The 144,179-nt window shown below is 34.0% G+C and overlaps 2 protein-coding genes across 3 annotated transcripts; both read left to right on the top strand.

The window, feature by feature from the left end:
• Nucleotides 1-44,255: 44,255 nt before the first annotated feature.
• Nucleotides 44,256-134,799, top strand: LOC132742779 (uncharacterized). 2 transcript variants are annotated; one of them, XM_060731264.1, is made up of 11 exons: nucleotides 44,256-44,400; nucleotides 113,813-114,797; nucleotides 115,818-116,012; nucleotides 117,044-117,175; nucleotides 118,266-118,436; nucleotides 118,920-119,098; nucleotides 127,046-127,190; nucleotides 131,820-131,971; nucleotides 132,938-133,099; nucleotides 134,006-134,099; nucleotides 134,479-134,799. In XM_060731264.1, coding segments are annotated over exons 1-11 (2,523 nt in total). In that variant the 5' UTR covers nucleotides 44,256-44,398; the 3' UTR covers nucleotides 134,785-134,799. The 2 variants fall into 2 exon arrangements, with proteins under 2 accessions (XP_060587247.1, XP_060587240.1); XM_060731257.1 differs by lacking the exon at nucleotides 44,256-44,400 and adding an exon at nucleotides 112,303-112,455.
• On the top strand, nucleotides 46,538-75,595 carry LOC132742768 (hepatocyte growth factor receptor-like). Its single transcript, XM_060731247.1, has 19 exons — nucleotides 46,538-46,780; nucleotides 48,163-48,357; nucleotides 49,129-49,260; nucleotides 57,128-57,298; nucleotides 57,761-57,939; nucleotides 59,434-59,578; nucleotides 60,895-61,046; nucleotides 61,588-61,749; nucleotides 62,606-62,699; nucleotides 64,635-64,877; nucleotides 65,534-65,683; nucleotides 67,222-67,525; nucleotides 68,054-68,218; nucleotides 69,651-69,734; nucleotides 70,722-70,906; nucleotides 71,268-71,377; nucleotides 72,066-72,228; nucleotides 72,778-72,914; nucleotides 74,043-75,595. The coding sequence occupies exons 1-19, from the start codon at nucleotides 46,652-46,654 to the stop codon at nucleotides 74,185-74,187; spliced, it is 3,045 nt and encodes a 1,014-aa protein (XP_060587230.1). The 5' UTR covers nucleotides 46,538-46,651; the 3' UTR covers nucleotides 74,188-75,595.
• Nucleotides 134,800-144,179: the final 9,380 nt, after the last annotated feature.

Here is a 144,179-nt window from a genome sequence, read left to right as displayed (position 1 = left end):
TAATAGGCTATATATTTCTCTTGTAGGTAGCCACGTATGGCCCCGTGTAAAAAACTTAAATATCGACAGTACTGGACTGTCTTTTCATCTGTGGACAGCCACATATGGCCCCGTGTAAAAACTGAAACGACTTTAGTAAAAGGCTATATATTTCTCTAGCAGGTAGCCACGTATGGCCCCGTGTAAAAAACTTAAATATCGGCAGTACTGGACTGCCTATTCGCCTGGGGACAGCGACATATGGCCCCGTGTAAAAACTGAAACGACTTTAGTAATAGGCTATATATTTCTCTGGCAGGTAGCCACGTATGGCCCCGTTAAAAAACCTTAAATATCGGCAGTACTGGACTGCCTATTCGCCTGGGGACAGCGACATATGGCCCCATGTAAAAACTGAAACGACTTTAGTAATAGGCTATATATTTCTCTTGTAGGTAGCCACGTATGGCCCCGTGTAAAAAACTTAAATCTCGGCAGTACTGGACTGTCTATTCGTCTGTGGACAGCCACATATGGCCCCGTGTAAAAACTGAAACGACTTTAGTAAAAGGCTATATATTTCTCTAGCAGGTAGCCACGTATAGCCCCGTGTAAAAAACTTAAATCTCGGCAGTACTGGACTGTCTATTCGTCTGTGGACAGCCACATATGGCCCCGTGTAAAAACTGAAACGACTTTAGTAAAAGGCTATATATTTCTCTAGCAGGTAGCCACGTATGGCCCCGTGTAAAAAACTTAAATATCGGCAGTACTGGACTGTCTATTCGCCTGTGGACAGCCACATATGGCCCAATGTAAAAACTGAAACGACTTTAGTAAAAGGCTATATATTTCTCTTGCAGGTAGCCACGTATGGCCCCGTTAAAAAACCTTAAATATCGGCAGTACTGGACTGCCTATTCGCCTGGGGACAGCGACATATGGCCCCATGTAAAAACTGAAACGACTTTAGTAATAGGCTATATATTTCTCTTGTAGGTAGCCACGTATGGCCCCGTGTAAAAAACTTTAATATCGGCAGTACTGGACTGCCTATTCGCCTGGGGACAGCGACATATGGCCCCATGTAAAAACTGAAACGACTTTAGTAATAGGCTATATATTTCTCTTATAGGTAGCCACGTATGGCCCCGTGTAAAAAACTTAAATCTCGGCAGTACTGGACTGTCTATTCGTCTGTGGACAGCCACATATGGCCCCTTGTAAAAACTGAAAAGACTTTAGTAATAGGCTATATATTTCTCTTGCAGGTAGCCACGTATGGCCCCGTGTAAAAAACTTAAATCTCGGCAGTACTGGACTGTCTATTCGTCTGTGGACAGCCACATATGGCCCCGTGTAAAAACTGAAACGACTTTAGTAAAAGGCTATATATTTCTCTAGCAGGTAGTCACGTATGGCCCCGTGTAAAAACTTAAATATCGGCAGTACTGGACTGCCTATTCGCCTGTGGACAGCCACATATTGCCCAATGTCAAAACTGAAACGACTTAAGTAATAGGCTATATATTTCTCTTGCAGGAAGCCACGTATGGCCCCGTTAAAAAACCTTATATATCGGCAGTACTGGACTGCCTATTCGCCTGTGGACAGCCACATATGGCCCATGTAAAAACTGAAACGACGTTAGTAAAAGGCTATATATTTCTCTTGTAGGTAGCCACGTATGGCGCCGTGTAAAAAAGTTTAATATCGGCAGTACTGGACTGCCTATTCGCCTGGGGACAGCGACATATGGCCCCATGTAAACACCGAAACGACTTTAGTAATAGGCTATATATTTCTCTTATAGGTAGCCACGTATGGCCCCGTGTAAAAATCTTAAATCTCGGCAGTACTGGACTGTCTATTCGTCTGTGGACAGCCACATATGGCCCCATGTAAATACTGAAACGACGTTAGTAATAGGCTATATATTTCTCTTGCAGATAGCCACGTATGGCCCCGTTAAAAAACCCAAATATCGGCAGAACTGGACTGCCTATTCGCCTGGGGACAGCGACATATGGCCCCATGTAAAAACTGAAACGACTTTAGTAATAGGCTATATATTTCTCTTGTAGGTAGCCACGTATGGCCCCGTGTAAAAAACTTTAATATCGGCAGTACTGGACTGCCTATTCGCCTGGGGACAGCGACATATGGCCCCATGTAAAAACTGAAACGACTTTAGTAATAGGCTATATATTTCTCTAGCAGGTAGCCACGTATGGCCCCGTGTAAAAAACTTAAATCTCGGCAGTACTGGACTGTCTATTTGTCTGTGGACAGCCACATATGGCCCCTTGTAAAAACTGAAAAGACTTTAGTAATAGGCTATATATTTCTCTAGCAGGTAGCCACGTATGGCCCCGTGTAAAAACTTAAATCTCGGCAGTACTGGACTGTCTATTCGTCTGTGGACAGCCACATATGGCCCCTTGTAAAAACTGAAACGACTTTAGTAAAAGGCTATATATTTCTCTAGCAGGTAGTCACGTATGGCCCCGTGTAAAAACTTAAATATCGGCAGTACTGGACTGCCTATTCGCCTGTGGACAGCCACATATTGCCCAATGTAAAAACTGAAACGACTTAAGTAATAGGCTATATATTTCTCTTGCAGGAAGCCACGTATGGCCCCGTTAAAAAACCTTATATATCGGCAGTACTGGACTGCCTATTCGCCTGTGGACAGCGACATATGGCCCCATGTAAAAACTGAAACGACTTTAGTAATAGGCTATATATTTCTCTTGTAGGTAGCCACATATGGCCCTTGTAAAAAACTTAAATATCGGCAGTACTGGACTGCCTATTCGCTTTGGAACAGCGACATATGGCCCCATGTAAAAACTGAAACGACTTTAGTAATAGGCTATATATTTCTCTTATAGGTAGCCACGTATGGCCCCGTGTAAAAACCTTAAATATCCGCAGTACTGGACTGTCTTTACGTCTGTGGACAGCCACATATGGCCCCGTGTAAAAACTGAAACGACTTTAGTAAAAGGCTATATATTTCTCTAGCAGGTAGCCACGTATGGCCCCGTGTAAAAACCTTAAATATCGGCACTACTTGACTGCCTATTCGCCTGTGGACAGCGACATATGGCCCCATGTAAAAACTGAAAAGACTTTAGTAATAGGCTATATATTTCTCTTGAAGGTAGCCACGTATGGCCCCGTGTAAAAAACTTATATCTCGCAGTACTGGACTGCCTATTCGCCTGGGGACAGCCACATATGGCCCCATGTAAAAACTGAAACGACTTTAGTAATAGGCTATATATTTCTCTTGAAGGTAGCCACGTATGGCCTCGTGTAAAAAGCTTATATCTCGCAGTACTGGACTGTCTATTCGCCTGGGGACAGCCACATATGGCCCCGTGTAAAAACTGAAACGACTTTAGTAATAGGCTATATATATCTCTTACAGGTAGCCACGCATGGCCCCGTGTAAAAAACTTAAATCCCGGCAGTAATAGACTGTCTATTCGCATGTGGACAGCCACATATGGCCCCGTGTAAAAACTAAAACGACTTTAGTAATAGGCAATATATTTCCCATGCAGGTAGCCACGTATGGCCACGTGTAAAAACCCTAAATTTCGGCAGTACTGGAATGCCTATTCGCCTGTGGACAGCCACATATGGCCCCGTGTAAAAACTGAAACGACTCTAGTAATAGGCTGTATATCTCTCTTGCAGGTAGCCACGTATGGCCCCGTGTAAAAACCTAAATCTCGGCAGTACTTGACTGTTTATTCGTCCGTGGACAGCCACGTATGGCCCCGTGTAAAAACTGAAATGACTTCAATAATATGTTGAATATTGTCTCTTCCAGGTAGCCACATATGGCCTTATGAAAAGACATTAATGGTTAAAAGCCGAACTTGTTTATTTGTCCCGTGCAGGGGTACATGTGACCCCTTTGGAAAGTGACATATATTTAACCAACTAGCAAGATAATTACGTCTCCTATGTAGCCACATATGGCCCCATGACAAATTCTAAACCGTTGCAGCAATGAACTGTGCATTGTTTCTTTTGATAAGCCCCTTGAAAAAAGTTAAATGTCGGCAGTAATAGAGTGTCTTTTTGCTTCTGAATAGCCAGGTATGGCCCCCTGTAAAAATTTAAATGACTTTCGTTTCAGGCTGTCAATTGCCTCTGGCAGCGGCCACATATGGCCCCATGAAATATTCTAACCGTTTGCAGCAATGAACAGTGCATTGTTTCAATTACTAAGCCACGTATGCCCCCTGTAAAAAACTTAAATGTTGGCAGCAAAAGACTGTGTTTTCGCTTGTGAATAGTCACGTATGGCTCCATGTAAAAAGTGAAATGACTTAAAATATATGCTGTAAATTGCCTCTGGCAGGCAGCCACATATGGCCAAATGAAATATTCTACACGGTTGCAGCAATGAACTGTGCATTGTTTCCATTACTTATCCATGTATGGCCCCGTGTAAAAAGTAAAATGTCGGCAGTAATAGTCTTTTTGCTTGTGAATAGCCACGTATGGCCACCTGTAAAAACTTTAAATGTCGGTAGAAATAATAGACTGTCTATTCGTTTGTTAATAGCCAAGTCTGGCCCCTTGTAAAAAGTGAAATGACTTAAGGTATAGACTGTAAATTGCCACTGGCAGGCGGCAACATATGGCCCCATCAAATATTCTAACCGGTTGCAGCAATGAACTGTGTATTGTCTCTATTACTTAGCCACGTATGGCCCCGTGTAAAAAAGTTAAATGCCAGCAGTTATAGTCTTTTCGCTTGTGAATAGCCACGTATGGCCTCAAGTTAAAAAGAAAATGACTTTCGTTATAGGCTGTAAAATGTCTCAGGCAGGCTACCACAAATGGCCCCATGAAATATTCTAAACGGTTGCAGCAATGAACTTTTCATTGTTTCTATTACTTAACCACATATGAACCGGTGTAAAAAAATGAATGCTTGAGGTAATAGACAGTCTTTTCGCTTGTGAATAGCCACGTATGGCCCCATGTAAAAAGTGAAATGACTTAAGTTATAGGCTGTATCTTGTCTCTGTCAGGCAGCCACAGATGACCCCATTTAATATTCTAAAAGATTGCAGCAATGAACTATGCATTGTATCTATTACTTATCCTCGTATGGCTCTCTGTATAACTTAAAATGCAGGCTGTAATTGACTGTCTATTCGCTTGACGATAGACACGTATTGGCCCATATAAAAACTGAAAAATGACTATATTGGCTGTATATTGTCCCTTGCAGGCAGCCATGTATGGCCACACATAATTCTAAATGGTTGCAGCAATGAACTGTGTATATATTGTTTTTACTACTTAGCCACGTATGGCCCGTGTAAAAACCTTTAATGTCGGCAGTACTTGAGTGTCTATTCGCCTGTGGACAACCACGTATGGACCCGTGTTAAAACTGAGATGACTTAAGTAGTTGGCTTTTTTTTATTGTGTCGAGCAGGTTACCATGTTCGCTGTTAATTCTTAAATGGTTAAAGACTTAGGTTGTATTTGTGTCCCATGCAGGGGTACATATGCCCCTTTTTGGATAATAGCAGGAATTTACTGTCTTAGCGTATTGCGTCGTGTTGTCCCATTAAAAATCCTAAATGACTGTAGTAATTGACTGTGTATTGTCTTTTTATATTTAGCCTTGTATAGTCCCGTGTGAAAACTTAAATGTCATCAGTTTGTTTTGGACTGTCTGTTCCCTTATGGAAAGCATGCAACATCAGAACTAAAACGACTATGGTGGCTGATCTGGAACACTTTGCGCGTTGCGTTGACCACAGAGACAACACAACCTATATCGTCAGCGCCTTTTCTTCATGTCTCTAGAGACCGCCTCCGTGGTCGAGGGGTTAGAGTCAATGACTTCTAATCCATTTACCTCTCTGGCGTGGGTTCGATCCCCGGGAGATGCTTTGGTAGTTTAGCGCGGAGGAAGGTAGTCTAGTACTGGTGTAACTCTCCAGGAACGATGGTTAGGAAACTACCCGCCTATATGACTGAAATACTGTTGGAAAAAGGCGTAAAATGAAACAAACAAACAAACAATCATGTCTCTAGAGAAATGTGCCAAAGGGCGCATTATTGCACTGTCGTACTGTTGTTAGCTATTACAGAACAGAACAGAACAGAAATTTTATTAAAGACTTAAGCATACAGCTCATCGTCATAACATACAATAATACACACAAATCATATCAATTTTAAATAATTTTTGCAACAAATATTTGTCTAAATTCAACAGTTGAGAGTGATCTGAGTAAGCATGTTATTAAAGTACATATATCTTTCATAGGAATATTATGACGTTGTTATCATAACAACAAAAAAGATTTATAAGCTATTTAATTGGCCAGTTCTCTGCCTAAAGCATTTAATACAATAAATTGCAAGATTATGCAGAGTCTTTTTAAATTTTGAATTTAGCAGTTCTATAAATTTAAATATACTTGGACGTGTATAGTAGAATCTAGGAATATATTTTCTCCTGTTTTCATGATAAAAAGGGCAAACTAAAACAAAGTGGAATTCGTCCTCGATATCTTTTGAATTGCAAATTACACAATAACGACGATTTCTTTCAATATTGTTATGTCGACCAGTTTCAATATGCAGGTTGTGTGAATTTAGTCTTAATCTAGCAATAGCATTTCTGTATCTAGGAAAATCAACAATAGTGAGGTATTCAGAACGATTAAACATAGACTTAATATGTCTATACAAAAATAACGAACTGCATGTCTGAACACTAGCATGCCAATTAGTCATATAAATATCCCTAAGGCGATTAATAAACAATGGTATAAATACATCTATATTAACTGACTCTGGAAATTCCCAGACATCACAAAATCCGGCATTTTGTAATAAAACACGTATTTTCGACGACCAATTAATAGTAGCAGTATTATGAAAAATGTTTATTCTTTGGTCTGTAACAAATATTTAACAATTCGAACATATCTATTAATGTACAATGGGAATCTGCCCAGTTCTGCATACAGAGATAATGTATTTGTTGTTCGTTTTACATAAAGCAACCATTTACAAAAAAAATTATGAACCCGCTCTAAATTCTCAGCCTTTAAAAAGCCACAGACTTCGCAGACATAATTCATTACTGACAATACGTAAGCATAAAACAAATTTAAAATTATTATTACAGGTACATTCATACCACGTGTTATATTAAAAAATGAATTCATTGCCTTTATTCCTTTCCCAGCCAAAGTTTTTGTTGCATTGTTAAACGAACCCCACTAGAAAAAACAACCCCTAAATAATTGAATGAACTAACAATTTATATTTCTTTTCCAGCAAATGTCCATTTAAAAGAATCACTTATTCTACCACCCTTTCTAAAAATAACAATTTTAGTTTTTTTCAATATTGACATTAAGATTCCATTTTTTACAATAAGTTTCTAAATTATTAAGTGAATCTTGTAAACCTTCTTTTGTTTCAGAAAACAATACAGCATCGTCTGCAAACAGTAATAAATATATAGATAATTGGTCCGAGGTAATACCTGCACTGCTACTATGCTGTAGATGCATTCTATATCATTTAAAAACATGGAAAATAGTATCGGGGAAGTTATCTCCCCTTGCAAAAGTCCTAAGTTACATTCGAAAAAATCTGATAGAGAATTCATATGACTTACACATAACTTGACACTGTCATACATTGATCGTAAAATAACAAACAATTTGCCATCAAAGCCTGAGTTAATAAGCTTATACCATAAACAGCTTCTATCAATCAGGTCGTATGCCTTTTTATAATCAACAAAACAACACATTAAAAAAGATTTATTTTTCATCTGCTTTTCAATAAGTGAATTCAATATAAAAATAGCATTAACTGTGCTAAAATGAGATCTAAAACCAAATTGCGCATCCGTTAGAATATCATAATCCGTGGCCCATTTCTCAAAATTGCAAAACAACTGATAAGGGTAATACCTCTGTAACTATTTGGGTCACTTGAGTCACATTTCTTATATAGTGGTATTATAACCCCCTTTGACCAACTAGGTGGAAATTTACCCTGCTCTAAGATATAATTAAATAACAACTGAATAGGACGTACTAATACATCAATACTAACTTTAAAATACTCATATAGTATATTGTCTATAGAACAGGCTTTATTAGAAGACAATGCTTTGGTAGCAGATGTAATTTCATTTATTGTAATTGGTGAATCAAGCTCTGGAAATGTACTGGAGTCACTTCTGTCTAAAAAAGTGCCAAAAAATCAATACATTGTTCGTTTGTATTAACATCTGAGACACTAGCTAAATGTTCAAAATGAGTATAAAAATCTTCAATAATAACACTTTCTCCGGAAGGACTATTACTTTTCTTCTTAAACAATTTCCAAAATGTACGTGGGCTTTGACGCCTCATATTATTCATTTTATGACTTAAATTTTTATTAAACTCGTTTTTTATTTCCTACAGCAATATTTATAATCTTTTTTTAACTTGTAAACTAATTGTCTCGTTTCATTACATTTGTTCATATTATAATTAAAAACAGCTCTTTTATATCATTCAAATTTACGCCTAAATTCCTCATTATACCACTTTTGCCTATAGCCATTAACAGATCTAAAACCTGAATCTTTTATTTCAACCGTTTTTTTTTTTTTTTTTTTCAAAATATTTACAATCTTTGCTATGTAAAAATCAGTAAATAATGAAACAACATCCTCTACATCACAACTATTATTAATTTTTTTATTTAATGCCTGCTCCAAAACTGTCAGTATCATTTTTTATATCATTCACAAATGAGTCTTTATGTTCCGGGTACCATTTATAAAATGTTCGTGTGATGTTGGTGGGTTTGTTGGTAACAGTAGATGTTTTTAAATAAAAAGACACTGGTGTATGATTCGAATACTCGTTAAATTTTCAATGGCGAAGTATGAAACTTTATTGAAGTTCGGCGATGTTGTTAATAGGTATTCAACAACACTTTCCCCATTATGGGTCATGCACGTAAAATTTCCCTGTAATGCGTCGTCGTGCAGACGACCATTTACTACGCGCATATTTGTAGCTTTACAAAGGTCTAATAAATAGTCCCCGTTAAATCGCGTGTTGCTCGCGGTAAAGGTATATCGATGTCCTGGTCTTCATTATGAATGCTATTGTCATTTTCAATATAGTCTAATTTTTCGGCCTATTCTTGAATTAAGATCTCCTTCTACAAATATAGCTCCCTTATTTTGGAAATAGTTGATATCAGTTTCTAATTGTTGAAATAAGTCTATTTCATATATATTATGAAATGGCGAATTTCCGGCGGAAAATATGTTATTGCTAAATATATATCTTCTTCGGTATGGAAAAACAACCCAAGTTTCAGCAATACAATGCAGTCTATATCTTTTTTCACAAGTTTAACACCTTTTCTTATATTATCTTTAATGTAAATTATTATTCCACCACTATGACGTTTAGCTTTTCTGTGCTAGAAGTATCTACAAGAGTGAATAGGAATACTATTTTATTACCGATGATTTACCTGTCCAAGTTTCTGATAAGCAAATTACATCATATCCGTTAATGAGTTTTAAGAAGTCGCAAGAAGAACGCTTTGCTAATGTTAACCCTTCGACATTCCAGGAACAACATTTCAAAACACCCTCAGCTGTATCCTATACAGGCCCTCTATACAGTTGTTTATCGATGTATAGTTTGTCCACACTGAGATAAGCTTCTTTCCCCTCAGACCGGGCTTTTTTCATAATTGGAAGGAGTTTTCTTCTTTTTTCCATAACTTCTGCCGGGAATTGTTCGCTTATTCCGTAGTGGGTATCTTTAAGATGCTTTGCAGACTTTCGTACCTTTTCACGATCTGAGAAATCTCTGAATTTTGCCACGATTGGTCGGGTCTTGGAAGGGGTGAACCCGCCGATTCTATGTGATCTTTGGAGTTTAATACTAGTTTTTGCATCAGTGATCTGTAACTTTGATTCCATTAAGTCTAATAATTTAGATTCGCAATTTTCATCTTTTTCTTCTGGGATTAAAAAATAGTAAGTTATCCCTCATGCTCCTGCATTTAAGGTCTATGATCTCCCTCTGAAGTTCGTGTTCCCGAGCAATTTGATCAGACTCCATAGTCTTTAACTTTGCCAAATGTACATCAATTTCCTTTTGTTTTGATTTGACTTGGTCTAGTATATCGCTGTCGAAAATTCGGCTTGTTTCAATGTCCTTGATTTTGGCCTCTAATCCAGTGACCTTTTGGTCAAGCAAGCTTATATTGACAGTTATACTGTTTACATTTGATTGTATAGAGTCTAATTGACTTAATCGTTTATCCATTGTGTCTAGCCGTTGTATTATCATTGAAAACATGTCTAACATAATAACTTACCAGAAATTGAAGATGAGTATCATTTTATTTTAGTTTGTCCATGTTATCAAGAAATTCGAAGAAGATTTATCAAGCGTTATTACTATATTAGACCTTCTATGTATAAATTAGTAGATTTACTACAATCAGATAATAAAGCTATACTTGTAAATTTAAGAAAATATATAGATGTAGCTAATAAAAAGCGACAAGAATTGTTACTATCCGTTGTTAATTCATAACACATTTTGAAATGTTAATTGGTTCAACTTATTATCCTTATTATCGTTAAAAAGATACATGTAATATTATACTTTTGACGCTGTTATTGTCACGTCTTTTCTGTTTTTGGTGTTTTTCTTCTTACTGGAACTTTTTATTTCTATGAATGATAATGAAATTGTGATGTTCTTGTTCCTTTATTTGCAGCTGTCTGTTCTCCGTTAGAATGTCATCAGTTATAACTTTTTATATTCTTCTGATTATTTTTTTCTTTGCTTTTGTCATGTGACCACAGAATTATTATATTTGTAATTATTGTATGTAACGAGATACTGTAAATGTATAAGTTACCGAAATAAACTATTTCTTCTTCTTCTTCATGTCCATTTGTTTAGAATTGTTCACTGGGGACTGTGTATATTGTGGCGGTGTCAAAAACTGCGTATGAGGGGGTAGGCCTTGATATCCCGTTGTATTTGATGCATAGCTTTCAGACGGGGATGTTGGACTCTGGGCTGACATGGTGTTGCGTTTACCGGGATTTTCATCTAAGTAATTAAGAGATGACTGAGATTTAGTACGTTTTTTCTTGCCCATTTAATATTAGTATATAGTTCACAGTTCATAAAATGGTCAACATTCCCGCCATTTTTTTATTTGGGTTATGACATCAAAATCACTGTTTATAACCAAACTTTACTCACAATATAAGACCGTAGTCCAAAATACTCCAAAACAATTATTAAAACTCTAAATGAGGTTCCATTTGTACCAATAAATCCTTTTTTAAAATCATTTTCACTAGCTACTAGAAAACACGTCCGCCATAGTACCACGTGATCACTCATATCCCATTACAGACCTAGGGATGATTACATTGATCAGTAATTGATTTAAAATTACAATTTTTTTCAGATTTTATTGTAATTGATTATTATTGATTACTCAGACTTGCCTCTGTAATCAATTAAATTACAATTACTTTAAGAGAGTAATTGATTGATAATTGATTACATTCACTGTAAAGTAGAATCCCTACTTTAGACCACCCCTAAATTAAGACCACCCCCTTATTAAGACTATTTTTTTTTACAAGGTTCTTTATGTAAATGGTTACATGATCCAGAACCGCTTTTCCATTTTAAAGACCACCTGATCCAGTTCAATTTTTTTGCTTTATTCTTAATTTGACCCAACTATTGAGAACACTTATATTAAAGTCAACACCTATCTAGATCTTAAATTTGTTGTTATTACTTGCTTGAATGCTTTGCATGCACTTAATTTCACAAGGTGTGAAAACCTGTTATTATTGGATCATTGTATGAAATAAGGTGAGAAGGTAAATTTTAGAGTGGTTTAATGTTGCTTTTAGCAATTTAAATTTGTGAAGAATCAATATTTAATTGAAAGGTGATTTATATATATTCTTTTGTAAGTCTCATCCATACATAAAAACATTAAACAATTCAATTACATAATTTTACAAAATAAAAGTTATTTATGTACGGCCATTCTAATCAGAATTACAATTTATTATTTATTTATTATGTACATCATATAATAATTGATATTGAAATCTGACCAAAGAGAATTTTATGTTAAATTTCTTCAGAAATATATTTTCCTCTCAGCATACTTTTATAGTGTCTTTTATATTGTATTTGTAGCTTAAAATACATACCGTGTTTTTCTCGTACAAAATGACTAAAACAGACCATGGTCATAAAGTATATAAACAATGATAAAATATTCACAATTAAGACCACTCCACAATTAAGACCACTTTGATCCAGCCCAGATGATGGTCTTAATTAAGGGCTTTTACTGTATAAATGTAAAACAAAAGTTAAACTGTATAATGTGAAATAAAGGCATCCTTTGAATTAAAATAGTTTACTGTTAAATTTGAAAGTAATCAATGTCAATCAAATTGTAATCATAATTACTGACTGAATTTTAGCTGTAATTAATCAATTCATTACAATTAAATTAATCAATTTTGGGCAAGGTAATCAATTACATGATGATTACAGTGTAATCATGTAATCAATTAAAAATCAATGATTGCAATTAATGATTACCCAAGGTCTGCTAGCAAAGCACACGAAACGGCTCGTTGTCGTGCGACACGTTGTCGCGATGTCGCCCTGTCGCTTGGCTTATATATACAAATAGCCAATCCTTTGATTTGAGCCGATCGACAATGTGACATGGCGACAGCACACCGCACGATAACGCGCCATTTTGTGTGCATCGTTAGCGACAGGACGTCAAGACAACAGTGTGACATGAGCCGTTTGGTGCTTTTTCGTGTTTTTCGTGCTTTCGCTAGCGACAAAATGACGCACAAAAGTGTTCCAAATCAGCTACCATACAGTTGTGACTGCATTATCGTATAATTTACTTTTGTTGCGTTTTGTAAGGAACACGTATGACCACGTGTGAATTCTGTAATGGCTACAATGGTGGACTGTATCGTGTCTGTTTTAGATAGCCACGTATAGCCCCATGTAAAAACGCACATGACTGCAGAAATGATATCATTTATATTATGATATCTTTTTATGTACCTAGCCACAGAAAGCGCTTGGCTGCAGTCGTGGTCTGATTTTGATCTTTTGAATGTAGCCATATATAGCCCCGTCTACAAATATAAATGTCCTGTAGTAATAGACTGTTAATTTTATGTGACCATGTGTAAAATGACTGCAGGAATGAACTGTATCCTAAAGATAGCCATGTTTTGTCCGGTGTAAATTATTAATTGGTTTCAGTAATGGAATATATAATGTCTTTTGTAAAAACGTATGCCCCAGATGTCTGCAGGAATGCGACTGTATATTATGTCTTAAAGGTACCATCCTATGACCCCGAGTCAAAGCTGAAATCGCTGCCGCGGTTACGTATAACCTATGTAAAATCTTAAATGGCTGCAGTATCATACTTTTTATTGTCTCTTATAGATAGTGATGTATATACACATATGTAAGTTCTTTACTGGCTACAGAAATTGCCATTTGCTGTCAGTGACTGTATAATGTCATTTGTAAAATAAGTGGCTATTAATAATAGCAGCTTGTAAAACTTGAATGATTGATGAAATAGTCTCTATATTGGTTCTTGTAGAAAGTCACGTATTGACCCACGTAAATAAAATTTCTAACAAGAGTCAACGTTGGGCGGGGGCAACGTTCTAATGTTTTTAATTTTTCTAACGCAAGCCAAAAAGCTGTTTTAGTAAACCTTTAAAAATAAAATTAAAGAAACAAATAAGTTTTTAAATTTCATACATAAATGACAAAGTTCTGTTTGGTTGTTTTGTTATGTTGTTTTTCCACATATTAGCTAAATACGTGCATAAATAACAAATTTATGACAACTTAACCAAAATTCAATATTTTGTCCTTGAAAGTCAAGGACATTTAAAGCTGAAGGTCAAGCTTAGTTCAACCTTTTAAAAGGTCTTGTCCAAAAGGTTGTCCAAGTATGATTGATTGAAGTAATCCATTGATTAATTACCAAACTACAGCCGAGGTAATCAGTGAAAATTAAATTAATTGACCTCCTAGGTCAAGGTAATGAATGAGTTAATGTCAATTTGAGTTTGGTATACATGAAGGTCCTGACCTAAAAGATGTTGTGTGTAGATATGAAGTTAATCTATTTATAAATAACAAATTAATAGCCAGTTATGAAATAAAACAAGAGCATTTCATTAATTTGACATTGTCAGTCAATTTAAGGTCAAGGTCTCATCTTAATTAATTATTAAATATGATTGTTTGGTAGTAAGTTTTGTTTTATCCAAGTATAAATCAAAACTTCATTTGTTTATAGAAAGTAGAATACGATGCTGTCCTGATTCCCAGTCCTGTGTAACTGGCTATAACTTTGTTATTAATGAATGGATTCCCTTTATATTCTAGCACATTATTTTCTAAGATAAAGCGTTTGTGTGCTTTAACTTTCTGCAGTTCAATTCTTTTGTGCTTTATCCAGTTTTCCGCTTCAAATCAATTATATACTCGTATCTGAGTTAACCGTAAACTTTAAAATATAATTTTGCATCATTTACTAAAATTTAATTTATAGCATGTTTATTTTCCAAGAAAATCATGATTTGCTCGAAATGATAAGATGCATTCGAAAATAAAATACGATACAACGAAGTTGTATATTTTCATTGTAGGCTGCATATTAAATTATGCGCCAAATATACAAGTTACGCCTAATAATAATTTTTGTTTCAAATTATGCATGCGCACAAATGACATTGTTTACAATTTAAGTTAAAATCAGAGCTCCACGAAAATGGAAAATGAAACAAAAAATCGCTTTTAAACACCCGTCATAAGCATCTCAATAATAAAGCTCGTGATTATTAGAAATTCCAAAAGGAAGTTATCAAACACGCAAAATATATTGCAACCCAATATTGCAGGCACTCTTCTTGTGTTACCTTAGTATGGAACGCCATGACTGTCTTATCCTATCACTGTTTTTGCTATCTTGTGAAATGATGATTTTATTTTGTCATTTAAGCATATTCACATGTGCAATTAACATGATATCTTGTCTAAAGACAATGCTGACTTGTTCAAACAGCATGTTAACTTGTCAAATAATCATCATGGCATGTGCAGACAACATGTTAACTTGTCAAAGTACCATGATGACTTGTGCAAACGACAGAATAGAGTTTGCACAAGTCATCACGATACCTTGACAAGTTAACATGCTGTTTGCACATGTCATCATGAAATTTTGACAAGTTAACATGTCGCTTTCACATGTCACCATGATACTTGGACAAGTTAACATGTTGTGTTCACATATTATCACGATGATTTGACAAGTTATCATACTGTTTGCACATGTCATCATGAAATTTTGACAAGTTAGCATGGCATTTGCACAAGTCATCATTATACTTGGACAAGTTAACATGTCGTTTGCACAAGTCATCATGATACTTGGACAAGTTAACATGCTGTATGCACATGTCATAACGATAATTCGACAAGTTAACATGCTGTTTACACATGTCATCGTGGAATTTTGACATGTAAGCATGGCATTTGCACAAGTTATTATAATACTTTGACAAGTTAACAGTACGTTTTGACATGTCAGTATGATACAAGATAACATGTCATTTGCACAAGTCATCACGATTCTTTGACAAGTTCACATGTTGTCTTCACAAGTCATCATGGTAATTTAACATGTTAACATGCTGTTTGCACAAGTCATAATGATATTTTGACAAGTTAACATGCTGTTTGCACATGTCATCACGATAATTCGACAAGTTAACATGCTGTTTGCACAAGTCATCATTATACTTTGACAAGTTAACATGGCGTTTGCACAAGTCATCATGACACTTTGACAAGTTAACATGCTGTTTGCACATGTCATCACAATAATTCGACAAGTTAACATGTCGTTTGCACAAGTCATCATTACATTTTGACAAGTTACCATGTCATTTGCACAAGTCATCATTATACTTTGACAAGTTAACATTTGTTATCATTTTAAGGTCTCTAAGATTTTTTAAAAAATATGTTAATTGGAATTGTATGTTAAAGCTTTTATTTCATTTGATGTTGATTCTTATTATATTATATGTACTGTACAACGCCGTTGAATATTGTTAAATAGAAACAGGCGTTTAATTAAATAAAAAGTTTCAAGTTTCAAGTTTCAAGACAAGTTAACATGTTGTTTGCACAAGTCATCACGATACTTTGACAAGTTAGCATGTTGTCTGCAAATGTCATCATAATAATTTGACAAGTTAACATGCTGTTTGTACAAGTCAGCATGTTCCTTTGACAAGACATGATGTAAATTGCACATGTTAACATGCTCAAACGGGAAAATAATAATATCGTTTCACAAGATAACAAAAAAATTGATTACATAAGACAGTCACGGCGTTCCATACCTAAGCATCATTTTAAACCTGTTCTCGTGATTTCGAAATTAACAATGTTGTTTTATATTTTCATTTGAAGTCCTGTGTTACGAATTTTCAATATTCTAGGGCTACCTCTCCTGGATGCAATATCACTCCGGAATGACTTTGTTTTAAAAATGAAAGGATTACGAATTTTGAAAAAGTCTCTTGTTATTAGAAGATGCCACCAAGGGCATATTTGACCCCATTTACAAATAGAAATGAAATAATCAAAAATGGTAAAATTATAAAATGATAAAAAGGAAATGTAAATAGTAATAATATTTTTATGTATGAATTTGAGTGTGTATGTAATCTATTATAATGTTTTTTATAATAAATGCTTTATTTTCAGATTTAATGTAATGTTTTGAAATCATAATATCATATTATGAATAAGCTTACTGTTTATGTTTGAAAAGCCATAACTAAGGCATATTTTAGTAAGTTTATTTAAGTAATTGAAAATCAAAGACACACTTATTTAAATGATTATTTTAGTTTCTGAAATCTTGATGATACTTATCAACCATATTTTGGTCTAGGTGTTATTTCTTTATTATACTTTATAGCTTACAGCAATTAATGCTATAAGAAAATTATGTAACATACAGGATATGTTTTATACCTTTTTTTCATCAGATAATTTTATTCAGATTAAGCATCGTGTAACACTTTTCTTTTTTTCATTGGTTTATGTTTTTTTTATTTTTCATTGGACAATGTTTTTCAATTTTCATTGGTTAATCAATTAGTTATTTAGACTTATAATACTTAAGAATATTATATATAGAGAGACAAAAAATAAGTTAAGAACTAAATAGGAATTATTAAGAATAAGAACTATTAAGAATAAGAATTTATGTAAAAGTGTGTTCAAGAATCTTGGAAACATTTTGATAAGAAACATTGTAGACTTCATATATTTGAATAAAAAAGAAATATTAGAAACTTGAATAGGGAACTAGAAAGGAATATTGTAATATTCCAAATGAATAAATTGAATTATTAATCGGGAACATATGTTTATATTTTCATTTTCTCAAAGTTATCAGTTATCACACTCTACGTACTGATAGTAGAGTAAACTACGTGACCGACTGCTTGGGGTGGACACTTCATATTTGTATCGGAACTCAACTTAGACCTCCGCTAATTCCTCACAGCTTTAACAACCGGTACCGCATAGCTCTACCGAAGGTCTAAGTCTCTGTACAGTGTTGCTGTTATAAGTGGAGAAGTTGTGATGCACAGTAAGGACCGCCGCAGCCCCAGTGTAGCAGCAGCCCAAGCCCTTGGGCAGCCCCCGGTCGCAGATATGGTCAAATTGCATGCCTACCTTGGTACTATGTACACCAATTTCTGACAATTGTTTCATTAAACAAATTTAAAGCTCAATTTTGAATTATCTAGAATGTTGCCTTTCATCGTTTTAAAGGCTGTGTTTGTCAGTTAAATTTATATTCGGCTATGAAAATGAGATGATCATAGATATACATAGTATATTGTAATATAAACATTGAAAGACATCATATCAATTTTGTTTTATAGATATATAAAGATATTAAGAAAATTTCGTAGATCATTTGTAGAATACACTATATAATTGCCTTTATAATGTTTTATGTATGTATTTTTTTAAGTACTGAATTGGCGTCTATATTTAAGTGCATGATCGAGAAAACGTGCGATAGTCTTATATAATGTCACATCTGCGTTTCTTAGAACAGATATAAATTTTTCACGTGAAGGATTTTTCACCAGTATATCTGGTAGAATGTTTTTACGTATAGAATTAAAGTGAATACAAATCAAGAGAATGTGATATTCGTCGTCTAAGCCCGTAAAACAGAGAGGACATATCCTTTGATCAATTGGTATATTATTGAAGAATCCAGTGTTATAACCCAAGGGCAGTAAACCGCCTCTTAATTTTACAATGAGCGACCTGTAATATGAATTTTCAATTTGATCTAGGTACGATTCTCTTATAAAGTCAATTTTAATGCTTTTATAAAACAACAGTCTGCTAGATGAATCAAGAGCCTCCCGCCATGTTTGAACATCAATATCGCGCAATCTTTGAGATAACGGAGGGGGGTTGATAGTTTTCATAAATGAGAAAGTGCCCTACAAACGTCGAAATGACCTAGAAAATGAAAATTTAGAATCTCTTTGGATAGAGATAAACTACCCTAATACAAAAACGTTTCTAGTAAACTATGTATACCGCCCTCCAAAAGTACGTCAATCATGGATTGATGAATACGAACAGCAACTTGATGAAATTGATTCTAAATATTCTGAGTATTATATTCTAGGCGATGTAAATATTAATTTTATGCCTGATAAACTCAGAAACAAGTTCAATAATACAAAATGGTCTAATTTAATATCAAAATTTGGTCTTAAGCAATTCATTCAAACTCCAACAAGAACAACTAAAACTAGTGCAACAATTATTGATCATATTTATGGCAGTGTGAATAGTCATTCACGTGTATGTAATATATTTGTATCAAATTTATCAATAAGTGATCACTTCCCTGTCTGTTTCATTAGAACAGTTAAATCACGAGTTAAACGTGGTTTCCATAAGACAATGAAATATAGATCATTCAAGACATTTAATGAACAATCTTTTCAGACTGATTTAGCTTGTTGTTGATCCAAATTTAGCTTTACAAACTTTTTTTTCAATAGTAAAAGATATTATTACCAAACATGCTCCAATAAAAGAAAAGAGAATTAAATTTGATGCACAGCCTAAATGGTTCACTGATGAAATTAAAGCAATGATATTTTTAAGAGATAAATATCACAAAAATGGAGATTTCGATAATTATAAATTATTACGAAATAAAATAAACTCAGAGATTAAGAAAAGCAAAAAGAATTTCTTCAATAATGCAATAAATGAAAGAAAAAATCCAAAATACATTTGGCAAAATATTAATGATTTAACTAATTTAGGTAAAAAGGAAAATGTACTTATTCCCGAACGGCTCACTTTTGGCGATACTACATTTACTGATCATGCTAATATTATAAATGAATTGAACAAACATTTTGTAAACATTTCTAATATTGTCGAAAAAGTACAGTTATCTAACGACGAATTTAAAATATTGAAGGATAAGTTAGATAATAAATTGAAATGGAAAGAATTCAAAATTGAAAGCATTTCTGCATTTGAAGTTAAAAACATTATTGATAAACTAGATGCAAATAAAGCCACTGGACTAGATGAACTAGGTCCAAAAATAATAAAATCGTGTGGTGACTTTGTGACCCCAATGATTGCTAGCATAATTAATAACAGTATAAGACAAGAAAAGCATTGATGCAAAGCATCAAAGGGCGTCCAAGCAAGAAATGCAGAAAGTGAAGATGAACTAGTAGACATATGATGACAAGATATTCTTATAAACTTTTCAATGGTTAATTGGTTTTTACCAGAATGAACAGACGATAGACATTGTTCATTATGAACTTTGATTGGCATGCTAGAGATTAGAATATTACTTGTTATTTCTTTATGATCGTGATTATTAATAACAACGGATAAAAACGTATACAATCATTTATAATCCATATGTGTAACTCATGATTAACACGACACTTGTGGAATTGTCCCTTATTATGTTATCGCTATTAGCGAAGACCCCCTCTTAAGGTATCTGTTCACACTTAGTAAAAAATATGATACTGGTTATATTACCATGTTGATCATGTTGAGCATAATTGTTTATTATACAATAATTGTAATATCTATTTTAATATAAAAATACAGATTTTATGAATATTGTTTCCCTCTCTTTTTTGTGTTTTTATGTGCTATTTTAATACTGAGTTTTTTTTATGTTTACTATTTTTTTTTATTAAAATTGTAAAATAAATTTTAAGAATTCAATTGTCATATTGACCGACGATTATAAGTCAAAACTTAACTGGAAAAAGTCAGTAAATTATGGTTAATGTTTCAAGATATAATATTGTTTATTCTTAAACCATGTACAGGCACATTGGTATTTTTCTTTATCGTTTTTTAAATTATCAATCGATTGAATAATTCATAAAATCTAACTTGTAACTTTGAATAATTCCTCGGCATCTTTACTAAACACGAGTAACAAATTAAATAAAATGTTTCAAAGTTGATAGTGTCATATTAATACCATAAAAATGTACATTTTTTTTCTCAATTATTGTACATATTTATTGTTTTTATCACATATAGGTAAAATAAACATGATATTGTTGTTGTTGTTGGGTTTTTTTTTCGAATTGTAATAAATTTTTAGATCATCAACTCATTATTGTATTTTACCATACCATAATAACCCACTGTGTACTAAAAATGATAAATAAAAAAACCGAAGAAACGGAAAAGGTTATTTCATTTGAAAATGTTTGAATTGCGAAATTCTCCAGTTCGCTATTCATTGTACATATCGCAACTTTATAATAATCAAGCACCCTCATACCGATCGGAATGATCGGCTTTTATTATGACCGAATAAAAGGCTCGAGAAGTTGTTGTCGCCCTTTCACAAAATCTCATTTCATTACATAAGGCGCCGCGCTTCGGCGCGGACGCCAACAAGGAATATTTCCCGATGAATTAAAAAATGCCCGAGTTATTCCAATTTTCAAATCTGGACTGAAAGATGATCCGAGCAACTATCGACCTATTTCTATCTTGCCTACAATATCTAAGATTTTTGAACGTCACATAGCTAATCAGTTACAGCATTTTTTCCAAAAAACAAATATTTTACATAATAAACAATCAGGATTTCGAAAGAATCATTCATGCAATACGGCCCTAATTCATTTGATAGACTCCTGGCTAAAAGATGTTGATAGTGGCAAATATATAGGTACAGTATTTTTAGACCTGCAAAAGGCGTTTGATTTAGTTGACCATGAAATACTTTTATATAAACTCAAACTTTATCACTTTTCTGTCACATCATTAAAACTGTTTCATTCGTATCTGTCTAATCGTATGCAAATAATTCAAATTGGAGACTTAAAATCTGACGTACAATATGTTACCTCTGGCGTTCCACAAGGCTCAATATTAGGTCCTTTACTGTTTCTTCTTTATATAAATGATCTCCCAAATATTTGCGAGGATGTTAACATAGATTTATATGCTGATGATTCCACGTTGCATAAATCTGGAGATGACATATCAGTTATAGAAGAAAAACTACAATATAGCCTTAATATGATTACTAAGTGGTGTAAAATAAATAATATGCTTTTACACCCTAAAAAATCTAAAAGTATGCTGGTAGGTAGTAGACAAAAGCTAAAGATTGCAAAAGCATTAAATTTGAAAATTAACGACTCAACTCTTGACAATGTAGAATCACAAAAACTGCTTGGTATTTATGTTGAAAATACACTCAATTCGCACTGTCAGGTAAATGATGTGTGTAAAAAATTGAACTCTAAAGTTAATTTATTTAGGCGTATAAAGTACTTTTTAAATAAGGAATCTCGCATGCTTTTTTATAATGCATACCTTCTTCCTATTTTTGATTATTGTTGTAATATATGGGGAAAAGAAAACAAAAAATATATATGCCAAATATACAAAATACAAACACGAATTTGCAAAATTATTCTAGACCTTCCAATGAGAAAACAATCAGAAAATTTATACAAAAGATTAAAAATATTGCCTTTCAAGAAAAGATGTATTTTTCACAGCGGTGTCCAAGTATATAAAGCATTGAATAATATGTCCCCTCAATATATCCGAGACTTACTTACCATATCTAATAATCAAAAGTATAATCTAAGATCGATATCTCACGGAAATTTAATTTCGTCTTACAAACCACGTACTAATTATTTTAATGACACATTCCAATTTAATGCCATGGTTATTTGGAATTCCATACCACTGACTATAAGAAGAAAAACAAAATTGCCAATATTTAAGAAATGTTTCAAGAAATACTTATTTAATCAAATTTAGCACGGTCCGTATGTCTTATATATACAGGATACGCTCTTTATATTCATACATGTGTTTTTTTATTATTATGTTTTCTAATAATGGGTGTCTGTCTTAGTTTCAAGTTTTTTGACTGTGTTAATTTTGTAAGTTAATTTTACTTTTTAAATTGCAGATTAAAATGATGCACTGATGGAAGTATTATGTTTAATGATAAATAAAATGAATTGTATGAATGTTCAGTATATGTGTTAATATATGTTAAAATTGTGATAACCATTTAATCATTTCTTTTTACATGTTATATTTTCTTTGATTGATATGTGTTCTTTTGTGTGTGTGTTTTTATTTTTTATTTTTATTTTAGAAGGCCGCATTGTAAATAAGATGTTGCAATCTGTATATGTCTTAATGTGTTACCTTCGGTAAATAAAGTTATTATTATTATTATTATTATAAATTCGCGACAGAACAAGTCAATATTTCCTACTCCCTGGTTAATCCATACATGACCAAATCCATTCATGAAAAGAACACGCCTAATTTGAAATGCCCAGCAATCAATGTTATTTTCTGCCCACCGGTATTGGACTTTATAGCATAATAAAGGTAATCTATTTTCATTCATTTTTGAATCCTAAACCAGTATTTGATTGCTTTAAGAACTCTGTTACAATATAGTGAAAAACGGCCCAACTCTCCATATACATACTTATTAGGAGTTGACCAGTTTAATTTCAATGCATATTTACAAAACTTGTTATGTACGATGTCAATATCTTTAGCTTCATAAGAAAACCAAATTTCAGAGCCATATGTCAATATAGGCTGTATTTTTGAGTCAAAAATTTTGAACAATAGAGATACAGGAAGTTGTCCGAATCTGTATAAATTAGTTTTAAGTGAAAAAATAGCTTTATTTGCTTGTTCAGATAATGTTTTTTGACACATATACCATGATAATCTAGACGAAAACACTATTCCTAAATACTTATAGTAAGACGTTACTTGTATATTTTCTACGCCATAGAACCATTTTTCATAAGCACGCAGGTAACCACCATTCCTAAAGACAATGACCTTTGTTTTATCAAGATTAATTTTTAGATTCCAATTATCACAGTACGACTTTAACCGATTAATCATTCTCTGAAGCTCTATTTTTGTTTCGGCTATTAGAACTAAATCGTCCGCGTAAAGTAAAGTGAATATTTGTTTAAGTTCTAATGAGACACCATGGCAACCATCACTAACATAATTATTAAGGTCATTTAAGAATAGAGAAAATAGTAATGGAGATAACGTACACCCCTGCCTGACACCAAACGGGCATTCAAAACTTTCTGTTAGTACAAATTTGACATATTTGTAACAATAAAGGGAATGACTTTTGTCAATGAGACAGATTCATTTCTTTTTTTTCTTTTTATATGTCCTCTAAAACACAACTTAGGGAACCCTTATTAAAGTAATTAGCTTTTATTTAATGCAGTGGAAACTCGCCATTTTGTGAGATCACACCGACGGAACAAACGATAATTTTCTTGATGCCGGAAATCCAAGAAATAAGAAAGATAATGCTGAATTTGGCGTCCCGATTGTGGTGTTATCTAAGTTAATTTTTAATTTATATATGTGCGGATTATTATTTTACACTTGTTTTGTTTCAATAGTGAACTTAATTAAAAATTATCTCGGAAGAACGTAACAACATTGAGTTAAACAGTAGCCATTGTCATTAAGCAAGGCAACTATATATCAAAGTATTCTTAAAACTTGGTACCCCATTAATAAAGTATCATTCCTCTCTAATCACGGAGGAGGAAGTGTTACACGAAGGATGGAGTTCTTATGTAACTTGTTCATGAGTTCTTAAACAGTGATAACTGTTACGGAGTACGTCGGAAAACATCTGTATATACTACAAAAACACTCGTCAAAAATGGTTATTTTCATCGTTTAAAAATGAGTTTAGGTGCTAAATTTAACTTTAATGATTAAGCTTGTCTTACATCTTGTATTATGTGTCTAAAACTAATTCACAGGCTATTTTTCATCGCCTCTTGCTTCAAATCTGGTAGTTTTGTGTAAAATTTCCAAATTACTTGCCAATTCACAAGTTTTGACCTGTTTATTTCTAGTCTTCATCCTTGCCATGCATAATTACCTAATTATAATGCAAAATTGCAAACATAAAGCACCGGCTAACAGATTTATACCCGATTTATCAAATGTCCCGGAGTTCTTGTGGTAACTCTGAAGATGTCACAGAGTTCTTATGATAACTTTTGTTATTGTCAGTGTGTTTCTTGCGCTAAATCACGGCACGTTTTGGCTTTTATTATCATTCAAGTTTAAAGATACACGTTAAAACAACCGATACATACGGCAAAATATGACCAGATTCTGGTTTAGTTTTTATATTATTCTCTACCCACTGAAGTTCTAAATAAAGCCACCTTTCTAATTTCTGAAGATATTTTGATAAAGTATGTAGCGTGATCATGAATCTTGACCAAAGAACACTTTTAAGTAATTTTTATATTTAAGACCATTATTAAAATATTTTCATGAGGCCATAAGTAGCTTCCTGCAAGAAAATTAAACAACCTATTTCATTTTTACACGGAGTCATAAGTGGCTTTTCACAACCAAATAGACAGTCGGGTACTGCTGACATTAAAGTTGTTTTTTATACAAAGGGCCTTACGTGGCTAAGTAATCGAAACAATGCACATTTTATTAATGCAACCGTTTAGAAATTTTCATGGGGCCATACGTAGAAAATAAACATGTTCGTCGTTTAACCATTAATATATTTTCATGAGGTCATACGTGGCTGTCTGCAAGACACAATATACAGCATATATCTAAAGTCATTTCAGTTTTTACATGGGGTCATATCTGGCTGACCACAAGCGAAAAGACCATACGTGGCTAGGTTATAAAAACAATACACAGTCAATTGATGCAGCAATTTAACATTTTTCATGGGACCAGAGTAACGCAATACTCTTTCTACGGGGTAAATATCTGTCATTTTCAAAAGGGGTCATATATACCCCTATACGAGACAAATAAACAAGTTTGGCGTTTAACCTTTGAAGTATTTTCATGAGGCCATACCTGGCTACCTGCAAGAGAAATATATTGCCTATTTCAAAAGTCGTTTCAGTTTTTACACGGGGCCATATGTGGCTGTCCACAGGAGAATAGACAGTCCAGTACTACCGGGATTTAGGGTTTTTTTACACGGGGCCATACGTGGCTACCTGCAAGAGAAATATATAGCCTATTACTAAAGTCGTTTCAGTTTTTACACGGGGCCATATGTGGCTGTCCACGCGCACATAGGCAGTCTATTACTGCCGAGATTTCAGTTTTTTACACGGGGCCATACGTGGCTACCTGCAAGAGAAATATATAGCCTATTACTACAGTCGTTTCAGTTTTTACATGGGGTCATATGTCGCTGTCCCCAGGCGAATAGGCAGTCCAGTACTGCCGAGATTTAAGTTTTTTACACGGGGCCATACGTGCCTACCTGCTAGAGAAATATATAGCCTATTACTAAAGTCGTTTCAGTTTTTACATGGGGCCATATGTCGCTGTCCACAAACGAATAGACAGGCCAGTACTGCCGAGATTTAAGTTTTTTACACGGGGCTATACGTGGCTACCTGCTAGAGAAATATATAGCCTTTGACTAAAGTCGTTTCAGTTTTTACACGGGGCCATATGTGGCTGTCCACAGACGAATAGACAGTCCAGTACTGCCGATATTTAAGGTTTTTTAACGGGTCCATACGTGGCTTCCTGCAAGAGAAATATATCGAGGGTTCAAAGGTAAAAGATAATAACTGCCATTTTCTAGATTTCGAGAAAAACGCAAAAAAACATATATTTTAATACAACTTAATTTTCTGGAATATTTTTATAAAAATTTTGATTCTCTCATATTTGTTGACTACATTAGATCATATTTTGTTAAGTTTACCTTGCTTGGTGCTGATAAAACACTGTAATTATAGTTTGTTTTAAAGTTCTAAGATCAAAATAATATCATTTTACAGAAGTAAATGGTAATAAGTGTACTTAGATCCTGTCAAGACAACAAGGTTTGGAGGTAAATGGTAATAACTGCACTTATGCTCTTTTCCTACTGAAGGTTTAGCAATAAAAGTTCCAGATAAATTGTGGTAAAAGGTTATAAGTGCATTTATAGCCTTGTTCCTCTGAAAAGAATTTAGATGTTGCAGTTATTGTTACTGTTGCAAAATTATTAATTATGTCTATACTTTGAAGAACCTAACGTAGTGTCATTAACACACATGTACAATAATACGCGTACACAAAATTGACAAATTTCATTCATAGATATATGAAATATGTACTTGCTCGATATTTAGATTCTACAGAAATAAAATGATAACTAAAAAGTAAGGAAAATACGCACTAAAATCATAGTTTATAAATTTTCATTTATTTTGAATGTTCTCTGGTATATAATCGAACTGAAGTCAAACAAACCCCAGACATCAGTAATTAAGGAAATTAGTGACCCATATCATAGTTAAGTTAATAAAGACTACTGTTTCATGTCAAAAAATGTGAATGTTTGTCATTAATTATTCCATGACCTTCACTCATCTTCTTTACTCTCACTAACGGAAGGCACTGGAAGATTGTCTTTTATAGATTTGCTGCATGGCAATGACTCATAGTATGATTCGCACTCCTTCGGAATTGTCCCAGAGGCAACAAGTGACATCAAATCAGCTTTTTTGCAGCAGATATTGGAAGCTTCTCTGTATAAGCCTTTCGTGGAGCCTTAAGAGACTTTTCTTTGCTTCTGTTCTTCTTCTGCATTAACCTAACTTCCTTGAACTCACTAACATCAAAACCATAGCTCACAACAATACTGTATTCTTTGTCTTTACGAACTTGAATACATTTTATATTCAGCCAATTAACACGTTCACCATCAACATCGATTTTCATTGAGCCAAAGTTTTGTTCTTTGTACAACTTGTAATCTAGTATGTCAGTGTATTTTATTGGAACGACAATATATGGTTGCTTCCGGCGTGCTAATGATATAACTGTTTCCCACTGAGATGGAACATGAACTATTGTGAGGCTTTTTGCATGCTCGACAGATGCATGTATGGAATTACATTCCATTTCTGAATGACCACTTTCGAAAAATTTGTGGTTTAGGCACTTGATGTGAGGAATATATTGGACACAGTGAACTAAGCAACTTGCAACAAACTGTCCTCCACATGCATTACTATATAAAATAGAGTGAAATAAGAATCCCTAAAGAAAGCCCAACACGGCAAAATTGAAAATGTTGCAGGCTCGGTTTGATTGAGCCTGTTCATGGACGGTACTGTCAAGTGCAAACTACCGTCTACGCCCCCTAGCACCGGCTTAAGCAGAATTCAACATTTAGCATGAACTGGTAAAATTTAGAATTTTGAAACATCCGCTGATGTGCTGATGTGTTCTGATCCGCTGATGTCACTTCTTCAATACCAGATGTCTTACTTGCAACAGAAGTTACAATACAAGTACACAAATGTTCTTACTTCGCAACGAGCCTCGTTTCCCCATGTGTCTCATCCCAGAGATAACAAGTCCAGTTACTATTTCCCAGATCATAGAATGACAAATTGCAACAACACAGTTTACATTTGTAATAAAGTTCACCAATTAAACTGCATGGTGTTGTCAAAACAGCCTGGATATCAAATGCCGACACAGAAAACTTTGGACGGTACTTTCCAGTACCGTCCATGAACAGGCTCAATCAAACCGAGCCTGCAATATTTTCAATTTTGCCGTGTTGGGTTTTCTTTAGGGATTCTGTATTTATCTATTTTTTTTTTATCTTTCTTTGTGCGTTCTTTATCGGCTGATTTTTCCATTCTAGCACTGTTGTTTTCTTTCTTGGTCATTTGGTGTGCCTGATATTTTGCTTTTGTTGCCTCATCTAGTCTATCTTCTATTCTCAAAGTGTCATACAGATTGCAGAGTGGACATTGATCTTTCTTAGGATGGAAGATAGAAAGTTATATTCTGTACTGAAAATGTTTGTGTACACAGCCTCTGAAACACACCTTCTATTTTGTCCTTTTCTACATACAGTGAGTATATTTGTTTTATATTTAAATCTTGCGTTAGATACTTCCTGTTGGAGTCTTCGTGTGTAGAGTGATTCAACAGTCGGAAAGCTTTCGTTGTGTTTCTTTACAAATGATCTGTGATATTCCATGGCTTTATTTCCCTCTCTTGTCATTTCCAACATATAACCCTGCCACTTTGTGCTTGACTGCGTTTGCAACTGTTTTGGAACCGGTTTTGGAACCGACATCGAGAGTTTTTAGAAAAAAGTCTTTGCCACCAACTGTGAAGAAAAACAAATTCGAAATAGTTCTTTGTTTTGTTCTCTGTTTAGATACAATCTCTGGTTCTTTATTGGCAACATAGAAACAAATGAATTGCCTCTGACTTATGTAATCACCCATTGACCAGTATGTACTGAATAATTTCTGTCTTTCATCTTCGGTTATATTCTCGCTGCATTTAAATCTAAAAGATAAATTTCTTGGGAAAAGAGATAACAGATAGTGCCTGTGAACTGTATGAATGCAGTATTCTTTTAGGGGAAAAAGGTGATAAAATCAGTTATAACCTTTTTCCACTACAGATTCTTCACAACATGTGGAACAGCAAGTAAACAACAGGTAATAAGTACACTTAGAACCTTTTACCCCTAAATAATTTGTAGAAAAGAAGTAATTACAAAATACTTTTAATGTTTTGCCCTTTTAAGGATTGAAAATTTATATAATATTTTCGTCAGACATAAAGGACAATAAGTACATTATAAAAAACATAAAAAGTCAATTTCGGCAAAAGTGGCAGTTATAACCTTTTACCTTTGAACCCTCGATATAGCCTATTACTTAAGTCGTTTCAGTTTTTACATTGGGCCATATGTGGCTGTCCACAGGCGAATAGGCAGTCCAGTACTGCCGATATTTAAGTTTTTTACACGGGGCCATACGTGGCTACCTGCTAGAGAAATATATAGCCTTTTACTAAAGTCGTTTCAGTTTTTACAAGGGCCATATGTGGCTGTCCACAGACGAATAGACAGTCCAGTACTGCCGATATTTAAGTTTTTTACACGGGGCCATACGTGGCTACCTACAAGAGAAATATATAGCCTATTACTAAAGTCGTTTCAGTTTTTACATGGGGCCATATGTCGCTGTCCCCAGGCGAATAGGCAGTCCAGTACTGCCGATATTTAAGTTTTTTACACGGGGCCATACGTGGCTACCTGCTAGAGAAATATATAGCCTTTTAGTAAAGTCGTTTCAGTTTTTACACGGGGCCATATGTGGCTGTCCACAGACGAAAAGACAGTCCAGTACTGTCGATATTTAAGTTTTTTACACGTGGCCATACGTGGAGAAATATATAGCCTATTACTAAAGTCGATTCAGTTTTTACATGGGGCCATATGTCGCTGTCCCCAGGCGAATAAGCAGTCCAGTTCTGCCGATATTAAAGTTTTTTTACACGGGGCCAAACGTGGCTACCTACAAGAGAAATATATAGCCTATTACTAAAGTCGTTTCAGTTTTTACACGGGGCCATATGTGGCTGTCCACAGACGAATAGACAGTCCAGTACTGCTGAGATTTAAGTTTTTACACGGGACCATACGTGCCTACCTACAATAGAAATATATAGCATATTACTAAAGTCGTTTCAGTTTTTACATGGGGCTATATGTCGCTGTCCGCAGGCAAATAGGCAGTCCAGTACTGCCGATATTAAAGTTTTTTACACGGGGCCAAACGTGGCTACCTACAAGAGAAATATATAGCCTATTACTAAAGTCGTTTCAGTTTTTACATGGGGCCATATGTCGCTGTCCCCAGGCGAATAGGCAGTCCAGTACTGCCGATATTTAAGGTTTTTTAACGGGGCCATACGTGGCTACCTGCTAGAGAAATATATAGCCTTTTACTAAAGTCGTTTCAGTTTTTACACGGGGCCATATGTGGCTGTCCACAGACGAATAGACAGTCCAGTACTGCCGAGATTAAAGTTTTTACACGGGACCATACGTGGCTACCTGCAATAGAAATATATAGCCTATTACTAAAGTCGTTTCAGTTTTTACATTGGGCCATATGTGGCTGTCCACAGGCGAATAGACAGTCCAGTACTGCCGAGATTTAAGTTTTTTACACGAGGCCATACGTGGCTACCTGCTAGAGAAATATATAGCCTATTACTAAAGTCGTTTCAGTTTTTACACGGGGCCATATGTGGCTGTCCCCAGACGAATAGACAGGCCAGTACTGCCGAGATTTAAGTTTTTACACGGGGCTATACGTGGCTACCTGCTAGAGAAATATATAGCCTTTTACTAAAGTCGTTTCAGTTTTTACACGGGGCCATATGTGGCTGTCCACAGACGAATAGACAGTCCAGTACTGCCGAGATTTAAGTTTTTTACACGGGGCCATACGTGGCTACATACAAGAGAAATATATAGCCTTTTACTAAAGCCGTTTCAGTTTTTACACGGGGCCATATGTCGCAGTCCCCAGGCGAATAGGCAGTCCAGTACTGCCGATATTAAAGTTTTTTACACGGGGCCATACGTGGCTACCTGCAAGAGAAATATATAGCCTTTTACTAAAGTCTTTCCAGTTTTTACATGGGGCCATATGTCGCTGTCCCCAGGCGAATAGGCAGTCCAGTACTGCCGATATTTAAGGTTTTTTAAACGGGACCATACGTGGCTACCTGCAAGAGAAATATATAGCCTATTACTAAAGTCGTTTCAGTTTTTACACGGGGCCATATGTGGCTGTCCCCAGGCGAATAGGCAGTCCAGTACTGCCGATATTTAAGGTTTTTACACGGGACCATACGTGGCTACCTGCTAGAGAAATATATAGCCTTTTACGAAAGTCGTTTCAGTTTTTACACGGGGCCATATGTGGCTGTCCACAGACGAAAAGACAGTCCAGTACTACCGATATTTAAGTTTTTTACACGGGGCCATACGTGGCTACCTACAAGAGAAATATATAGCCTATTACTAAAGTCCTTTCAGTTTTTACATGGGGCCATATGTCGCTGTCCCCAGGCGAATACGCAGTCCAGTACTGCCGATATTAAAGTTTTTTACACGGGGCCATACGTGGCTACCTACAAGAGAAATATATAGCCTATTACTAAAGTCGATTCAGTTTTTACATGGGGCCATATGTCGCTGTCCCCAGGCGAATAAGCAGTCCAGTTCTGCCGATCTTAAAGTTTTTTTACACGGGGCCAAACGTGGCTACCTACAAGAGAAATATATAGCCTATTACTAAAGTCGTTTCAGTTTTTACACGGGGCCATATGTGGCTGTCCACAGACGAATAGACAGTCCAGTACTGCTGAGATTTAAGTTTTTTTACACGGGGCCATACGTGGCTACCTACAATAGAAATATATAGCCTACTACTAAAGTCGTTTCAGTTTTTACATGGGGCTATATGTCGCTGTCCCCAGGCGAATAGGCAGTCCAGTACTGCCGATATTAAAGTTTTTTTACACGGGGCCAAACGTGGCTACCTACAAGAGAAATATATAGCTTATTACTAAAGTCGTTTCAGTTTTTACATGGGGCCATATGTCGCTGTCCCCAGGCGAATAGGCAGTCCAGTACTGCCGATATTTAAGGTTTTTCAACGGGGCCATACGTGGCTACCTGCTAGAGAAATATATAGCCTTTTACTAAAGTCGTTTCAGTTTTTACACGGGGCCATATGTGGCTGTCCACAGACGAACAGACAGTCCAGTTCTACCGATATTAAAGTTTTTTACACGGGGCCATACGTGGCCACCTGCAAGAGAAATATATAGCCTATTACTAACGTCGTTTCAGTTTTTACATTGGGCCATATGTGGATGTCCACAGGCGAATAGACAGTCCAGTACTGCCGAGATTTAAGTTTTTTACACGGGGCCATACGTGGCTACCTGATAGAGAAATATATAGCCTATTACTAAAGTCGTTTCAGTTTTTACATTGGGCCATATGTGGCTGTCCACAGACGAATAGACAGGCCAGTACTGCCGAGATTTAAGTTTTTTACACGGGGCCATACGTGGCTACCTACAAGAGAAATATATAGCCTATTACTAAAGCCGTTTCAGTTTCTACATGGGGCCATATGTCGCTGTCCCCAGGCGAATAGGCAGTCCAGTACTGCCGATATTAAAGTTTTGTACATGGGGTCATACGTGGCTACCTGCAAGAGAAATATATAGCCTTTTACTAAAGTCTTTTCAGTTTTTACATGGGGCCATATGTCGCTGTCCCCAGGCGAATAAGCAGTCCAGTTCTGCCGATATTAAAGTTTTTTTTTACACGGGGCCAAACGTGGCTACCTACAAGAGAAATATATAGCCTATTACTAAAGTCGTTTCAGTTTTTACACGGTGCCATATGTGGCTGTCCACAGACGAATAGACAGGCCAGTACTGCCGAGATTTAAATTTTTACACGGGGCTATACGTGGCTACCTGCTAGAGAAATATATAGCCTTTTACTAAAGTCGTTTCAGTTTTTACACGGGGCCATATGTGGCTGTCCAGAGACGAATAGACAGTCCAGCACTGCCGAGATTTAAGTTTTTTACACGGGGCTATACGTGGCTACCTACAAGAAAAATATATAGCCTATTACTAAAGCCGTTTCAGTTTTTACACGGGGCCATATGTCGCTGTCCCCTGGCGAATAGGCAGTCCAGTACTGCCGATATTTAAGTTTTTTAACGGGGCCATACGTGGCTACCTGCAAGAGAAATATATAGCCTATTACTAAAGTCGTTTCAGTTTTTACATTGGGCCATATGTGGCTGTCCACAGGCGAATAGACAGTCCAGTACTGCCGATATTTAAGTTTTTTACACGGGGCCTAACGTGGCTACCTGCTAGAGAAATATATAGCCTTTTACTAAAGTCGTTTCAGTTTTTACACGGCGTCATATGTGGCTGTCCACAGACGAATAGACAGTCCAGTACTGCCGAAATTTAAGTTTTTACACGGGGCTATACGGGGCTACCTGCTAGAGAAATATATAGCCTTTTACTAAAGTCGTTTCAGTTTTTACACGGGGCCATATGTGGCTGTCCACAGACGAATAGACAGTCCAGTACTGCCGAGATTTAAGTTTTTTACACGGGGCCATACGTGGCTACCTGCAAGAGAAATATATAGCCTATTACTTACGTCGTTTCAGTTTTTACATGGGCCATATGTGGCTGTCCACAGGCGAATAGACAGTCCAGTACTGCCGAGATTTAAGTTTTTTACACGGGGCCATACGTGGCTACCTGATAGAGAAATATATAGCTTATTACTAAAGTCGTTTCAGTTTTTACACGGGGCCATATGTGGCTGTCCACAGACGAATAGACAGGCCAGTACTGCCGAGATTTAAGTTTTTTACACGGGGCCATACGTGGCTACCTACAAGAGAAATATATAGCCTATTACTAAAGCCGTTTCAGTTTTTACACGGGGCCATATGTCGCTGTCCCCAGGCGAATAGGCAGTCCAGTACTGCCGATATTAAAGTTTTTTACACGGGGCCATACGTGGCTACCTGCAAGAGAAATATATAGCCTTTTACTAAAGTCTTTTCAGTTTTTACATTGGGCCATATGTCGCTGTCCCCAGGCGAATAAGCAGTCCAGTTCTGCCGATATTAAAGTTTTTTTACACGGGGCCATACGTGGCTACCTACAAGAGAAATATATAGCCTATTACTAAAGTCGTTTCAGTTTTTACACGGGGCCATATGTGGCTGTCCACAGACGAATAGACAGTCCAGTACTGCTGAGATTTAAGTTTTTTACACGGGGCCATACGTGGCTACCTACAAGAGAAATATATAGCATATTACTAAAGTCGTTTCAGTTTTACATGGGGCTATATGTCGCTGTCCCCAGGCGAATAGGCAGTCCAGTACTGCCGATATTAAAGTTTATTTACACGGGGCCAAACGTGGCTACCTACAAGAGAAATATATAGCCTATTACTAAAGTCGTTTCAGTTTTTACATGGGGCCATATGTCGCTGTCCCCAGGCGAATAGGCAGTCCAGTACTGCCGATATTTAAGTTTTTTTAACGGGGCCATACGTGGTTCATATATACTGTATAGTGTTTTTATCATCAATATTTCGTTATAATTAAATTATGACGCAAATATCATTAATGAATATAATATATTGTAGAAGTATTTTTATACATTATACTTATTTTGAATAGGTTTTTTCGTTATTTGATTAATTATTTTTGAGTCAAGAATAAATTACAAAAAAAAACAATATTATTTTGTTTGCAAAATTAATTGTTTAGTTAGGGCTTGGTTTACGAAATAAATCAATTGTTTATAATTGATGACAGAGAAAGTTTGTTTGTCTTATCAGCCGATCAGTTAACGCGATACGCCCGAATCCATGGAGCCTTATTCGACGCCTGAGACTGTGCAGCCACATTACCGGAATAGGATGCAACAACATCAACGACGGGATTTATCAGGACGGTTTTTAAGTGTTATTGTAAAAAATGATGAATAAAGAATAAAAAAATATTGTTGAATACTACGTAAAAGCCATGGTGTATACTCAGGTTGTACTTTTAAACGTATATATATATTTCTATGATGTTGTTTGTTCACTGAGATCTTGTGTTATTATTTTATATAATTATCATTATTATACTTAAGAAAAGAATAAATAATATGTTTAAATTTTCAATATCGTGTCTTTAATTGCATGAAAATGTGTGATAAACCACACATTAAGACCTGCAATAATTGATGTGCCCATTATACAATAGCTATTGTTCACTATATAAATTAAGTTCGCCGAAACCACTACCTGTTTTACTATATAAGATCAGTTAGACGAACCGGTAGTTCGACGAAACCACTCCCACCCTACGTGGCTACCTGCTAGAGAAATATATAGCGGGGTCATATGTGGCTGTCCACAGTCCAGTACTGCCGAGATTTAAGTTTTTTACACGGGGCCATACGTGGCTACCTACAAGAGAAATATATAGCCTATTACGAACGTCGTTTCAGTTTTTACATTGGGCCATATGTCGCTGTCCACAAGCAAATAGACAGTCTATAACTGCCCAGCATTTACGTTTTTTACACGGGACTATAAGAAGCAATTATATACGAATTATCATAATAAGTCTGGCTGGACAACCATTCGCTACGTTCACCACTGTTCTTTATATGTAATGTTTTAAAGATTTTTTTTCCATTTGATATTAATCCTGTCTAACGGTAATGTTGTAAAAAGTTCTATTTTTTTTTAAAGCATAAAGTTTAATGTATATATGTATTATAATAGAAATTAGATATATGTATGGATATTTTGTGTAAACCAACATGTGAAAACCCTGGAACATCATTGCTAAAGCAATATTGTTAGGTACAATACCATACATTTAATAGGCAAGAAAGGTACGGTAATAATATCATTTACTATAGATTTAGAATGCAAGAAAAGATAAAATATCATTCCTCGCTTCTTAGTACAAAAAGTGCCCTATCACTTTTATATTTATATTAATGTTTACTGCATAAAACACTTTATTACTTTTCATTTTTAGCTAGACTATACAAAGTATATAGAGAGCCGTCCTACTTGCCCAGGCGTCCGCGTCCTTATTCAGATTAAAGTTTTGGTTTTCCATATCATCAACCACATCTTATGTGACAAGGTTCATAACTCTAGCACCACTATTTTCAGATTTATCTCCCCTTGAACTTAGAATTTTCCTTAAAAAATATTATTTTCTATTGTTACTTCCTTATTTCTTAAGGGATCAACTTCATACTTCAAATATATGTTCCTTATCATCAACCACATCTTATGTGACAAGGTTCATTACTCTAGCACCAATATTTTCAAATTTATCTCCTCTTGAAGATAGAAATTTCCTAAAAAAAGTTATTTTTAGCTTGACTATTCGATAAGAATAAGTAGAGCTATTGTAGTCACCAGTGCGTCAGTGTTGGTGTCGGCGTCTGTGTCAGCGTAGGTGTAATAACTTATGTTAAAGTTTTTGTAATATCTCAAATATCTAAGTCCATTGATATATGGCTTTGAAACTTTGCACACTTGTTCACCATCATGACCCTAACCTGTAGACAGGAGGAGATAACTGGATCAAGCATTTTGACAGAATTATGCCCCTTTTCTGACTTGGATATTATGTTATTTAATTAAAGTTTGCATACCACCTCAGATATTTTCATATACTATTGACATCTGGCTAGGAACAAGTTAAAATTTTATACTCTTCTTTGAGAGCATAATAGGACTCTCTTCAAGGCCTATAACAGTAACATGGATTTAAAGGAAAATTTGGCCCTATAACAGTAACATGGATTTAAAGAAAAATTTGGCCCTTTTGTTAACATTTTACATTATCAAGGCTCTTTTTCTATCAAGCACTAAGAATGGTAGAGCGTTGCTGTCCTACCGACAGCTATTATTTACTGTTACTTATTTATTTCTTAAGGGATCAACTTCATATTTCAAATATATGTTCCTTATCATTAACCAAATGTTATGTGACAAGGTTGTTAACGCTAGCACCAATATTGCAAGAATTACCTCCCCATGAACTTAGATTTTTTTTTACTTCTTTAGTTTCAAAGGCATCTACCTCTTACTTCAAATACATATTCCTTGTCATCAATTACATCTTATGTGACTAGGTTCATAACTCTTAAAGCAATATTTTCAGGTTAATATTCCTTTGAACTTAGGATTTTTTTTAAAGAAATATTATAAGTAATTTAATTTACTTTTTAGCTCACCTGAGCAATGTTCAGGGTGAGCTATTGTGATGGCCCTGTGTCCGTCGTGCGTCGTCGTGCGTCGTCAACTTTTAACATAAACAACATCTCCTCTGAAACCAGTGACTGCACATCAACCAAACTTTACAGAAATGATCCTTTGGTGGTCCCCTGTCAAAGTTGTTCAAATGGTTCCGGTATGTTGCATATGTAAGGTCATAGGGCCAGAAAAGTATTTCAAAAAACACAAAATTAAAAAATCTTCTTGTCTGAAAGTACATGGGCCAGAGCTTTGATTTTTGGTATATGGTATTATCTATGGGTCCTCTACCAAAGTTGTTCAAATTTTGTCCCTAGTGTCAAAATTGGCCCCGCCCCGGGGGGTCATAGGTTTTTCCTTATATGTATATAGTAAAATCTAAAAAAATCTTCTTCTCTGATTTGGCAAAGGCTACAGATTAGATATTTGGCATGAAACATTGTGTAGTAGACCTCTATCAAGATTGTTCAAATAATGGCCCTAGGGTCAAAATTGGCCCCGCCCCGGGGGTCATTGATTTTCATTACATATATATAGTGAAAACTTGAAAAATCTTCTGGTCTGAAAGTAAATGGCCTAGAGCTTTGATATTTGGTCTATGGTATCATCTGAAGGTCCAATACCAAAGTTGTACAAATTATGTCCCTAGTGTCAAAATTGGCCCCGCCCCGGGGGTCATAGGTTTTTCTTATATGTATATAGTAAAACATAAAAAAATCTTCTTCTCTGAATTGGCAAAGGCTACAGGTAAGATATTTGGCATGAAACATTGTATGGTAAACCTCTACCAAGATTGTTCAAATAATGGCCCTCAGGTCAAAATTGGCCCCGCCCTCGGGGGTCATTGATTTTCATTATATACATATAGTGAAAACTTGAAAAATTTTCTGGTCTGAAAGTAAATGGCCTAGAGCTTTGATATTTGGTCTATGGTATCATCTTTAGGTCCAAAACCAAACTTGTTCAAATTTTGTTCCTAGAATTAAAATCGGCCCCGCCCTGGGGGGTCATTGATTTTCCCTATATGTATATAGTAAAAACTTAATCAATCTTCTTTTAAAGAACCCAAAGAGCTAGAGCTAAGATATTTAGCATGAAACATCTTCTAATGGGTGCCTACCAAGTTTGTTCAAATAAAAGCCCTGGGGTCAAAATTGGCCCAGCCCCAGGGGGTCATTGATTTTCCCTATATGCATATAGTAAAAACTTAAAAAATTTTCTTTTAAAGAATGCAAAGAGCTAGAGCTAAGATATTTAGCATGAAACATGTTCTAATGGATGTCTACCAAGTTCGTTCAAATAAGAGCCCTGGGGTCAAAATTGGCCCCGCCGCGGGGGTCATTCATTTTCCTTATATGCATATAACAAAAACTTAAAAATCTTCTTCGAAAAAACCTGAATAGCTAGAGTTCAGATATTAAGCATGAAACATTGTCTAGAAAGTGTCTACAAAGATTGTTCAAATATAAGCCCTGGGATCAAAACTGGTCCTGCCCCAGGTGTGTCATTGTTTTTAACTATATGTGTAAAGAAAAAAACTTGAAAAAATCTTCTTTTAAAAAACCCAACAAGCTAGACCTTAGATGTTTAGCATGAAACATCTTCTAATGGGTGTTAACCCTTTCCCCCATGAGCATATTGTGAAAAATGGCCATTTTCACTGAAAAGCCTCCTCTTACAAGTTCAAACTGCTATGAAACTATGAAAAATGCTTCAATACTAATCAAACTTGTCACAAATGTTGACTGGACCATTGCCTTTGTAACGACATGCTCAGTCTCAAATTTCCTGTTACCATGGCAACGAGGGGACATCTCAAAATTGCCAAAAATCACTTTTTTGCCTCGATTTTTTCCATCAAAATTTATTTCAAAGTGCTGCAACTTCTCAAGGGATTGAGATAGAGTCAAAGGCTTTTCAGTGTTGGTTACACGTTACCTTATGATCGACCTGGGGTCATTTTAAGCCTCTCACAAGTCCAAAATTTTCTTGGCGATGAGGGGGACTCCGCCCCCCTTCAAACCCCCCAAACAGAAGGGGGCACATCCCCCTTCTGGCAACCCCCTGATGTATTATTTGAATGGGGGACGGCGCCGAAAAAATGGTCACTTTTTTTAACAACATTTCTCAAACGAAAAACAGTGTTTGGGGTCTAAATAGGACATTTTTTCACTGTTTGGGGCCTCAAAAGGGGGGGGGCAAAAAGCCGTCGAAACACGCTTATATAAGGGAAAGGGTTAACAAAAAATGATGAAAAACCTTGGAATCACCCAAAATCTAGTTTTTCCATGTTAACATGTGGTCTTTTACCTAATTTTGGTGAAAAATTGTTGTTTTGTAACATTTATATTTTTTTAGTTAACAAAAAATGATGAAAAACCTTGGAATCACCCAAAATCTAGTTTTTCCATGTTAACATGTGGTCTTTTACCTAATTTGGTGAAAAATTGTTGTTTTGTAACATTTATATTTTTTTAGTTAACCCTTTCCCCCATGAGCATATTGTGAAAAATGGCCATTTTCACTGAAAAGCCTCCTCTTACAAGTTCAAACTGCTATGAAACTATGAAAAATGCTTCAATACTAATCAAACTTGTCACAAATGTTGACTGGACCATTGCCTTTGTAACGACATGCTCAGTCTTAAATTTCCTGTTACCATGGCAACGAGGGGACATCTCAAAATTGCCAAAAATCACTTTTTTGCCTCGATTTGTTCCATCAAAATTTATTTCAAAGTGCTGCAACTTCTCAAGGGATTGAGATAGAGTCAAAGGCTTTTCAGTGTTGGTTACACGTTACCTTATGATCAACCTGGGGTCATTTTAAGCCTCTCACAAGTCCAAAATTTTCTTGGCGATGAGGGGGACTCCGCCCCCTTCAAACCCCCAAACAGAAGGGGGCACATCCCCCTTCTGGCAACCCCCTTATGTATTATTTGAATGGGGGACGGCGCCGAAAAAATGGTCACTTTTTTTAACAACATTTCTCAAACGAAAAACAGTGTTTGGGGTCTAAATAGGACATTTTTTCACTGTTTGGGGCCTCAAAAGGGGGGGGGGGCAAAAAGCCGTCGAAACACGCTTATATAAGGGAAAGGGTTAACAAAAAATGATGAAAAACCTTGGAATCACCCAAAATCTAGTTTTTCCATGTTAACATGTGGTCTTTTACCTAATTTTGGTGAAAAATTGTTGTTTTGTAACATTTATATTTTTTTAGTTAACCCTTTCACCCATGAGCATATTGTGAAAAATGGCCATTTTCACTGAAAAGCCTCCTCTTACAAGTTCAAACTGCTATGAAACTATGAAAAATGCTTCAATACTAATCAAACTTGTCACAAATGTTGACTGGACCATTGCCTTTGTAACGACATGCTCAGTCTTAAATTTCCTGTTACCATGGCAACGAGGGGACATCTCAAAATTGCCAAAAATCACTTTTTTGCCTCGATTTGTTCCATCAAAATTTATTTCAAAGTGCTGCAACTTCTCAAGGGATTGAGATAGAGTCAAAGGCTTTTCAGTGTTGGTTACACGTTACCTTATGATCAACCTGGGGTCATTTTAAGCCTCTCACAAGTCCAAAATTTTCTTGGCGATGAGGGGGACTCCGCCCCCCTTCAAACCCCCCAAACAGAAGGGGGCACATCCCCCTTCTGGCAACCCCCTGATGTATTATTTGAATGGGGGACGGCGCCGAAAAAATGGTCACTTTTTTTAACAACATTTCTCAAACGAAAAACAGTGTTTGGGGTCTAAATAGGACATTTTTTCACTGTTTGGGGCCTCAAAAGGGGGGGGGGCAAAAAGCCGTCGAAACACGCTTATATAAGGGAAAGGGTTAACCAAGTTTGTTCAAATAAAAGCCCTGGGGTTTAAACTGGCCCCGCTCCGGGGGCCTATATACAGGTGAGCGACTTTGGGCCATCATGGCCCTCTTGTTTATATTTCTTATCATTACACATATGTTGTGTGACAAGCATGACTATTTCCAGAATTACCCCCCCCCCCACCTTGAACTTATTTATGGAATTTCTGTAAACAAATGTTCATAGTTTCATAGTTTTGTCTTCCATACCAACTTATCTCAGCCTCTTGATATTTGGTTTACAGCATTGACGTGGTCCCATACCGTCGGATTTGATTTCAGGTCTGTCGCTCACCACGCCCTGTTTACCATTAAATTTTCAACATTAATGGTCAATGGTAGGAAAATTTTTTAACAGTTTTTTTTAGCAACTACTAATCACAGGCTCTTGATATTTGACAAACAGCATTGACACATAGTCTCATACTGTGGGATTCGATTTCAAGTCTTTCACTCATCCACTTTCTGTTAACTGACTTTTTTGATATTTGGTATACAGCATTGACGTGGTCCCATACCGTCGTATTTGATTTCAGGTCTGTCGCTCACCACGCCCTGTTTACCGTTAAATTTTCCACGTTAATGGTCAGTGGTAAATTTTTTTCAAAACATTACAGCATCATGATATTTGGTATAGAAATGCAACCCGGCCTTTTCTGTCTTTGACCCATTTTTTTTTTTTTAATTTTGAAATCATTCATTTATTATTGTTGAAATCTACTTATAATACCTTTAAAATACCATGTTCCCAGTACTTTTTATTTACATGCTTAAGTTGTTCTTAACATACGCAAAACAAACTTGTACATTCCTTTATTAGAAATTGTCTTTTTTTATATAACCAGGCACAAGTGACAAGATAATATTTATTTATATGCTATTATCATTGTGGACACAAACTGTAAACAAAGGTATCATTTTTGATTCTAGTCAAAGTAAAAACAAACAGTGATTGCACTAGAGTTATATCAGAAAGTTTGTGGGAGCTTTACATGCTCATAACATTTCTATCTTTGTCAGAGAAATATTTGATTTCTGAGAACTATTTTGACTTCAATTTCCGAAGAAACATGAAACTACACCCGAAATTTAAATGCATAATAACTATTACATTTGTTTGACTTAACTGTTTCTTATGGTCAATAGTGTTACATGTATATAATTTTTTATGTTCATTTTACATTTGCTTGTTTTTCTATCATTTCAATCCATTGTCTTAATCATTATATAACTTGATTATACCTTAATTATGTAGCATTGTTTTTAGATTTACATTGTATTTGCAATTTTGTGAACATTTATCAGTAAGTAATATTCTTAATAAAAGAAATTTCACAATTGATATGAAGTACCAAGCCATTTATAGAGTGTGTTTCCGATTTATGAAAATGTTTTTAACAAATGACTTAAAATTGAGCAATCACCATACTTTCTAGCATAAGAATCTTAAAATAAAATTACTTAAATTGCAAGCAAGTTGCAATTTTATACATGAGATAAACTTATCGTGACCAAATTTGTTTTTCATGTTAGCAAGTTCTGTATATATGCTTTAATTAGAAAAGAACACTGATTATGTATGAAGTAACTGAAATATTGAAAGCTTTATAATAGAATGTTTGTCATGCAACATTAAATTGTGTAAGATTCAGACTATTAGATAAGGCGATGTACTTATTAATGCTGTTATAATTACATGTATTATTATTGTGAGTAAAAAGGTTCTGGGGATATTTCTATCATGTTTTAACCAGGGGCATAGATAATATACATTGTTTACTTTTTTATCAATATTGCAATTGGTTTTAAAGCTGTGTTTTCTTAAATATGGATATTATTGAATCATCCTTGACCTCAGTATTCTCATTTTTTTTAGCTCACATTAGCAAAAGCTCAGCTATAACAGATAGTCAAAGATTCCTGGTCTGTCCGTCATCCATATTTCAATAATGTCATATTAAACTATTCAGTTTGAAAACGTCAAAAATTCTCATTTACTGTGTGCAAGAACGCTTTAAATTAATTTGGTCTTTGCATGATAATGTCACAGTAGGTAAAATAAGATTAGATATTACAACCATCCTTTTCTCTTATTGTCCCATTTTGCTTGTTTTGCATTATTAAAGCCATTTACTCATGCTCCCATTCCATTTGTAATGTTTCTTTGCAAAAAAGTAAATAACAGAATTTTAAAATTTTTTTTTGACTGTTACAGGCTAATTAAAAATATAATACGCAAACTATTAAAAGTACTTTTTTTGTATTTTTTTTAATCTCAGAAATTTTTAAAATTAAAGAATTTTACAAAAATACCTATATTTTCTTCTTAAATTTCATGAAATTAACATGTTCCAAGTTTCACTTTTCATCATGTGAAAAACTGAAATGCCTCAGCTAGGTAATCTGTCTGTCATTACATTTGAAGCTTATGTAGCAATATAGTATTCTAGGTATTGTTACTGTATATATATTCATTATAACATAATTCTGTCATCATGTTAAGGATCTAGCCATGAATGTACTGCATGCATTCATATTTTGGATGTATATTTTATTGTACCACTTAGATAATGTAATAAAGTTGTTCTCATTTAGTTTATTCTTACTTCTTTCCCTCTTTCAATGTAATATTCAACAACCAGTGTTAATGTCTCTATCAGATTAATAATATGTAATTCAGTGATTCAAAACAAAAAAAAACATATTTATATAATTTTATTTTTCTAAAAGATATTGCGATTGATTCATCGTATACATGTATACATTTGTTGCCGGTAAAGTATCTGAGCGACTAGGCATATAGTGTTAAACTTTGACAACGGATGTTTCCTTTTGCAGCGACACCAGTGTCAAAGTTGCTCATCCTATACTTACTTTCCTTTAATCGATTTACGAACACTTGAAATTTAATTGTCCAACTTCCGAAATCGTTTTACTTTGTTATAGTCAGATGTCCTTTGACTTGCTTTATAAATTAATTATGCTTTCGGATAAGTAAACTTTAAGTAAATGGACGGAACCTAAAATGTAAGTAAATTATGTACTCTTTAAGGAGACAACCATTGATTGGTTTTTTTTTTGTTGTTGTTGGTGTTTAAAATTACTGATTAACATACCAAAACAAATAATAATACAACTTAATCTGAAATTTCTAAAAACAAGACGGAAGAACTTATAAACATAAAATATATAGAGAATAAAATTTGTTTGTTTTGTTTTTGTAAAGGCCCAATATGCTTCAAAAAATGCTTTTGTTGTTATTTCACAAATGTACTTTTAATTTAATGAGTTTTAAAAGTTTCTAAAAGTTACTCATTAGCAAATTATCTGAATAATCATTTTTCCCAGTTAGTACATGTACATATATTGTGATTTAGTTTTTTGTATAAAAGTAAAAATACTTTTTTCGCTTTAAAATAATATCACAAGTAGGGCTTCTTTCTTCGGGTAACGAACATCTTTCACACTCTAAAACCGTTATTTAAATGTTATTTTCACTGATGTTTGTCCCTTTTAAAGGAGTAAAAATTTATTCGTTTCCGAGTAAACATGTGCCTTTGAAAAGGGTAGGTTGCTGATCCGATGCCGGATACTGTTCTGTTCAAAAAGGGGTTACATCCGGCCCTTTAACTTTAATACATACTGTATGCACATTCAATTCGTTAGAAATAACAATAATTATTAAAAAAAAAAGAAAAAAAAAAAAAAAAAAAAAAAAAAAAACACGAATAAATTAATTACATCACATGAAGTTCATGACAATAAATTGTGTGGGGTTTTGAAAAACACGAGCTAATCATAACTTTACGTTCACTAAATGTCATGAGAAAAAAGAAAACACATTTATATTAAAAATTTAAACAGCCAAGTTTATTATTATTTAATTTCAATAGCCCTAAATTGTGAATGTTGCCACAAAGTCAAGAGCAACCCAGTAGCCTACATCCTGCCATCTCGATTTTTTATCCGTTGAATGCAGTACAAACTATCATAAAGTTGTTGAAACCTTCTAGAAATAATATCAAGATGGTATAACTATGCAAGCAATATTTTAATCTTTGTCATACATGTACCAACATTATATCAATATATAACAATTTGAAGCGATTGTATTACTAAATGTAGGAAGTAATGGACAATGTTACATGTGGAATGTCAATCTCGTTTGACTGGCAGTTATGCATGCCCCATTGCTATACCTGTACTTATAGCATTCTGACAAACTTTGCAATGAACATAACACCGATTGTCCACGGCTTATAGGGACAAGCAATCATACAGTCTATGGTACAAGCATCCGACAATTTGCACTGTTATTAAAGAGGTAAACATGTACCAATGCGCTAATTATGTTATTATCTAACTTGCATCTAAACATTTATTTATTGTGATTTTCTTCCGCAGGTGGCGACTACTATCAGCCAGTCAGGAGTTCTTGTGTACATTGGGGCTAGTTATGCTTACTTTGAATAACGTCTGTTCCTCTGAAAAACACTGAATATCAGGAAATATTTATCGCTGAATACGATGACGTAAAGGGTCTGGCAGTTTCGCAAAACAGGAAATGTACTTGTTGCTACAGGCAATGCAATCTATCAATATAGACATAATAGTATTTCATCGATGATTTAGTCTCTGAGATAGATATAGTTGAGGATATTTCAATATTTACACTATTTGACTATCAGGGAGGTGAATATTTAATTCGCTGCAACGACACGGCCCATGTTTCGTACACAATGCTTCAAAACATACAGCAACTTTTGGCTGACGCAGCCCGTTAGACAACCCTGCAGCGTTCGGTCACTCGCTGGCGGCGATTTTTTCAGCACATGTCGTCTTTATGCCCTGCCCAAAGGAAGATATTGTAATCTTTACTCGGCAATTAGCGGAAGCAGGGGAACTGAAACATTTTCTGAGAGAACATTTATCAGTTAAAAGAGAACTTTTTTTTCATTTCGACCCATGGTCAGCATAATCGAAGTCGCTACATCAAGTCTAAACGTGGTACGAGATTTGAATTTATATATTCTGCATTCTATTCCAATATCTATGTATACCATTTTAAGGAAAACACTTTGTCGGAGGATGGAAAGAAAGGATAGCATATATAAGCCAAAATGTGCATAAACACACATATTTCAGGTCGTACATGGAGGCAAGCTTGAATGTAACGGTTACACAACACTGATTGCAGCAACAATTTGTCAAAACAGGACAGACTGCTTTCCTAATAGCGTCGTTTAGTGGAACGCAGTCAAAGTATTCCGGATCTATCATGTGTAAGTTTCCAATTGGCTTGGTGGAAAAATACTTCATAGATGAGCAAGAGGCATGTTTTAGGGGTAGAAACGGCACGTTTCCAAGTTGGATTAATGGTTCTGAATCTTCATGTACCAAATCACTGGTAATGTTTAATTATTATTATTTTTATTTAATTATTAGGTTCTAAAAAGGTTTTTTGTTAACATTCATTGTCGCCGTTCCTAGACGGTGGCATATACAATTAACACGAATTGATCGTTTCTATCCAAAAACCGCCTGTCCTAAATCAATTAGAATAGAGAATTTAATATCACATGATGCAAAATGAACGACAAAAAGGGACGCCCACGGGGCAGCCATCCGGCATGTTTTTGTCGAATTACCTATGGATTTCATATACCAAACTTAGCTTCTGTGGGGTAAACAGTATTCGGAATATTTCTCTTAAATTAAATAAAGAAACATAAGCAGTATTTATCAGTTAGGAGTCTATGTCACGAAAAAAGTATTTATCGAATACTATATACCTCCTACCATTTTTGGAAGTGCAAATACTTGTTTTATCACAATGGAACAGTTAGCATGTGCACAATAACTTCATCATTATCACATATACATAAAGCGAATTGTACTATTGAATGTAATGGTTACATTGGGTTTACCGTATGTCTTTTTTATTTGTAACAGGATGATATATAATTTATAAATAAGATGTAATGTAGCTGTAGTTTTAAAAACAAATTTTCTCTACTGATATACTTAAAGCCACATTATGACTCGGGAACGAATTTTTTCTCTGTAGAAACATGATATGTTTTAAAATGTTGTAATAGTGGATTGAGAACATATAAGATGCTTATCATCAGAAGAAAAAAATGTTCTGAATGCGAAATTATTTGTAATAAATGTAGGAAAATGCCCACAGAGTAGTACGAATATTTTGACTTGCTATACATACTACTAAATCATTATGAGTTTACTTATTGCTAAAATGCAAAAGACTCGAAGATAGAGGGCAATATGTGTTTATATTTTTGAAAGCTAATTTCGCCAGGTTCAACTTTAAATCATGACATTATTTTTGATCCAAAACTGTTTGTTGTTTTATTTTTCGTGCCGATTGTATTTTTTCCGTTAGAAATTATTTGCGAATTGCGGTAATTGTGAGCAGTATCAATACTTTGCGAGGTAAACTGTGTATTGAAAAAGCGATATATTGCGATATATTGCCACTTTCTGATGCCTACATCCAGGCTTTTTTTAGATGCAGCGATTCTTCAGTGAACTGTCTGAACGATTCAAGACTATAAACAGCAGAATGTAGAAAAGCACACATTTTAAATAATTCGACCATCAACCGTTTCAATCGGATCTTTCCGGCCCTTCCCGTCAAACTTCGGATAAGAAGATATAATTGATGATAATACTAGCCGAGATGTTCCGATTGCAACCGTTTATTAGCTAGAATTTTAATTCTAAAATAATATTTGTTCTGAAGTTGTAAGTATTTATTTTATGTTTCAGACAAACAAGGTGATTAGTTGTGGCTATACGGATAAAAATAAAAGAATCTTATTTGATGGCTCTCTTATGAATGAAAATAACAAAGATTCTTTCCTTCTTTCTAAACATGAAGAGGAAATTACGTCGTTTCTGATGTTGCCATTTGAACACTCATTTCTTGGCTATATTGGAACAGACACTGGCTTTCTGGAAAAGGTAAAAACAACTGAGCAGTGCATGATCATACAATCATACACGTATAAGACTATTTATAGTAACACAGAGCAGTTTAAGACTAATTTTAGGAATACGACGGACTTTAAAGTCCTGGGAACACAGAGCAGTTGTCGAAACTAAGACCGTCTCGACGATATGACAACTTATCCTAAACATGTTTTAATGTATCAGGCATTCACTTTCTAATAGGAGAAAGAATGTGATATTTATTTTAAGATTACAAGTAAATATTGTGTTTTATTATTATTATTATTATTATTATTATTATTATTATTATTATTAATACCGATGATGACCCATTGAATTATTTAGTTTTTTTCTTTTTATATTTTTCTTGCTCTCGAACATCATAAGTTAGAGTGGTACCTTTTTTGCATTTTTTTCATTACCACCTTTATTAATTACTATAATAGAGTATCAAGATATCCATCTTGCAGAGGCATATGTTGGCATGATTTAGACATGTGCTATTTACGAAAATTAGTTAGTTTATACAAATTTAATTTAGTTCGATTATGTTGGGAGCTATAAGTTTATTGAAACACTCTCGAATCCGTGCCTGGAACCAACCAGTAGTTAGCAATGAAAGGAAACAATGACTTGCCCCTGACAGGGTTTGAACCCACGCGGCCTGCAATCCTTAGAATACTAGTCCGACGCGTTTACCATTCGGTCATGCCGCCATTTGTTGAGAATGACCGTAAAACTTCGGATGTTTTAATTTCCGATATTTCTTTCATTGTTTTACAGGTTTTGTTTAATCCATCGTTTGGTAAATCAATAACGGTGTTTCGATCATCTGTATCGAAGGACCATGGTCGTATTAGGAGTTTAACGCTAAGCGAGGACAAGAACAATCTATTCTTCATTAAGGAACAAAAAGTATGTATCACGCATCAGACTCTTAATTTGTACTGCATTCATTAATGGTGTTTATTTTTATTGTGTTGCCTCAACGCAGTAGTGACGACATATAGGGATCACTTCTCCGTCGTCTGTCTGTCCGTCCGTCACAAAACTTGTCCGGACTACTCCTAATAAAGTACTGGTGCACTTTCATCCAAATTTTACATGAATGATCAGTACCAAGTCTAGCTGTGCATATCGTCAGCATTTTCCCTTCAATGGCCCTTTAATAATTTTTATTTTTAAGGTTTGACCGGACTACTCCTCTTGTACCACTAATGCAATTTCAATGAAACTTTACAGGATTGATTTGTAGCTCAAGTACTAGTGCATAATACACAAATTTTTCGCTTGAATGATTTTCAGCTGAGCTATTGCCTTTGAATAAAAAAGTGTTTTGACCTGTTAATGATTTTTTGGTCTCCTACTACACAGTAGCTGCAACATGCGATTGGCTATCATGAGGCAACACATGTCATCACAGATTGCCCTTGTACATGCACATCAAGTTTTTGACACTGCACCAGTGTAACATCGATTTTCATAGGATAATCGTTTAGTATACTTTGTAGCCAGCTCAAAGAGCAGGCTCGCAAAGCGAGCTTTACCGTAACGCGAGTACCTGCTAAGTGATGGTGTCTGAAGTACTTATTTGACACATCGCAACTTTTCGAATTTAAAGATAACGACCAAAAAATGAGGAATTAGGTTTTGCCTGATTTCATTTAATGTACATTTACCTCCTCTTTTTACAACAAACAAACAATAATAAGGAAAAAAAACAATAACAAAAAAAAAAAAAAAAAAACAAAGGGGCGGAGCCATATTTAACCACGGATTTATATAAATCCGTGATTTAACACAGTACGTGTGACGTCACACGCACTCGTCGTCTGCATGACAACAGTCGAGCTGATTCCTTCTCTCTTCCTGTAAATTAAGGTAATTCGATTAAGTAGCATAATAATAAAATACATTAATTTTATTCATTAATAGGACAAGGAACCAGAATAAACGGAAGCAGTGTATAAAATACCGATGACAATTTTAAAACGGAAAAAGTGTACCAAGATCTAACCAATAGCAATACATCCTTTGCATGGACATGTACAATATGTGATGAATCAAATCTTTCGAATATTTCAAGCATCCTCTCAATCTCATCACATAACAGCTTCTCACCTCTGGTAGATGAAAATACAGATACACCTAGCTCTATAAATCTCAAAAATCCAAAACAAAAACAAATTGATTATGTATCCAAACTGAAAATTCTATGCATAAACTGCCAGTCAATAGTCAACAAAAAACATGAATTTCAAAATTTATTAATAGATCAAAACCCAGATATAGTTACAGCCACAGAATCATGGCTAAATAAAGAACACTATAACAGTGAAATTTTCAAACCTGAACTCGGCTACACAGTTTTTCGCCGTGACAGACTCAAAGGTAAGGGCGGTGGAGTGTTTATCCTTGTTAAAAACAACCTCCTACCAAGTGAACAACCAAAACTGAACACCGATTGTGAAATTTAAATATGGAAAAAAATAAAAATCAAAGGTAGTAAGTCACCTTTCTGGCTCTTTTTAAACAAACCACACGAATTTTATATAAATATTTTTTAAAAAATTTTAAAAAACCCCCCTTTGAACTTGTGCTTTAACTTAAAAGGTACAAAAGTTAATTTTTTTTGGGGCGTTTTTAACCCCCCAAAATTTAAAAATTGGGGACTCTGAACAAAACCCCATATCTTAAAAAAAGGTTTAAACCCCCCCCCAAAAAGTCCTTTGTTGGGAAAATTTCCTGACATCATTGATTAAACATAACCTTTTTAAAAAAGGGTTTAAAATGAAAGTACACGAAATGACAATTTTCCCCTTTTGATTTTTGTCTTTTTAAAACACACTCTTTTTAAAAAACTAAAGGGTTCATACCTGGCAAAATCAGTTTTAAATTGACATCTATCCACAGAATATTTCAAAGGCCCTTACCCCCCTCAAAAACAAAGCCTCGTTATTCCACCTTATATATAAAGGCAAAACTGGGAACCGAGTTTGCTTAACTTTAAATTAAAACCTCAAACATCTGAAATATCTTTGGAAAAAAGCTGAATCTTTATCTGTGAAGAAACTTTTTGGTCGCAGTTAAACACACACTTTGAGGATTTTGGCATAGGCAAAAATTCTACCCACTAAAAGAATTACAGCTTTAACCCAAACTTTGTCCTGGATAACAAAATCCATTTTAAAAAATTTTAATTCATAAAAAGGTACCCAGCTCTATAAAAATATTTAAAAAAAAACCCAAAACAAATAAAAATAAATCTGATCAAGATCAATGGCTAAAATTTAAAATTTGAAATCCGGCAAATATAAAAAGCTAGAATTAAACATTCATATGGAGTCTTACTTAGAAAAACATCCTGAACCTTGCAGATTGATGATGATGAAACTAATACACAAAGTAAAGTCTGTTACCAAAAAACTATACACACTTATAAAAAACTCTAAACAAGGTTCACAAAGTGTGTCTCCATTAACAGATCAAAAGACTGGTTCTCTCAAAATTAATAACACTGAAAAGGCAAACATTCTTAACAAACAATTTCAATCAGTTTTCTCACCAATTATACCACTTACACTTAAAGATCAATGTATACAAAAACTGAGACTCATGGATCCCAAAAGTATTGTCAGTACCCACAAATGACTGACATCATCATCAGTAGGGCAGGTGTACTAAAGCTCCTCGCCAACCTCAATGCCAACAAAGCTGCCGGCCCTGACCACATTAGACCAATTGTCCTGAAGGAGCTGAGAGAAGAGATTGTTGACATCATTGCAGTTCTTTTCCAAAAATCCCTGACCACTGGTAATATTCCCAATGACTGGACCCGTGCAAACGTATGCCCTGTCTATAAAAAAGGTGATACAAGTGATCCAGCAAACTATCGCCAAATTTCCCTTACATGCATCCTCTGTAAAACACTGGAACACATAGTTGCCTCTCAACTATCCTCTCACTTTACCACCCACAACATACTCTTTGATCTTCAGCATGGATTCAGAGAAAGACGGTCATGTGAGACACAACTCATTGAACTTACTGATTACCTTGTCAACAACCTTTCAAATGGCAAACAAACAGATCTCATACTTCTTGACTTCTCCAAAGCATTCGATAAAGTAAACCATCTTAAACTCTTAGATACCCTTCAAGAACATGGTGTTTGTCCTCAAATTATAAACTGGATACAGTCCTTCCTTATTGGCCGTAGACAGACAGTAGTTGCGGATAGTGACTGCTCATCTGAAGTCCCAGTTACCTCTGGAGTGCCCCAAGGCTCTGTCCTAGGGCCCCTTTGTTTCCTTCTATATATCAACAAGCTACCATCTTATGTCCTTAAATCCCAAGTCAGATTATTTGCAGACGACACTGCTGTATACTTAACCATCAACTCCTCCTCAGACCCCCCAACTCTCCAACATGATCTAGACAATATGGTTCTGTGGGAGAAGCAGTGGGACATGGAGTTTAACCCTTCAAAATGCCAAGTCATCCATATCACCAAAAAAAAGACCATAATTAAACACAAATATATGCTCCATGGCCAAGTCCTAGAGTCTGTTACAAATGCTAAATATCTCGGACTAGATCTATCTGCTGACCTTAAATTTAATACACATATATCTCGAATAACTTCCAATGCAAACAGATCCCTTGGCTTTATTAAAAGAAATGTCACTACTAAAAATGAGAAAGTGAAAGAACTAGCATACAAGTCCCTGGTCCGCCCACAGGTTGAATATGCCTCAACTATTTGGTCTCCTTACACTATAACCAATATTGACAAAGTTGAGATGATCCAGAGACGCGCAATTAGATGGGTTAAAAGGGATTACTCCCCTCACTCTAGTGTCACAGCCATGCAGGAAGAACTGGGCTGGCGATCCCTTGAACATCGCAGATTGGACTGTAGACTGATAATGTTTTATAAGATATACCATAACCTAGTTGCAATTAATCTCCCAACTTATGTTCAAACCCCACATAGATTAACCAGACATATGCATCCCTTATCCCTACGCCAAATACAGGTATCCTCTGACTACCATAAGTACTCTTTCTTCCCTCATAGCATTATACTATGGAATAAACTTCCTAGTAACATTGCCACCCTGCCCAACCCGAGTCAGTTCAAACAGGCAGTGGTGGGTTTGCCGTACTAGTCTTACTCTCAGTGTTTTTAAACTATTTTATCTCTTATCATCTTGTTTCACTATTAACATTTTAACCATGACTAGAATACATTTTCAGTCTCACCTTCCAAGCATGTCAATGTTTGGACTTTTCTTTTCTTAGCTTTTCTTTTCACCTTTTACTAACAATCCGACGTGCACTAAATTCCTGCCTTTAACGCTCGTAAGAGGGGTTGGCAGTATCCAGAGAGAGAGAGAGAGAGAGAGAGAGAGAGAGAGAGAGAGAGAGAGAGAGAGAGAGAGAGAGAGAGAGAGAGAGAGAGAGAGAGAGATAGAGAGATAGATAGATAGATAGATAGATAGATAGATAGATAGATAGATAGATAGATAGATAGATAGATAGATAGATAGATAGATAGATAGATAGATAGATAGATAGATAGATAGATAGATAGATAGATAGATAGATATAGATAGATAGATAGATAGATAGATAGATAGATAGATAGATAGATAGATAGATAGATAGATAGATAGATAGATAGATAGATAGATAGATAGATAGATAGATAGATAGATAGATAGATAGATAGATAGATAGATAGATAGATAGATAGATAGATAGATAGATAGATAGATAGATAGATAGATAGATAGATAGATAGATAGATAGATAGATAGATAGATAGATAGATAGATAGATAGATAGATAGATAGATAGATAGATAGATAGATAGATAGATATAGATAGATAGATAGATAGATAGATAGATAGATAGATAGATAGATAGATAGATAGATAGATAGATAGATAGATAGATAGATAGATAGATAGATAGATAGATAGATAGATAGATAGATAGATAGATAGATAGATAGATAGATAGATAGATAGATAGATAGATAGATAGATATAGATAGATAGATAGATAGATAGATAGATAGATAGATAGATAGATAGATAGATAGATAGATAGATAGATAGATAGATAGATAGATAGATAGATAGATAGATAGATAGATAGATAGATAGATAGATAGATAGATAGATAGATAGATAGATAGATAGATAGATAGATAGATAGATAGATAGATAGATAGATAGATAGATAGATAGATAGATAGATAGATAGATAGATAGATAGATAGATAGATAGATAGATAGATAGATAGATAGATAGATAGATAGATAGATAGATAGATAGATAGATAGATAGATAGATAGATAGATAGATAGATAGATAGATAGATAGATAGATAGATAGATAGATAGATAGATAGATAGATAGATAGATAGATAGATAGATAGATAGATAGATAGATAGATAGATAGATAGATAGATAGATAGATAGATAGATAGATAGATAGATAGATAGATAGATAGATAGATAGATAGATAGATGATAGATAGATAGATAGATAGATAGATAGATAGATAGATAGATAGATAGATAGATAGATAGATAGATAGATAGATAGATAGATAGATAGATAGATAGATAGATAGATAGATAGATAGATAGATAGATAGATAGATAGATAGATAGATAGATAGATAGATAGATAGATAGATAGATAGATAGATAAAAATGAGCGATTATTTCATACTATTTCACGTTAAAAGTACATCGAGCTCGCTTCGAGGCTTTGCCTTTTTCATATTATATATACACAATAGTAACAAATTTATCAATTATTTACTTTATTTAATGTGCAGTATTGTACATTCGTTAAAAGACTTTTGGCAGTTATATATGGTTGCATGCATATGAACGGTTGCTTGCTATATAACTTTTGCTTAACGACGTTACAAACATACATTATTATAACATAAGTACAAAGTATGTCGTCCAGTACAAACTTATTTACGGATATACATGTACATGACTACTGTCAGTTTATAAGTATATGTGCAATAGATCTCTAAAATAGAAAGTTTACTGTGTTATACATTTGTTTAAAAAATACTTGACAGGTTGTATGGTCGTATACAGACGCATGTTTGCATATAAAACACGTGCGCCATATTTGGTTGGATGGTGGGTGGGTGGGTGTTGGTCGGTGGTGTGTGGGTTGTGGTGGGTGGGTGTTCGTGGGTGGGTGTGGTGGATATGTGGGTGTTGATGGGTGTGTGGGTGTTGATGGATGGGTGGGTGTTGGTGGGTGGGTGGTGGTGGTTGGGTATTGGTTTTGGGTGTTTGTGGTGGTAGGTGTTGGTGGGTGGGTGTTGTTGTTGGGTGGGTGGGTGTTGGCTGGTGGGTGGGTGGGTGAAGGTGGTAAGTGGTGGGTGTTGGTTTGGATGTTGGTGGATCGGTGGATGTTGGTGGTTGGCGGGTGATGTTGGTTATGGGTGGTTTTTTTTGTTGGTGAGTGGTTGGGTGGGTGTTGGTGGGTGTTGGTTTGTGGGTGTTGGCGGTGGGTGGTTGGTGGTGGGTGGGTGGTTTGTGGGTTGTGGTGTGTGGTGGGTGGGTTGAAGGTGGTGGGTAGGTGGTGGTTGGTGGGTGGGTGGGTTTGGTGGGTGGTTGGTGGGTGGTTGGTGGTGGGTGGGTGTTGGTTGAAGGGTGGTGGTGTTGGTGGGTGGGTGGTGGTGGGTAGGTGTTTTTTGTGGGGTATTGAAGGGTGGGTAGGTGGGTAGTGGTTGGTGGGTGTTGGTTGGTGGGTTGGTGTTTGGATGGGTGGGTGTTGGTTGTTGTTGTTGATATATATATATATAAATATAAACACACACCAATAAATATATATGGTAATTTAATGCACAAATCTGAGAAAATTCAGTAATTTAACATTCAAGGTCAAGGTCATTAAAGAGCCCAAGTCCATTTGGGTTTGATAAACAACAAGGTATTGCCCTAAAGAATGTTCTGTTATAATATGAAGTTAATCCCTTCAAAAATAGCAAAGTTACAGCCAGTTACAGCCAAAACAATGAAAATTTCAATAATTTGACCTTCAAAGTCAAGGTCATTAATTAGTGAAGGTCAATGTCTGTCTGGTTATTTTTAAGGGTTATCCTTGAAGATTATTATGTTCAAGTTTGAAGACAATCCATTCAAAAATAACAAAGTTACAGTCAATAATAGCCAAAACAATGAAAATTTCAATAATTTGTCAAGCCAAGGTCATTAATGAGTGAAGGTCAAGGTCTGTCTGGTTATTTTTAAGGGTTATCCTTGAAGATTATTATGTTCAAGTTTGAAGACAATCCATTCAAAAATAACAAAGTTACAGCCAATAATAGCAAGAACAAGCAAAATTTGGACTTTGACCTTGAAGGTCAAGGTCATTTATGGATGAAGGTCAAGGTTAGTGTGGTCTACTGAAAGGTCTTGTCCCAAGGGTTGTTGTGGCCAAGTATGAAGACAATACACCAAGAAATAAAAAAGTTATGATCAAGGTACAAGTTTGCGGACGGCAACGGCAACGCCGCCGCGACTATCATAATACCTCTACTTTTTAAAAAAAAAAAGTCGAGCAAAAAATCATTGAACATTCTCAAAGAAGGAAAGAAAAGTACTTTAGATATAAGAATATTGTACATTGCTTAAAATTTTATTGAAATTTGCGTGGGGTATTGTTATACCATTTCACTTGTAGTACATATGTACTTCATTTATTAAACTTGTCATCTACGATATTTCAGGCAAAGTCTCACTTATATATGATTAAAACAAATGAATGCGGGGTGCATATCAATTGTTACAGCTGCCTGACAGACGTGCTGTCCTGTGTGTGGCTCCAGCGCACCGCCATGTGTGTATCGAGAGACAACAAGACAGAAACATTGGCCTTTGAACATTATTGCCCACCAGTGGTAAATAACACTATACTGTTATATACCTCAACAGATATAATAATAATAATAATAATAATAATAATAATAATAATAATAATAATAATAATAATAATTAATAACATCTATTTTAGAGACACATGAAGATACACCATCGTAAAACACAAATAACTGTGTTAATTTTGATTAAATGTGGCCTTCTAAACAATTTATAAAAATACACACACAAAACAACATCATCAAACAATAACAACTATTCCATTTGTCAATTAAGACAAACATAATTTGACTGCTTTGACAAACGCTCCTTTACTAAAAAAAGTTAATGATTTGCTAAAAATAATTAAAACAAATTTTGTAACAATAATTATACGTTTAGGTATATTTTCAAAATGATATGACTGTAATAGTGTGTTATGGCCTTTATACTGTACATAATTATATTGCATTATAAACATTTATTCTACAAACCTTCATTACAAGGTTGATGGCGTAAGTCCGCTGAAGGGGCCGACAGAGGGAGGCACGGTCCTAACTCTGACAGGTTTGATGGACAACCCAGCATCATATGATTCTCCAAATCAAGAAACACGACTACATGTTAGTGTCATGGTTGGCGCAATACCATGCATTGTCAGCAACGTTGCACAGTTTCCTAAACGGTACCTTTTACTTGATATAATTGCTTTAAAGGGACACCACTGTGGTTTGGTTTTTCTTGACATAAAGGGACAAGAATTTTTTTGAGCTTTATGTTGGACATCTGATGTAGATCTAGACCAATAGATTGTGTGCAAAATTTCAGATCATTTGCTCACTCCGTTTTTTCCAGAATATTTTTCTCATTATGAAAAATGACCCAAAATTGAAAAGTGTTGCAACGTTTTCCCCTCAAAACGGACTTAGAATAGAACAAAAAAACAATTTTCAATTTATTTCTGAACATTTTTCTTAATTATCTTTTGTTTATCTTTCTGCTTTAAAAGCCCCGGCTGATCTGTGTAAGAATTTCAAATTTTATTTTTTTACGCGTTTTAAAATCAGTGGAGTTCCTTCAATATGAAATATGTCATAGATTCACAGTATATATTAAACAGTTCTGATTTCTACTTCGCAAAAATAGAGTGTTCAAGTTAAAGTTCAAGTCATATGTTACATAAGCTTGTAATCGCCACAGACGGTGTACCAAATGAATTGTATAGGCTTGTAAGACAGGGTACAGTGATTTCGTTTATATACTGTGAGATTTCTAATGGTCGAAATTGATCGATGTTTCTTACTTGTAATCTAAACACATTCAGTTTTATAAGAAAAATAATAAAACTAAGTATATCAACATTTCTGTGATCTGTTATAATATATGTTGTTTTTTTTTTGTCTGTGACAATTCCACTGTTGAGATGCTATTTTCGGAAACTGGAGTCCGAATTAAATAGCAGTTGGAAGAAAAAAGCGATGTTTACTGAAATGTGTCTGGCTGGTTGTTGATATTTTCAACTAGTCTTAATTAGCTCTTTCTAAAATAAGATTCTAATTAAAGCGGTCTTAACAAATATTATGCCGATGCGCATCCTTATTATACAGTTGATCCAGAAATAATTAAATTTAACAAAATCAGCGCTAGACGGAAAATTTCTGTCTATGATATGTTTAAAATATACTCATTACAAAAAGAATATTATTATGTCCTCAAATATTTATGCAGCCTGATCACTATGTATGACACGTTGCAGTAAACTTTGTGGCAGAGATTTTCGTTATAAACCGGAATCTACACGAACGCTTTAAGCACACTTGCACCGTCAATGTGATAAGGTGACTTTCCTGAGTGATCTTAGGTGCCCGGACATGTCGTTCATCTTGACAGAACATTTGGCGGAAGTCACCTTGGTGCTTTAGATAACAGTTGATCTGGAATAAATTATCAATTATTCACCTGCACAATGGGAAATGTATATTTCTAAAGTTAAAATTTGTATCCGTTAATAATTACACTGACGGGAATTAACCTGTCCCCTATGATTTTACTTGTGATTAAGCAATTTAGGAAATTTCAGCATCAAAAGAACAAACTTGAGTAGTATAATAGGAAAACATACTATCTCGTCATGAAACAAACACTTATTTTTGAATTTGTTGTTTTTTCTGCCATACAGACTGGAATGCATCATTTCGAATACGCCGTCTGAAGGATCTCTTAACATTTCTCTTGAAATGAAAAATAACGGGACAAACGGAGACATGTTCCAGCTGAAAAAATCGCGGGGACTTGCTCTTTACAAACAGAATTTCGTCTTTGTGGTAAGGCTAAATTTGTTTTTTTAATGTTCAATGACTGATATTCAAAAAAATATGATTATTTTCCCAAAATTTATCATGTTCTATTTTTTGACACTCAAGTAGATCTATACCTATATAGTATTAAGGCAAAATACCTTTTATACAACATACATGTATATAATAAATGAGCCGCGTCACGACAAAACCAACATAATGGGTTTGCGACCAGCATGGATCAAGACCAGCCTGCGCATCCGCGCAGTCTGATCAGGATCCATGCTGTTCGCTATCAGTTTCTCAACTTGTTATAGAGTTGGTAAGCGAACAGGATGGATCCTGATCAGACTGCGCGGATGCGCAGGCTGGTCTGGATCCATGCTGGTCGCAAACCCATTACGTTAGTTTTGTCGTGACGCGGCTCATAATATATTTATTTGCTGTATCCCCATCTTCGGCCTCAGAAACAAATTATTATCTGGTTTCTTTAGAAAAGGCAAACATGAGTTTGATAGATTTATTTAATGGTTTTAGACTACGAGCATGTTAGATGCTTATTACCTGTAGAAAGTAATGCTGCATGTGAAATTATTTGTCGTGAAAGGAGTGAAAAAAATGAGCACAAAGTAGTATTTTAACTTTCATTCAAAGTACTAAATCACCATACAAGTGTACTTAGTCCCAATAATTAAAAGTAACAAAAGCAAAAGATGGGTCAAATTTTATAGCAACTGAGTAACTTTAATATGAGATCAAATTCAAATATTAAAAGCTTTTGAGAAATAAAAAGGAAGTTATTTCTTCTAAGGGCATAATGGACCTGTTAAAAAAAAGAAACACAAAATATCCACTTTGCACTATACTAATATAAGCATGCTAGCTGAGGTTATCTCGTTCACATGCTATTTTGTGTTTATCCGAGTGAATAATCACAGTGTACTTAAAAGAAACGATTAAGTGTATCTAAGTGCGAATAAAATTACGGCTGAATTCGGGCGCTAACTATTGTTGGCCTGCGCATAAGAAAGTGTTCAAAAATTCAAACTTAGAAAAATATATTAATAGATAAATAGTCGCAGTCCTGGTCAAATTTGAATGAATTTTCGGAAAAAATGACAGAATTTACTGGGGTTTTTTTTATCACATATATTGTACACTTCAGAGTGTGAGAAATTTCTGCATGTATTGAAGAATTATAAATATTTCTGTGCATATCAAGTGCGTGAGGCTAGGATAAAAGGCTTTATATCTAAGCGATTTTTAACAAAGTTTTCCTAGAAATTGGCACATCTGGGGGCGTACTGCTTTAAAAACATTGCAGTTACACTGTATTTTAACAGGACCCGATGTTGTATCATGACGGTCTTACGGATCACAGTGTTAAACTGTCGGGCAATATACAACTTACCATTCGAGGTGAAAATCTTGACATAGGTAGCAACAGACGACTTCTAATCGGTGACAAGGAATGTCGCATCACAAATCTGGATCAGTAATATAACATTTACATTTATTTTCTTTCCCAAACGTATAGTATGGTGGCGGATTTACACCATGTCGTAGCGATAATTCGCCACGAAAATGCGAAAACACGAAGTTACGAAAAAGTCCAACTATCGTGACAAGAGATGCGAAATACGACATGACATAAATCAGCCATCATAATATTGACTTAACTACAAATAAAAAACGATATAAAATAAATAAGATGATACAAGCGATAATATTTTCATTAATTTCTGCTTTTGTCTTTTTCCTGTAAATCAACTGCTTTATTTTCTGCAAAAATTTATGCATTTATTAGATCTAGGTCGCTGTTACACACAGCTATTGCTTATGAAAATGTACAGAACCAACAATTATATACGGAAATATATAATAAATATAAAGATTAAATTCACATTAAGCCTCAGAAATGATTTATTTTCTTTCTGTAGAATTGGGCCTATAACATTTAAGATGCTTATCACCAATTATTTGTAATTTCAAGCTTTTGAAAAGGCTAAATTTGATAATCGTCTGTATATTTGAAGGATAAGCAAGAACGAGGTTACATGCTGTGCGCCGAGTTTTAATATGACCGGAAATTATACCGTAGTTTATGAGGTGGACAATGGACGGGTATACGGACCTAACATAACTTACACGCCTGAACCGGAGATCATTGATATCCGCCCTAACTCTTCTATTGTAAGGTAAATCATTCCTTTTAGCTCCTGTTGTATAAATTTGCTCCTCAGTTATTGTGGCAATGTAATGATAAATTGGATTATATCTTATAAGCAATAAGTTATTGTCATCTATAATCCAAATATCACGTTTCATACCTTATGTATAGCCGTTACAGTTTCTAATATTTAGATAAAAAATCTATTTTTAATTCAACTCCAAGTATATTTCATTATTATCTTTTATATTTTTTGCCGTTTAAAGTGTCCCAGTTCTATGAAAGAATTTCAAATGTTATGTTTTTAGGCTTTAGGATTTCAGTGGAGCTCCATTAATTTGGTCAAAGAATTACAAAATTTAAACGACATCTCTTTCATGTAAAACAATAATCAAAGACCCTATAACAGAATTTTTATGGTTTTATATCATAAATATGATGCTCAAATTAAGATTTGTCAATAGTGTAAGTTCCAAAACAGCATTATTTATAAAGATATTATCAAATTTACATTTCATGTTAATAAAGGGAGGTAATTAGAAATTCATTTTCTTTAAAGTCTAAGTAAAAATTTTCAATAAGAAATTAATGCATATATTTTAATGATTACATATAATGTGGACAAATATTTGCAGTACATATTTTACATATTCTTCGATGTTTAAAAATTGTTTTAGAAGAATAATTATATACATGTGTGGTAACAACCTTAATTACAACATACAGAGCGTTCCAGCAATATCTGATATGATAAAAATAAATAATGAAGTCACATATTCGCATATACCTATCAAAATATGAACATGTAGTTTCACTAAAGGCTGATTATGAACCTTTCAGAATAATTTATAACCATGTTCTCATTACTTTCTTCATCTCCTCAGTGGTGGGGTAACACTGACATTGACAGGAAAGTACCTGGAAGGTTTTGGAAGTAAGTGTAAACTTAACCTAGAGAACAACAATAGTACATCTATGGTAAATATAACATTTTCATCTAAAAGTAAATATACATCTGTAATATATGTGAAATTTAGAAAATACTAAGATATCTCGGTGAAAAAATCTGTAATCTTAATATAAATTTACATTAAATATGGCAAATTTCTTCGTTGACATTTAACTTTCCATATCTTGATCACATAATATAGCATAAAATGAGGTGACGTGACGTAACATTTGTAAGGCATAAAATGTTTCAACATTTTTTATTTACAGTGAAAATACGGAAATTAAAATACTCATTTTTATGCCACCGCAGCATCTGCGTTGCGGTGGCATCTAGCGATTCACCTGTGTGTGTGTTTGTATGTATGTTTGTGTGTTCTATAGATTATATAGTGAACTTAAAAAATCTTCTTGTGAAAAACCACTAGTCCTATTTCAACAAAACTTGGCAGGATTGATCCTTGGGTGAAGGGCTTCCAAAGTTGTTCAAATAATTTCATTCCATGTAGAAATTTGGTTGCCATGGCAACCAAAAGGAATTATAAGAATAAATTTAAGGAAAACCTATGACCCACGGGGCGGGGCTAATTTTGACACTAGATGCAAAATTTGAACAAATTTGGTAGAGTATCTATAGATGATATCATATACCAAATATCAAAACTTAAAGCCTGGTACCTTCAGACAAGATGGTATTTTAAGTTTTTAGTATAATTATGTACATATAGTGAAAATCAATGACCCCATGGGCGGGCCAATTTTCACCCCAGGGCTATAATTTGAACAAACTTGTTAGAGGTCTACCAGACAATGCCTTATGCAAAATATCTATGCTCTAGGCCTTGTGTGTCTTTAAATATAATAAAAACTTAAAAAATCATCTTCTTGAAATTGACAAAGGCTAGAGGTAATTAAGACATTTGCATGAAACATTGTGTAGTGAACCTCTACCAAGATTGTTCAAATTATAGCCCTAGGGTCAAAATTGACCCTGCCCCGGGGGTCATTGATTTTCACTATGTACATATAGTAAAATTTTAAAAAAATCTTATTGTCTGAAGGTACAAGGCTTAGAGCTTTGATATTTGGTATATGATATCATCTATAGGTACTCTACCAAAGTTGTTCAAATTTTGCCTCTAGTGTCAAAATTAGCCCCGCCCCAGGGGTCATAGGTTTTCCTTATATGTATATAGTAAAAAATTAAAAAACCATTTCCTCTAAATTAACAAAGGCTAGAGATTAGATATTTTGCATGAAACATTGTGTAGTGAACCTCTAGCAAAATTGTTCAAATTATAGCCATGGGGTCAAAATTGGCCCCGCCCTGGGGGTGATTAATTTTCAGTCACTATGTCATATAGGATCTTGTCTGAAGGTACAAGGCTTTGAGCTTTGATATTTTGTATATAATATCATCTATGGGTCCTCTACCAAAGTTGTTTGAATTATGCCCCTAGTGTTAAAATTTCCCTAGCCCAGAGGCAATAGTTTTCCTTATATGTATATGTATATATAGCTAATGCCAGCTATGAAATTTGAACCATGTGCACAGATTAAGATGTAAAGTGAACTTTGATATCAGCTGGCCTAGATTTTGACAAAGTGTCTTACTGTGTTGTCCTTTGATGTACAGTCATGGAATTTAGGCAATGTGAAATATGAACTTCACCACCAAATTCACAAGACTCAAATGCATTGATAGATTCCTACTCTGATTTTTTATTTGAATAACAATAGATTTAACCACTAATTTGATAATAAAAATTAAATAGGTCAGTGATCTATGCATTATGGCAATCTTCAATTATATAGAAACAAAAAATTGTGTTCCGACATTACTATTTAGTTTTGTATAAATGCGGTGGCATAGCATTTTTCACAAATGCAATCTTGTTTTCATCAATATTTCTCAATATTTCATTTTCAAGTACATAATACATAATTATACTTTTGAATTTACAGAATGAAAGTTACTGCAAAATTTCTTACGAAAACGACACTGCCTTGATGTTGTGTAAAACCTCAGCCCTTGATAGCTGGAATAACCTCCCATATATAGCAGTACCATCTTTGAATAATACATATGGCAAAGTAATCACAATACGCACACATCCAGTTCGTATAGTTAAGGATCCATTTATGGATCAGACGGACACGGTTCTTCCATTTCCGGCTGGCACGAATCTTACTAAATTAGAGTTTAAGGTTTGTGTTTATTGTGATTTATTGAATTAGCATTAATGACATGGAATTAGAACTTGCAATGTTGTCGGTTGGCATTTTTAAATCAGAATCCCTATCTAGTGAATAAAATATAATAATTGTATGCAATTTTTTCACACCACGATAATTTTCTATCGGTCTTAACGCCACAGGCTTGTAAAAATATATAGAGGATATTTGTTTATTTCAGTTTAAGATAGAAATATATTTCACCGAGTGAGCACCAAAAGGTATATTTCACGAGTGGCGCAGCCACGAGTGAAATATGAACTTTTGGTGTTCACAAGGTGAAATATATTTCCATCTTACACTAAACTAAACAAATTATCTTTTTATTATATGCAAAGAAACGTTTTAAAAAGACATTAAACCTAATACTAAATGAAAAGCGCACTGGTCAAATATTAATACAACGTGACGTTATTTACGACGTCACGTCATTAAGTTGGTTCCAAGTACTGTGCACGCTGGTATTTCACTGTAACAACGTAAGGGGCTTAAATTCAAAACAGTGAAATTATAACTTCACTGTTTAAAACAGTGAAATTATCAGTTTTATATCACTGATATATTTCTATAAACCACCGAAAAGCATGTAATAAAAAAACATCTAATTAATACATTTTTTCCTTCTAAAGGGGTCGTCTCTAGAAGGGATAGGTAAAGATGACGTTGCAATTTTAGTAGGGTCAACCAAGTGCATCGTAGAAAATGTTCATGAGAACGGCATATCGTGTTTGATGATTCACCATATGGAGGTTACAGACGGACTTAAGGAACGTGTTAAGGTACACTTCCTGTAGGGTTTTTGTCAAATCATAATATTATCTTGGTTATAAGCTCATTATGCCTTAAAAATGCTTCAATTTTTATTTCTCAAAAGCTTTTTAATTTTGGTGTATTTTTGTAGTACAAATGTATCCAGAAAAAGTTACTCTTTGGTTAGTTGAACCATTTTTTCCATGTGTTTTTGTGTATCTTTTCTTTTTTGGCAATGAGTACGTTATATAGTGAATAAGTATATTGTAATGTATGGAAGTCAAAATACTACATTACTTACATTATGCTATATTTGCGACACAATATTCATATTTATCGCTACTTTATTCAGGTTACACGCATCTAACATTTCTCTTAAACCATGAAACATTTGAGCCGTGTCACGACAAAACCAACATAGTGCGTTTGCGACCAGCATGGATCCAGATCAGCCTGCGCATCCGCGCAGTCTGATCAGGATCCATGTTGTTCGCTTTCAAACCCTAGAACAAGTAGAGAAACTGATAGCGAATAGCATGGATCCTGATCAGAATGCGCGGATGCGCAGGCTGGTCTTGATCCATGCTGGTCGCAAACCCATTATGTTGGTTTTGTCATGACACGGCTCATTTTAAAAATTCATGTTCGCTTTTTCTATAGAAGTAAAAAATGTTTCTGAGGCATGATGTGCCTTTAAGGTCCAAGTTACCGACAGTATAACAGTCACATGGCGACTTTCCACCTCAGGTGCCACAAAAGATATCTTTATATTGATCAGCAACAGTCCTTTAGGTTTAACATATTTAGTATTCGCTAGTATCAGTGATTACTCATTAGTAAATTTTTTCTTGTTAAGTAGTATGTATGGAACACAAAAATAACGATTTGTTTCCGTTTTGCTACTTTTATGACAAATCATTTCACATTCAACGCCGTTTTCTTCATGAATTATGCATCTAACATGCAATAAAATATATATTAAAGCATTGTTAATCATAAGGTTGCCTTTTTGTCACACGAAAAATAGTATTTTATTACTGAGACATGATGTGCCTTTAAGCATATACTATAAAAAAGGCATTTTAACAATACGTTTGTTCCATAGCAACGCGGAAGATCTTGCACATTTTGCGTTATGTGTAGGGCAAAATGAAAATTGAGGTGATATTGTTTCATATGATAAGGAAAATTATTTTGTCTTATCATACATACAATGTCTTGTTGCTCATCATGTCTTACGGTCAATTTTGCATGAACACCAGTTGTTTTATTTACCGCGATTACCTTCTGCTGAGAAATGGTCGACCAATTACTGTACTTGTAGGACCAATTACTTTACTTGAGAAGAACGTGTACTTTATGTGGTAAACGTATGAAACCATCATACGCATTCCCTTCCAAAAACAAAACAAAAAAGAAGAAGAAAAACAAAAACAAAAAAAACAAAAAAATTTGCCTACCGAGTTTCTGATTGCAGTACTTTGTGAAGGTGTAATAATCATGCTACATTATATTTCTGTTTATTATTGAACCATAGTGGAACTATACTTTTGTTTTTTCACCAAAGTGTGACATTGGATATCGGACGTACGACTTAGGCACAGTTGCATTCCAGAAGCCGCTCCCGAGCACCAGTATTTCTACGAACAAAAGTGACGACTATTTCGCAAACATGTTTGTCACCGGCGGAGTCATTGTGGGATTTGTTGCCTTTGTGGTCTTTATCTTGGTAATAAGAAAACAAAGAAAGAAGCGTCTTTTATCTATGGATGAACCTTACAACGTACATTACCGTCGAGACAGCAATATACTTACACTGGATGGTCTGTCTGAAAGCCATCAGTCTGACGCCATACAGAACAGGCAAAACGGTAACAAAAAACTTAGGTGATATGGCAAGACTACAATTTAAAACTTTAAGGAACTCCACTCATATCTAAATGCCCCAAAACATTTTTTTTTTACATAGATCAGTTGAGCCACTTCAAAGTGAAAGATATATATGCAAAAGATGAATGAGAAATATACTAAGAAATAAATTGGAAATTGTATTTTTGCGTTATATTTCCCCAATGTGAGTGAAAAGCATTGCAACGCTTTTCAATTTTGGTCATTTTTCACAATTTGAATAATTATTCTGGAAAAACGGAGTGAGTGAATGATCTGTAAGACCTACTTCAAAATGAACATTAATCTCGAAAACTTATTTTCAGCCCGTTATGTCAAAAACCTTCAGCGAAGTCCTTTTAAAGATCGCGAGAGTATCACCTTTTCTGATAAATGAATAACTGGCTTGAATTTGAAACATCTTGAAAATTCAACTCAACTTGTAGATCATAATTTACATACTTTTAAAGAGCTTTTACATATCTTATATGTCCATGTCGGGATCATTTCAGATTACCAAGAGCGCATACATATTCGAGGTACACACGAGAATACCGACGTAAAAGAGACGGACCCGCTTCTTCCATTAATTGACGATGATACGCGTGATCAATTTGCACGGAAAAATCTCATCATTTCAAACGAATGCCTCATTCTAGGTGAAATAATCGGACAAGGTATATAAACAGCCACTTCCGACTGAATGTCTTTCTAAACAATTAATATATACAAATGGAAACTTTTCTCATTCCTTTAAACCATATTCCATTTTTTGCCTCTGAAAAAATTTCTTTAATAAATGAATCATTCATGCCTTAACTGCATGTTGCAACTTTTCCACAGACAATTCTTATTGCTCTTGTTGTCTGGTTTTTTCGTGCTCTTTTTTCTAAGTTTAATTGGCAAATCTTGTACATCGGAAAAGATCTAACACTGACAGCGATGGCAAATGCAGTTAATTATATGAAGTACAAACTTTTCTAAAATGGAAATGAGACATCGCATACGAAACAACCTTCTATGTTAGAATGCTCAAAATGGCAATTTTCCATACTTAAAAAGACCTTTTTTAGAAAAAGCCAGAGAGTTGAATGGGATATTTTAATGAATTTTGAATATTGAAAAAAATATTATTGTATATTAAATATATATCTGATTGCTTTTTCCCCTCCTGCTTTCTTATTGGTTAATTTATATCTGCTCAGATAAGATAAGATAAGAAAATATATTCTTTCATAGCAGCAAATTGTTGCTTCATTGAAAACAGACTGACATATAATTAGAACAGCATATATATCCAACCACGTCACATCAAATATTGGGATGTACATCGTAAACAGGGCCGGGTAACACTTTGAACAGGTAGGTCTTCCTTGAAGTATACAGTTTAAAACCTACTGCTTGATCCTTTGATTTGTTGCACGATTTTCTCAATCCCTTTGCTTTCTGTTCACAGGAATATGCATATGGCTTATTTGTCTACATATATAAAACAAATATTGTAAGAATAATATTTCTTAAATATTAGAATCCAGCATGTATTTGCCAAAATGCCTGTGTTTTTAGTCTGTCTTTCGGACAATTTATTAATAAAACGATAAAAGACTGTCAGTTAAACAAAGAACAGTGTAGTGCACTGTACAAAATATACCGTTACAATGTATATAAATCAAGTATATGTTCCAGAATGAATTTTGCTGAAACAACAAACGACAACTGTGTAATTTATTCTAAAGCACATATTCTTTGAACACTGATGTAGGTAATATTGTAAGCTTCAAATATTGTTTGGTAAATGTTTTTTTATAACAGCTTTGATAGCATTCCATTTTCAAAACGACAGTATTACACTGTTTCTTTGCAAGCGTGTCTTGGCATTTCAATATTTGTATGAAACAATGCGTTTGTCTTTGCTGTATATAACAAAACGTTGATTTAGTTTACATTTAAAAGTTTTAATCCATCAGTGAACTTGATCTAGATTCGATTGAATTTTCTACGATATCATATGAATGGCATTAAATAATTGTCTCAACAATGCTTTTAAAATTTCATTCTTTTGCCATGTGTTTTAAATTGTCTTTATATATTATGACATAATGATTTCAGGGCATTTCGGATGTGTTTACAAAGGCTATCTCACTCTCCCTAATGAAAAGGCTGAGACTATTGTAGCTTGCAAAACGCTTCACAGTAAGTATACATATAACAGACAGGTAATAGTTTTGTTAGAATTGATCTTTTAACGAAAGAACCTTTTTATTTTTATTTTAAACAACACAAAAACTCGAAAAAACGGTGTCCCATCAACGTCATTGAACACGTCATTACGTGAAAATAGTTCACTCAATTTTAATAATTCCGATTATGAAAATAAATTAATTGCGACGGGCATGCAGGAAGTCTTCGGACAGGAACAATTCTAAAGATGTCTTTATTTTTACATAAAAATCCCAAAGATGTGTATATATGTTTCATCAACAGCCATAAAGAAATGTCTTGGTGTTTTTCAAAGAAACAGTACTAAAGAAAATATATTGAAATTTTCACGGAAACAGCCCTTAAGAAAATGTATTGAAATTAAAAGGAAACAGTCCTAATAAAATGTATTGATATTTTACGGGAAACAGTCGTAAAGAAAATGTATTTGATATTTTAACGGAAATAGTCCTAAAGAAAATGTATTGACATTTTACAGGAAACAGTCCTAAAGAAAATGTATTGATATTTTAAAGGAAACAGCCCTAAAGAAAATGTGTTGATATTTTACAGGAAATAATCGCAAAGAAAATGTATTTGATAGTTTAATGGAAATAGTACTGAAGAAAATGTATTGATATTTTACAGGAAACAGTCCTAAAGAACATGTATTGAAATTTTAAAAGAAACAGTTCTTAAGAAAAAGTGTTGATATTTTACAGGAAACAGTCCTAAAGAGAATGTATTTAAAATTTTAACAGAAATAGTCATAAAGAAAATGTATTATTATGTTACAGGAAATAATCCTAAAGAAAATGTGTTGATTTTTTACAGGAAACAGTCGTAAAGAAAATGTATTTGATATTTACACGGAAATAGTCCTAAAGAAAATGTATTGCTATTTTACAGGAAACAGTCTTAAAGAAAGGTGTTTAAAAATTTTCAGGACACAGTCCTAAAAACGTACTTGATATTTTACAGGAAACAATCCTAAAGACCTTGATGTGAACATGTTCCTGAAAGAAGCCCTGCTAATGAAAGATTTTCACCACAACAATGTTATGGCGCTGATTGGAATATGTCTTGGTGTAGAGAAGCTTCCTTTGGTAGTTCTTCCCTTTATGAATAGAGGCGATGTACTCTCTTACATCAGAGATGTCAAAAATGTATGTTATAACACCATTCTCTCATCTTTAATGCTTGCATTCGCAATTTTTTGGTCACTTTCGTCAAACTTCGGATAAAGAGTATGATTAAAAAATCATGGATGTGTCTCCAATGGATATTCTTGCATATGCAATGTTTCGGTGCGTTTCCACTAATCATTCAAGCATTTTAAGAAAAACTTACTGAGTATACGTTGTTATTGATTAAAGCTGATGTTATTAAACCGGAAACTTTAATTTTCTTACTTACGATTTTAATATGGTTATACGCTTTCGTACAACATTAAAATTGACCAATTCATAACAATTATATAGCAATCATGCCAGATATTTCCGATGTCTTTTGGTCTTTAATTTACAGAAACCTACGGTTAAGGAATTGGTAGTTTTTGGAGTCGACATTGCAAATGGAATGCACTATCTTTCACAACTGAAGTTTGTCCATCGAGACTTGGCAGCAAGAAATTGCATGTAAGTATTTTTTTTTAATATCTGTCTTAAAATTCAAATAAGTATTAGTATATCATAGACACTTTTTAATTAAATACATGTAGGTATTATTTATGACTCTGGTGTAGTGTTGCGGGAAATCATTATTTGTTAACTACATGCCTGCAGAAAAACTAACAAATTACTAACTGAAAAATGTGGTACATTTGTACATCTTTGAATTTTCATGAAGTGTTTAACTAAAAGCTGTCTTGTACAACTTTTCAGTAGATCTATTAAAATCATTTTTCTCACCTGTAATAAACTAAGACACATTTGAAGAAATCAATCCAGTAAACAGATGTGTCTAACCCCATGTAATGTTAGCGTAAGGCATTGCATAAATACTAGCTTAAGGTCTTCAGCGTACCCATTTTTATACTGTGACAGGACGGTTTTAATGCCGCATCAGATAGAATAAAAAATGTTAAAAAAAACGGCTTATAAAGTTTTGGAAGCCAGAACTACATACATGCATGTAGAAACACATTTCATAGTAACATAGAAACCCAAAGTTTGACACACGGTCGTCATTTTTTGGCCATTCCGTTCTCTTCACGTCAACTTCATTGACAAAAGTACATTTGTACTGGACAAACTATGAATCAGCAAAAAATTAAACAATTTAAATAAGAAAAAAGTAGTAAGGTTCGTTTATTCATTATGTTAGGATCGATGATGACATGAGGGTGAAGGTCGCTGATTTTGGCTTGTCACGTGATGTTTATGAAAAGGAATACTACAGCTCCTGTGATAAGAAAGCACAACTTCCGGTAAAATGGATGAGCCCAGAAAGTCTCGAGTTTGGACTATTTACACATAAATCAGATGTGGTGAGAATGATTTAAAATCTAAAAAATAAAAATGGTGATATTTTTTAAAATGTATTAGAAAACAGTGGTAAAATATCTGGTTTGTATTAAACTAGTTCAACTTAAAATATAATGATAATCATAGATGACGTTCACAGATACAAAGTACAAAGGTAGTCAGGAATGACACATTCTTCTTTTCCAGTATAAATAAAAGATCGCTTAGCACTTTGTATCTACAAAGAAAATCACAACAATATACGTATTGTTCTGGACACCTTCATTTACATTTATTTTATAACAAGTGCAAGTATGTCTTGTTTAGTCGCAAGATTTCGCCCTTCCCATCAGACTTTGTTATTAAAAATCATCGAAATGTTCCGATTGTCAACCCAATCGAGACACCTCTGCTATCATCAATAATTATCTGAAGACTGGTGGAAAGGGCCGAAATGTTGCAATTGAGTGTTAAAGATTTGAAAAATGAGAATGTAAAAAATATCAAGCAAATTGAAAAATCTATATCTATTTACTCACACCATTGCTTTATTGTTGTTGTTTTTTAATCAGTGGTCATTTGGTATTGTTCTTTGGGAACTTCTGACAAGGGGCGTCAATCCCTATCCCACGGTTGATAACTGGGACATTTTGAGGTATCTAAAAGAAGGCAGACGACTTAATAAACCAGACTTTTGTCCGGATGAAATGTAAGTTAATCTTTTTTTAAATCAGAACATGAAAATGTAATATATGTTGTGTGAATAATTGTACCGAAATTGGATTTAAATTTATTATTTTACGGGACACAGTTCAAGAACGATGTAATTTACATACTGGGACTTTTAATTATGTAAGCTTGTAACAACCTAGCGCCATCTTATATGTCTGAATTGTTTACTATTTCTGGCAAGCAATGAATAATGACATACATATATATTGTTATAACGTTACCAAAACACGTCAAAAATTATGGACTTTTTGTTACAAATATTCAAAGTTTGGAATACAGTACCATTTAATGTCCGTTCCACTAATTCATTTTTGACATTTTTTGAAAAATAAATATTTAAAAAATATCTTGCAGCTCAATAGATAATACAAAATGTAATAGTTATATAAATAGATCTACATGATCTTCATCGTAACTATATATGTCACTATTATTAAATTTTCTGTTAAAACTTAACAAATAATTTCAAATAGTGACAAAGTGCTTTGGTATGTACAGAAGTTTCAGCTCCTTGCGAAAGTGAAGGCAACTAGTACTGGTAAACTGCTTGACAGCCTGCCCAGGAACGATGCGTTGGTTGAACTGTGCTCTGGTAAATTCAATGTGGCTTACTGACGTGATCCGGAGTGAAAACTACCAACAACACCACCACTGAATGAAATCTCTATGCCAGCCCGCATAGCTCAATCGGTTAGAGAGCGGGACTTGTAATCTCGACATTGTGGGTTCGATTCACGGGGTGGCCAACTAAAATTACTAATCAGACATTCGAATTGGACTTTAAATCGAGGTCCCGTGTATGAGTAACCATGAGAAGTTTCTGGATTTGGGGAATTTTTCTGCATCTGTATCTTGCACTATCCTCCAAAATATAAAATGACTAATACTCTTCTGGAGGACTCGCCCATATGGGCAACCGGTGGCGAGTATAAATAAACTTAAAAACATACACGAATGAAATCTCTTGCACTTTTCATCAATGAATGGAAGAACTCACTCTCTATGGTGGACAAAAATAGTATTGTGATATTTGGGTAGTATATATAGCTAGTCCATTCTAATGCCATTATATTATTTATGTGCTGAAATTATTCTTGTTTTAAAGGTATCGCATCATGCAGCAGTGCTGGAAGTGGGATGCTGATGAGAGGCCTTTGTTTGGAGATTTGACTATCAGAATTCCTGAATTATTGAGAAAACTCGAGAGAGCATCTGAGAAGAGGAAAACGCTAGAGGAAACAACCTATTGAATCCATCAAAAAATAAATTGATTGAAGACGTTCTTTCATATTTGTAAAATCTACAAAGGTTTATCTTTTTATCTTGAAATGTACCTTTTTTTCTTATGCTCATTCCCTTTTCTGATATTTTCTGTGAAAAAAATGTACATATACATTGTATTTTCTGTTGGAAAATGATATAAAGAGAAGAAAGGTTGTTTACAGAAAGGAAAAAGAACTTATACATGTAAATGTCAATTAAAAGTCTGCTCTCGGTCACTTGAATTATAGAAGATGCAAGTGGTAGTGAGCCCAGATTTAATATCCGCCTGTCCCCGCGCTACAAGGAAACTGTGTTTTTTTTGCACACCAAAATAGTAACGGATCTGTCAAACCAGCTGTGCGAGGGGCGGGGGGAGGTATTTAGCGGGCATTTTCCCATTGGCGTTCCACCAAGTACCGGGCCTTAACTGTGGGTTCGATAATCTGAAAGCAATGTGTCGTTATTTCTCGGGGATTGAAAAGTCAGGGTTAAAAATGACTGGTGCCCTAGTTATAACAATATTGTTGTTGACAATGAAAAGTACCTGTATTGTATTGTCGTAAAAAAACTAGAACGTATAGCTAGTGCACTGTATCTGAATTTCATGTATGTTTACTAACTACAGGTGTGTAAAGGAATTTATTTTTGAAAGTTGTGTGACTGATTCTTTATTGTAATAATGGCATGTACATAAATTATGATACTAGTATTATTGTGTTTGCAAGCTGGGATTGCAACTTTAAAATGGCACAAGATGTAAATTATTTAACATAATCACATAATTATATAATACGAAGTATCACTCATGAAAATTGTTTGTAAATGCACATGTACATATGGTCTTTGCACGGTATTGTAACTTATGTCCTCTTTATATTTTCAACAATTTTCGAATGTTTCTGCAAGTCGGAATAACATTTCAACCTCCGACACCAATTCAACTCGTTTAGCTCACAAACATTTGTTACTTTTTTCCATAACTGCTTTATATAGAATGGCACGAACGTGCCACATCACTGAATGATCCAACATTGAATAATCCACGATAATCGCCGTATGTGCACGATGAGGATATTTTTGAACTCATTATTATACTTATTTCATTTTTCAAATATTGAATTCAAATTCAACTTAAGCCGGTCCTTGTGGGGTACAGACGACTTTATTTCACTCAGGTGTCACAAAGTATACAACATTTGGATAATCATAATAGATGTACCATTTCCGTTCATAAACAAGTTCAATCAAACCGAGCCTGCAACATATTCATTTTTTTGCTGCGTTGTCTCTGGAACAATAAGATACCTATTTAGCTTCGTCAGTCTAAGACAATCAGAAATTCATAATGTTATTTAAGCGATCCATGCAGTAAATGGTATATTTATATACAAGTATATTCTTGTCACATGTATTGAAACATAAAGTAAATTATTTCTGTAGTGCGGAAGCTATAACTTGTTTTTTCCATTCACGCAAGATGGTCAGGCCACTCTGTAACGATCTTGTGTTTCGTTTAGGCAAGGCGTTACATTCAGGGACATCTTGTCTATCAAATAAATGCTGCTTGTTGCATGATATTAATTCGGTGGCACATGTATGACATTTGTAATATTCACCCGCTGAGTTCAATAGGTGGGAGCATCGGATAAGTATTCAAGTTCGATCCCCGACCATTGAGTCTAATGATCATGTGTCTCTTGCCGCGGATTCTGAAATAATGTAGGGTTAGTAGTCGATCAACTGCGGAGAAATGTTAATCACTCCATCCGAGAACGCCGGTTTGGTGGATCGACCGCCGAGAAATATAAAAAAAAACGTGTTAATATTGGCGTAAAAACACACGACAAAATGTGACATATGCATTTATTTATCTCCTAGGAACGAGATAATATCTCGCTGGAACGAGTAAATTATTTCATGAGAGCGAGATGATATCGCTCTCGATCTTATCTCGTGGTCGTTAAATAAATAAAGAAGTGCTCACGTCACCTCTGTGCCACCAAGAAAAACGTTTTCATTTGTTTTCTTTACATTATTATATTTGCATACGGTTAGTTTTTCATGTATCTTTTATCGACTTCATCATTGTTCATTTCAACAAATGGCATATTTAAACAATCTAAATTATGCGGCTATGCGTGTATTATTATAAATTTTAAAGCAGCACGCCTCCAGATTCATGCTAATTTTCATGAAAATGTATTTAAAAGTATAATACCCGGTATTGTGAAGTAACAAAAAGGAAGCAATTTACACATTATAAATGGCACTTGCAAATTGCAACCCACGTTAATCACCAATAAAAAATGGTAAAATTACTCCTTACTGCGTTAGTAACGCGTGCAGTAGCAATTTAGTTATAAATACCAAAAAAATAATCGCACATAACATGTTAATTATTACTTGAATCTTTAATCGTTTTACTTTTCTTAAAATCTTAGTAGATTTTTCTTTAAGTTTGATTTAATTGAATTATTTTGGCTAATCTGGAGGCGTGTAGCTTTAATTTTCAAATGGTATTCTTGTCCATTTTTTTATATTTCAAGATTTGTTTACATGTAGTTGGTTTTGTTTTATATATGTAAATATACTCAGTTGCAAAAGAAAGTGTGCACTTGGTTTCTTGACAATTCTGTATATTCTGCCAAAATATTGGCAAATTTTATATTAAATTTTGCAGAACTGTATTGACCCAAATTGGTTTACATTGTATTGAAATTTGATAATTATTAGAATTGTTGTTTCGTATTAATAGCGGAAGAGCGAAAGGTAAAAGTAGCAGAATTGTGACTTTTTAACGCTCTTTGTATGATTGCGTGACTGTTACGTCAATGTTATCAATGGATTAACGAAAGTGTTCAAGACTGCCTGGGTTTTAATGATGTTCCATTGAAAGATTCAAGTATTCAAAAGCAAAAACGGATTCATAAAAGCACAATTCTGCAACTTTTATTTTCCATCCCTCAGCTGTTTATACATAACCAAAGTTCTGATATTTATCAAACTCAATTAAATATAAACCATCGTGTGTTCAATACATTTCTGCAAATTTTTAATACCATATAAGCTAATATTCTGCTTTAATAAATATACCAAATTCCTCTGTAACCAAGTGCACGCTTTCTTTTGCAACTGAGTATAAGATTTATATTTTTGTTGTAAATACAAGTATTCGTTCTGCACTTTATCTGTATCTGTCAAGGAAATAAACAATTTTTTTATGTTTTCTTTTCTCTTAGTAAATAACAAACAAATGGGTTATTTATCCGACACCTTTATTCGTATAGGTGTATTGCTATTAGAAAGATATTGATGAAAATGATACGCCTATCACCTGCCTCGATAACAAATAAACGACATGCCCAAGTTACATCTAATTAATGGAAAGAGCATCCAAAGAACACGATGCGCATCCGACATATCGATACCCTCTTTGAGAAATCTACAACATTTCGTGTTTGCGAATATTTGATCATTATTACAAGTGACCTTGTATATAACTTCAGTCAATAATAGGGGTCACTCATTGGTTCCACGAAAACGGAAAACGTAATAAATATGATGAAAATTCTATTAAGGCTTCATTTTTCGGTCGCTTTTTAAACACCTGTCATATAAGAGGGTTGTTCGGGAAGTTCTGAGAATTTTGTCATATCTCCTATATTTTTTGTTTCTAAGACGTATTATTTAAATTCTCAACGGATCAACATTGTTTTAAAGTTGTTGCCCAGTGCCACTGAGTAAACAACATGACGTCGATAGGTGACGTTGAATGGCGAAGCATCGTGAAATTTTGTGTTGCGCTGGAAAAGTCTTCCACAGAAACGATGAAAATGATCAATTCTACAGGAAAATACAAGAAATGCAGTCCGGCTACAGTGTATAGATGGCATGCTCGTTTTAAAGAAGGAAGAAACTCGATCGAAGACGAACCTAGATGCGGTCGGCAGTCTGTTGTTGCATGTTCAATTAAGGACTCAGTAAAAGACATGATAAATTGCGACAGAAGAACGACTGTTAGAGCTATTGCAGATGAACTTTGCGTATCAGTTTCTATTGTACATGGAATACTAATAAGTGTATCAGCCGACACAGGAAATGCATCGAAATTGCAGGTGACTACGTTGAAAAGGTGCGACGATCGAAGGACTTTAACGTCGCATAACGTTGCAAATGACGTCGGCGTGCTCCGGGTGTTTGTTATATGGCTATTTACTATTTTTATTATGTTTTAGTTTCTGTGTGTATGATGATGATATTTTCAGATACTGTACAGTATATATTGAAATAAATGCGTATATATTTATATTTACGCTAACCCGACTACAACGTGTGCTATAAAACAATTCTCAGAACTTCCCGAACAACCCTCGTATAAGCATCCACAAATTCCGAAAAAAAGTGTATCAAATGCAAAATACATTGAAACACGTGATCGTTTACCCATAAGACAATGTGTTCTAGTGTTGCCTAAGCATGCTTGTTATAACTTGTTCTTGTAAGTTCGAAACTAATGGGGGTGTTGCAGTTTTGTGATGCAATTTTTCAATATTCCAGGGCAACCTTGACGCTGTATCAATCCGGATGGACCATTTAAAAAAACCAGATAGAATTACAAATTTTGAAAAAAAGTCTCTTGCTATGCCTACCATTATGACTTTGAACAACAATTTCCGACAAGTCCGTTATCACTTACGGTATGTCTTTTAAGCGCTGAATTATTTGATATTCATTTTCTTAATCGGTGAGGACAAATGAGCTTTATTATTAGAAACTAAGTCAGTATTTGAAATAAAGTATTATTCCTCTCTTAAATGAACATTCAATTTTTAAAATCATATTATAAATGGTTAAACTACGATTTTTTGCAAGTAATGTATGCTTTTCATTCATTCATTTAAAGTTCAGCGCCTTGAAACTTTACTGCAGATTTTGTCGTATTGCATTTCTTTATCGTCGATGAGAACAGACGGGATATATTTTCTGAAAATTAATTTGATATTTGCAATACAATATCATTCTTCTCCATAATAAACTTTAAATGTTCAAAATTGAGTCATAAATAAAAATTTGGTAGTAGGTATCCGTTTTGCAATTAAAGCCGGGATGAGACAAATTTAGGTCAGCAAATCGCTCATGAAATGACTGGGGCATATAGTGTTATCCCGTTTTGTCATTCCGTCCGTCCTTCAATCATCATCTGTTTCCGTTATCTTGACAACGGTTGCACACATTCAGCTCAAATTTGACAGATGGATCATAGCAAAATTCAGGTCATGTGCGAATTTGGTAGTTGTCCGGCGATTTTTGACAGAGTTATGCCCCTTGATGAAATTTTCAGTTTCCGATCATTATCTCCTCATTCAACTCAAATTTGGCATATGGATACGGAAAAGGAATGCGCAGGTCAAGTTCGAATTTGGTCATGGTTTGATGATTTTTTTACAGTTTTATGCCCCTTTAACTTTAAGAAAGGAAAAGAAATTTCAATTTCTGTTCATTTACTCTAATTCAAGTCAAATTTAACGTATTGCTATGTCATAGGAATATGCAGGTCAAGTTCGAATGGTTCGTGATTTTTAACAAAGTAATCCCTCTTGAACTTTGTAAAAAAGAAGAAACTTTCAGTTTCACCACTTTTTATAAAAAGTTAATGAGAATATTACTCGATATAAGTAATATTTTTAACGAAAACTTTGCTGTTACTTTAAGAAACCGTGTAAATTTAGTGAAGGGTCCCCGGAATTCTTAGGTTTATCAGATGGTGTGATTATCTTCTTGTAGAATTTTCCTTAAACCGGGACTGAATTCCGAAAATTATATGTGGTAAAGAAAACACAAACTACATAAGGCTTTAAACATTTGATATTAAAGACTCGCGATGTTGATAGGCTTAAATGTTTTAAAGAAAATACAAATCATATCTTAATTTTAGTATGAATGAATGAATGAAGAACCAACCAACGGACGGACGGACGAACAAATGAGTGTATGAATGACAGAATGATGCAATATACGTATATGTTTAAACAAATTGTTGAGTGTCTGTCGAAAGTACGAGTTATCTTATTTTAAAGACTAACTGACTTGGTAGAAATTTTATCATCATAACGAAAAGATATAAGTTTTTTTAAGGATATGTGAAGACTTAAATGTGCTAGATTTCACAATGAAATGTCGCAGATTTTGTTAGCCAAAAAGTTTAAGCATAATGGTGAACTTGTCGTCCCAGAATGCTCAAAACTGCTTCACGCCAAATCATAAGTTTTCAAGCTTCACTTCAAATCATAAACCAAATCTATTCTGATAAGATCGAGTGCCGTGAACATAATTTCAGGCTTTTCTTGCACATCGTGGTATACCTGCGAAAATACAGAGATCAAATAAAGCAAGAAAATGCTTCACGCCAAATAACCATTTTCAGCGCTTCAAAATCATGGTTCGAATGTTTGAACAAAATACGTCCTTTTGGGATGGAAACTATATTACCGTGGAAAGAGAAAATTGTGCCATTGCCCTGCTTCAGTTCGTTTTTAAATTGACTTTAAAATAACGACAATTAACTATAGCTTGGAAAATAATAATTGGTATTTTTCTGTTTATGCGTGCCGCCATTAACCTCCATATATTGTACTATGGTCTGGATGGACGATGGTCAGTTATCACCATTGAATATACATAAGTTTTATTCTAGCTACGAAAGCATGTTTCAAAACTGGTATCAAAGAGACAAGTCTCAGTGTGGCAATACCACGTGACATTGACGTCATTTTCGGCATCATTTCCAAGACAAATGTTGCTCGATTCGGAAAAGAAAACAGCCGTAAATATTTTATTTCTGTACCAATTTCTTTGGGATATGGACCAGTCTACGGGGAAAAATATAAGCTTTCCATAGAATATTGGATCTTCGTCAGTATATAAGCCGTTTTATCAAACACTTTGCCTAACCTTGGAAGTTGCTTGTTTTAGAGCGGGCTTCAGTTGCAAGCTATTTCGTTTTCTGGCGTTATCTGGTCTACGCCATGATTAAAAAGTCAGGTTTACATCAACCGGGAGTACGGAAGGCAAAACTCTACCTAAATATGTTCATTTTTTTTATTATGAATGACATAAATCTTACATTTTTCTTCAATTGTCAAATCTGGCACCAGTTCCAAGTCGAAAAAAAGGACTACAGTTTAAAGCCGATTTTAGAATCCGTTGCAAATGCCTACCGTTCTCTTTCTATAATTATGTTAACCATGAAAAACTTTTTATTTTCTATACAATTTACATAAACACAAATGAATATTTAAATAATTTTTCCTCGCTGCGATATTGAAGTGATTTTAAAAGTAGTAAAATTGTTGTCTGTACTGCAGTATTTGTAAAGAAATTGATTTACTCTTTAATCATTGTTCTTTCACGGTAATGATTATGAAACATTTATTTGTGTCATGTAGCAATACTAAACATGGAATAGAAAACAGAAACCCTAAATTTTCCCTAAAACGGCAAAATTGAAAATGTTTCAGGCTCTGATTGACTTAGCTAGCCTGTCCAATGAACGTGCACATTCCGGATCACTTCGATTTGTATGCTGTAAAAAGGGTTACGCCTGGACGCGGCAATTTTAAAGTCAAATGTTATTCTTTTGTAAAGAGCCTTTGTATATATATATATAAAGAACCTGTAGAAATCTTTTAGTATGATAGATTAAGCTTTTTAACACAGTGGCACTCGTTGATAAAAAATATTTTTATATCCTGTTTTCATACCCACGGTATCCGTTTTCGTGAACTGGATATAACTTCGTTAACTTAAGAACACTATTAAACACAATCTATTTTATAATTGCATTTATTTCTGTTGATGAACTGCATATCTGACAAATTTAGTTAATTATATCAGTCAACTCAGCTTTATCAGAGAGCTCACCAAGATACATTGTAAAGAGAGGAAGGGAACGGAATATTTGTGGTTTGAAAACATTTAAATCGAGTAGAACTTTTTTAACAATAATGTCTCTTTCAACTGAATAAAAACGATAGGGCTATTTGGGACTATTTCTTATCGATGTGGCCATTGGCTGTAAATGCATGGATTATTGCACGCGGCATGACCTGCAAATGTCCTAAACAGGCTTTTTGTAGCATTTTAAGATTAAAAAAAGGATCGCACATTAAAATCTAAAACATGATAAACGTGACGCATATACTAAATAAGTGAATTATCTGATATGTAAATAAAGAAGTAAGTCATTTGACAGTTGAAGGATAAGAATTGAAATTACTCTTCAAATGTAATCGTAATTTTACTAAGCTTATGTTAGCTATCAATTATTCAATGGACGCATCAGTGGCATATGGACCCCAGTCATAGATCTTGCCGATGTTGCTATTACAGATGTTAATGTAAATATTTATATAATTATTGATAATCTTTGTTATTTCCGTCTTGTTGAATGTTTTGTTTCAAGAAATTTGATTTTGATCGATGGATGTTGGTTTGTAAAATCATTTATCTGTTAACTATTTTCTACTTTGTTTACTCCACATGGCGTCCATTCTCGTTCTTATTCATGGCTATTTTGGGTCTTTTTGATAAATAGAGAATTATAAGCAATGCAACTAAGTTACAATTCTATCAGATTTACAAGGCAAAGTTCCAAGTTCAAATTGTGTTTTAGTTTATCAAACTCTATAGAACTTTATTATACAACAATTCCAGAAAAATATATACCTTTTAAAAGTTTCTCTTTTGAGGACAGAAGAACCTGTTCGTCACATTCACGAGTGTCAGTGTTTGTCAGAATAAACTGAAAAAATACCTTTAGCTTAACAACACTCGCGTTAAAGTGTAACCCTTTCCATATCATACAAAAGTGTTTTTATATTAACTCTTTCTCTCACTGAGAGCACATATATTTCTTATCAATTTCGCCATTGTGAAATAGAATAAAACACATCTAACTACATAGGAAAAGATGAGCAATACTTTAAACATCTTCAAAACGAAACCAAACATTATTTTCCGACAGAACTAAATCTACGTGATTTGACGTGCACTATTGCGATACAAGTAAGTGTTGTTGCTTTAAGGAACAATCAGTTTTTTTCATAATCTCTCTGTGAAAGATCAACAATGAAAAACTAAATTGTAGAAAGAGAACGGTAGGCATGTTGCTTCGCATTTGCAACGGATTCTAAAATCGGCTTTAAACTGTAGTCCTTTTTTTCGACTTGAAACTGGTGCCAGATTTGACAATTGAAGTAAAATGTAAGATTTATGTCATTCATAATAAAAATATGAACATATTTAGGTAGAGTTTTGCCTTCCGTACTCCCGGTTGATGTAAACCTTACTTTTTAATTATGGCGTAGACCAGATAACGCCAGAAAACGAAATAGCTTGCAACTGAAGCCCGCTCTAATACAAGCAACTTCCAAGGTTAGGCAAAGTGTTTGATAAAACGGCTTATATACTGACGAAGATCCAATATTCTATGGAAAGCTTATATTTTTCCCCGTAGACTGGTGCATATCCCAAAGAAATTGGTACAGAAATAAAATATTTACGGCTGTTTTCTTTTCCGAATCGAGCAACATTTGTCTTGGAAATGATGCCGAAAATGACGTCAATGTCACGTGGTATTGCCACACTGAGTCTACACTGAGTTAAACCCACGTGACTAGAGAGAATGAGAGAGCATATCATATTAAACAACAGTGGTGTCACAGTGAAACAGTTGTGATAGAAACATGATATACATGTATATGTCTATATCGGGAAAGAAATAGCAAATTTGCCCGAGATAAAGACAAACATTCTATGGCGGAAAAACATTCGATTCATTATGCTTATTCAGATAAGAAATGAGAATTCAAGTCTAAAGTGGACAAGAACAATCTAACTAAATGATACGCTTACTTTGTTGATGATAATAGATGTCTACTAAAGAATCCGAAACAATTGCTAGCTTCCTTTTCCCCCGCTGGCCATAATTAATGCCTAAGCCAAAACCCATATTACAATGGGGTTGACGTGAATTTTATCATTTGGTAAAACGTCATTTCATGCCTCAACATAAACCTATCACCCTCGGTGAAAACTATCCACGACTAAAGCAGAAAATGTTGGAGAAAGTAATCTACATCTCTACATCTACATCTACATATGATAAGTACTGCTTATATAACAACACGGATTTTTTTTACAGTGTATATGCAAATTTAAAAAGATCAAAGAATAAAAGCTCTGCAAGACTATTTATTTAAAAGACATACGTAGTGTGTAAATAAGAATTTATAGAATGGGTCAAGCCTCTCGGCTAGACTGAACATTAAGTGGAAGCCTATACGAAAGACGTATGCTCCTAGGAACGAAAGAAAGAATTTTGATGGTATTGTGTCGTCTCAAATGAACTTGCTGAAAGACCAGTCCAGCTCAACTTTTACTTGCCCTTCTAGTTTTTTAAGTTCTGCGCGTTACGTAGTATAGCCGCAGAACGTATGTCTCAACGTTATGTCGCACATAAACTAGTGCGCGGATCACTGATGCGTATATCACGTGATCAGTGATTGGTCATGTGGTTTTAGGCGGTAAAATACTCGTGGAAATCAGTTCTACGCTCGGTTTCGATTGTGAAGGATAATTTGAGCAGCCATGAATAGAGCGGAGATGTCGGGGTTTATTGAGGAGAAAGTTAAAGAGGTTGTAAAAGCAAACAACGAGGAGCTTCTGGGAAGCTAAAGTAACATGCTTTCGAAGATAAGTGACAAACCTTCTTCTGCTATTTCAATTTTGAACGTGCCAAAATTAAAACGTAAAAGTAATGAAGAACAATTAAACTTAATGCAAAGGTTATTGACAAATTAGCAGTCGCTCAAGCAGCCGTAGAAACACAGGATTTATCGTCTGCTAAAACTTCTATTATTCAAGGTAAATTGAAATATTTTAATAACAAACGAAAAATGTCACGTGCATTCAGTGTTTCCCGTTAGAGGTCAAAACAGGTATATTTCAAAGATAGTCATTTAGTCTATAAAGATAACGCCTAATTTGTCGGGAGTCTACCGTTTAATTTTAATCGTTCATGTTTCGCCCGTGCTTTATTTTGGTAGGCAGGATTATTTTATTGTTAGTTTTTTGACACATGTGTGTAAATATTTCAGCATGGGAGTTATTGAAAAGGCGGCAAAAACTGGTGTTGCTTGCTGACACTTCAGATTTGGGCTGGAAAACGGTGAACGAATACGAAACCAACCCTATCGCTAGTGACAGCGATGATGAGAGGCGGATTTTCAAGGCTGAGGCACGTGCTAGCAGGAAGGCTAAGGCAGACAAAACAAAAAAGGCGAGAAAAAGCAGCTGGCCGTATAGACGTCCGGAGACTCCAGGATCGTCATCACAGACTCAACAGGGCACAAGACAAAGGCCAGGATTGTGTTTCTTGTGTGGCAAAGCCGGTCACTGGAAAAATGAATGTGTGCAGAACAGTTCTTATCAGAACAATAAGTTAAGTACTAAAGTGTATCTAAAAAACAACAAATCGGCAAGGGAAAACGAATGTTTCGTTAAATCTGAGATAACGTCTCTTTTAGAAAAAAGTGTGATCTCTAAAATAACAGAGAGGCCCTATGTTATAAAACCATTAACAGTAGCTTACAATAAAGTGGGTAAACCTAGGTTAGTGTTAGATTGCAGGCATATTAATCCTTGCTTACATAAATTTAAGATAAAATTTGAGGATATAAACACTGCAGAAAATATGTTTGACCTCAATACATTTGTTAACTCTTTCGATTTAAAGAGTGCTTACCATCACATAGATATTTTTTCGGAACATACTAAATATTTAGGTTTTTGTTATATTGAAAATGGGATTGAAAAATATTATGTATATAACTCATTGCCATTCGGAATATCCACCGCTGGGCATATATTTACAAAAACACTTCGGGTTATCATTAAATATCTGAGATCTTTGGGTCATAAAATTATCATGTTTTTAGATGATGGAGTAGGTGGTTACACTGAATACGAAAAGGCAAAAATATCTAGTAATTTTGTGCGAAGTTCTTTGCTCGAATTCCGGTTTTTGCTTGCTGATAACAAGTGTTGTTGGTCTCCATCAAGATTAGTGTCTTGGTTGGGTCATACAATTGATTATAACACAAATTGTATGTTTATTGCAGAAGAAAGAATTGCTCGTGTAGAATCGTCATTAAAATCAGTCATTTTTCAATTATCAAGAGATAATTTAGATTTGTTACACGTTAAGTGTTTAGCTGCCGTTGTAGGGCAAATAATTTCTCTTCAAAGCGTTGTAGGAAAGTCTGTCGGAGAACCAGGTATCTATACAAGTGTATTATAGCACGTGCAAGTTGGAATGCTTCTGTTAAGGTAAGCGAGAAAGCTTTAAATGAGCTGTATTTTTGGCTAGATAATGCACGTATTTTGAATACAAAGGGTAAGCACATAAAGAAATGTTTTACATCTAGTTTGAGTATGACAACCGATGCAAGCTCCGTCGGATACGGAGGTTATATATCAAAAGAAAATCGGTCAGTTCTTGAAAATGAGAATGCAATGGGTTCATATATTCTTACTAATCATGAACGTGTCGCACCTTTTTTTAATACATGTAGATATCTGGAAGAAAATCCAGGCTATAGTTTTGAACGCATTTTAAGGTTCCCACCGGATGTGGATGTGGTTGAAATGGTAGCTCCCAGATGTGAGCAAGATTATCAGGGTTGTTTACAGAAAAGTACTCCCGGAAGTGAGTCTAGTGCACTGTTGCTCCCGGTAGCGAGCACCGTATTCAATACGGGTGGTTATTGTAGATTGAATGGTTCGAATGTACACGGTTCTTGGACCGAAATTGAAAAGCAAAAAAGTTCAACTTGGCGTGAACTTGAGGCTATTCATAGAGTGTTGAGAAGCAATTTACAAATTTTGCACAAAAATAATGTAGTATTTTACACAGACAATATGAATGTCAAATTTATTTTGAATAAGGGCAGCTTCATTGATGATTTACATGAAATTTGTTTAAAAATACGCAATGTTTGAGATTCGAATGGCATATTTTTTACAGTTGTATGGATACCAAGAAGTGGCAATGCAGAAGCTGACTATCTTAGCAGATGTTTTGATAGTGATGACTGGTCTGTAAATAAAGATGTATTTAGTTATTTAAATGTAAAATGGGGTCCATTTACTATTGATAGGTTTTCTACACATTACAATAACAATTGTAAAAGGTTTAATTCTAGATGGTGGGTACCAGGTACGGAAGCAGTTAATTGTTTAACACAAAATTGGTCTAACGACAACAATTGGTTAGTTCCAACGCCTAGTATGGTTATCCAGTGTATAGATAAGTTAGAAAAGGAAAAATGTAAAGGTACTTTAGTAATTCCTGAGTGGAAATCTTCAGCATTTTGGCCATTATTAAAAGACGATAATGGTAGTTTTAAAACGTTTGTGAAAGATTATTATGTTTTACCGGTGATAGGTGCGGTAACGAAGGGAAAAGGAAACAACGGAGTTTTTAATAAGGAACCTTTCAGTTTCAGGATGATGGCATTGAGATGTGACTCGTCATAAGCGACAGTTTAGTTTGTTAATATGTTCTTAGTTTTTAAGAATTATTAATTCAGAATTATGCTTTCAGGTTCTGGCTTGAGACAAACACTAAAAAGGAAGTTTCATGATGCCGGTGTAAATATAAACGACGAAAAACGTGTTATAGACAGAATGGCTGTACATATATTAGATTCTAGGGCGGATACCACAGTGGGCAAATATACATATCAAGTAAAAGCGTTTAGAGATTTCTGTACACAGAAGGGATTTTTGTGCAATCTCGCACATTCCATTCACGTAGCCATGTATCTATCCAATTTAATCGATATTGGTAAATCAGACAGTGTAATTACAGCAGCATTTTACGGCATTAAATGGTATCATAATATAAATGACTTCGCAGATCCGACAGAGAACGTTATAGTAAAATCTATGTTAGAGTGTGCAAAGCGTACCAACTCTAGACCCAGGACAAAGAAGGACATTATAAGTTCTGATCACTTAAAGGAACTGTGTAACATGTTTTCAGATTCATCAGATGTTATTGTGCTCCGGGATTTAACTATGATTTTGTTAAGTTATGCAGGTTTTTTTTGCGTTTTGATGAGGTCAGCAATTTACGCCGTAATGATATAAGTATTAAGAGTGAATTTTGTCTTTGTCAATTAAGAAAAGTAAAACTGATATATACAGGGGTGGCAAAGAAGTTCTTATTTCTAGAGGTCAAACTTCAGCCTGTCCGGTAACTATGTTACAAAGGTATTTAGACTGCATCAATGAGAAGTTTAATTCTGATTCTTACATTTTTAGGCCTGCCTGTAGGTCACGTCAAAAATGTTTTTTGATTCATAAAAACAAAAAGCTGAGCTACACTCATGCAAAAGAGTGTATTGTTTCTAAGTTAAAGCTTGTTGCACCCGATTTGCATTTAGGAACGCATTCACTGAGAGCAAGCGGTGCTACCACCGCTGCTAATGCAGAAGGTATTTCAGATAGGTGTTTCAAGCGACATGGTCGCTGGAAATCTGATTTGGCCAAAGACGGTTATATAGACGATTCTTTAGAGAAAAAACTTTTTGTTACTAAACAGTTAAAATTGTAATTGTATGCCGTATTGTTGAGAATAATTCGAATTTGAATATCCTCCTCTAACATTTGTATAGGTTCTATCGTAAGCCTTGCCCTTTGCAAAACTGTGTTTGTGTTTTGTGCTAAATAAGGTTAAGACTTTTAAGTTCTGCGCGTTACGTAGTATAGCCACAGGACGTATGTCTCAACGTTATGTCGCACATAAACTAGTGCGCGGATCACTGATGCGTATATCACGTGATCAGTGATTGGTCATGTGGTTTTTGGCGGTAAAATGCTCGTGGAAATCAGTTCTACGCTCGGTTTCGATTGTGAAGGACAATTTTATTCAAATTCGAATATTGTATTTCAGCCAGTTGTTGCATATGGCTTTGTAGTAAATATTTGTGATAAATCGGAAACATAAGACATTAAACAGATTTTATATAAAATATATGTAAGTCATACAGTCATTTATGTTGATAAAATATTTGTAATAAGCTATATAGGTATACTGTAACTAACCCTGGTATGATAGGATCAGTTTTCCAGAGTCTTTTAACATTCCTTATAATGGGCTGATTGTTAAATCTCTGGTTTTTACCCTGACTTATCATATCTTGGTTCATATAGTTTGTAAGGATATTCACAAAACGATAATATACAAGTAAAATTGTTTATCTTTTTATATGTATACGGTTCGTCGTATCATAATGTATATTTGTATGTATGAATACGAAGTTTTACAATAACATGTACTTGTACACACTGCTCAAATAATAAACTATCGTAAGCCTTGCCCATTGCAAAACTGTGTTTGTGTTTTGTGCTAAATAAGGTTAAGACATTGAAATATTTTGCCCTAATATTTTGGAGGCTTTGTTAAAAATATCTATGTTGCAAGTGTGTTCCAATGAGACTATGTAGAATAAAATAATGCAAAATAAATGACCACTACAGCAGAGTTAATTTTTTCTTTATAACTTTTGTGAATGAATACACAAAATGTCACATGCAAAATATGTAAGGTGTTATAGTATGGGACAGCAAACTTTTTCTTTGAGGGCAAATTCGTGCACAATCAGTAAAATCATAGAGCTTTGGTAGCCTCTATCTTTCGGAACGGAATTCGTAAAAAATTACCGCTGCCACCAATATAGAACTGTCACGATTGATTATAAAGGGATTGACAATACAAACAATCGACTTACTTTCCACGTCTGGATCGTAGCCAAGCTGAAATTACCTACTTCTTCTATTTATAAATTACAATAATATGGCGCCCAACTGTCAAGCCTAACACACTAGTTCCGGTTGGTCTGGAACCTTCCATTAACTTCCGTCAACTCCCGTAACAAGAACCATACGGTACTAGTCTACAAAACTCTAAAGTCAATCGCAACTACTCGGCCCTTTCCGTCAGTCTTGGGATAAGGACCTCAAACACAATAGTATGAATACACAGAACGGATGCGGTATTTCGGTCTAACCTACGCTAAAAAATTTAACATGTAAACAAATAGTAATTTATGCTGGGAGTTGTTAAAGATCCTGTATGTTTTGTGTTTGATATTGTTACTGTGTGTATACCACACTTGCAAAAAAATTTATATGTATATAAATTATGCAAATAAAAAAAAAATCAAACATCAAAGAATATGTTAAATGTGTACTGCAAATATTTGTGCACAATATATCTAAGCAATAAATTACATGCATTCATTTCTTATTGGAAAATTTGACTTAGAATTTAAAGAATATAATTTCTAATTACCTCCCTTTATTTACATGAAATGTTAAACTGGGTTATATCTTTATAAATAATGCATATTGGAACTTACAATATTGACAAATCTTAATTTGAGCATCATATTAATGAAATAAAACCATGAAAACATTGTGTTACAGGATCTTTAACAAGTTTATTTCCAATATATGTAGTTAAAGTCCACCTAAAATAAGTGAATTCATAGGTACAAAAGCAAACAATACATTATTTATATATTTATTATTTAAGGTTATATTTTCAACAACAAGAGTTACCGGAACAGACAATAGATGTCAAACATATACATTCATACATACATTATCTCCGTTTCTTTTTACATCTGAAATCGCGTGGTAGAACTACTTTCAATCCGTATTGTTTCCGATGTTATTAAATTATAGATAATAGCCGAAGCAGTTCCGAATGCTCTAAAGTTTGTGCATCCCGATGTGAATGGATTGTCTTTATTTTCAATTATGCAAACTGTGCAAGTTATTTTATTACCGTCATACCGCAACCAAAAATTGCTTTCAAGCCACTCGGCACGAAAAGCTCGCTTCGGAGCATTATCATTTTGCTTGGATTTCTCAGTTGTTTCAGCATTCGCCGATTGATTTGGTTGGGAAACCTCATTTGGTATAGGCGCAGAGTTGTTTACGGTCGATTCTGTCGCCCCATCAACGTTAACATTGTCTTTATTGAAGAATGAAGTCAATCTTCGCTGCTTTTTTTCCGAAGCAGACATTATGAATTTACCTCGATAATGACGTCACAATCTGAAACGTCTGAGCGCTTTTAACGTGTTATCATCACTAAAGCGTCTAAGATAAATCATGTGACCGGTCAGCTGATGAAATTCTTTCTATTTATAGAAAAAATATATACGTGTACTTCGACGCTCGCAAAAATATGCGTCACAGAAAACGCACGGCTATAATATTACCGCGACAAATGCATAAGTACTGCGTCAAAAAAGCAGAAAACGCTCTCTAGAGAAAACACTGCATGTAGTGATGTAATTAAGTGAATATGAATGAAACCAAATAAAGCTTGATACTAAGTCCATATATATCCTGTATAAAATGCTCAAGTTATTTCATAATGCCAGAGGTCATGACCTCAAATAATTTCATCAGCAAACAGGTTATGAAAGACATTCCAACATGAGTTGTTTCCATTTCATTAAACTATAATTTGAAGAAATGCCATGGTCTTGGGTATTTTAGCTTTAGCATCCTTAAAAGGGGCCAATCAAATAAAAATGAGCAATTTTTTTAAAGATTACTATAAAAATGCTAATAACAAAGTTTGGTAATTATCCATCAATAAGTTCTGTAAAAAAAGCTGTCTAAAGGTTTATATTATATTTAGCTCCCTTGACCCATAAAAGGGGCCTATCAAATTATTATGAGCAAATTTGATAAAAGACTACCTATAAATGCTACAGACAAAGTTTGGTGATCATCCATCAATTGGTTCTGTAGAAGCAGATATCTAAAGGATTTTCTATTTTTAGGTCTATAGACCCCTAAAAGGGGCCAATAGAAATCAATATGAGCAAATTTGATAAAAGACTACCTACGAATGCTACAGACAAAATTTAATGATCATCCACCAATTGGTTCTGTAGAAGAAGATGTCTAAAGTTTTTTTCTATTTTTTAGCTCTCTTGACTCCTAAAAGGGGCTAATAGAAATCATATGAGCAAATTTAGGTGTGACTGTCACAAGGATGCTACAGACCAAATTTGAAGTAAATCTGTCCAGCGGTTTCAGAGAAGAAGATGATTGTTGATACATGACGACGGACGATGAAGTATCCCCCTTTGATACTTAAAGCTCACCCTGAGTTCGGCTCTGGTGAGCTAACAATACATGAATTTTTGATAATACACTCTAAGCTGAAATATTTTAAATGGGTGTGGTAGTATCAATGTTTGTAAATATTGTTAGTTATCTTATCAATAAGTCTGTTCTTAATAAAAGAAACTTGCATCTTGATATTTTTCTGTACAAACAAATTTCAAACATTGTTAGCTCATCTTCTTGGTGATGAACTGGCGCATCTATATACAAATGTGGTTCAGTTTAAACATAGGTTATCTCATGTTCTTTGTGATAAACTCTCACCTTGAAGTTCTGTTCATACATATTTCAAAAATAGATAAGTGATCTTATTTTCCTTGTGAAAAACTGGTGGCTCATTATAGTTCTATACATACTATGATATTTCAAATATTGGAAAGCTATCTCACGTGAAAGACTGGTGACTAGTTTTCTCCTCAATGTCATTTCTTTTTCTAATTAGATTAAGTCAGTGTACTATATTCATGAGGCTTTCGACATCACATCTAAGAACTCATTATCCCATTATCCAACATTGCAAAGGGCAGGCAGTCTCCTGGTATTCCAATTTCTTGTCAGTTTTGAAAAATCCAAATATTTCGATTTCTCCAGTGTTTCCGACAATAAGACACATCTATCTTCCCTCATCACTCCTGCCATTACTGTTCTATCATACAAGCGCCTCTGTTTCCTGAAATATTTGTTTAGAAAATGTTAATTGCAGAATTAAAATTTCATTTTTTTTCGGGGGGGGGGGCACTTTAAAGCACAGGTTATATGCTTAATTTCCAGCTTTACTGGTTGAGAAAGACCATATGTGTATAATTTCAAGCACTAAACAGCACCTGAGTACAACCATCAATGTTCCATAAATGAACTGGATAGCTTTCTCACATGAAAGAATCCGTAAACCCTTGCAGAGCTCAAACCTACAACAGTGAAAGTTGGTTTAAAGTCAATCCGCCACAGACACCACAGAAGTAATTTTATTTATTTGCTAAACAGCAACTTTTACAAAATTATTTAAATTTATAAATGTGATTGATTCTGATAAGCTACAGACAGCTAAGTCAAGATAAGATGATCATATATGTCAGACTGCTTACTGTGAATATTCAATATTTTAATGTGAATAGTCTCGAGGTGAAAAGGAAAGGAAAGCTGAATTCCTAAATACATGTACATATTACTTGTCACAATTCTTCTTGCTACCTGCTTTTGTTCCTAATTGCTAGTATAAGGTTATATTTAAATACACTATAATTCTTTTTTTTTTAATAAATTTGGATTTTTGTGACAATAGTCTATCCAGTGACAGAAGCTCACTGACTTAAAATTAACTGTCCTTTGTCCGCCTTTAAACAAGTCAAGAATAAAAAAGCTATTAGAATATAATTATTAAGAAATATCATATACAAATACTTCTAAATAATAATGTACCCTTTCCTTAAATGCCCATGCTATTGAAAGAAACATTTTTCCATTTATTCACTTCAAGGTTTGTCAGATTGACAGTCTCACATTTTAGCCTTTATCTCTCTTTATTCCATCCTCATTGACCCTGAAGCATCCTTAAAATCTATATCCTGCCCTTCACATTCACAAATCTGACATGTAAGCCTACCTTCTGAAACAGAAAGTTGGAAAGATAAAATATAATTATTATTAGATATACATATAGTATCCCAATAATTATGTTAGTTCATATGAAATAAATAATTTAAGAAACAATTTGTTCAAAATTGCCGAAGCACAAAGATTTTTAAACCAAATCTATGATATAATAAAATAGTAGATACATTATTTATTTACCAATTAGCTATGATTCAATTTACCAAGTCTTAGGATAGGTCTAGTATAGTAATTATAGTGAATATACAGTATGTACTATATGTCTTTACAATCTACTATACTGTCCTGAATTTTAAGAAAACAACTATCTTTAAAAGCCATTGTCTCAGAAGTTACAAAACCAAGTGAATGAAATTGTTCTGGGTTTGTATCATTCTGTACAACTTCTGATCACAAAAGCTTCAAGGACATTTATGAGCGAATCAGGTCCTATCCTGAAAGACTGTTGTGTTTAAGTTTGAAGGCATTAATTCAAAAAAAAAACAAAATTATAGCCACTAATAGCAAAAATCAAGCAAAATTTAGACAATTTACCTTGAATGTTAACATGAAGGTAAAGTTTAGTCTGGATTACTTGAAGGGTTGTTGTGACCAAGTATGAAGACAATACACCAAGACCTGAAAGAGTTATGAACAAGGTTAAAGTTTGTGGACAGCAATGGGAAAGCCGTCATGACTGTAACAATATATTTTGGTACGTCTAGCCTATACGCACTGTTGAGGCTAGCCGTTCAGCATTTTTTCAATAATAAATAAATGTAATGATAAAGTCAGTAACTTGCAAGTCTTCTTAAATTTTTACAAAGAATGAACATATATATTGTTTCTTAATAATTCTATGATGATGTTCAGCCATTAATATTATAACAATATATCGGAAAGATCTACCAGAAATTAATTGGCCCGAGGACTTAAATGTCAATTATAGAGCTCTGTATGTAATGGTAAGCAAACATCCAGCATGAAATTTTCAAGTAGCTAAAAATTAAATTATTAAAATTTCTTTGTCATAATCCAACTACTGCTGGAAATTGACCCACCGTTAGGAATAATCTCCATGGACCAGTCATTTTCCCATATTTCTAATGCATGTAGGTCATCTTAGAGCGTTTGGGCATCTTGTTTGGATCTGATGGTTAGGTCGACAACAGTATCATCTGTAAAAAGTCTAACCTTACCCTGGACACTATCAGGAAGGTCATTAATATAGGAAAGGTAAAGACAGGGACCTAATACCGAGCCTTGGGGGACACCTGATAGGACTGTTAGAATTCCTGATTTTTGACCTTCAACTACAACTTGCTTGGAGCGAGACTTAAGGAAAGAATGGACCCAATTTGTAACCTCGTAACTTATGGCCAATCATTCCAATTTACTCACAAGTTTGTGATTGTCCTCCATAGTCTTACTGAAAAATATGACTATGACATCAATTTGTTCGCCACTTTCAAGATTGTCATGAATTTCCTTGGAGAAGCTTATACTAGATGGGACTTACAACTCCGTAATGATCAGAAGCCATGTTGATAGGGGAAAAGGATGTTGTGCTTATCATAAAAAGACATAATATTGGACCATCAATTTGGACGCTATGCATGTGAGGGAGATTGGTCTATAATTGCTGGGTTTGCATTTTGGGCCTTTTTGTAAACTGGGGGAATTATTGCATGCTTCTAGCCTTCTAGGACAATACCTGTTTTGAGTGAGATCTGAAAGATGTGTGTCAGTATGTGGGTATAACCTCTTGATGGAGCTCGTTTAGTAACCGATATGGGGATATTTGGTCAGGACAAGAAGCTTTATTTGGGTTTAGACCTTTTAAAAGATTCTTCTATAGATACTTCTGGCATAAATGGTGGTGTTTTGAAATAATTAAGCTTCTGTTTGCACGCCTGCGATAAACTATTTTCCAAATAAGCATCAATCTATTTATAATCATTAGTTAATGTGCGAAATAAACAAGTTCCTTTTGTGTCATTAGGATACATTGCCGCATGGACACTTAATATTACAGGCTGTATATTTCGGAAATGCTCAATTAAATTCCATAGCTATATCAATAAAAAAGCAACTGTTAGCGTAGAAACTGTACGTTACTTGGAATAAGAAGATTCATTTAAATTTTCATGACATTGTTTGAGATATATTAATTTGACAAGCTGAGGGACAAGGACTCAGTCTAACTAATTAGGATAGGGGTCTATAGTAAGAACACGTAGACCTCAGATTATTCTTCCTAAAGTCCTTATTAAACAGATATTAACACAAATGCATAATTAAAAACAGAAAGAAATAATTCATATCTAATGGTAGTCACTGATTATTTCTCTAAATGGGCTGAGGCAATCCCATTACCAAATATAGAAACTCAAGTTGTAGCAGATGCGCTTATATCAACTATATTTCAAAGATTTGGAATACCTTTAAGTATACATACAGACCAAGGTCCACAGTTTGACTCTAATCTTTTTAAAGATTTCTGTCAACTATTTGACATTAAAAAGACAAGAAATACACCTTTTAGACCTCAATGGGGCTGGTTTCGTAGAAAGAACAAATAAAAGTGTCCTAAATATATTAACAGGATTTGTTTCTGAAAATGGTGACGATTGGTACAAATATGTACCTTTCTGCATAATGGCACATCACACTTCATAATGGCATATCATTTATATGATTCTTTACCAATTGATTATTCTAAATGAAAAGATTATATAATGATATTATATACATGACATGATAAATAATACTGATAAGAAATTAATTTCATAACTTGTGAAAAGTAATAATTGTACATTATGTATAAATATAGAGATAATGAAGTCTATACTTAGGAAACTTATTTTGTTTATCTTCAGAAACGATTTGAATGTAAGATTTGTGGTGATATTTCCTTCACCACAAGAGGCAGATGCTATAGTCATATCCTTGATCAGCACTCTGGTATGACATGGAAATGTAGATTCTGCTGTAAAGTTTACCATAATAATACACCTCAACCAAGTACCTGTCATAATAAAAAAGAACACTATATCAGGCTTGTGCGGACTACCGGTGAAAGAGGGGAAGAAGCCGATAACATCATGGAAAAATTTAAAAAGACAATTCCAGACATGAAAATTGACAAAAAACAAGTTAACAACACGATTTGGAACCTACAAGACCGGAGATACATGTAAGAAAGAGGGGGAAGACCAGAAAACCGAGAAAGTAACGATGATAGAAGTAGTAAAAGGAGACGGGAAAGATCAAGCTCAAGCAGCTCAGATTCTGCAAGCACTTCCAGATCAAGTAGTTACAGTTCGAGGGATGATGAAACTGTAACCGCCATGAGGGATCTACTTGATTATGATGAGGACTATCAAATTGTGGAGCCATGTTATGAAGAAAAATTGAGTAAAGAAGCCCAGGAGAGACTGAGAATTGAAAATGAAAGAAAAGAGAGACAAGAAAAATTCAGTTAAAAAAGAAAGGAAAGAGAGAGAAGCAAAGATAGCATAGGAAAAGGAGAAACAAGAAAGGGAGAAAGGGCAAAGAATAGAAAGGGAAATCAAGGAAGACGAAGCAAGGAAAGAGGCGGAAGAGAAAAAGAGAAACAAACAACAGGAGAGACTTTGGCTTGAGAAAGAAAGAAAAGAGAAAGAAGCAAGAGAATTGGAGGAAAAACAAAGGCATGAGAAAGAAGAGGAACTGAGATTAGCAAGAGAAAGAAAAGAGAAAGAAGCAAAAGAATTGGAGGAAAAGCAAAGGCATGAAAGAGAAGAGAAACTGAGATTAGAAAAAGAAAGAAATGGAAGAAAAGAGGAGAGTAGAAGAAGAGAAGAGACAACATACAAAGGAAAAGAAGGAGAAACAGAGAAAGAAAATAGAAGAAAAACAAAAGGCTGAACTTATTACACTTAATGTAGATGGAAGAAAGTTTCCAACATTAAAAACCTCACTGTCAAAGGCATAATGGACAGAATAGTGCAAAGTGATGATGAATTGTTTTTTTGACAGCCAACTGTTTCCATATATCTTAAATTATTAAAGATATCAACAACAAGGTGTGACAAATCCCTCCTGGGATTTGTTACCATCTGACAGAAGAAGTTTAGCTGCTCTACAGCTAGAAGCAAAATAATTCAATCTACCTAATCTGGAAAAACAATGTAACGACAAAAGAATAAGTCTGAAAGGAAATGTTTAAAAATCTAGAAACAAAGTGATCCCTCGGAAGCATTAATCACAACAAAATTACAAGAGAATTGCAGAATCGGAAGAATAAATAAAGGTGTTATATGGTCAAATACACACATGATGAAAGGAATATTTAGAAAATGATAATTGAAAGATAAAAGGAATTTTTAGATAAAGGAAATGCATATGACAAAAGGAATTGTACAGATGAAAGAATATTAGAATGATAAACAAGCTAAAGGAACAGTATTACATGTATCTTCAGTGGAGTTTAAAAGATTAGTTTTATCGTTAAACAAATAAAATTTACATTTAATGTTTCAAACTAATTTTACTTTTTGCCAATTTCATGACTATTATCTTCACTTTATTCGTGAGACAGACTCATACTTACTGTACATATTTTGTGATTATTCTACAGGATTTTGTGTCATGCACAGTTCAGTGTGCCTGGAATACTTTAACCCTTTACCTCATATATACGCGAAACAACGCACTTTCGACCCCCCCCCCCTTTTTAGACCTGAAATAGTGAAAAAATGTCCTATTTGGGCCCCAAACACATGTTTTCGTTTGAAAAATGTTGCTAAAAAAGTGAGCACTTTTTCGGCGCCGCCCCCCATCCAAAAGATACATCAAGGGGTTGCCAGAAGGGGGATGTGCCCCCTTCTGTTTGGGGGATGTGAGAGGCTAAAAATAACCCCAGGTCGATCATAAAGTAACGTGTAACCAACGATGAAAAGCCTTTGACTCTGTCTCAATCCCTTGAGAAGTTGCAGCACATTGAAATAAATTTTGATGGAAAAAATCGAGGCAAAATAGTGATTTTTGGCAATTTTGAGATGTCCCCTCGGTGCCATGGTAACAGGAAATTTCAGACTGAGCATGTCGTTACAAAGGCAATGGTCCAGTTAAAATTTGTGCCACGTTTGATTAGTATTGAAGCATTTTTCATAGTTTCATAGCAGTTTGAACTTGTACCAGGAGGCTTTTCAGTGAAAACGGCCATTTTTCACAATATGCTCATGAGGGAAAGGGTTAAGAAATAATACAAACATTAATTTTTTGTGTAAAATAATTTGACGCAATTGAAGAATACATGTATGTTAAATATACACGTATAGTGATGTTAATATAACATATGACATTATACTTTGTAATGCAATGTTACTAAATAATAATACTTATGAACACTTAGTGCATTATAAGTGCCATAATTGCTTACTTTGACAGATGAGACTTACAAAGTATTTATATTAAGAATATGTGATGACATTTTAATTGTTATATTTGTGGAATATACATGTACTATTATGAGACAATGTTATAGGGGTTTAGACATGTTAAATTATTATTGTTTATTGTTTTCATATGTTAGGGAAGTCGATATGCTTGTTGAGTTTAAATCATTGACACAAAACAATTATTTAAAGATTGTATACTTACATATTTATAGACATCTGCACAGGTTCTACAGTCATAATTGCTTTTGAAGATGTAACCTAAAAGAGACTTCCAATTGTTAGTTGTTAACGTTAATTATTATTTGGAATTGTTAAATTGTTATAAAAAGATTATATCTACAAGTGTACAACATAACTCTTAATTTGTGATGTTCATTATTTACTTTTATTACAGTAATCAATAAAAATTTAAGTCAATTAAGCGTAATGATGATACTTAATTAATAGTTGTACCTTTAAATAACTATTTAAAAATATGTAAAAGTTAACTTACCACACTTCTTAATCGGGGACCGATTCCTGAGAGGTAGGGGTAATGTGATGCTCAGGCTATATGATCAATGCTCTATAACATTTATTCATTTTCGACTTTGGGTAAGAATATTTCTGAGTACGAACCGTCGCATTGTTTTGATGATTACTATCTATTTAACTGCTTTTATCTTATATTATTATGATTTTCAGATACCCAATCTGGTAACTACCAGATCTGGTATCTCATTCATTATGTTGTACCAAACCTGGTACTTGTTTACTGAATCTGGTCAGCTTTATTTATAATAATTATAGACTTTAGTTATCCATGACTTTATGTATATTTAAATAAATAGATCTATATGATATTTTAATTAAAAGAGTTTAAGCTACAGAATGTCTGTCTTTTATGTGTTCACTTTAAAATTGGTACTTGGGCCGTGTAAAACGAACCCAGAGTTAATGTGAGGCTGCAGACTGTCCTGAAAACATAAAGCAGGGGTCTTGGCATCTCATTAGTACCAGCAAAAACCTAACATATTGAAGTGAGCTAATCTGTGTTTGAGTAAAGCAGTAAAGGTTTAAACAAACAAAAAAGAAAAGGTATTGGAAATTTTCATTCTCTATCAAACCTGAAACCTAAGTACCCATAGGAACTCTGGAACAGGACCGCATATTGCGGCGCATAAATCCGAATCCGTACTGGCTTTACATATTGTTTGTTCGACCTTTGAATATATTTTCATATTATGCGAGCGGGTGGTCTTTAATTATCTAATCTCAATTTAATATAATCTGCTAATTTAAAAATCAATCAAATTTACGAAAAAAGAAAAAGAGTGACATCCGCCATTTACCGCAACGTTAGGCGTAAGTTATCCCCCTTGATATGCTTGATTTTTGTTTTTTTTTCTAGTACTCTCTTTATGTCACTCAATAAATGGAAAACTTTCACATTTCCTAGTAATGAATACCAGATGAGTGCCTAAAATATTTATCTATGGATCATGTTTTAACAAATCAAAACATGAATACGCCCATTATAAAGGCGCCTATACATGTCAACACACAGGGGGCCACACAGGGCGCCATATTCAAAAATATAGATTATATTTATACACATCTATAAGGTTATGACAAAAATCTCATTTTAAGGTCACTATATCAAGCAGTATATGCCATATAAACACTGTGTGGACCCCCTGTGTGTCAACACGTCGTGTAAACAATATACCGTGAAAGTTATATCCAGACGATACCTGATAGTTGACAAAAATAACGGGAACAAAATTCTGAAAAAATAGTAATCAAATGTAGCCAAAGGGGAAAAACTCACAGACACTTTGGGTGATGTGCGTGGCTCCCCTTCTTGATCCGCACTTGTATACACCATGCCTATTTTTATCGTGAAAACCGTACGTCAAAATATTTTTGCATATTATTACCGATATATTACGACCTGGTCACATGTCTTGAACATAAAACTTGTTTTCCGCTATTTTAACAAAATTTAAAATAATCCCTAAAATATCATACTTTAGGAAATTGAAGCGTTGGTAAAAAATTGACTTTTTTAAAACGATCTGAAATTCTATTCAAACTTGTTCACGTGTTAGACACTTTAACCGTCCATACTAATATAAGTAAAAATTTAAAACTAATTTTTGTAATAAATAATACTTTTAGTTTTTATATTCAGGGGCGGAGAAGACGGGGTCTATACTCCAAGTGTCTGTGGAAAAACCCATGCCGAAACGTTGCGGCGAATGGCGAATGTCACTCCTTGTCTTTTTTTATAATACCGTAAAATTTGACCAGTTTTAAAAGAGACCGATTGGGTTCAATTGATAATATATTTTTTGAGGCCATATACTCAGATAATACTAAAAGATATTTAGATGTAGCAGGAACATTTTTAAAACCGTTACACGATCGAAAATATGCGCCGCAATCTGCGGTCCCGTTCTCGAGTTCCTATGCTAAGTACCAAATGTGAGATTGCCTGCCACTATGATAAGTAACAAACTATTTTAATGTTCGATATTATTGGCTATGCATTACTATAATAAATAAATTTTATTATAATATATAGCCCATATTATAGCATAAAATCGGCTATTTTTCCCTCTTTTGTCCATGTTATAACGGGACCAAAACCATGTGTTAAAATAGTCACGCGCTCTTGTTATAGCCCGATTTTACCTATGCGCAATACATACAGGGCCAAGTAAACAAACAAAAAAATGTCGGTTTGGCATGTTTGCCAAAGTGGTATATTGTAAATATTGATTCGAGGGCCTCAATCGCATAACGGCGAGCAGCATTCAAGTAACTTTGCCGGAAATACGGCGTATAGACATCGCCGCTAATCTTGGTTGTCGCCCTTTCTAAGAAACGGACGGTTGTCAATGTAAACAAATAAATGTCATTCAGCTTAAGTTTAACCCTCAAATTAACTTACAAAACAAGATAACACAAAATGAATATGAGAAAATGTTGTTTTGTTGATGTTTATATTGATAAAGGCTATTTATATTTCTTTGAGAGAATAATGTTTAGTGCCTGTCTGATATAATTATAAACTTGTGAGTTTGAAAATAAAAACAAGAGCCACCGCCGGGCGGGGACAACACTCGACTTTTTACTTTCTCTAAAAGCAAACAAAGGAATGTTTGAACAAAATCTTAACGTTCCCTTTTTATAAAATTAATCGGTCTATTTAGTCACATTAGTTTTGTCTATATATTTTGTATATATAAATATACTATTATATATATAAATAGAAACACGCAATTCTACAAATAGAACCACGCAATTCTATAAATAGAAAATTCTAAAAATAAATACACGTGGCGTCACTTGGTGGAGTCACGTGGAGGTGAGACGTGGTGGAGTCACGTGATGAAGTCACGTGGTGGAGGCACGTGGTGGTGTCACGTGATGGAGTCATGTGGTGGTGTCGTGTGGTGGAGTCAAGTGGTGGATTCACGTGGTGGAGTCACGTAGTGGTGTCACGTGGTGGAGTCACGTGGTGGTTTCACGTGGTGGTGTCACGTGGTGGAGTCACGTTGTGGAGTCATGTGGTGAAGTCACGTGGTGAAGTCACGTGGTGAAGTAATGTGCTGGTGGTGTCACGTGCTGGTGGTGTCACGTGCTGGTGGTGTCACGTGCTGGTGACATGTGGTGGTGACAAGGTCTTGTCCTTAAGTATGTTCTGTTATAATATGAAGTTGATCCCTTCAATAATAGCAAAGTTACAGCCAGTTACAGCAAAATCAATGAAAAGGTCAAGGTCATTAATGAGTGAAGGTCAAGGTCTGTCTGATTATTTTTAAGTGTTATCCTTGAAGATTATTATGTTCAAGTTTGAAGACAATCCATTCCAAAAGAACAAAGTTACAGCCAATAATAGCCAAAAAATGAAAATTTCAATAATTTGACCTTCATAGTCAAGGTCATTTATGAGTGAAGGTCAAGGTCTGTCTGGTTATTTATAAGGGTTATCCTTGAAGATTATTATGTTCAAGTTTGAAGACAATCCATTCAAATATAGCACAGTTACAGCCAATAACAGCATGAACAAGCAAAAGAGTCTGCAGAGTCCCTCGGAACTGTTGGAGCCCTCGCCCGGTACCAACCGTTCCTCAGGACTCTGCAGACGTTATAACACGAAAAAACGTGCGTTAACCCTATATAAACATTAAAAATAGTTTGTTTCATGTAGTTTCTACCTGTGGCCCTGTGGGTTAGGGGTGGGGGGCATAAAACAGTCGGTGGAATTATGGGTCAAAACATGGCTTTCTCAAACCGTTCATGCTGAATTAATTAGGCTAGGAGAATCGCATTAAAATTTCACCTTGATGATCCCGATTTCAATCTGTCAATTTAAGATATCAATACAACTAGCACCTTTGAACTGACAAACGTATGTGACCAATTTGATTCAATATTCACTTTCTTACCTAACAGCATAATTATAAAGATATTTCAAGAAAACACACAATTTAATCTGTTATAATTCATTAAAACGAATAAGAATGCATACCGTAAACTCTATTTTTTACAAGTACAAATGTTGCTGCAATGCAGCAATTGAGAAGCTCCGCGCAAAAAAATGTGATCATTACAGATACCTTACCAAATTATTCCTACGCACAGGTCATGTTTTATTCAGATTAAGTATTATTGTAGATTTTTTCCGAATGTTTTGTAAACCATTTTGCATAATTATATTTATCTTATGCACTGTCCATAATTAAAAAGAGGGGAAAAATATTTAATATAAAAAATGCATTCACTGATACCTACCTGGTAAGGAAAGTAATTCCATTGAATACAAACAAGACTTACAAGGCTTGTAAATGTTATGTGACATGACTGTACTGTCTGTGTTCTGTTTTCAGTAACAGAAGATAGATGATAGAAATATCAAAGTCTGTTATAATTGTAACAAATATACAAATAGTGACAAAAGGGACTAATATTATAATATAGTAATATTACATGCATATTTTTCATGTCAAATTAAAAAAAATGGTTTCCTTCAATGCTGAAAGTAGAACACACTCTGGAATGAAAAAATGGGATGAATTTTCAAAAGACCAAATTCAGGATTTTGTTTGTTTGTTATACACGCGTTACATGGTGATACAGTATTTATTAATATAATAGAAGACTGCTTCCTGAATTTTAGGGAGGTATGAGGAAATTCACTAATATCATATTCGTGCGAGACAAAGATATGAAAGCTATTTGACATTGGTAATATATAAAAAAAACTATTGTTAATAAATTTTTAGGGAGATCAATATATATTTTTGTTGAATTGCTTTAAAACCAGTCATAAAAAACATAACACTTCATGTTCAAACTGCAGATCAAAGTTTCTGTTTTTGTCATGATATCTATCTATAGCCTATGCTTAAGGTGATTCCGCTTTGTCAGCCATGTTTGTTTTGACTAAAGTCTGTCCAAAGTAAAAGTAGGCCAAAATTCATATAACAACAAAGCTCTTATCGTAAAATGATGAACCATTTGAAAATACACTTCCAGGTTTATATCTTAAGGACAATTATAAACAAAAATAAAAATGATAACAATACGAATATTTACCTTGAATGTGCTACATTTCTGAAGACCAAAAACATTCTGTTGCAAAGTTTTATGCACATTTCATGAATGGCAAAATCCTTTTTAAAGTCTGTTTTAGTTCCAACAAAAGCTATTTTTTTTTGCATAAATACAAAAATCTTTCAAAACTTAACTCCAAATAAATCAGTAACTCATGTCCTTCTAAGCATATGGCCTCCATTATTTTTTGTAAAAAAAGTAGTGCAAGAAAACAGTCATCATTTTCGCCTTATGAATTACAATTAAAATGAAAACACAATCAAACTTTAAAATCTTACCTTTTTATGTGTAACAGTGAAGTGTGTCTGTTTGTCATGTACACAAGAAATAGGTAAATGATGTTTATTTTCATGGTACTACTTTTTTACACATGTCATGGAGGCCATGTTTTTTTCAAGGTCAGATAAACTACTTTCCTAAGTTTTATGTTTTTTAAAGTTTTTTGTATTTTCTGCAAAAAATAGCATTTGTTTGCACTAAAATAGACTTTAAACTGGATTTTGCCATTCATGAAATGTGCATAAAGATTTGCAACAAAATGTTTTTGGTCTTCAGAAATGTAGCCCATTCAAGGTAAATTTCTTATTGTTATCATTTTTTGTTTGTTTAAAATATTCTTTAAAACATAGAACTGGAAGTGTACTTGCAAATGGCTCATCATATAACAATGTTAGTTGCACGGACTTTGTGAATACAAACTTGACTGATAAAGCGGAATCACCTTGATGAGGGTCCATTCGCTCGTAAGGCTTCGAAATGCAGCTTTCGCTGTCGAGTACGGACCCCCGAACATGTCACAAGTCATACCATTATCACAAAGTGGTATGCTGTACCAATGACGCTAATGAAATGTAACCTTATATACTAAAGTTTAATTATTTCAAAACAACCAATATATCAACATGTTATTATATAACATTTAATTTCATAAATATAAATTAGAAATAATTATCTAAAGCAAAATTGTTAAATTTTTTTGCCTGAAATCTTCTTTATATTGACAAATTCAATCACTAATAGTATACTTGATGCTGTGTGTAAATGTATTTCAAAATGAAACAAATTATAATTCCATGTACTACTAAAAAAGGGAATTAACAAAAATCAAAACATTTATAGCTATTTATAGCTTTCGAATTTATGTAACAGCAGAACCGCTTTCCGGTTCTCATTCATTAATATGACATGCTGCGAATCACCGACGGGGAAACCAATATAGAAATCGAAAGGAGTTCTTGGGTGCGGATTTACTTTTAGTTGTTAATCGAAAGGATTTATTGCTCAAATCCGGGCCCATGGACAAAAAAAATAGTAAACACAAAGAGCAATTACTTAAGGCTATCTGTAAGGCTATCCTTTGCACTGGCATTTGTTTACAAAATGCGTCTGTCCTAGTTCCGTAACTGTCGAGTTATTCCGAATAGTCGGCCAGGCAGAGTTATCTGTCCTTTGAATAGTTTTGGGTGAACACTACTATTTTAAGTTCCAACCCAGTGATTCAACTGGGAAGGAATTTGAACCCTAACTTTTACGCAGTGCCAGATTTTGTTTCGCTACCCATACCGAAACAACATCTGGCACTGCGTAGAAGTTTTTGAAACCATATCTTTATCAGACAGTCTTTTTTCACATATTTTTTAAACATAATTTTACATTTTTTACCGTCAATTTAAGTGAAATCATCTTTGAAGGTTTATTTTTTCCTTTGAAAGGCAATTAACACTTTACCCTTCACAAATTGCGCATACGCGAGAAAATACTACATAAGGTCGATTTTGATAGCAACGAGTCTCACGTAGCAATTCTGAACAACTAACGTAAAGTGCCTTAAAGCCGCCATGATCCCATTGTCGTCAGTTTTTTTTATCTCGATTTCTCTCGCTCGCGTTATCTGGAAGTACCAAAGGCGGCTTATTTTGAAAGGTGTATATCTAGAGTAAGAGTAAGAGCTGTCGACGATCCAATGTCTTCAGCAGCCACAATGTGCGAATTAAAATTGTAAACACGTGGCCATGAAGTAACTCTGTCCAATAGATCATATTTTTTGGTTCTGTATTTGTAGCTTCCCTTCGAAGCAAACACTACCTAACCTTTAAATTAAATGACGACTTTAAGTACCAGTTGACGAGATTTGAGCATACCTTTTGAAAACTGTGTCACAACTTAAAGTTAATAATTATTGTTGATGAAGAGCAAGAAATTGAAGCAAAGGAAAAGAAGAAACAACAGGAAATAAAATTAAAGGAAGAAATAAAGCAGCAACGATTAACCAAGAAGATAATAAAGGAAAAATAATTATTAAGAAAGGAATAGGAAATGAAGAAGAAAAAGGAACTGAGAGAAAAACAAAGGGAAGAAAAACTTAAAACGCAAATGGAAGAAAGACAACTTAATTTACGGAAGAAAGATGAAGCTCAGCACTTATAGACACACAACACACAATATCAGAAACATTATTTTTGAAAAAATTACACTGATTTTTTTCTCTTCAGGTGTAATCTAAGAAACATTCAAGTAGTTGGAATGCACCATTACGGTCGCCGGGAGTTAGATCGGCTGGGGTCATACATAGTTGATATCGAGGCTAACAACTCATATGATCCAACCGCCGTGGAAGTATATAATGGCCAACGTAAAGTTGGCAATCAGAGGCGAGACAGCGCGAAGGCACTTCACGAGGTTATAACCGCAAACAAGTCTAAATCAAAATACTTCCTTAGACCTATTGAAGAACCTAAGGTGCTGTCCAGACGTGTTGGACCTTAACAAACATGTGCTTTTGTTTTTGAAATACTTGAAACAGACATTGAGTGTATTACACAAGTGGTAATTAAGCACAGCATAATATACGCAAAAGTAATGGAATTGCCTTCAAAACGTTCAACTTAAAATGTCAAGGTCATTGGTCATGGGTTATTAAGGATCTTCGTGTTCATGCTAGTTTTTCGTTACATGTTAATTTGTTCTTTAAAAGCATTTTGAATTATTTGTGTTTACAATATTTTGCTGGCTGCATAGCATTTAAATGTATATAACAACGTTTCAATAGTATTTGTTTTTGTCAAATGTATTATATCAAACTAGATATCATTGTTAAGCTTTAACTACCACTGACCGTTCCAAGGCGGTACCCCTCTGTGTTCCTTCACGTGTTTTTCATGTCTGTGTTGTTACCTGTTTTCGAATGTTTACATGTTTTGTGATGTCTACTTTGTTGGATTGTCGTTTACGGTAGGTATTTTATCGAAACCCTTCCCATTTATAATCCCCTCCCCTTTTCATCCTTACAGCCCTTATCCCTTTAATTCCCATATGGGCCCGTTTTAGTTTATGTTATTTCACACATTACATGTCCCTCTCCTTTCGCCGCCTTTATGTCCACTCCAGGTTTTGGTTTGGTGCCTTCTGGGTGCCCTACTTTGGTGTGTCGGGGGCTGCGTCCTGTGAACATTGCCTTTGCCTGGTTGATCTTAATTCTTGTCTTTTAAAATTTTCTTTGATATTATTTGTCAGAGTAATTTTCAATAAATGGCAGTTTTATTGGTTTTAGATAAATATTTTTTAAGATTTAAACAGTTCTTCATGTTTGCAATATTATTAAAAAAAAAACCCAGAAAAGTTGACGATTATAGGTCCCATTGACGACATTTTGCTCCATGTGTTGACGACTAAAGGTTCATTAGTCGGACGTCATAAGACACCTGCCTGGTTTCCCGTCTTATATCATAAATGTTATTTATACAGCATGCGTTAATTTTTATATCAAGATGCAAGTTTGATTTGATGACAACAGGGAACCAGTGCATTAATATAATAATCATATATTATATCGTTGTGGCGGCGCGTAAAGTATTCAAAGTTGACGAGTATAGGGCACTTTACGGCAATAGTGGTTGAAAATGATCATTTATTTAAAAAAGAAGAATCCAAAGATCGCCAGTTAAATACATGAAATAAAAGTGCGAGACCTATATAATAAAATATATTGTTCATGACTGGTATATCGTTTCAGTTTCAGTCCAATATAAACATCACAAATTACTAGTATACAAATAATTAAAGCGCTACTTACGGAATTATTTCCGTATTCATGAATCATAATTTTATACAGCTTAAATGAAAGTGTTCGATATAAGGTTTCATTGAACATGCTCATGAAAGACGTTCTTGCGTCGTCATTAGCGTTAACAGAATTCGAATATCAATATTATTTGAGAAGTTATTAATGATTTTGATCTTTCTGCAAATGTTTTGTTATTGTTGTTGTTGTATTTGATTTAATTATTATGAAACTTTAAATAGTGAAAAACAGAATCCCGTAAGGAAGCCCAACACGGCAAAATTGTAAAATGTTGCAGGCTCGGTTTGATTGAGCCTGTTCATGGACGGTACTGGAAAGTGCAAGTTACCGTCCACGCCCCCTAGCACCGGCTAAGTAGAATTCAACATTTAAACACAAAAATGGTGAATTTTGAATTTAGAAACATCCGCAGATGTGTTCATACGGCGGTTATCATGGAACCTTCAATGTGACAAAGTAGTGTCATTCCATGAAAAGCGGCGTATGGTCCCCAAGTAAAAGAATGCATGTGCTCTAAACGAGAAAACAATTGGCGAACCTGAATAAAATGGAATTTTGAAAGGGGATCTGAGGCCATACCTAATACATTTAGTAAAATCGGAATGATTCCCGAAAAATAGAATCGGAATCACATGTTACCTTACACTAACAGTTTTAGCGGGGATCAGAGGTTATCAAGCGTGCATATAAAATTCTTGTGGTTCATTTGTTCAATTGGCTTTTCAATCTGGTAATAAAGTAATCGGGAAATTCTACAAAAAAACATTCGTTATATTGACGAAAATGAAATACATTTACAAATTTATACATTTAAATCGAGAATTTTAAAGCAAATTTCGGATGATTTGATTCATGACCACCTTATTCACTTCAAATGTGACGGAGATAAGTTGCCTTGATTTAGCTGACATAATAATGACCCTGTGATTTTTTTCATTTCTTTTTTTCCCTTCATTATTTTAAGAAAATACTTTCTTGAAAAAATTTAAGTCCATTTATTTAAGTTATGCAATAGAAATAATTGATTAAAAAATCAGAGCTTAAAGACAGATTTTTTGCAAGTACCTCGAATTTATACATATTTTCTTTTTTTCATATTACTGAATAACTATAGATAGCCTTTCATGAGATGCCTAGCTGGTACTGAAAAAAACTCAAGTTAGTAGTGAACTTTTTGCTCGATGGCCATTTGTCACAGAGAAAGAAACAATCATAGCTGATTGCTCAGCCTTAACAAAAGCAAAAAACCGGATGTCTCAGGAGACAGTTTGTACTGGGTAGGAAAATAGTGAAGAACAAATGCCAAATATTCGTTTCTACTGGATCCATATTTCCAGATATATTAATACAATACTCCTATTCTTACCATTTGATCTGATTTGCTTTTCTCGATAGTGCGATGATAGATCATATTGTCCGTTTTCACAGGTAGGAACTAACCAGGGTGGATTATGGGCCCTCCCCCACACACGCACCCACATATAGATGCTCTGACTCTCAAAAACTATTTAAACAAAGACAAACCCAACAGTAACTGTTGCAACATATCCCCAAAATAGTAGTCACGCAACAAGAGCTAACAGTTGATTATTTCTTTGGAAGATTTGCAGCAATTTCTAATTTCAGTTTTAATCAATGTTCTTTCAAACTTTGACACAACTGTAGAAAGTAGCATTTTCGATCAGACCCCTTTATATATCAGCCTAACAGACTACCAGTAAATATGTGCCGCCCATCACCACACACATGCGAGTGCGCACGAGCACACATAATCCGGCCCTGTTGTACAATATCGATCTTGCAAATATTTTCACATATTTTCCCTACATTCTTGTATAAAGTATGTCACCAGGAAGAAATTTAGATTTGATTTCTAACATCATACTTACAATAGATCTAAATTCTGCTCCAGACGAAAGGATTAAGCTGCAAGAAAAACGAAAACCAAGCTAAATAGAACACCAGCCGGTGTCGCGTGATTATCACACAAACGTGATCAGGGTCATGTTTGTCATAAAATTATTTTGTTCAAACCTTGACCGTTTCTTTTATTTATCAACGAATTACTTTGTAAATCTGTAAGAACTGAGGTAATGAAGACTTTAAAGAGGACATATTTGAACAATTTTCCAAAGATTGCTTATTCAATTTAATGTAGACCCTTATATAAGAAGGGTTTTGCAGACAACAAGCACTTCCGGTGTGATTTAGTAAAAATTAAAAGCGAACGGTTTTCTTGTGATAAAGTTAGAACGTGTAACATTAATTACATTTTCTGTCTATTTATTTTGATCTAGTCAGTCACGCAGGATCCTTTTTGCGATTTGGAAAATATCTATTCAGCAAGAAAATAAAAAAATGTCAAAAATTGCCGAATTTAGGTAGACAGTTACTGGGGGCATATTATACAAAACATACAATTTTGTTAACATAACAGTGATGTTTTTATTATGCATATTTGAGAACCAAGAGTATAATTATGTAACGATTTCTAGATAGTACATTGATTTAATTCCAAGGTAGTTTGCAACTTCAGACCCTGAAAATCTTATGGTAATATATACATGTATGTAACGATTCGCTTCACTCATAGGGCGCCTGTCATACCAGAATGTATAGTAATCATTGTATACACACGCGCGCACATTCACGCACGCACGCACGAGCAAGCAAGCAAACAAACAAACAAACAAACAAATCTCATATTCGCTTTATACTGTAACATGTGTAGCAATCGAATATAAGTGAAAAAATTGGGTTTAAATGTAGATATGTTGTACAAATATTCAAGACATGTATTCCCTTGGAAGGGCTTAAACTGATGTTCCAGACCTATTTGCTTTTTGTTATATAATTGTCATTTGTATAATATTTGATTTTATGCAATGAAATACATGTATGCTTAAAATATGTTTAGTATTAAAAAAAAAAAACATATTCATATAATTTTTTTTATCTAAAAGATATTGTGATTGATTCATCGTATACATGTATACATTTGTTGCCGGTAAAGTATCTAAGCGACTAGGCATATAGTGTTAAACTTTGAAAACGGATGTTTCCTTTTGCAGCGACACCAGTGTCAAAGTTGCTCATCCTATACTTACTTTCCTTTAATTGATTTACGGACACTTGAAATTTAATTGTCCACTTTCCGAAGTCGTTTTACTTTGTTATAGTCAGATGTCCTTTGACTTGCTTTATAAATTAATTATGTTTTCGGATAAGTAAACTTTAAGTAAATTGATGGAACCTACAATGTAAGTAAATTATGTACTCTTTAAGGAGACAACCATTGATTGTTTGTTTGTTTTTGGTAGTGTTTAAAATTACTGATTAACATACTAAAACAAATAATAATACAACTTAATCTGAAATTTCTAAAAACAAGACGGAAGAACTTATAAATATAAAATATATAGAGAATAAAATTTGTTTGTTTTGTTTTTGTAAAGGCCCAATATGCTTCAAAAATGTTTTTGTTTTTATTTCACAAAAGTTTTTTTTTTTGTGTGTACTTTTTTAATTTAATGAGTTTTAAAGGTTTCTAAAAGTTACTCATTGGCAATTTATCTGAATAATCATTTTCCCAGTAAGTACATGTACATATATTGTGATTTAGTATTTTGTATAAAAGTCAAAATACTTTTTTCGCTTTAAGATAATATCACAAGTAGGGGTAACGAACATCTTTCACACTCTAAAACCATTATTTAAATGTTATTTTCACTGATGTTTGTCCTTTTTAAAGGAGTAAACATTTATTCGTTTCCGAGTAAACATGTGCCTTTGAAAAGGGTAGGTTGCTGATCCGATGCCTGATACTGTTCTGTAGAAAAAGGGGTTACATCCGGCCCTTTAACTTTAATACTATACATACTGTATGCAAATTCAATTCGTAAGAAATAACAATACTTATTTTAAAAAATACAACAACAAAAAGAAGAGTAAATTAATTGCATCACATGAAGTTCATGACAATAAATTGTGTGGGGTTTTGAAAAACACGAGCTAATCATAACTTTACGTTAACTAAATGTCATGAGAAAAAAGAAAAAAATCATTTTATATTAAATTTAACAGCCAAGTTTATTATAATTTAATTTCAATAGCCCTAAATGTGAATGTGCACAAAGTCAAGAGCAACCCAAGTAGCCTACATCCTGCCATCTCGATTTTTATCCGTTGAATGCAGTACAAACTATCATAAAGTTGTTGAAACCTTCTAGCAATAATATCAAGATGGTATAACTATGCAAGCAATATTTAATCTTTGTCATACATGTACCAACATTATATCAATATATATCAATTTGAAGCGATTGTATTACTAAATGTAGGAAGTAATGGACAATGTACATGTGAATGTCAATCTCGTTTGACTGGCAGTTATGCATGCTCCATTTGCTATACCTGTACTTATAGCATTCTGACAAACTTTGCAATGAACATAACACCGATTGTCCACGGCTTATAGGGACAGCAATCATACAGTCTATGGTACAAGCATCCGACAATTTGCACAGTTATTAAAGAGGTAAACATGTACCAATTCGCTAATTATGTTATTATCTAACTTGCATCTAAACATTATCTTATTGTGATTTTCTTCCGCAGGTGGCGACTACTAGCAGCCAGTCAGGAGTTCTTGTGTACTTTGGGGCTAGTTATGCTAACTTTGAATAACGTCTGTTCCTCTGAAAAAACACTGAATGATCAGGAAATATTTATCGCAGAAAACGATGACGTAAAGGGTCTGGCAGTTTCGCAAACAGGAAATGTACTTGTTGCTACAGGCAATGCAATCTATCAATATAGACATAATAGTATTTCATTCGATGATTTAGTCTCTGAGATAGATATAGTTGAGGATATTTCAATATTTACACTATTTGACTATCAGGGAGGTGAATATTTAATTCGCTGCAACGACACGGCATGTTTCGTACACAATGCTTCAAACATACAGCAACTTTGGCTGACGCAGCCGTTAGACAACCCTGCAGCGTTCGGTCACTCGCTGGGCGGCGATTTTTCAGCACATGTCGTCTTTATGCCCTGCAAAGGAAGATATTGTAATCTTTACTCGGCAATTAGCGGAAGCAGGGGAACTGAAACATTTTCTGAGAGAACATTTCAATTAAAAGACAACGTTTTTCATTTCGACCATGGTCAGCATAATCGAAGTCGCTACATCAAGTCTAAACGTGGTACGAGATTTGAATTTATATATGCATTCTATTCCAATAGCTCTGCATACTTTTTAAGGAATACACTTTCGGAGGATGGAAAGAAGATAGCATATATTAGCCAAATGTGCAGAAACGACCGATATTTCAGGTCGTACATGGAGAGCAAGCTTGAATGTAACGGTTACACAACACTGATTGCAGCACAATTTGTCAAAACAGGACAGACTGCTTTCCTAATAGCGTCGTTTAGTGGAACGCAGTCAAAGTATTCTGGATCTATCATGTGTAAGTTTCCAATTGGCTTGGTAGAAAAATACTTCATAGATGAGCAAGAGGCATGTTTTAGGGGTAGAAACGGCACGTTTCCAAGTTGGATTAATGGCTCTGAATCTTCATGCACCGAATCACTGGTAATGTTTAATTATTATTATTTTTATTTAATTATTAGGTTCTAAAAAGGTTTTTGTTAACATTCATTGTCGCCGTTCATGGACGGTGGCATATACAATTAACACGAATTGACCATTTCTATCCGAAAACCGCCTGTCCTAAGCCAATAAGAATAGAGAATTTAATATCACATGATTAAAAAAACGACAAAAAGGGAGGCCCACGAGGCAGCCATCCGCCATGTTTTTGTCGAGTTACCTATAGAATTCATGTTCCAAGCTTGGCTTCTGTGTAGTAAACAGTATTCGGAATAATTCTCATAAATGAAGAAACATTAGCTGTATTTATCAGGTAGGAGTCTATGTCACGAAAAAAATATTTGTCGAATACTATATACCTCCTACCATTTTTTGGACGTGCAAATACTTGTTTGATCACAATGGAACAGTTAGCATGTGCATGTACACAATAATATCATCATTATCACATATGCATAAAGCGAATTGTACAAGTGAATGTAATGGTACCGTATACTGTCCTTTTTATTTGTTAACAGGATGATACATAATTTATAAATAAGATGTACTGCAGCTGTAGTTTTCTCTACTGATATACTAAAAGCCACATTATGACTCGGGAACGATTTTTTTCTTTGTAGAAAGGGCAAACATGATATGTTTTAAAATGTTGTAATAATGGATTGTGAACATGTAAGATGCTTATCAACAGAAGAAAAAACGTTCTGAATGTGAAATTATTTGTGATAAAGTAGCAAAATGCCAACAGAGTAGTACGAATATTTTGACTTGCTTGCGAAACATACTACTAAATCATTATTCTGAGTGTACTTATTGCTTTAAATAATTCGACCATCAACCGTTTCAATCGGATCTTTCCGGCCCTTCCCGTGCAATTTCGTATAAGAAGATATAATTGATGATAATAATAGCCGAGATGTTCCGATTGCAACCGTTTATTAACTCGAATTTTAATTCTAATAATATTTGTTCTGAAGTTGTAAGCATTTATTATTGTTTCAGCCCAACAAGTTGATAATATGTGGCTATACGGATAAAAATAGAAGAATCTTATTTGATGGCTCTCTTATGAATGAAAATAACAAAGATTCTTTCCGTCTCTCTATACATGAAGAGGAAATTACGTCGTTTCTGATGTTGCCATTTGAACACTCATTTCTTGGCTATATTGGAACAGACACTGGCTTTCTGGAAAAGGTTAGAACAACTGAGCAGTGCATGATCATACATTCTTACACAACCCGCATTTTTCTCTATTGATAAAGAACAACCGAAAGTGTTTGTTATTTAAGAAATAATATATCCCAAACAGTGATGTTATCGCTCAATAACATCACTGTTTGGAGTTCGGATGCGAGGAATTATATCACGAGGGCGCATCCGAACGATACTGTTGCCGTTCTATATTTAGATTTGTGACGTCATCATTATACACGTGACGTAACCACTAAAAAATCTGACGCGCTGAAAAAAAGTACGAAAACAAATCAAGTGCAATTTCGCTTAATATCAGGTACGGCACCCTTTATATATCGATGTCGTGTTAGAAGCGAAATAATATATCCAAATCGGTGATTTTATCGCTGGATAACATCACTGTTTGTCGTTCGGATGCTACGCCCTCGTGATATAATTCCTCGCATCCGAACTCCAAACAGTGATGTTGTTGAGCGATAAAATCACTGTTTAAGATATATTATTTCTTAAATATCATATCAAAGATGGGAGTAAATATCAACATTTATTTTTTCACATATCGACAAATACTTACCCATTAGTATTTTTCTTTTTATATTTTTCTTGCTCCCGAACACCATAATTAGAGTGGAACATTTTTTCCATATTTTTTTGTTCATTTCCACCTTAATTGATTACTATAATAGATATCCATTTTGTAGATGCATATGTTGGCATGATTCAGACATGTGTTTTTAAATGTCTATATTTACAAAAATTTGTAAGTTTATACAAATTTCTTTTAGTTCGATTATGTTGAGAGCTATAGGCATATTAAAACACTCTCGAATCCGTGCCTGGAACCAACCAGTAGTTAGCAATGAAAGAAACAACGGCTTGCCCCTGACAGGGTTTGAACCCACGCGGTCAGTAATCCTTAGAATAATAGTCCGACGCGTTTACCACTCGGTCACGCCGCCATTTGTTGAGAATGGCCGTAAAATTTATTTGTCTTCGGATCTTTAGATTTCCGATATCTCATTGTTTAACAGGTTTTGTTTTATCCATCGTTTGGTAAATCAATAACGGTGTTTCGATCACCTGTATCGAAGGACCATGGTCGTATAAGGAGTTTGACTCTAAGCGAGGAGAAGAACAATCTATTCTTTATTGAAGAACAAAAAGTATGTATTACGAATCAGACTCTTAATTTGTACTGCATTCATTAATGGTGTTTATTTTTATTGTGTCGCCTCAACGCTGTAGTGGCGACATATAGGGATCACTTCTCCGTCGTCTGTCTGTCTGTCCGTCTGTCACAAAACTTGTCCGGACTACTCCTCATAAAGTACTTGTGCACTTTCATCAATTTTACATGAATGATCAGTACCAGATCTAGTTGTGTATATCGTCAGCATTTTCCCTTTAATGAGTTATGGCCCTTGAATAATTTTTATTTTTAAGGTTTGACCGGACTACTTCTCTTATACCACTAATGCAATTTCAATGAAACTTTACAGGATTGATTGATAGGTCAAGTACTTGTGCATAATACTCAAGTTTTTCGCTTGACTGATTTTTAGCTGGGTTATTGCCCTTGAATAAAAAAGTGTTTTGCCCTGTTAATGGTTTTTGGGTCTCTTGCTTCACAGTAGCTGCAACATGCGATTGGCTATCATGAGGCAACACATGTCATCACAGATGACCCTTCTACATGTACATTTTGTTTATAACACTGTATCAGTGTAACAGTTTATAAGTATATGTGCAATAAATCTCTAATATAGAATGTTAGCTGTGTTATAAATGCGTTTAAAAAATATCTGACAGGTTATATGGTCGTATACAGACGCTTGCATGCATATAAAACACGTGCCACTAGGCGCCATATTGGGCCATAAAAGATTTCAGAAATATATTACAAATCATATATTGGTTTCCTCTTCGTTTGTTTTCTTAAGATTAAGAAGATTTCCACCAAAACTTATTCATTGTTTTAAACAGATAAGTGCAAATAAGGAATATATTGGGTTTAATTGTTTCAAACAATAAGATTTGGTTTGTGGTCAAGTACCATTCATTATTACCATTAAGAATTATTGAACATTCTCAAAGGAGGAAAGAAAAGTGCTTAGATATAAAGAAAATTGTATATTAGTTTATATAGGTGTGCACTTAAAATTTCATTAAAATTTACGTGGGATATTGTTATACCATTTCACTTTTAGTACATATGTACTTCATTTATTAAACTTGTATTCTACGATATTTCAGACAAAGTCTCACTTATATATGATTAAAACAAATGAATGCGGGGTGCATATCAATTGTTACAGCTGCCTGACAGACGTGCTGTCCTGTGTGTGGCTCCAGCGCACCGCCATGTGTGTATCGAGAGACAACAAGACAGAAACATTGGCCTTTGAACATTATTGCCCACCAGTGGTAGATAACTCTATACTGTTATATACCTCAACGGAATAATAATAATAATAATAATAATAATAATAATGATAATAATAATAATAATAATAATAATAATAATTAATAATATCTATATTTAGAGAAGGTAACACATGAAGATACACCATCGTAAAACACAAATAACTATGTTAATTTTAATTAAATGTGGCCTTCTAAACAATTTATAAAAATACACACACAAAACAACATCATCAAACAATAACAACTATTCCATTTGTCAATTAAGACAAACATAATTTGACTGCTTTGACAAACGCTCCTTTACTAAAAAAAGTTAATGATTTGCTAAAAATAATTAAAACAAATTTTGAAACAATAATTATACGTTTACTCTTTTTAGGTATATTTTCAAAATGATATGACTGTAATAGTGTGTTATGGCCTTTATACTGTACATAATTATATTGCATTATAAACATTTATTCTACAAACCTTCATTACAAGGTTGATGGCGTAAGTCCGCTTAAGGGGCCGACAGAGGGAGGCACGGTGCTAACTCTGACAGGTTTGATGGACAACCCAGCATCATATGATTCTCCAAATCAAGAAACACGACTACATGTTAGTGTCATGGTTGGCGAAATACCATGCAATGTCAGCAACGTTGCACAATTTCCTAAACGGTACCTTAAAATTTTACTTGATATAATTGCTTTAAAGGGACTACACTGTTTTTTTGTTGTTTTTTTTGTTTGTTTCTTTTTTTGTTTGTTTTTTTTTTTTTTTTTTTTTTTTTTTTTTTGTTGTTTTTTTTTTTTTTGGATTTTTTTTTATTTGACATAACGGGACAAGAAATATTTTTTCGAGATTTATGTTGGATCTAGACCAATAGCTTGTGTGCAAAATTTCAGATCATTTGCTTACTCCATTTTTTCCAGAATAATTTTTCTCATTATGAAAAATGGCCCAAAATTGAAAAGCGTTGCAACGTTTTCCCCTTAAAACGGACTAAGAATAGAACAATAAAAAACAATTTTCAATTCATTTCTGAACATTTTTTCTTAATTATCTTTTGTTTATCTTTCTGCTTTAAAAGATCCGGCTGATCTGTGTAAGAATTCCAAATTTTATTTTTTATGCGTTTGAAAATCAGTGGAGTTCCTTCAATATGAAATATGTTATAGATTCAAAGTTTATATTTAACAGTTCTGATTTCTACTTCGCAAAACTATCTAGAGTGTTCAAGTTAAAGTTCAATTAAGATGTAACATGGCTTGTTATCGCGAGACAGTGTACTAATTGAATGGCTTGAAAATACGGAATTCCATAAACGACAGCCTACTGCTCACTGCCTACTGCTAACTGGACAGCCTGCTGCTCACTGCCTACTGCTAACTGCTTATTGACAGTCTAAGTCTATGTATGGATCAAATAGAAGTATTTCGAATGTACACACATGTGCACCCGCCATTTTTTTGAAAAAACATCTGCTGGGAAAACAATGGTAAGTAAATTAAAAAGGATTATTTTATAATTAAGCCTAATAATTTGTAATTTCGAATTCATTGCAATGACTTGTGTATGTCCCACCATTGCACACTGCATTGATTATGTTATGAAATGGTTCCACGTGCCTCTTGCACAGGTGATTGATAAATTGTCAAATATAGGACTCATTTTAGGGTAAATCAACTTAATAATAACTTATTCACAAAGAATCTGTGTTCAACAATCAACATGGATGGGCTTGAGCCCACCACTATTCCTCGGTTGAGAGGCGGAGATCTGGACCATTATGTCAACACTCCCTTATTTTATTTAGAATTTCATAGTTTATTAAACTTTCATTTGACAATGTAATACATTTCTAGAAGAATATCTGTAATATACTGGTGAAATCACTGGTGAAATTTAGGCTAAACATTCTCTCATAATCAAAAATGTGTGAGTTCATTTACGAGATCATTTAGGTTCAGTTTTCATTGGCTGTTAGTTATAGCTTATAAATGTGTAATTCCTTATTAGATGTTATGTAATGCATTTTTGTTAAGTTGATTGCACTCTTGATAGTTTATGTTGCAAAGATATGTCCTTGAAGGTTAATAATACAATTGTAGAATCAATTTTATTCTAGTACTGATGATGATAAATCTGACAGAAACATTTCAATGGAGGAACAGCCTATACTTTCATTGACTTCACAGACAAGTAACAGAACCAATACACCTGAAAATATTGAAATTACAATGGAAGAGGAAAAGACTACATAAATGTATTGGTTCTTATAGGCGAGTTTAACTCGGCTTCCTTCTGAAAGCATAAACAAAGACAAACTTGGCTGTTGCAAAAACGTTCAATATTTCAATGGCATAAAGAGTGCAAACATGAAGTGATAAATTACAGTTTGGACCAGCTTATTTTACTTTTATGAAAAGCCATCGTTATTATCTTGTTTAAATTCAATTGTGCTATTAAAAAACTATGAGAAATAATAGATTCTTAACTATTTAAATTTACTTAAAATTTCTGATAGACAAAATGATCATGACATGATAGACAATATATTTTTTGACGAGTTTGTTTAAAATCCATCTTTTATATAATTTTTATAATTATCTTGTTAACAAACACACTTAAAAATGAAATTTTATGTTGTTTATTTTTTCTATTTCTTTTTGCAATTACCGCAAGTAAAACCAATCAGCAAATCTGCCTTCGTATTTGCCAGAATCATCCAATGAAAGTCATTACTATTTATATCGGGGTTCTAGAGGTTTGACAAGTTCAATTGACAAGACAATAGTAAACAGTTCTAAGACATCGTGATAGTGTAGAGCTTCTATGATAATTATGATATGAAGCATTTTTAAGTTACCTTTCTTACAACGTGTATATCACTTTACATTGCAGAGTATATTTACATTAATATAATTTCATAACAACTACATGTATATAACTCATAACAGAATATAATTAATTATATTAATTGCTTTCCTCGAAACTTTACAAATATTTTATATAGATTTTGATTTTTTACAGGCGTGTCATAATTTTTATTTTAAATAACGTTGTATACAGGAAAATATTAGCTTACTGGTCTCATTATTGGGGCTAAACATACTTTTTATGTGGTGTTATAATCAATAAGTGTATTTTGTTTTCGTTTTAATTGTAAATAAAAAAGTTCTTTAAAAATAAAATATCATAATTTTCTTGTAATTTTGTTTATGTTTAGCTCCCCGGAAAACAAAATTATGACAAAATGAATTGAAAATGGTTATATATATGTTAACCATAAAGCAAAGTTTGTTTGTTGAATGTTGTAACATGACCAATTTGAAAAAACAATATTCAACATTGTCCACATTTAACCCATTACTTCATGAGCATTTTGTGAAAAATGGCTGTTTTCATTGAAAAGTCTCCCTTTACAAGTTCAAATTGCTATAAAACTATAAAAACTGCTTCAATACTAATCAAACTTGGCACAAATGTTGACTGGACCATTGCCTTTGTAACAACATGCCCAGGCTTAAATTTCCTGTTACCATGGCAACGAGGGGACATCTCAAAATTGCCAAAAATCACTATTTTGCGTTGATTTTTTCCATCAAAATTGATTTCAAAATGCTGCAACTTCTAAATGGATTGAGATAGAGTCAAATGCTTTTCAGCGTTGGTTACACGTTACCTTATGATCGATCTGGGGTCATTTTTAGCCTCTCAAAAGTCCAAAATTTTCTTGTGCCTCCTTCTGGCAACCCCCTGATGTATCTTTTGGTTGGGGGCCGCGCCGAAAATGTGGTCACTTTTTTAAACAGCATTTCTCAAACAAAAACAAGTGTTGGGGGCCTAAATAAGGCATTTTTTCACCATTTGAGACAACAAAAAAGGGGGTGAAAAAGGCGTTAAAAGGCGTGTATATCGGGTAATGGGTTAAACAGTGTCTTAGTCCATCAATTTTAAATGGATTGGATCGCGAAAAGTATGTATTAGGAAGATGAAGATTACGTTATGTCATTAGCTCCATAAGAAATACATCTGAAGCTTCAATATCTGGCAAATTAACTGAATATATTTCTTCAAAACAGCTTTTTAAGTTAACCTAAACACTCTTTTCTTAAGGCAATGAAATAAAAAGACGGCCGTCCAGCAATATATTGATTAATCTGTTTTCTATCATGTGGTTTTAATGTCTTTATCATAAGTTATAAAAATCAGAATGTAACACAGGCAATACTGCAAAAACTAAGAAATTACATGCGGAAGGCATTACAGTGACTCAAATTTAGTATACCGCAGTTCATCATATCGATAAACAAATACTAACAACACTTTGTATTAATAATGCCCAAGTAACTCAAAAGATCTTTCAATGATTTTATTATGCATCGACTTTCCAATTATAACACAATAATTGACATGTTACTCATCATGCTTTTTTAACATCTACTAAATTAACATTTTCTTGAGACAAATCTAAGGCTTTGTAGAATTAAGGTACAAATGTACGGTCTACAATCAAAAGAACAAGTATTAACTTTTTAGATAGAACTAAACGGTTCATGAAGTGTGTATACTCTCCCAGTACGTTTAACGTTTATCAGAATAAACTACTGGTAATCCGAGACGTGACTGGTATATATATTTTTTTCTGAAAATCTATATATCTATGTTTTGAGAACCATTACCTAGATTATTTTTTATCAAAACATCATAGCATTATTTTCAAAATGCGAACTTAAAACTGACCAGTGTGATTTAAATGTAAAAACAAAGACGTTCATGACATTACAAGGCCTCCGTTTAAAAATACCATTAAGCTCTATAGTTATAGGGTAGGGTCAATATCATTTAATGAACAAATATTATAATATACATGTTATATGGTAGATGTATCTAATTAAGCAAGCAGTTATATTTGGTTGCTCAAAATAACCGAACAAGATTTAATGACAGAAAAAAAATGTAATATTTGGTTAGTTTAACATTTCTATAAAGTTCACAGGTCTATAATTTGGAAAAGTTCCAGATGCCTGCAAAGATATATACTTATTTTTTTGCTTAGTAAAACGAGAATTATAAATGTACATGTATAAATGTTACAAGTTCCAAGGTTTCAATCAAAGTCTTCATAAATGATACTGAGTAATTCCTTGACCAATACTGTTTCAAACGGCCTCATTGTAACATATAAACAAATTAGAAGAAGGACATAAAAAGTCAACATTTACTTTCAGGCAATTAATCGAGTATTAGACAGGTGAAGCAGTAGGCATTAATCAATGAACAGTAAGCATTTAACAGTCGCTGTAAGCATTAAGCAGTTTAAAGTAAGCAGTTGACAGTAGGCAGTTGACAGTAGGCAGTTGATAGTAGGCAGTTGACAGTAAACAGTAGGCTGTCGTTTATGGAATTCCGTATGTAAAGCCTGCGTCACATTACTCTCCGGTTAGGTTTACGATGGGGTACCGATGTCTGAACGGGCTGAACAGGCCAATTTTTTAAAAGGTTTCCGGCCGGTGACCCTCCGGTGTCAAGTGACCGGTGGGGCACCGTACGGGTAATCGGAGAATTTTAGTGCCGAGCTATTTTCTTCCGGCATCCGGTATATCGCCAGCTCACCGTAGCAGACACGGTAAAATACCCTCCGATACCCGGCCGGGCACCTTTTGTTATCGGTAACATACCGGTTAAAATGTTCACCTCCAGGGCCGCCAAATATTCCTCCAGATTCCAAGCGTTGTTTTTAAGATGTCAATATTTGTATATTTCATTTCAGTTAGCAACGCTATTTTATGTTTGAATTTTTAAGATTATGAAAAATAATTGTGGTCCATAATTGTTCAATAATTGATTTGCTTTTATATTCCGATTTTAAGGCCATCTCCTACCATAGATATAATATTAAACTGTTACAAATATAGTCGCCGGTTTCTACCGGCGACTAATTATACCTATGATAGGAGAAGCCCATAAAATCTGAAAATAAAAGCATACCAATTATTGAACAATTAAAATCCACAATTATTTTTCAGTAATCTCAAAAATTCAAACATATGATAACTTTGCTCAATGAAATGAAATATACACATATTGACATCTTAAAAAGCAACATTACAATTTTCATAACATGAATCAGTAATGTATCCCTAGGGATCAGCCATTGAATGTAGGGATACTTTTACTTTTTCCTTTGTGTTAAAGGGAGACACAGGCAAAATTTTCATTCCTTAGTTTTGAAATTTTCATTCATTATTCTGTAAATGTCCCCAAAATGAATACACTAAACAGTCAAAGGAACAAAACTTTTCTCCATATAAAGAATAAAATGGTGTTTTCCTAACTTGACCCGCGTGGGTCAGGTTAGAGCGCTAATATTTCACAATAGTTGTCACTGTGTACTCTGGAAACGTTAAAAAAACATGTCAAATCAATTACTTAGACTTGTTTCAATCATACAATATCCACAATACCTGTTATTGTAACTTCCAGGGTTTGTTCAAATCGCAGGACTTGTTTTTAAACTATTTGGTGATTCTGTTGGCGTCAAATTTTCGTTCAACATATATAGATGTATTTAAACTTCAAACCAAAATATATAGAATTATAAAGAAATTCATGCTGGGACTTTAAGAAATGTCATTTTAGGGTGATTTGAGTACAGAAAATCATTTTTTATATTTTTGTCATTATTTTGCCTGAGTACCCCTTTAAGCGTTGCTATTTTATGATATATAAATCATGAATGATATTTGAAATGACACTTTTAAATTATTTGGTTGTTTATATTTTATGAGACCTATTATATTTCATTATTTCATCTAATTATAAACAAATCCTCCCTGTTCTTTTGTAAGAATCACGTGACTACACGTTGTATGTTATCGTTATAGAATCTATTAATGGTAACAGATTGCTGATAAGACATACAGGTAACTTATTAATGGTTGGCAAAAAGTATGGCGGCTGATATGATGCAAACCATTGTAATTTTGTATAAATAATTACAAAGTTATTTTTCATTAATCAGTTTCATATTTTATATCATTAGAAACCTGTGTACTCATATTTTACACATTAAAATAGATTTTCAAAACTTTTTCCTTTTTTCTTGGTAAAGGGTTAAACTTGGCCCTTTATGTCAAACTTTTGAATAGTTTAGTTTAGGTTAACTATGACAAAATAATTTTATGCTTAAGAGGCACATTATTGAAATCGTGAAAACTAATAAACTATCTTTGTGTTGATAGTTTATCGCACTTAAAGGCAATTAAACGTTAATTATCATGAACATAAGAAAATATCAGTTTAATGGTTCAAGTATTAAGAAAAGAGGAACAATATGTTGAGTAATGTTTGCCACAGAAGGTTGTAAGGCAAGTGATATGCTGGTTATTCTACTTGTAATTGTACTTTATACATATACTGTTGTACCATACATTGAAATCCGTATGGGTTACTAGTTCAGAATCCGATATTTACCGACAAATAATTACCCATCATCCAATATTTGCGAAGTGACTATGAAAATATGTATGTTTAATTATTGCACGAAACAATGCAATTCTACTGTAAAAGTGTTGTCCATCATTATTATGCGCTATCGAAAAAATATATAATTTAGTTGAAATCAATACATGTATTACCATCGTTACATACGATATAATACAATCATTTTTCTATCCGGCGACTTGATGCTTTAGCATCCAAATCTCTACTTATATACTGTGAGATTTCTAATGGTCAGAAATTGATCGATGTTTCTTACTTGTAATCTAAGAAAATATAAGAAAATAATAAACAAAGTCTATCAACATTACTGTGATCTATGATAATAAATGATCTTTTTTTCTTTGACAATTCCACTGAATTATACTATAGCAGTTGAAAGAAAAAGCGAGTTTTACTGAAATGTGTCTGACTGGTTGCTGATATTTTCAACTAGTCTTAGCTATTTCTAGAATAAGATTCTAATTAAAGCAGTCTTTACAAATATTATGCCGATGCGCATCCTTATTATACAGTTGATCCAGAAATAATTAAATTTAACAAAATCAGCGCTAGACGGAAAATTTATGGCTATGAGATGTTTAAAATATACTCATTAGAAAAGCATACTATATTATGTCCTCAAATATTTATGCAGCCTGATGACTATGTATGACACGTTGCAGTAAACTTTGTGGTAGAGATTTTCATTATACCGGAATCAACACGAACGCTTTAAGCACACTGGCACCGTCAATGACTATGTGATAAGGTGACTTTCCTGGGTGACCTCCGGTGCCCGGATATGTCGTTCATCTTGACAGAACATTTGGCGGAAGTCACCTTGGTGCTTTAAATAACAGTTGATCTGAAATAAATTATCAATTATTCACCTGCACAATGGGAAAAGTATATTTCTAAAATTAAAATTCGTATCCGTAAATAATTTATGATGCATCATTACATTGACGGGAATTAACGTATCTGTCCCCTATGATTTTACTTGTGATTATGCAATTTAGGAAATTTCAGCATCAAAAGAACAAACTTGAGTAGTATAATAGGAAAACGTGTACTATCTTGCCATGAAACAAACGCTTATTTTTAAATTTGTTGTTGTTGTTTTTTCTGTCATACAGCCTGGAATGCACCATTTCAAATACGTCGTCTGAAGGATCTCTTAACATTTCTCTTGAAATGAAAAATAACGGGACAAATGGAGACATGTTCCAGTTGAAAAAATCGCGGGGACTTGTTCTTTACAAACAGAATTTCGTCTTTGTGGTAAGGCTAAATTTGTTTTCTTTGTGTTCAATGACTGATATTCAGTAAAAAATATGTTTGTTTTCCCAAAATGTATCATGTTCTATGTTTTAACCCTGAAGTATACGTATGTACAGTGATGTATTAAAGAAAAATACCTTTTATACAAAATATATAGTACATCAATTTATTGTATGCCATTATCGGCCTTAGAAAAGGCAAACATGAGTTTGATAGGTTTATTTAATGGTTTTAGACTACGAGCATGTTAGATGCTTATCACCTGCAGAAAGTAACGCTGCATGTGAAATTATTTGTCGTGAAAGGAGAAAAAAATGTAAAAAGTAGTATTTTGACTCATACAAAATACTTAATCACTATAAGTGTACTTATTCCCAATAATTAAAAGTAACAAAAGCAAAAGATGGGTCAAGTTTTATAGCAACTGAATTACTTTTTGGAAACTTTAACAGGACATCAAATTCAAATATTTAAAGCTTCAATGAGAAATAAAAAGGAAGTTATTTCTTTCGAGAGCATAATGGACCTGTAAAAATAAGACTGTATGAAAAGAAACAAAAAATATCAACTTTGCACTATACTAATATAAGCTTGCCAGTTAAGGTTATCTCGTTCTCATGCTTTTTGTGTTTATCCGAGTGTACCGGTCAATTTTCAGAGTGTATATAAGAGGAATATAACATACCATAATAACCTACTGTGTACTACAAAATGATAAATAAAAATTACCCGAAGAGCTTGATTTATTGACGGAAAAGGTTATTTCGTTTGAAAATGTTTGCATTGCGAAAATCTCCAGTTTGCTATTCATTGTACATATCTTTAATTAATAATCAAGCACCCCCATACCGATCGGAAAGATCGGCTTTTATTATGACCGACTAAAAGGCTCGAGAAGTTGCTGTCGCCCTTTCTCATTCCATATGGGGCGCCGCGCTTCGGCGCGGACGCCATAAATTACGGTTTGGTTCGGGCGCTAACTATTGTCGGCCGTAGGTACGGTGCAAAGGTGACATGTGTGTGTTTTTTTTATCTCGTGCGCCCGAGTTACAATGTCGTGGTCACGAGATACTTAGTCCTGGCCACGAGATAGCTAAGTTATGACAACGAGATAATATGTCGTGGCCACGAGTTATAGAGTCGTGGCTACGAGATAGCTAAGTCGTGACCACGAGATAGTATGTCGTGGCCACGAGATACTTTGTCATGGCCACGAGTTACTAAGTCGTGGCCACGAGATAAATAACCAATCAGATTACACCATTTATATGAATTTACCTTGTTAACTAGACATGTGCTATAGTACAAGGATGCCCCTATTTCACCAGCCTGTAAAAGTGCCATTTATACAACTTATTGACTGGTCAATAATTTTACATTTAGCGTCACAGTGACCCTAATTTTTGTCCCAATGACTTCGAAATTATTAGATGTCATCTACTGATCAGGTGCAATGATCTTTCTGGGTTATATAAACAATGGCTTACCCCTTCTAAATTATTCATCAGACAAGGATTTATACCTTATAGGCTATCTACTGTCCATGAACAAAGTCCCTCCCAAATAACATAAACCAGGACTATTCCTTTTCATGTTATCGTATAAACAAGGTTTACAGGCCGTCGTACGTACAAACTGACCAATTTGATCACAAAATTGTCCCAACAAAGGGCTATAGTCAAAATTAATGTTTGATGGGCCTTGGAAGGTTACTTTCTAATATGATCCTAAAGACAAGTTCAAAGTGAATATCTTCAGTATTTTCGAAGATTAATGTAGCATGTAAAAGTAAGTTGTTAAGTTTAAAAAATTCATTAATATATATGGTGTATTCTGATTGGTTAATTATCTCGTGGCCACGACTTAGCTATCACGTGGCCACAACTTAGTAACTCATGGCCACGACATAGTACCTCGTGGCCACGACTTAGCTATCTCGTGGCCACAAAATTTTATAACTCGTGGCCACGACATAGTATCTCGTGCGCATGAGATAAATAAAAACACACACATGTCACGTTTGTGCCACCGTACGTAGGGGGTGCATTGCGCATGTCCAGTTTTGGTGCTCATGGTGAGGGTTCGACTAGAATAAATTTGTGATGTCAGTCGAACCCTGCGCATAGCATTTCTATTTCGCCGTTGCCTTACACATAAATACATAGCGTACTGCATGTTAACATGCTAAACTATGATGTTCTTAAATGTCCTTAACATTTTGCAAATTTAAAGCGTCACGGCCAATGCTACGTGAAATAAGTGTTCAAAAATTCAATCTTTAGAAAAATATATTAATAGATAAATATTCGCAGTCCTGGTCAAATTTGAATGAATTTTCGGAAAAAATTGACAGAATTTACTTGTTTTTTTATCACATATATTTTACACTTTAGAGTGTGAGAAATTTCTGCATGTATTAAAGAATTAATAATAATAATAATAATTTTATTCGGTAAAAGTGTACATGACATGGCAATGACATAATGATGCATAATGATACAATACATATAACAATAATCAAAATATGAAAGAGACTAGAATATCACATGACATACGTATACGACAAAATATAAATATATGAGCCATGTAGTGCCCACCAATACCAGGGATAACACAAAAAAGAGGAAATGATTCCTCTTATTTCCATTGTGGTCCCTGACATTGGAGGCATGACACAGAAAGTCACGTTAATTTGCATGAAATTGAAATAAATTCTTCTACTAATAAGGCATAAAATACAATAATTTAGTTGAGATCACAATACATCACAGTCCAAGTTTGTATCACATCAATAAATCAAGAAATAGTGCATCACAGAAATTGTCAATCAAACTGTAAAAATTTAATAAAAATATTTTAAAACGTTAAATGTGCAAGCTAAAAATGGGTAAATTACGAAAGGACACAACATATGTGTGTTGTGCTTAAAATTAAGAATACTCTATTAAGACTATTAAAAGATTCAAATACTATTGAAAAATAAACTAAAATTAACTGGCCATTAAATGGGCTTTGATGGCATGCTTGAAGGTCTGGGAAGATTGAATATTTCTAAGATTTTGAGGAAGGCCGTTCCATAGTGAAAAACCATTAAAAGCAAAAGATTTTCTACCAAAGCTTCCTATCTTTGGTAAAGAAAATCGTTCTGTGTCACTAAAAGAATAGCTTACACAGGAATCTGATGATGAAAGTGCAGACACTCTGGACCTGCTACAGCGGTCATGGACCTGATTAAGGGGTACAAAATGCTCCTTAAGGTATTTTGGGGCTGTGTCTGACTTTATTTTATGGACATGGCAAAGAGTTATCTGATCAACTCTTTTGGAGACCGGTAACCAGTTAAGAACCTTAAATTGCTCTGGCCCAACATGCGACCTGCTGTCCTTATTCAAAACAAAACGAACCAATTTATTCTGGGTTGTTTGGAGCCTTTTCTTCCAATACTGAGTCAAACTTGGGTACCAAAAAGAACAAACATAATCAAAATGGCATTGAATTAAGGACATGACCAAGAGTTTCCTAGTGTGGAGATCCAAGAATTGACTTTTCCTATACAAGTATTTTAGCCGGGCATTTGCTTTCGTAACCACTGATCGTGCAATTTCTTCACAAGAAAGGTTCTGGTCCAAAGTTGCACCGAGATATTTAACTGAGCTGGTAGCCTGGATATTTGTACCATTACATGAAATATTTAAATTACCTTTTGACCTTAACCTTGGTTTTGAACCAAACAGAATAGATTCTGTTTTGCCAAGATGAAGTGAAAGCTTGTTATCGACAAGCCATTCACTTACATACTCCATCTCAAGTGATAAAAGAGATTCAATGTCGGAAGTACTTTTACCACACACAAGAATCCCAGAGTCGTCGGCATACAATAAAAGTTTGTTTCTGACAACAGCCGACAGATCATTAACATAAATTAAAAATAGAAGGGGGCCCAATATTGATCCTTGGGGTACCCCACAAGTGACTGGAGCCTGGCTGGAATAAACACCAGATACCTGAACTAACTGTTGCCTATCTGAAAGATAAGATTGAAACAATCGGACAGCACCAGAACTGAGGCCAATTGCATTCAGTTTCATTAATAAAATACTATGATTGACCGTATCGAACGCTTTCTGCAAATCGAGGAGAACCATTCCCACCATGTTACCTTTATCCATTTGAAATTTTACAAAATCAGATAAATGGATAAGACACGTGTCTGTAGAAAAACCGCGTCTAAAACCGGACTGAAAACTGTATAAAATCTTGTTCTTACTCAAATACCCTTCCATTTGATCATATATGGCCCTTTCAAAAATTTTCGAAAAAAACACACAAAATAGACGCTGGCCGATAATTACCGACTTCGGTTTTATCACTTTTCTTATAAAGAGGGATAACCCGTGCGTTCTTAAGATCATCGGGAACAGAACCCTGAATAATGGAGAGATTGACTATATGAGTCAAAAGACATGCTATAACTGTTGCATTGTAAAGGTATTTCTGTGCATATCAAGTGCGTGAGGCTAGGATAAAAGGCTTTATATTTAAGCGATTTTAAACAAAGTTTTCCTAGAAATTGGCACATCTAGGGGCGTACTGCTTTAAAAACATTGCAGTTACACTGTATTTTAACAGGACCCGATGTTGTATCATGACGGTATTACGGATCACAGTGTTAAACTGTCGGGCAATATACAACTTACCATTCGAGGTGAAAATTTTGACATAGGTAGCAACAGACGACTTCTAATCGGTGACAAGGAATGTCGCATCACAAATCTGGATCAGTAATATAACATTTACATTTATTTTATTTCCCAAACGTACAGTATTGTGGCGGATTTATGCCATGTCGTAGTTCCGACCTTTTTGCCTCGAAAATGCGAAAAAACGAAGTTACGACAATTAAAGTCCAACTAAGAGAAGCGAAATACGACATTGCATAAATCAGCCATCATAATATTGATTTAACTACAAATAAAAACGATATAAAATAAATAAGATGATGCAAACGATAATATTTTCATAAAATTTCTGTTTTGTTTTTGTCTGTTTTTTTTCTGTAAATCAACTGCATTATTTTCAGCAAAGATTTATGCATTTATTAGATCTAGGTCGCAGTTATTGCTTATGAAAATGTACAAGACAAACGATTATATACGGAAATATATAGTAAAAATAAATTCACATTAAGCCTCAGAAATGTTTTTATGCTCCCCGAAAAAAAATAGTCGCCTGGTTGTCCGTCCGTCCGTCAGTACGTACGGACGTACGTCTTGAAGGTCAAGCTCACAGCATGACCTTGAAGCAAAATTGTGTCCGACCCATAACTTTGTTGTTTGAAGTTGTATTTTACAACTATTTCACAGAAATGATCAACATGAGACGACGTGTCGCGCGCAAGTCAGTAGATAGATCTAATTGAGTAGAAGTGCAGTGCAAGGAACAGTAACTCTGCATTGCCTAAGTTTGGAATTATCACACTTTGAACTTTGTCTGGGACATAACTCTGAAACAACAGTAGATATACTTTTCTGTGTCCAAATCCTAGTCGGGGAGCATCACCCGGTTCAACCGGCTTTTGTTTTTCTTTCTGTTGAATTGGCCTACATGGGCCTACAACATTTAAGATGCTTATCACCTTTAGCAATTATCTCTGAATGTGAAATAATTGGTAATTTCAAGCTTTTGAAAAATAAAATTTTCAAGGCTAAATGGGCCTTTAAATGTGATAATCTTCTGTATATTTGAAGGATAAGCAAGAACGAGGTTTCATGCTGTGCGCCGAGTTTTAATACGAACGGAAATTATACCGTAGTTTATGAGGTTGACAATGTACGGGTATACGGACCTAACATAACTTACACACCTGAACCGGAGATCATTGATATCCGCCCTAGCTCTTCTATTGTAAGGTAAATCTTTCCTGTTGCTTCTCAGGTATTGTGGCAATAGAATGAAAACGTGTATTATATCTTATAAGCAATGAGTTATTGTCATCCATAATCCATATAATAAATTATTTATTATATGTATTATGGATGACAATAACTCTCTGCTTTATTATAAATATCACGTTTCATACCTTATGTATACCCATTAAAGTTTCTAATATTTAGATAAAAATCTATCTTTAATTCAATTCCAAGTATATTTCATTATTATCCTTTATATATTTTGCCGTTTAAAGTGTCCCAGTTCTATGAAAGAATTTCAAATGTTATGTTTTTAGGATTTCAGTGGAGCTCCATCAATTTGGTCAAAGAATTACAAAATTTGAACGACATCTCTTTCATGTAAAACAATAATTAAAGACCCTATAACACAATTTTTATGGTTTTATATCATAAATATGATGCTCAAATTAAGAGTTATCAATATTGTAAGTTCCAAAAAGCATTATTTATAAAGATATTACCGAATTTACATTTCATGTTGATAAAGGGAGGTAATTAGAAATTTATTTTCTATAACGTCTAAGTAAAAATTTTCAATAAGAAAATACATATATTTTAATGATAACATATAATGTGGACAAATATTTGCAGTACATATTTTACATATTCTTCGATGTTTAAAAATTGTTTTAGAAGCATAATTATATACATATATAATAATTTCACTGTGTGGTAACAACCTTTAATCTGCTGATTCAGTTACTATAGCGTTCCAGCAATATCTGATATGATAAAAATAAATAATGAAGTCACATATTCGCATATACCTATCAAAATATGAATATGTAGTTTCACTAAAGGCTGATTATGAACCTTTCAGAATAATTTATAACCATGTTCTCATTACTTTCTTCATCTCCTCAGTGGTGGGGTAACACTGACATTGACAGGAAAGTACCTGGAAGGCTTTGGAAGTAAGTGTAAACTTAACCTGGAGAACAACAATAGTACATCTATGGTAAATATAACAATTTCATCTAAAAGTAATTATACATCTGTAATATATCTGAAACTTAGAAAGTACTAAGATATCTTGGTGAAAAATCTGTAATCTTAATATTTACATTAAATATGGCCAATTTCTTCGTTTACATTTAACTTTCCCATATCTTGATCACATAATATAACATAAAATGAGGTGACGTGACGTAACATTTGTAAGGCATAAAATGTTTCAACATTTTATTGCCACTTTTTATGAAAAGTGAAAATACGGAAAATGAAAATACGCATTTTATTTCATCAACATTTCTCATTATTTCATTTATGAGTACATAATACATAACTAGTACATAATATATTACTATACTTGTATATCTGAAGTTTTGAATTTACAGAATGAAAGTTACTGCAAAATTTCTTACGAAAACGACACTGCCTTGATGTTGTGTAAATCTACAGCCCTTGATAGCTGGAATAGCCTCCCATATATAGCAGTACCATCTTTGAATAATACATATGGCAAAGTTATCACAATTCGCACACATCCAATTAGTATAGTTGAAGATCCATTCATGTACCAGACCGACAAAATTCTTTCATTCCCGGTTGGCACCAATCTTACTAAATTAGATTTTCAGGTTTGTGTTTATTGTGATTTATTGAATGTTTTACATGTGTATATGTCTATTTTTAGCATTTAGAAAGAGAGGGAATAGCATTGAATGTCGACTGGTCGGTATTTTCAAATCAGAATCCCTATCGAGAGAATAAAATATAATAATTGTACTGCCCCTTTTTCACACCGCAATAATTTTTCTATCGGTCTTAACGCCATAGGCTTGTACTTAACAAAATTAACACATGTTTTTTTTTCTAAAGGGATCGTCTCTAGAAGGGATAGGTAAAGATGACGTTGCCATTTTAGTAGGGTCAACCAAGTGCATCGTAGAAAATGTTCATGAGGACAACATATCGTGTTTTATGATTCACCATATGGAGATTACAGAGGGACTTAAGGAACGTGTTAAGGTACACTTCCTGTTGGGTTTTTTGTCAAATCATAATATTATCATGGTTATAGGCCGATTTTGCCTTAGAAATGCTTTTATTTTTATTTCTCAAAAGCTTTTTAATTTTGGTGTACTTTTAAAGTATCCAGAAAGTTACTCATTATCTAATTAACTTCTATCTGCTGTTTTTTGTGTGTGTATGGTTTTTTGGGTGTGTGTTTTTTTTCTCGGGTTTTTTTTTCTTCTTTTTTTTAATAAAACAATTAAAGTGAATAAGTATTTTGTATGGAAGTAAAAATACTTCTTTATTTAAATTTTGCTACTTTTTCGACAAATAATTACACATTCATTTCTATTTTATTCAGGTTACAAGCATCTAAAAACAATTCTGTAAAACCATTATTTAAACATTTTAAAATTCATGTTCGCACTTTCTAAAGAAGTAAAAAAATGTTTCTAAGGCATGATGTGCCTTTAAGGTCCAAGTTACCGACAGTGTAACAGTCACATGGCGACTTTCCACCTCAGGTGCCACAAAAGATATTTTTATATTAATCAGCACCAGTCCTTTAGGTCAGGGTCTTTCAAATAGAATGGTCTGGAGACAGACCAATTTTACGAAAAATGCTGTCTCGGTTGAGCCACGTGTTTGGTTATCTACCGACTGTGATATGGCATTCAAAATGCTAATTATAAGATAATGTTTTGTTAAATCAATCAAAAAATTACTAAAAACTAACTCTGACTACATTATATTATCAGTTTTTACTTTAAATAGATTTGCAATGAAATTAGAATTTTTTCGTTCCCGGGTGTCAAGGTAAAAATCTACTGCTCATATTTGAAAATAGGTCCGAGTTTCATGAGCTTTTTTACATTCATGCATTGTTCAATGACAAAATAAAAATTGATTTTACAGAGAAAAGATGTTATTAAATCGTATCATGTAAAAATATTATAATATTTCACGATGTTATTTGCCAATATTTGATGTTTAATTTGGTGCATTTTCAAAATGGCGCCGATTATCGGCAAATATTCCGAACAAACAATCTATTTTTTTTTTAAACAAAGATTGCTTTAAAAAACATCATTTCCTGAAATATTTATCCTTTTTTCTAAAGTTTAAAGATTTTTGAATAACATCATGTCGTTAAAATTTTCATTTTTGCTCTTGTATTTAATATTCGCCCTTTTCTTAAACACTTACATGATTTGCTTATAGCAAACTATACCGATTTATACCGAGACATGTTTAATTGTAGCGAGAAGGGTTTACATAGTGTGTTTCCAGACCATTGTATTTGAAAGACCCTGTTTAGGTTTAACATATTTAGCATTCGCTTGTATAGGTGATTAATTATTCTGGTTAGGTATTATGTATTGAAAAATTTAATGATTAAGCTAGACTTACCTATGTAGAAGTAAGGCGAAGGTTGATCATAATTTCATGCGACACAAAACTCCCTAAGGGCTCACACAGATTAGGAACGCAGCTACCAGCCCAGCAGCCAAGGTATTCATTTTTTAAAGAAAGTAACGTGTATATATTTTGGAGCATTTTTTATCGGGTGGAAGCGGGCGGGCGTGTGAGCCTTTAAGGAGTTTTGTGTCGGATGAAATTATGATCAACCTTCGCCTTACTTCTACGAAGGTAAGTCTAGCTTAATCATTAAATTTCATCCAACACATAAACTCCCTTAAGGGCCCCACAGATTGTTTAGAGCAAATTGCTACGAAATATTCCAATTCCACTCAAAATAATTATATAATAATTATTATACATATAATTATGTACTATGACAAAACAAAACCCCAATAAACATTCCAACGACATATTATTATTATTATTATATTTACTTTATATATTTCATCATTTAATAATACTCATTTGTAATTCATTGGTATCTTTTGAGAATGTTTTGTTGTAAAAATTTTACTTGAAGATTTTGATCTTAACGCCTTATTTGCCACATTGGCAAGATCCTCGTGGATAGCATCCCCTGTTTCGTCTGCATTCTGCCCAAGGGTCAAAATCGGCCCCGCCCTGGGGGTCATTGGTTGTCCTTATATGTATATAGTAAAACCTTAATGTAAAAACTTTAAAAAAAAATTCTTCTAGCAGTTGACAAATGCTAGAGTTTAGATATTTTGCATGAAACATTCTGTAGTGAATCTCTAGCAAGATTGTTCAAATTATAGCACTGGGGTCAAAATTGCCCCAGCCCTGGGGGTCATTGATTTTCAATATATACATATATTAAAAAATCAAAAAAATCTTATTGTCTGAAGGTACAAAGCTTAGAGCTTTAATATTTGTTAAATGATATCATCTATAGGTACTAAGGCTTAGAGCTTTTATTTTTTTTGTTATATGATATCATCAATAGGTACCAAACTTGTTCAAATTTTGTCTCTAATGTCGAAATTAGCCCCCCCGCCCCGGAGGTCATAGGTTTTCCTTATATGTATATAGTAAAAACTTAAAAAATCATATTCTCTAAATTGACAAAGGCTAGAGGTTAGATATTTTGCATGAAACATTGTGTAGTGAACCTCTAGTAAGATTGTACAAATTATAGCCCTGGGGTCAAAATTGGCTCCAGCCCCGGGGGTCATTGATTTTCACTATGTACATATAGTAAAAATTTTAAAAATCTTCTTGTCTGAAGGTACAAGGCTTAGAGCTGTGATTATTGGTTAATGATATCATCTATAGGTACTCTACCAAAGTTGTTCAAATTTTGCCTCTAGTGTCAAAACTAGCCCCGCCCCGGGGGTCATAGGTTTTCCTTACATGTATATAGTAAAAACTTTAAAAAATCATCTTCTCTAATTGACAAATGCTAGAGGTTAGACATTTTGCATTAAACATTGTGTAGTGAACCTCTAGCAAGATTATTCAAATTAAAGCCCTGGGGTCAAAATTGGCCCGCCCCTGGGGATCATTGATTTTCAGTCACTTTGTCGTAAAGTAAAAAGTTAAAAATCTTATTGTCTGAAGGTACTAATCTGATAATAAAAGATAGGTTAGTGCTCTATGCATTATGGCTATCTGTATAGAAACAAAAAAAATTGTGTTCCTACATTTCTATTTAGTGTTGTTTTTATGCGGTGGCATGGCATTTTTTACAAATGCAATCTTGTTTTACTTTTTGCTATTTTTATGACAAATCATTTCACATTCAGCGCCGTTTTCTTCACGAATTGGGCATCTAACATGGCTGCTATGAAATAAATATTAAAAAATTATTAAGCATAAGGTTGCCTTTTTGTCAAAAAACGCGGAATATATCTTGCGCATTTTGGGTTCTGTGTAGGGCAAAATGAAAATTGAGGTTATATTGTTCTATATAATAAGGAAAATAATATTGTCTTATCATACATACAATGTCTTGTTGCTCACCATACATGTATGTAACATATTCATCTTACGGTCCATTTTGCAAGAATATCATTTGTTTTATTTACTGAGATTACTTTCTGCTGAGAAATGGTCGACCAATTACTGTACTTGTAGGACCAATTACTATACTTGAGAAGAACGTGTACTTTATGTGGTAAACGTTTGAAACCATCATACGCATTCCCTTCCAAAAAAACAAAACAAAAAAAGAAGAAGAAAAACAAAAAACCCAAAAAACTTTTGACTGCCGAGTTTCTGATTGCATTAGTTAGTGAAGGTGAAATAATCATGCTATTTCTGTTTATTATTGAAACATAGTGGATCTATACTTTTCTTTTTCCCCAAAAGTGTGACATCGGATATCGGACGTACGACTTAGGCACAGTTGCATTCGTGATGCAGAACAAAAGTGACAACAATTTCGTGTTTGTCACCGTTGGGGTCATTGTGGGATTGGTTGCCATTGTGGTCGTAATCTTGGCCTTGGCAATAAGGAAAAAAAGAAAGAGGCGTCCGTTTTCTATGGATGAACCTTACAACGCTATACAAAACAGGCAAAACGGTAACAAAAAAGCTTTGGTGATATTTCAAGAATAAAATTGAAACTTAAAGGGCCTCCACTGATGTCTAAATGCCCATAAATATAAAATTTGAATTTTCTTACATAGATCAGCTGAGACACTTGAAACTGAAAGATATGCAAAAGATGACTGTGAAATATACTCAGAAATAAATTGGAAATCGTAATTTGGTGCTATACATAGCTAAAATTCGAGTGAAAAACATTTCAATGCTTTTCAATTTTGGTTATTTTTCACAATTTAAAAAATTATTCTGGAAAAAAACAGAGTGAGTGAATGATTTATAATTTTGAACAAAGGTTTTTGGTCTAGACCTACTTCAAAAGGAACATTAATCTCGAAAAAATATTTTCAGCTCGTAATTATGTCAAAACCTTCAGCGAAGTACCTTTAAAGATCGCGGTAGTATCACACTTTCTGATAAATAAATGATTGGCTTGAATAGTAACATCTTGAAAATAAAACTCAACTTGTAGATAATAATTTACGTACTTATATGTCCATGTCGGGATCATTTCAGATTACCAAGAGCGCATACATATTCGAGATACACATGAGAATACGGACGTAAAAGAGACGGCATTGATTGACGATGATACTGCAGGGCTTGAGCTAGGTCATGTCATTCTGATAAACCAAGACTTAAGTCAAGAAAAGAAAGGACTAACAACAAACAAGCATGATAATATAAATACTTTAACAGAAGAATACGACTCGTCAGAAATATAACAATCAGAAATGATAATATGACTAAGAATGCAAACAAAGTATACAATAGAAAGTAAGTCATATTAATGAGCAAAGCATAAGTGAATACAACAATTCTGCACATAACAATTAAGCATGAGAATTAAAAAAACACTTTAAACATCATAATACTAAACATCAAAAAATACATCAAAGCACAAATAATACATTCACATTCCAACATTTAACATAACAAGCAATAATAAAAATGGGTGGGAGGGAGTTGCGAAATAAAAGAACAAATAATGAAATGACTTGTAACTAAACGTGTCTGATAAAAACTGTGCGGTTTACGCGCAATGTTGAATATTTATAGACGGCGTATGATATAAAAATAAACACCAGTAATTAACTATATCATCTTGGTCTGAAAAATCTAAAGAAGCGTGTATGCTGCGTAAAATGTCTTAAGTGATGGGTTCTGCACGATTTACATATCTAGGATGTAAACGATTAATTCCTCTTAATGATAAGAATTTATATGATCAATACTATAACCCAGTAACAAATGTAAAGTTTTAACCCCTGAAATATAATTACGTATGCTATCTACTGATACGAATGTTCTACTGAGAAATTGAGTATATAACTGCAAAGTTGAAGTTGAGGCTGGTAAGAAACGCAATTTGAAGTAAATACAAAACATCAGGAAACTCTCCCATTGTATTTTCAGATTTTTATTTGTTCCTTCGGCAAATGCTGATGAAATAGAATGTCTAAGTTCCTGCCGCAAAGTCTTAATCTCTAAATCTGAAACAAGAAGTTACCAATTATGAATCATCTTAAAATGATCCTCAGTGATATTAACATCTGTTATTTGAGAAATATGAGACACCTGATTAAAAAACTCAGAAACATACAATCTATCCAAATGCCATCTACTTAGACAATCAGCTATACGATTTCTATCACTACTGAGATGAGAGGCCTTTAACTGGAACTCATATACTGATGCAATGAAACAAATTTCTCTCAAACATTGTTGTAAAAAACAACTACGAGCTTTACCTGTGTTTATAACAATACAAACAGCTAAATTATCACAAAAAATATTCACCTTTTTCTTACACAAATCAGGTCCCCACAACTTTAATGAAACCAAAACTGTTAACATCTCTAAACAAGTAATACTTAAATTTTGAACCAATATGAACTGTGGAAAAACACTATGAAAGTATTTATTTCCAAAGATGCTCCCACAGCCTGTCAAACATGCATCGGAGCTAAAAACACTATCTATCTGAGACCATTCCCCATAATTTATCAAGGAAATTCCATTATACATGGGCAAAAAGTCGTTCCACCAATGTAAATCTTTTTTAACTTCTAAAGGTATCAAGAAATTCTGATTACTTCCTTCAGCATAACACTCTCGTAACCAATTCAGTATTCGGTTAACGAAAATCCTACTTGAACGTACACAAGCCCCTACAAAATTTAATTTACCAAGTAGTTTTTGAATGTCCTTTAATGATGCTGAATCTCTATCTAACCAAGATTTAACCAAACATTTTATTTCCTTTAGCCTTTCCTTAGTAACCTCCATTGTCATACTATCACTATTAAACAAGACACCTAAAAAAATCATGTTCTTTGAAGGTGGACAAGCTTTATCCAGAGCCTCCTCTATACCACTCCTTATAAACAATTCTCGCATCAAACCAAAGGCGAATCTGACACTTGATTCATGCTCAACACCTGCAAAATCATCCAAGTAATTTAAACAAGTCAAACCGCAATTCCACATCATAAACGCAAACGCATTTGTCACTCTCTGACAAATATGAGCAGATGACCTAAGTCCCATTGCTAACACAGTATCGAAAAAGATGTGTTTTTTCCAAGCAAAACCTACCAAATTGTAAGCTGAAGGGCAAATACTAATTTGCCTATAAGCTCTCCTTAAATCTAACTTATACATCATACAACCTTGACCTTTAGCCTTAATTAAAGAAACAAAATCATCAATCTTGGGAAAAACAAGATCAACCTTTTCTCCAAGATACCAATCCTTAGACACATAATCATTTACCCCTGTTCCATCTTTTCGAAAACTTAAATCTAAAATTACTCTCCTATCATTAGGATTTGACTTTGGAACTGTATTCAATTGGGATATTACTATACCATCCGCAAAAGGACAAGACGAAAATAAAATGGTCCAATAAATACACCATGAGATGTTTCTTTTTCAAGATATTTAATCATGTGCTCTTGAAAGTTATTTGCCCCAGAATGATTTTTAAAAATAACAGCTTTAGAAAATAACAATGAATTATTTTCTTATTCAATGTATTAATAAAATATTAGATACAAATCTTCACGTTATTTCTACAGCTTAGTGCTCCGAAAACTTTTTAATTAACAATCGAGTTTTCGAACATACCACACCTTTTTGACATTGGGCATTGTTTATCTTTACTCGCCAAAACACTGCAACAATTATCAACAATTATGTATATGCAGGTGTCTTTTATCATGCAATCGGCGAAAACTTATCGAATCCGGAATGGCTGAAATGCACTTCATTTATGCTCATAACAGCGCAGTGCGATTTTGTAAAGTAGTCCGGCTGACATAACTCCGCCTCATTTCGGTTTACTTTTTAGTGTCTACAAAGAAACGATTTGCGATTTAGAGTTTTATCCTCTGTTTTGGGAAGAAATATGTCAGGTCAGCGAGTAGACACAATCATGCATGCAACGGTATGACGTCTCAATCTAAAAATAGTGCTCGAGCTACGCGGGGTAATGTGAAACCGGATATTGGGCGTAAAGCGGAATCCCAAAATAAAACTGTACAGGGAAATGTGAAACGGACGAACAATAGTACGGCGTCAACCAATGACACTACAGGACAGAAATAGGACAGCAGGGGTGAAGATGAGGTCAAGTTTTGTTAGGGACTCATAGGGAAAACATACAAAAATAGACTCCAGTGAAATGAAACATTTATTCGAAAATAATGAGATTGTTCTTTTAACGGAGACATGGTCAAATGGCCTTTTTAACTATGAAGTTACAAACTTTGATTATTATAGTTTACATAAAAAAATCAAAATCTAAATGTGCAAAAAGAGACAATTTAAGCTGGTTTAATAATACAATGTATATGTCCATCATAAATTAAAACAGTATGTTGAACTTGTTAAAATTTTCAGGTGACTATTTGATATGGCTGACATTTAGTAAATCGTTGTTTAATTTTGAAAATGATTTATTTGTGTGTTTGGCTTATAACACCCAAAAGGGTATAGAAGGGAAAATATCTGATCAATCTATATTTGAAATTTTACTTGATGACATGTTGAATTTTGAAAATATGTACAATAATAAATGTAATTTTATTTTAACTGGATATTATAATGCTAGAGTTGGGGAAAAGATTAGATTATGTTGAATAATCTTACCATATTTTGCATGATTTTGTACCAGAAGATTATATACAAGATGAAATATTGCCTAGGAAAAGTCTATAAAACTGTGAATGAATATGGAAAATTATTGTTAGAGTTTTGTAAAGCTTCTGGTGTAAGAATATACATGGCAGATGTTGTGAATAGTAATGTAGGTAAATATACATGCATTAATACACAAGGCAGCAGTGTCATAGACTTTGTTTTATGTAGAACAGATTTGATGCAATTTATTTCATACTTTGAAGTAAGTGGCCCAAATATTTTGTCTGATCATTTCTGTGTGCACTTTAATCTAAAATCTTGTAAAATGTCTGAAAATGAAGATAAAACTAAAACTGATTATTCAAATATACCTTACAGTTATACATGGGAAAACAGTAAAAAGGAATTGTATATTAGTAGCTTATGTAGTAATAGTGTTATGAATGAATTTGTAAATATATGTCAAAATGTTGATGCATGATGCTGTAAGAAGCCACGAAATATATATAGATTAATCTAAGACAAATTTCTGTAATATATTAGAAGATGTATGTTATCCGTTATTTAAAAGAAATGTTACAAATAACATTAGTTCTTACATTAGAAAAAAATAATGTATATTATGATAATGATTGTAAAGATTTAAAAAAAAAACAACATATTATAGATGTCTGAATATTTGGAGAAATAATAATGTGATGAAACAAGGGCAGAAATGGTACAAGCTCGCAGTAATTATAAAAATACTATTAGGAAAAAGAAATTTATTTATGATAATAAGGTACAAACACACAGATTAGAAAATGCTAGGCTTTGTAATGCTATGTTATATTTGAAAACATTATAAGGCACTGTTTCTGAAAAAAATAAATGTAAGCTAACCACAGATGATTTTCAAAGATATTTTAAATCTTTTAATGATCCCGAGTCTGTATTTTATCAAGCTTATGAA

The sequence above is a fragment of the Ruditapes philippinarum genome, unplaced genomic scaffold (assembly GCF_026571515.1).
Source record: "Ruditapes philippinarum isolate M1 unplaced genomic scaffold, ASM2657151v2 ctg14_1_1_1_1, whole genome shotgun sequence".
In the NCBI taxonomy this organism is placed as follows: Eukaryota; Metazoa; Mollusca; class Bivalvia; order Venerida; family Veneridae; genus Ruditapes; species Ruditapes philippinarum.
Note: the sequence above shows the minus strand (reverse complement) of the source record. Positions and strands in the feature narration are given on the sequence as shown.

What these genes read in the sequence shown, in the direction of transcription:
- LOC132742768 (XM_060731247.1), top strand. Translation starts at nt 46,652, where the DNA reads ATGTGTAAGTTTCCAATTGGCTTGGTGGAAAAATACTTCATAGATGAG. An exon ending in TTGGCAGCAAGAAATTGCAT is followed by an intron (nt 71,378 to 72,065) that starts GTAAGTATTTTT and finishes TCATTATGTTAG; the next exon opens with GATCGATGATGACATGAGGG. An exon ending in GACTTTTGTCCGGATGAAAT is followed by an intron (nt 72,915 to 74,042) that starts GTAAGTTAATCT and finishes CTTGTTTTAAAG; the next exon opens with GTATCGCATCATGCAGCAGT.
- LOC132742779 (XM_060731257.1), top strand. An exon ending in ACACTGGCTTTCTGGAAAAG is followed by an intron (nt 116,013 to 117,043) that starts GTTAGAACAACT and finishes ATTGTTTAACAG; the next exon opens with GTTTTGTTTTATCCATCGTT. An exon ending in GTTGCACAATTTCCTAAACG is followed by an intron (nt 119,099 to 127,045) that starts GTACCTTAAAAT and finishes TCTGTCATACAG; the next exon opens with CCTGGAATGCACCATTTCAA.